The sequence below is a fragment of the Bos taurus genome, chromosome 2, assembly GCF_002263795.3.
Source record: "Bos taurus isolate L1 Dominette 01449 registration number 42190680 breed Hereford chromosome 2, ARS-UCD2.0, whole genome shotgun sequence".
NCBI classification, from domain to species: Eukaryota; Metazoa; Chordata; class Mammalia; order Artiodactyla; family Bovidae; genus Bos; species Bos taurus.
Genome location: NC_037329.1, coordinates 122,800,746 through 122,943,226, shown reverse-complemented (window position 1 = coordinate 122,943,226; position 142,481 = coordinate 122,800,746). Strand labels below are relative to the sequence as shown.

Sequence of the window (142,481 nt, the reverse complement as noted above, 5' to 3'; positions counted from 1 at the left end):
ATCACTAAGTCATAGGCTGTAGGCTCATTTGTCCTTGGGATTTCCCAGGCAAGAATACGGAAGTAGGTTGCCATTTCCTTCTCCAGGGGACTTTCCCAACCCATGAATCGAACCCAAGTCTTCTGCATTGCAGGCTACCCACTCCAGTATTCTTGGGCTTCCCTGGTGGCTCAGCTGGTAAAGAATCTATCTGCAATGCAGATAAGAAGATGCCATTGTTCCATGGGACCACCCTCTGGGCTTTGTTCCTGGTGAAACTTGGTTGGAGAAAGTTGTGCCTGAGACCACAGTGAGGCTTCTCATTCTCCCCTCCAGGTCTCAGCCGGTGATAGGGTTTCAAGGCTAATACCTGAGCAGTCAGCTACCAGGAGGATCGCTGCCCACATCCCTCCAGCCCCGAGAGCAGAAGCCCTGGAAAAGGGACCCACACCTGCCTGGAGAAGGTAGACCCTGATCCACAGGCCAAGGAGGAAGGGAGTGGGGGGCACACCACCTCAGCGTCAATCTTTATGTCTGTCTCTTCCAGACCTACCCATGATGACCCATTTCAACCTGATCCCAAACCCAGTGCTGTCCACACAGTAGGAGCTAAGCGAGGTCTGAAGCAGTTCAGCAAGGCAGTGAAGTTCAACTTGGCTGGTTTAGGAGCTCCAAATCAACGGTAAAATCAAGCATATCCTTTACAAGAGTGCATTCAGACATCACTGTTTCTTACTTACACCCTGGTCATTGCAGAGAGGTGCAGTCAGAGGTGGAAAATGACAGGAAAAGTGGATTCTCAGATGTTGCTGACTACAGCCCCAAGAGGACTGCAGAGGTGGGACTCATCCTGTTTTCTGCTGAAATTACAGGCCTTTTCCATTGATCTCTATATTTCTATGCATCAGACATCTCTTCTCTGTGTACTGTCAGCACCTCCTAACCCAGCATGTCCAAAACTGAGGTCATCTCTCCACTGCAACCTGCCTCCCACTTGTGTTCTCAGTCTCCAAGATTGGAACACCTCTCCCATCAACCAGGCTTGGGATCTCATGGTGTCTGTGTCGCACTTTAATAAAGAAAAGAGCCCAGGACATTTTCTACAGGATGCCCAGAAAATGGTAGAGAGATGAGCAAGGCTGGATCACATCAGACCAGACACCGGACAGACCTAGTTTCTGAGCAAAGGGTATGTGTTTATGGATTTTTAAAAAAATAAATGAATGAATAAAGTCATAGTGAATGAACAAAGTCATGTACAAAAGAGAACATTCATGAGCAAATGAATGAATGAACCAATTAAAGGATAAATAAATAAATGAGTAACTGAATACACAAATGATCAACTGAGAAAAAATTGTACAGACAAAGTACAGGCAAATGGAAGAAGAAATGAGAGAACTAATGGTTGGAGGAAGAAATAAACTTACACGTGAATGTGAGAAATGGTTTTTTCAATGGTTCTTAGGACTGGCTGAAGAGGTGAGGAAGAATGAATGAATGGATGGACATAAAACTACAAAGATTAAGCAGTAAATGAGTGAGCAATTTTATAAATGGGAAAATGGTGAAAGAGTTCCAGCTGGATCCACAGGGTTGGTGAGGTTTCCATTCGGAAACCCTGGGGCTGAGGTCCTGACAGACTGACCACCTGCCTCTTAGTGAAGTCTTTTATTAATGTGACTTCTGTTGGATTTGATAATGACATTATTATATAATTTTATTAAATAGTATTAGCTGAAGTTGAAAGCTCCCCAGGATTAACTCTGAATTGAATAGAAAGGGCTAAATATTAGAACCAACTGCATTATTTTCCCAATTGTGCTGCAAATAATTACCCATTATGCAGCAAACTCCCAGCAAGATTTTAATACTCACTATTAAATAACTGCTTCCACTACATCCCCACAAATTAATCTCCAGGAGGTGTAATTAATGTCGACATGATAAGTTTGCTGTGTGGCCTGGTAATAAGGAACGGGGTTGAATCTGTCCCTGTGACCCTCCCATGAGACTCGGCAAGGAGGCTGTGTGGTGCAGGAAGGAGGCAGGGGACCCTGTCGGGGGACTCGGAGCCTAGGTCCCAGGCCCCATCCACTGCCATGGGGCCTTAAACTACTCACTCTCCCATCTGGGCCTCAGTCCCCTTCCCTACGCAGTGAGGTTGGTTCTCCTAACTCCCAACCTCTCTGGGGGAACCTCATTCTAGTAGAGTTCCTCAGTGTCACCGTGCGTCTCCATAGCTCAGGCACATCCTCATCACGGGCTAATGGGGGTCTCCCCCACCAAACTGGGGCCAGGACTGATCTCAACCTCAGCACACACTCAGCTCCCAGCCCAGAGCCTGCACAGGGTAGGTGCTCAGTGAACAATGCAGGGAGGAATACGTAGATCTTGCTGGGCGGTGCAGGTTTGAGAAGCCGCTTCAGTCCCGTTCAGAACCATGAGGTTTGATGAGCAGGAGGCCACTCACTGTGTCCTCATGGAGCTTGTCACATGGCCCCATTGCTGACACTTGTTCCCTGGACTCCACCTGCGTCTGCCCGGCTCAGCCTCTCCCCACTCCCTGTGCACTGCCTCTAGGACCTGTTGGGCCCGAATGTATGGGAACAAGCCGATGCGATTGTGTACAGAGTATCGACAGGCTCTGATGCAGGGCTGATCAAAGTTCGCTGTGTTCAGTTGCTAAGTCATGTCCATCCCCGTGTGACCCCACGGACTGCAGTACACCAGGCTTCCCTGTACTTCACTATCTGTTGGAGTTTGCTCAAACTCACGTCCATTGAGTCCATGATGCCATCCAACCATCACATCCTCGGTCGCACCTTCTCCTCCTGCTCTCAATCTTTCCCAGCATCAGGGTCTTTTTCAATGAGCTGGCTCTTCACATCAAGTGGCCACAGTATTGGAGCTTCAGCATCAGTCCTTCCAATGAATATTCAGGGTTGATTTCCTTTAGGATTGACTGGTTTGATGTCCTTGTTGTCCAAGGGACTCTCAAGAGTCTTCTCCAACACCACAGTTCAAAAGCATCAATTTCTTTGGTGATCAGCCTTCTTTATAGTCCAACTCTCACATCCACACATGACTACTTAAAAAACCACAGCTTTGACTCTACAGACCTTCGTTGGCAAAGTGATGTCTCTGTTTTTTAATATGCTATCTACGTTTGTCATAGCTTTCCATCCAAGGAGCAAGCATCTTTTAATTTCATGGCTGTAGTCGCTGTCTGCAGTGATTTTGGAGCCCAAGAATATAAAGTCTGTCACTGTTTCCATTTTTTCCCCATCTATTTCCCATGAAGTAATAGGACCAGATGCCATGATCTTAGCTCTCTGAATGTTGAGTGAAAGCCAGCTCTTTTATTCTTCTCTTCCACCCTCATCAAGAGGCTCTTTAGTTCCTCTTCAGTTTCTGCCATTAGAATGATATCATCTACATATCTGAGGTTGTTGATATTTCTCCCAGAAATCTCGATTGCAGTTTGTGATTCATCCAGCTCAGCATTTTGCATGATGTAATCTTCATGTAAATAAACAGGGTGACAATATACAGCCTTGTTGTATATTTAATCAATCCTGTATATATCCCAATTTTGAACCAGTCAGTTGTTCCAGTAAGGTTCTAACTGTTGCTTCTTGACCCAAATACACATTTCTCAAGAGACAGGTACGGTGGTCTGGTATTCCCATCTCTTTAAGAATTTTCCACAATTTGTTGTGATCCATACAGTCAAAGGCTTTAGTGTAGTTAATGAAGCAGAAGTAGATGTTTTTCTGGAATTCTCTTGCTTTCTCTGTGATTCCGCGAATGTTGGCAATTTGATCTCCGGTTCCTCTGCCTTTTCTAAACCCAGCTTGTACATCTGGATGTTCTTAGTTACATTCTGCTGAAGCCTAACTTGAAGGATTTTAAGAATTATCTTACTAGTATGTGAAATGAGTGCAATTGTCTGGTAGTTTGAACAATTTTTGGCACTGCCCTTCTTTGGGATTGGAATGAAAACTGACATTTTCCAGTCCTGTGGCCACTGCTGAGTTTTCCAAATTTGCTGACATATTGAGTGCAGCATTTTGACTGCACCATCTTTTAGGATTTTAAATAGCTCAGCTGGAATTCCATCACATCCACTAGCTTTGTTTGTAGTAATGCTTCCTAAGGCCTGCTTGGCTTCATACTCCAGAATGTCTGACTCCAGGTGAGTGACCACACTATCATGGTTATCCAGGTCATTAAGACTTTTTTTTTGTATAGTTGGGGTCCCCATATTGACCCTGACCCAGTGCTGGTATTGACGAGAGGTCAGCCTGTGGATCTGACCCCCCACAGGGACAGAGACTGGAGACCTGTCGAGTCCCCCATGAGCACCTAGAGGAGAGGGTGTCAGGAAGAACAGGTCCCTTGACAGTGGACTTGAATGTCCCCAATATTCCATCAATGACACTGGATGCTGGCTATCCACTCTATCATCAATCATTCTGGAATTTCTTCCCGCTTCCAGAAGCCCACTTCCTAATTATTTTGCTCATTCTAAACTGTCTTCTCTGTTTCTAAAATTGACATAGATCGGCACCCACCTGCAGGTTTAATGAGCCTTTTCTCTGGATTTGACCCCACCTAACTCACCTCGTTTCTCTGCTCATTAACCCCTCTAGGTGACAGGCAGCCTCTTCTAATTGGACCTGATGAAACTGGCCTGGTGTGTGTTGTTGGGTGGGGGGGGGAGGGTCCTTTGGGGGTGGGTAAGATCAGAGCTAGAAAAGACCAGTCTAACTTGGAGAAGACTCAGAATAGTATTACAGGGCTACTCAGTGATTCTGATTGTACGATCACTAGCTAAGTCTGGTCTGCAATGGGCAGATCTGTATAATCTGTTGATTCATTCAGTGAACACTCATTGAGCACTCTTTCTGGGCCAGGTCCTGGACTGAGACTGATGTGAATGCCTCTACCCCTCACTAATAGAGGAAGGCCAGTGCCACTGAGTCACCACATTCACTCGATCTCTCAGCAAATTGATGTTCAGTGTCTACTCTGTGCCCTCAAGCAGCCCACTGTCTAGGGGGGAAAAAGCAATCCTAAAACACACCTCACCCAAGAGTGGGTGCTCTGATGGGCTAAACACATGATGCTCTAGAGACACAGAGAAAGACACTTGAGTTCAGAGGCATGGCAGAAACAAAAGCCCAGTCATGGAGGAAGAGAATGGGGTACTTGCCTGGCAAACAGGTGGGAAAGGGGGGCATTCTGGGAAGATGGCAAGAATGTGTGTGTGAGAGGTAGGGATCATAAGCAGCTGATGGATGTAGCGTGTGTGTGTGTGTGTGTGTGTGTGTGTGTGTGTGTGTCTGTGTGTGTGTGTGTGTGTGTGTGTGTGTGTTAAGACAGAGGAAGATAAAGCAGAAGAGGGAGTCCCCATGAGTCATATAGGGCCTTGATGCCCACACTGAGGATACGGTCTTTATTCTGAGGAGGAGGGGGTAGATCTCTGAGGCAGAGTGCAAGATCAGCTCTGTATAACCAGGCAATCCCTCCACTGAGCAGGGCCCATCTCCATGCTCAGGAAGAACAAGGATCTGGAGGCAGTCTTTTGGTAGGCCAGGGAGAATGGTCACAAGTTGCCTTGGGCAATCTTGTCTGTAGGATCCTCCGTAAGTTCCATGACCTACTTATCTCCCATCTCTGTGTCAGTGATGTTGGGCACTGACCAAGTGACCTTCACAGCTGGTCACCTCCACGGGCTCTGCCCAGAGGAACTGTTCCAGTTGGACTCTTCCGCACCCTCTGCTCTCTCGCAGCAAGTCCAGGCTCACAGGGGGAGCCCTAGCAGTTGCCCCTGAAGCAGGATCAAGACAGTCCTGCTCACATTAGGTTTGAGATATCCAAGAACACCTCCAAAGACACAGGCAACCAGACAGGTAGCTGGGGCTCCTCTTCTTAAGTCTGCTACAGTCTCCAAATTGTCCTTGATTATTACAAATTGCTCTTAGAGGAAGAAGTTCTAAAAAGAGAAGAAAAATAGACAGAGGAGGCTCCTATGAGAAAGATCAATAATTAAACATGAACATTTTTAAATGTCTGCTCCATATGATGCTCTAACTCCTGATTAGGGTCAATTCTTTAATAGTTGACTGGGGGTTTCTGGATAGTTAAGAAGCAAGAGAATTGGGGGCTTCAGAGTCAGACAGACCTGGATGACCTTAGCTCAGCCATGTCCTTGGACAGATTTTACTTCACCTTCCAGCCTCCATCTCCTCATTTCTGAAGTGGATGGTCATGCCTCTTTCACAAGTTTAAAGGCAAATTTAAATGAAAGAACATGGGTAAAACAGCAACACCTGGGACACGGCAAACGTTCAAACCATGGTTGCTGCTATTACCAACTAAGTGAAGAATGAAGATAAAGCCAAGGTTGTCTTGGGAGAGAGGCTTCCTGCCTCTTTATCTCTTTGGAACTCTTCTTGATAGACTGCACAGCTAGTTTGATAATCTCTTATTCTTCTGATAAAATAAAGCTTGACTGCAGAAAGCTTTATCATCAAAAGAAAAGTGAAGATGCCCACACTGTGTTGCCCATAAGATCCATTTCTTACACAGAGTCCTTGGTTGCAAAGAGGTGGAGAACAGCCCCTTGCCCCTGCACTGAGGGCAGGCCCCGCAGAGTCTCATCGTGTCTCCATGACAGCTGCAAAGGGGCATCACTCTCCCCTCACCATTAACTCGTTTGCACAAAGTCACAATCAGATGTGAATGGCAGAGTCTGATTTCTGCCTTCTTTGTCCTTTCAACTTACAAGGATTTCCTCTGCCTTTTTTTTTTTTTTCATTTTGGCTCATTTTCTGCCATCATATCAATCAAGCTTTTATACCGTCTATTTTTCCTCTACTGATTTGGAAATTGTTCATTCCATTTATCTTCTTTATTGGTTAATCTTTACATTTTAATAAGCACACTTGACTTAACACTGTCTAAAGTAAATCAATATCTCTCCCTGTGCTCTGAACAATGCACAGAGCTTTGCATACATCAATTTTCATCACTTCTCCATTCTTGCTGTTACGTTTCCACCCTCCTTTACACCACAAATTAGTTACACAACTTTCACTTGTTAATGCTTTTGTGTGACAAGATCAATGCGAGCTCACGGTTTCTCTGCTCAGCACTGTACCTGTGATCTGCTCCTTCCTTTTCATAACACTGTCTTCCCTGAAGTGTGTCATTTATCTGTCCTCTCAGAAAAACCTTGTAATATCTCTCAGACTTTGTCTGAAAATATCTTTCTCCTTTTTTTATTTTAAATATTCTTTTATTTCTTCAAATTTGCCATTTATCAAAAGTGATTGAAATTTTTAAAATACAGTTGAATACCATCACCACATCAATATGGAAATAGTTTTAAGAGAAAACTGATGAGTGTTGTTTCCCACTTCAACCACTATCTTCCTCAATTTTAAACACTAGTGTAAATGCTTTTTGGGTATTTAGATAGTTTAGATAATTTTTGATAGTTCTTTCTCTTGGTATTGAAAATATCATCCCACTGTTTCCTGGTCTCTATGGTTGCTGCTGAAAAGTCTGTTGTCAGTCTAATTGTCTTTCTTTGATGGGTAATCAGGTCTTTTCTCTGGTTGCTTTTTTAGTGCAAATGTTGTATTGGTGCATAATATACAGACAGAAGAATGTTCAAATCATAAGTGTGTGCTCAGTCGTGTCTGACCCTTTTACAGATGCCCCCCAGGCTCCTCTGTCCATGGGATTTTCCATGCAAGAATACTGGAGTGGGTTGCCATTTCCTTCTCCACATAAGTCTTCAGCTAATGAATTTTCACAAAGTATACATAAAACATTACTACAAACTGACAAGCCCCCTAATAATCCCTTCCAGTTACTATACCTCCACCAGCCATAACCACTGTCCTAACTTCTAATAGCCTGTTTTTTAACTGTATATAATAATATACTATGCGCCCTTTTTTCTCTCAACATATAATTGTAATATTCATTCATGGTGCATATTGTTTGAGTTTGTTTAATATTATATTTTATTTTTCCATTCTGCCTTTAATAGGCAGTTTCCAGTTTGGAGTTTTTATGAATAGGGCTGCTCTGAACAATCTTTTCCATTTCTTTTGGCAAACGTATAGTAAATAGATGAGAACAGAATTTACTGGGTTGTAGTTCTTTTAATTCAGGTCTGTGTCATGTCTGGCTGAGGTTCTGATGTTTGCTTTGTCTTTTCATTTCTTTCGTCTTACCTTTTGGCATTCCTTGTAATTTTTTTTGTTGTTGTTGGAAGCTGGACATTTTGCACCGAGTAATAGAAACTGAAGTAAGTAGACCTCTAGTGTGAGGGTTTATGTTAGTCTGGCAAGGAGTTGAGTTGTATTTAGTGTTTGCTATAACTGTAGGTGTCGAGGGCTTAAAATTCCTCTGGTATCCTTGTCTTAACCTCCCCCTCTTGACTTCAGGCTTCCCTGAACCCCAGAGAGAGTCTGCTTGGCAGCTCTTTCAAATCTAATCCATTATTATTTGTATTGAAAACCCTGTTTGGTGATAAGGGAGGTGAGGTGTTTATAATCTTCCAATTAAACCTCAGTCTTTGAGTGGAGCTGTGTCTGCGGCCTGTGACGTTCTTATATGCTTCCCCCAGTGCCAGTTAGGTGAAAGGAAGGCTAACGGAGGCTGCAGTGAGAAGAAGGCCCTCCCTTCATGCTGCTGGAGAAAGGCTCTAGTTAAGTCTTTCCTCTTGAACAGTAGGCCTTTGTTATGGAGAGGATCTGGGTATTTCACAAAGATTACTCTTCCTTTCTTTCTGCCAGAACCAAGAAGGTATCTTCTTGGAGTTGCATCATGACAGTCTGGTGGAGTTCCTGGAGAGAAACACCATGAAACCTTGCGTGCCCCCAGGACTGTGGCGTCCAAGGAGTTTCTCACCTTCACATTCAGTCTCCAGCTATTTGACAGAATTATCATTTAAGTGTTCCTACCTGTTTATGACTCTAGCAGCTTCTGCTACAGGCAGGCAGGTCTTATCTGTGACTTTCTGGATTCACATGTCTCCAGATTTCAGGGTAGCAGTTTGCTCTGCAACCTGTTTCTGATGGAGCCAAGAAAAGTTGATTTTCCACTTGTCCAGCTGCTTATTGTAAACATGGAAATGACCATTTCCAGGCTTTTTACATGGAAGCTCTATGTATTTATTTGCACTTGCTCAATTTCTTCTTGAAACTATGAATTCAAGTCTTTCAGACATTCTGTAGAAGTCATGGTCCTTACTGATTTGAGTATTAATTTTCCAAATTCTATTTTGATGTTCTGTAACTTCTAATAAAAATTTTTGAAACTTCTCAATCTCTCCTTCCCATCTCTAAACCTCTTCTCCAATCTCTATTTCTTTCTGTGTGCATTCAGGGTAATTTCCTCTTGTCTACACTCCACATAACTGACTTCTTCCACAGTTCTACCTAATCCACTATCCAGTCCATGGTTTGAGAATTTTTTTAATTGCAAAAATTATCATTTTTGTTTTTAGATTTTTTTTTTTTACTTTTCTACTCACATTTGGGGGTTTGCAAACAATACCTGCAATATAAAGTAAAGCTATAAGCCCAAGCAAAGCACAGGCCTATAGTCACCCAAGCAATTTCTCATTTCTCTCAAAGTCCAGGCAGAAACTGACAATCTCCCATATTGTTTCCCAGTTGTCAGGAATGGATTCTTTTTCTCTTATATGCTCTCTCTGCGATTCAGCCCCCTGAAGGTCACAGCTTTATGCAGCTTCTGCATTGTACCCAAAACATCATTTCCTATTCCTGGAAGGATTAAACCCAATCCCTTAGCTGGTGGCTGTTCATCCCCAACCCTGAAACATGGCAGTAGATTACCAGTTCACACACTTGCCACCTGGTTGTCAGTTTCTTTCTACCTCCTGGGGATACCCCTTGCCCTCTTGCTATATTTGGTCAATTGTCCCTCGAGTTTGTAGAGAAAAGGTTTTCATGGGCAGAATTTGGAGCCCAATCTCTGTGTTAGGTCCATCCCCTGCCTTGCTCACTCAAAGCCCATCTGGATTCACTGTATCTGAGGATCTCATGGGTCATCCTGGTCCAAGTGTTCAGGAGACAGATATACAGGTCAGGATTCAGCACGCGGAGCTGGGGTGTGGACAGATACATGGGTCAGGACTCAGCACATGGGCTGGGGTGTGGACAGATACATGGGTCAGGACTGAGCACATGGGCTGGGGTGTGGACAGATACATGGGTCAGGACTGAGCACATGGGCTGAGGTGTGGACAGATTTGGAATACAGTGGATGTGCTTACTAATATCCTTGGCAAAGTGCAAATGTCCACTTAGATCTGTTTGGCATTTTGTTCCTCAACCTGTGTGTGTCTGGGCTTATGTGCGTAGAAGTACGTACTTTTGTGTCTGAGGCCTGGATCAGTGACAAATATGAGTGTGAGTTCAGGAAGCACCACATCCTGCTATTTTTAGGAAAGGATTCAAGTGGATTCATATGAGCTAAAGTGGAAAGGACACAGCTTAGGTCTGTGTCAATAGCCCAGGCTCTGGTATTTATTAGATATATAACTTTGAGCAGTTATATATAATTTCTCATCTCTGAGCCTCAGTTTCTTCATCCGTAAAATGGGAATAATATAAATCATCTTACAGTGTTGCTATGAAGATTAACTGGAGAGACAGGCATCCAGATGTGCCAAGCCAAGCACATACTGGGAGCCTGATAAGTGCATAAAGAGCCCCTACTCTGTGTTCAGAGTCAGGTCAAATAGATCCAGGCTCCAGGTGTCATCAAGAAGAAGATATTTGTGTTGGGCCTTCAAAGATTAAATTCCACTAGGTGGAAAGTAGAGGGAAAAGCTTCTCAGGCAGAGAACACAGCAGGTGCAAAAGTTGGAGATGTTCAAGGGTATAGAATGTTCCAGGAGCAGTGAGTTGTGACAACACCTACCAGGGAACTGAGAGATCTGTGCTCAGAGGAGTCAGATCTCGAGGCCAGGAAGCAAAGCCTGGCTCTGCACCTGGTGTTACTCATGATTATGAAAGTGTTGGGACCTGTGAGTCTATCATCTGAATTAATGAGTATGTATCTTAGCTACTAGTACCTATTGAGAGATTCTGCGTACCAGGCACAGTTTCCTGTATTAACTTATTTAAACCTCACAATAAGCTCACGATGTAAGTATCATTATTATTCCCATGTTACAGATGAGGAAACTGAGATCCAGTGGAGTTGAGTTGACTAGAGAAAAGGGCCAGCTCTCAACCCCTGCAAGGCAGCTCTAGGCACATTTGGGATCAGAGATGACCAAAGGATCACTAGATGCCCCAAGGGTACAGGATCTTTAGTGACAGGGGCTTACTGAGCTGCCTTCTGGAAGTTGTCCTGGAGATCAGTGCCGGTTTGGGGATCCATGCCCACCTGGCCAGGAACAGTGGGTTCTCAATGCCAGTCCCCAAACCTTTCATCAGAAGAGCTGAGCTCCCCCTGTTGGAGGCTGGACTCCCAGACACAGGCATCTCTTTGATTACTTTCTAATGAAAAACACATTTGCATCCAAACTGAAATTATATTGTCAGCAGTTAATTATCACTTGTCAAACAAGTGTGTGCTCAGATTGTGGGTTTGATTTCCATTTAGGTTTGCAAAAGCCTTGTTCCTCTTATCTGATGAGGGCTTTCTGAGCAAGAGATACTCATTGTTGGAATTGTTGCTTTTTTTAAGCAGTTTTTTGTGTGTGTGTGTGTTTAATAAGCAGGTTTCTTTGCTGTCTGAGTCCGGGCTTTTGGCAAACAACATAAAAGCACTCAGTGTAATTTAAGCAAAGAAAAATGTCAGGCAGAGGAGTGTTTTAGACTCTGGGGATGTCCCTGGAAACTTAGGGGCACCTGGACCTAAAGGCCGCAGTCGGATCCCAGGGAGTTGCCCTACCCATCTGCTCTCAGGGGCTTACAATCTCCCATCCCAGTCAGCGTCCTTATTCCCCTGCCTCCTGGCTTCTGTTCTCACTGTGTATGAATGGCTGCGCCTCCACTGTTTGAATCAATGGCACACTCACTAGGTCAAGGACCAGACAAACATGGGTTCAAGTCCTGACTCACGGGGTACACTTGGGCTTCTTGCTCATTCCCACGAACCCATTGCTTTGTGTGTGAATTGGGGTCACTACCTGCCTTGCCAATTTCCTGTACAAATGAAATGACATCATACAAGCAAAATACTTTGCACATTGACAGTCACGTGGTGGACTCTGCAAGGAAATGTAACTGTGCCATTTCTGCTGCTGCCATGGTTATTGTTGTTATCATGAAAACAGTGTCCTGAGCAGAGCAAGAACCTCTTCTGATGGAGGTGGAGAAAAGATGTCACTGTCCGCCAGGCCCTCGCTGGGTGGCCAAGAGACCCGGAGCAGGTGCCTTGTGACCTCCGCCCTAAGTTGAGAGCCCTGACCTCCTTGCTCAAAACGTGGAAAAAGTAATGATCACCTCGTGTGCACAGTTATGGGGACAGAACGAGATGAGACCGTCTTGGCAGGCAAAAGGTGCTCAATTAATCCCCTCTTTGCTTTCTGGCATGTGACCTTGACCTGGGAAGGAACAGTGAGTGCCTAACCGACGCAGAAAGGAAGGAGCCTAGATGGATGATATTTTTAATGGGATTGCGGGTCATATGACAGTTCAATTTAGAATCTTCTCTGAAGGCCTGGACCAGAAGCTGGAATCTTTTGTAATTTTTTTCCTTTGTTCTTTGGCTGACGTCTGTTTTCCCCAGGGAAAACGGAAGCTCCAGGGGGGCGAGAATGAGTTTGTGTTAGCAGTTCTCTCCAAAGCCTGTGGCGGAGCATATAGCACATAGATCACATCACAGATATGTCATGTGGATGAGTGTGATGATGCTCATAAAGCACTCAGCTCAGCACCTGGAATATTCTATGTGATGTCCATGAATTATAATCACTGATTTTTTAGAATTCAGGGTGACGGAAGCCTGAGGTGGACTTCCCTGGTGGCTCAGGTGGTAAAGAATCCACCTGCAATGCAGGAGACCTGGGTTCAATCCCTGGATTGGGAAGATCCCTTGGAGAAGGGAAAGGCTACCCTCTCCAGTATTCTGGCCTGGACAATTCCATGGACAGAAGAGCCTGAGGTGGGGAGAAGGAGAACGGGCTGAAGACACCACCGTGCCTGAGGGTGAGGAAAACCAGAAGGACTAGCAAGATGTGGGGGTGAGCCTCCAGTTTTAACTCATGGGGTGAACAGAAGGGACCCACTCTGTGAAGCAGAAAACCAGGCCTGAGAACAAGGATGCAGAGCCTAGCTCCATAAAGAGAGAGCAGAGCTGCTCAGGGGCAGATTTTCTCTGAACATGGTCTCTGCAGCACCCCCAGCCCCAGCCCTGACACCCCCGAGTCCCCATTCACCCCAGCAGCCCATGTGCATTTCAGGCCAGAGCCCATAGCTACGGGGACCTAGAGTGGCAGTTCTTGTCCAATGGGGAGCCAGAGAGGGTAGTGTCCTCATCACAGGGGCTGTCAATGGGAAAGCAAGGGCTCAGCGTAGGGGCCCCTCCAGCCTGAAAGCAGAATTCATTCTCAGCTCCTGAGAAGATGAAGTGGATGACACCAGCCTGGATTTTCATGTCTCACAGGCGCCTGTCCAGACAACTCCCCCGTTGCCATCTCCCTCCAAAGAAGGAGCGATGGTTGAGGCAGGGGCATCTGAGGGGGGCCGATCCACACAGTGCCCCTCTCCCTTCTGCCTCACACAGTCTCACAAGCTCACTGTCCCCTCAGACCTGGGTTCTAGAGTTGCCTCTTCCTCTTACCCTGGCCAGGTGGCTTCTGTTCCCTGGGAAGAAGGGACATCAAGACTGTCCCTCTGGCATCCCCTCCAGGCCTCTTCATTTGGGTAACAGCCTTGACTTTACCTCCCCCTCCAGAGCTGGTCCCAGATTCCCTAAGCCATAGCCCAGACCAGGGGCAATCAGCACAGGACTAGTTCAGTCCTGTGTTTACCTCAAAGGTAAACATATCACTTACCATGAGCCAATCAGAGAAGTCCAGGGCTTTTGCTTTCTGGCTGGAAGAGGTATGTCTTCCAGTAAATGGCATCATGAAACTACGTGGCCCCCATTAATGCTGCAGCCACCTGAGAACCTAGATCAAAGATGAAGACAGTGCATTGGAGGCAGAGAAGAGGCTTGGAAAACACTGGGTCCTTGGTCACACAACTGAGATGCTGGATCAATCCTTACCTGATACCTAATCCACCACTAGTTTGATCATTTAAGCAAGTGTGTGCTGGGTTTTCTTGCCACCTGCACTGGATCTCAGCTCATCCTTCTGTAATAGGAAGCAGTTATTCCCTGAAGGCTCAAATGTTCACTGGTTCCAGTGGAATCCCAGGAATTAGCAAAGGCTCCCAGTCCCCTGACAGGAAACCTTCAAAAGTGAATCTCCTTGAGTAGCTCCTATTTCCGTGCTAAATCCATTCATTTATTCATTCAACCAGAATAGGTTAAGCACCTACTCTGTTCCCAGCCTTGTGCAAAGTGTGCAGTTAACCTCCAAGGGAAATAAGGTGAAGGAAGGAAGGAAATGAAGAAGGAAATCAGTAAATAAGACAATTTCAGAGGGGGTTACGTGCTTGGAGAAAATAAAACAAGGCAACACGATAGGACCCTGACACAGGTGTCGGGGGACAGACCCTGCTTCGTCTCAGGTGGCCGGGAAGGGTTCCCTGGGACAGGTGGCATGTGGGCCAGGACCTTAATGATGAGAAGGAGCAACGATGCTAAGATGTAGGACAGGACGTTCCTGAAAGAAAGAATGGCAAGTGCCAAGGGCCTGAGGCAAATCAGGCTTCTTATGTGTCAGGAAAAAAGATAAAAAGACAGTGATGTTGGCTCAAGTTAGACTCAGTAAAATTTGAATACAGTTTGTTACGGGCCAGTTACTATTCTAAGCACTCCATTTGCGTTAACTAACAATCTCTGAACAAGCCCACAGGATATGTGTCATTATCCCCGTTTTACAGATGTCGATTCATGAGTCCCAGAGAAGCTTATTAATAAATTTAAGATCTAATAGCTAGTGAATGTCAGAGGCTGGATTTGAACTCGGGTTTTCAGATGCTGGAGCCCACATCCGTTCGGCCTTCCTGTGCCTCATTTGGGGAACGATGGTAACGGTCTTTCCCGTGGTTTCCTGTGAGCTCGCTATGGCCTTCCCTCACTTCTCAGTCAGGCAGGGCCTCCTCACCTGCCTTCAGCCTCATGGTCAGCCTCGTGTACAGCCCCTGGTGGAGAAGTCTGCCGTTTGGGGGAATATATTCAAGTCAGTGCAATGTTAGTGTTACTGCTCACCTGTGCTATGTTCTCCAATCAACTTTACCAGTATTTAAGGATTTGATTTGTTTTTCTTCCATTTGATCAGCCTGACCACTGTGTCTTGATCTTAGTTTCTCCCAGACTTGAGTGGGAAACAGAAATGCCACTTACTGGCCCTGCAAACCCCAAGAGTGATCACCAATGTTGGCAGGGTTTGGAGCAGGTAGAGGCTCAGAGGTTGAATTTTATTCTGAATGCAACTGGATAGACTTCCAGTTTCAGCCTGCCAGTTGCTTCTCCTGTCCTTATAACAAGAAAAACCTGGAAAACTGCAAACCAATGACTGTTCTTGGACTCATCAGAGAACTGACATTACAAGGCAAACTGCCCCTGCAAAATCAGGAGAGATGGGGTATACAGATGGTCACAGCAAGACCCACTGGACCCATTGTTAAAGGAAAAATAATGACTCATGACACTTGCTAAAAAAAAAAAAAATAGTAAAGTAGATTTTATTCAGGAAGTGGGGGTGCTTCAAGAATGGGATTCTGTAGTAGGGGAGGGAGAGATTGGGCTCACCCCCAAATCCAACAAGAAAAAGAAGGAATTTATAGCCAAGGAGCAATATAGGGGGTCATTGGATGGAAATTTTCTAAGAGGAAACCTCAGGGGTTAGAGGACATTCTGGCTAAAGTAATCTAACAGGATTCTTGCTGAAGGCAGCCTGGGTGATCAGGCATCACATTGGGGATAGTGAAGATGCAGAACCCAATCAGATAAGAAGGGTAATCAGAGGGCGAGGGTGGGGGATTCTGATTAAACTGACTTGGCAGGACCCTCACTGCAACTGTATGATGCGCGGGTAAAAATGAAATCCCCCATCCAGGGCCCAGTTGAGAAGAGAGTTCAGAGGAGCCTGTTTGGTCAAGGAGAGAATCTTTGCCACCATAAATCTGGCGGGAACACTTACATGCAGCTTAACTTGCTAGAGGCTGAGTGTGGACAATGTAGGGGTAGAAACTCCTGGGGCCCCTGCAGTCTCAGGGGAGCCCCAAACTTTCATGGGCTTTACTCCTCGAACCCCAGCAAATACACCTGGGAGGCACTGGAGTTTTGAGCAGAGGAGTCACCCACACTGGGATTATCTCTGCAACCAGCAAGCTCCAAAGAAGGTAAAGCAGACCCCTGGTGATCTAAAGCGAAGTCACTCAGTCATGTCCAACTCTTTGCAACCCCATGGACTGTAGCCTACAAGGCTCCCCCATCCATGGGATTTTCCAGGCGAGAATACTGGAGTGGGTTGCCATTTTCTTCTCCACCTGGTGATCGAACAGAACTGGAAAGAACTTCCTCACCAATACTGAAAAACGTCTGACTTCCTGTCTTGCCTGAAATTCTGCCATTAATTTCCTCTCTGGGTCCAAAAGATTTATCTGAGACCCATCGCCAAACGTAAGGACCACCACTGAGCAACGCCTTGACTGCTGAGCTTACAGATTGGGGTGGGGATGTCAGAGGGAGCTGAGCACAGGGGTCTGGGAAGGATTTCTGGGGTGAAGACTCGGGGACAGAGAGTAGGAGAGCAGGAGCCAAGGAAAAGGGAGGGACACACTTGGCAACCACCTTCTTTCTGATTTATTCCCTGAAGATAAACAAGATCCAGCCCTGCCCTCTAGGAGCGCACAGTCTGAGGGAGGAGGCAACACTGAGAACAGAGGCTCGCATGCGGTAAGAGCTGGGCAATGGAAGAGCACAGAGAAGAGGAAGCGGCCAGCCTGGGACAAGGGGTAGTCAGAGATGCTCTCCTGAGGCGGGGACACTGGAGCAGACTAGGCGAGTTGATACGGAACTGGAACAGTGTTCCAAGCAGCCAGAACAGCACGTGCCAAGACCCAGAGGAATGAGAATGCACAGAGCGACCAGAGCCCAGATGGCTGGGGGGAAGTGGTGAGAGACGGTCCTGAGTGCCAGCTGTGGGCCCTGGGAGGACCAGGGGCTTGAGGGCAGCAAGCAGGAGTGGAACGTGACCTCCAGGAAACCTATCTCCCAAGGGTCCTGACAGCTCCTAGTACGCAGGAGGGGCTCCACCAACGTGAAATGAAGGAATGAATCAATGATTGTGACAGGGTAATAGGAAGACAAGGAGGACATTGCAGTGGTCCAGGCGACAGCTAATGAGGTCACACAAGGTCATAGCGGTGGGCACAAACAAAGCAGGTGACTTGAGAGCAATCTAAGAGGAAGGCACTGGGTGGGTGGGGTGTATACCCGTGGTGGCTCAGACGATAAAGAATCTGCCTGCAATGCAAGAGACCCAGGTTCAGTCCCTAGGTCAGGAAGGTTCCCTGGAGAAGAGAGTGGCAACCCATTCCAGTATTTTTGCCTGGAGAATTCCATGGACAGAGAAGCCTGGCGGGCTACGGTGCATGGGGTCGCAAAGAGTCAGACACACTGAGCGACTAACACTTGCACTTTCATACCTGTGTATATGTACACAAGGGGGCTGTTTGTGTGTGTGTGTCAATGCATGTCTCTGTGTGTGTCTGGGTGTGTGCTGTGCATATCTGCACACTTGTCTGCACGTGCAGAGGTTCTGAGTGGAGCCCACAGGACTCACTAAGGCCAGAGGTCAGCTGGGACCCCCATCCGTGCCTCTTCCTCTGCCCATGCTGCCCTCATTACCAAAGAGGGGTGTTTGTCCCAGTCCTGACCACCCCCAGGCCATGTTTCTCTGCATCTCCTGCTGTGATTGATACAAATGCTGCTCTAATTTCTCATCATTCCCTGAAATTTACAAAATGGTTTATTCAGTTACACTTTCAGCTCTGCTCCTTCCTTTCCTGTTCTGTTGTGTTGTGACCAGGCAAAGAGAAGAATAAGAAAAGTGGTAAAGCATCAGGAGGAGGAGGAATGATGGAGAAAAGAAAAGCAGCTGTGGGGCCAAAAAGCGATCACAGGAAAATGATGGGAGTGAGTCATTTATTTTCTTTTAAATAAGGATGAGTTCTGTTCACTTCCTAATACACCAGCCTCGTGGTTGCCTGTGATACGGGCCCCAGGAGGAGGGGATGTGACCTGATTACTCATGACTGTCCACCTACCGGCACCCACGGGGCTTGTTGCCCACTGAAGCGTCCTTCTCTCCCTCTCCTCACAGGGGTCTACTGCCTCTCTGCGCCCTGCCCTGGACAGGACCCCAGACAGGCTGGGTCCCCTATGTGTGTGAGCATCTGCTCTGTACCAAGTGCTGGGGTTGAGGTGACCAGAGTAGACACAGTCTGTGCCTTCCAGAGTTTCTAGTTGAAATTGAAATTAAAGCAATAACTACACAAAGAATCAGCTATAACATGATGATGGCCACAGGGGATCTATCTTGTCTGAGGGAGGTCGGGTGGGCTTCCTGGAGGAAGCAGTAGTCCTATGCTGAGACCTGACGGATGCATAAGAGTCAGCCAGGTGAGATGCCCTGGAAGATGCTCCAGGCAGAGGGAACAACATCCGCAAAGGCTCAGAGGTTTGAGTGTCAGAAGAAAGGCTTGTGTGGCTGGACCATCACACAGGCCTTTCTGTATGGCAGGTGCTGAGGCTGAGGAGGTGGATGAAGCCCGACTGCCCTGGGCTGCCAGGCCAGAGCAGGTGACGCTGAGGCAAAACCTAAAGGAAAGGAGAGAGGGAGGGAGCCAGGCAGACAAGGGAAGAGGGTCTAACCGGAGGCAAGGGTAAGGGCCAGGCCTTGAGGCAGGAATAGGATGAGGGCTCGCGATCCAGGAGGGATGGAGGGCTGGAAGGGAGTTACTAGTGGGGGATAGTCTGGAGGGATGGGGGGACATGCAGGGCCCAGGACCACTGTCAGTGTGGGCTTTGCCCAAGTGAGGCATGAGCTCTGGGGCGTGAGTCTTACAGGGTCACCTGGCTCTGCAGGGAGAGTGACGGGGCAGGGCCAGGCCTGAGGCAGGGGGACCAGGCAGGAGCCCGCTGCACTGGCCCAGGCATAATAGTGGAGAGGGACTGGGTGGGAGCCTAGAGAGTGAGAGAAGATACTAGATCCGGGGTTAAGTGGAGGTCGAGATAGCAGGACTTAAGGATTATGCATTCCATAAAAATCCAGCACAATTCATTTTTAAAAATTCATTCTATTTCATGCAACATCTTCTAGGAATCTCTTCTAACAAAACAGAAATTTGGAGAAAGAATAAAGATATCAATTGTAGTCTCCCCTGGTGGCTCAGACGGTAAAGAACCCACCTGCCAATGCAGGAGACAGAAGAGATGCAGGTTTGATCCCTGGGTCAGGAAGATCCCCTGGAGAAGGGAATGGCAACCCACTCCAGTATTCTTGCCTGGGAAATGCCACGGACAGAGGAGCCTGGTGGGCTTCCATCCATGGGGTCACAAAGAGTCGGACACGACTGAGTGAATAACACTTTCACTTTCACAGTTTATAATAGTCAAAAAATTGAAACCATTCACATTTCAAAAGTGAGAGTTTAGTAGGACTATTAATCAAATGGACTTTTTCTAAGGGTATATAGACAGAAAACTGGTCCAATTGGAGGGTCTGGTAAGAAAGACCCAAATCTGGGTGTGCCCCACATGGATGGCACAGCTGGGGCTTCACGATGTCTACTCCCTCTGCAACAGGGGGCCAGAACATCCCCGTCACTCTTCATGACAGGGGCATTAGTGAGACTTGCTTTGACCAAAGAAACATGAATGGAGGTGAGGATGGACACTTCCAGGAGGGACAGCTCAGGGTCTGAGCTCAATTCTCTGGTCCAATCTTCCCTGTCACAGTAACACTTGGGGATGCTGACCTCCTAAGGGGCCTGAGACCGTGGCCCTGCCATCAGTCTGAGTCCCTGGGGCCAGCGGCAAGCAAAGCCCTCCCCTCTGAACACAGTGGGCATGTGACATGTATGAGAATAGCCTCAACTGTTTTGGAAAGTTGCTTGCTATTGCATCATATCCTAGCTTACCCCGACTGTCACACCATTGTGAAATCAACTATGAAAATATATAATTGCACAGGAATAGAAAAAGGAAAGAAAAAAGGTTATTAGTAGTAGAAACTACTGTCTTTGGGAGGGGAGCAATTAGTGATTGATAACCTCTTTTATATTAATGTTTGCACTTTCCAGACACTTCAGTGTTAAGTAGGTATCGCTCACATTAAGGGGAAAGGTCAGTGTTATTAACGAGAGTGCGGGCCCTGGAGAGGCCGTCCTGTCCCAGGCTGTATCTCCAGCTTCAGGCACAATGAGCATCTGTCCCGCCCAATTAGCCCTTTATTACTGATCGTTTTGTTCTCTAATTGTCCGTCCTGCATAATTTAGCATGGTCATATACTGTCTTTTCTCAAATGTTTAATTTAGTGTTTCTTGGCCTCAGTTTCTCATCGCCAAGTGCAGTGGTGGCAGAGAAATCTTTAGAGGCCTCTCAGCGCCAGCCCTCCCTCAAGCCTGAAATAATGAAAGCTTCCTACAAAGCAGATAATGTTTTGCTGCTGAGGATCTGAGGCACAGGGAGGTGGAGGAATTTGCCCAAAGTCATACCCTCACGTGATTTGAGCCCAGGAATCTGCCTCCAAGAGACATTCCCTCCTCACAGAATCCTCATAATAATCCTATATGGTCAGAGTGATTGTGCCCATTTTACAAAGGGGGAAACTGATGAGGCTCATGGAGGTTAAGCCCCTTGTCCAAGTCACGCAGCAAAGGAGGCTGCGGAGGCTGAAGCTGAAGGCAGATCTGTGCTGCTCTTCTCACTGCTCCAGTGATGAGAAGCCCAAGCAGGGCCAAGGCCTTCCAGGTGCAGGAAGAAGTGGCCACACTCAGTGCACCTGTGGCCAAAGAAACCACCAGCCCTGACACAGTAATGGCAAAGCAGTAGTAATATCAGCCCTCACCCACGGAGTGCTTACAGCGATTGCCGAGCCTGACTGTACTGTCATAATACGTATGACATATAATATCCCTTAAGGCTGCCGTCTTCCCTGGTGTCTCAAGTGGTAAAGAATCCACCTACAATGCAGGAGACGCGGGGTTCCATCCCTGGGTTGGGAAGATCCTCTAGAGAAGGAAATGGCAGCCTACTCCAGTATTCTTGCCTGGGAACACCCATGGACAGACGAGCGTGGTGGGCTCCAGTCCATGGGTCATGAAGAGTCAGACACGAGGCGTCTCTCACACATGATGGCACGGAGCTCAGAGAGATTAAGCAAGTTTCTCAAGGTCTCCCAACCAAGAAGTAATAGAACCCAGACTTGAAACCAGGTTTGGCCGAAGCCTGTGGTCAGGACCATCCACAAGGACTGAGCCTCCTCCATCAGGGTTTGAAATCAGATGCAGGAACACTCCCCGGAAGAAGCTCCAGAGACCAAATGTGAGATGCTGTTCCGAGAGCAGAAAGGGAGAGAGAGCTAGAGGCACAGAGTAGGGAAGAGACGAGCCTGGAACCCAAAACGCCAATGTACCCAGGGCCTGGGTGGGCTCCCTACCAGGACTGCGGTGGCTCGGGCCCCATCGCTCAAGAGGGGCAAGGGCCCTGTGGCTGTGGCCGAGCCGTCCACCGGGTGGAGCCTGTCCAACACAGCCCGGGTGGCCGGCTGCCGCCTCGGCTCTGGGGGCGTGACTGCGGATCCTGAATCTGTCGGGAGTTTCTAGCCCAACACAGTTGTTCTAATTGTCATGGTCATGCCTGATAACATTTTGTGATAGTCATAAACTCAGAAAGTCTGAGTGACCCCTGAGAAGGGAGAGGCCTGGGATGGTTTGGATGGGATTTAAAAGGAGAAAAGGGGTGACTTGAAGCCTCCGGGAGACTCAGGTCAGGGGGCTGGCTGCCTGTCCTGCCTGTGGGCCATTTCATAGTCCCAGAGGCTGCCATTGAATGTTACATCAGACTATATTAAAGTGAAATGATCAGTTAAAGTCGTTGGACATAAATAAACGCGCAACATTGGAATGCCAAGGGGATGGGCCTGGATTTAAGCCTTGGCTCTGCCACTGATTTCGGGGGCCAGCACCCAGTTTTCAACCTCTTACCAGAGTCTGGGAGTTGAGGCTTCATTCATTCCCTGAGCCCCCTTGCAGAGGGAAGCTGCTCCTTGCCCCTCTTTAATGCAGCTAGCCTTACTGGACGGCCCTCACACTGCCCCAGCCAGAGTGAGTCACAGGTCCTCCAAGTCAGCGGGCCTCTTCCCCCTGGGCCCTCACAGTACTGCTTCCTCTGCCCAGGAGTCCCCCACGGACCGGGCCATCTCTCTGGGACCCAGGAGGACTAGGAAGGCTGCAAACAATTGGGATGGGCACAGGTCTGAGCAGGGCACCAGCAGGGGTGACAGCCAGGCCTCCACACACACACAGAGCTGGGTGGCAGTTTTATTTCACACTTGGTGTCCAAGCTGGCATCACGGTGCTGGCCAGGAGCCTGGTGTGCAGTTATTAACTGTGATATGCTGTAGGTGTGTAATTGTCAGAGTGGTTTTGCACATTTTGATCCATCTATAAATATGGATGGTAATTATCCATCATTAGCATATGCTTAACGTTCTGCATAAGTGTACATTGTTTTCCCGAGAATTCAAGTTGCCAATTCCCAACCAAGACACAGGGACTCCAGCCTCATAGTCTTGTGTCCTGTAGACATGGAACATGGGAGGGGTTACCTGAGCACCTGCCTGTGGTCCCACCCAGGGCCCTGAAGGGGGTCAGAGCTGGAGCTCCGTCTACTGTCACTTACCTGGGTCACCCCTGAGCCTCAGTTTCCTTGGCTGTAAAATCAGGATGAAAGCAACTCCCTCCTCATGGACTGGCCGTGAGGATGAAGGGAGCACACGCAAGTGAAGGGCGCCCGGCACACACAGGAAGTGCTCACTTGTGTGAACTGATGCTCCTGCTGCTGTCACCCCAGGACTGAGACAGAGGAGGCGCATGGCCTATTTCCCAGATGGGACTACTTGCCGCGATGACTCCCAGCTGCTGACACGGAGTCAGGCGCGTGGGTCAGGCGTCTACACACATGACCCCCACTTACCCCTCACTAGAGCCCTACTGCAGGTGCTATCCCAGCCCCCTCTCCACGGGCGGGAGTGGGGGAAGGCTATGCCTCAGGCAGATCAAGCACCTCCTAATCAAACAGCCCGAAGTGGGCAGAGGCTCAGAGCAGGGCTTTCTGCCCCAGGGCCTGGGCTGGGCCACCACCTCACACAGCCCAGGACACTCAGTAATGAGCACTGATGAGAAGGTGGTGGACACTCGTGGCCGCCCGCCCAGCACCCCACCACTCCTCCCTTCACTCTCAGAGCCCTGTGTTTGTCCTGCGGCAGCAGGCTCAGATTTGGTGGGCCTCCCCAGGGGTAAAGCCACTCCTGGCACCCCAACCCCTTCTCCAGACATTGTTTTAGGGGTGGGAGTGTGACCTAGATCTGGCTACTGAGGTGTGAGGGAAAATATACTGGTAGAGGGACTTCTAGGAAATGCATTTTCTGCCTCACTCCATTCCTTTCTTCTCAATTTGAACGCTGTAGTGTGAGACATGCTGTTTGGAGCTGTGGCAGCCATCCTATTACCATGAAGCCAAAAGCTAAGAATGCAAAGCCAGTACAGCCAAGGATGATAAAGAGGAAGAGGGTCTCTGTTGACATCTCTAAGCATCTGACCAAGCTGAGACCACTTCCTTTGAAAAAAATCAGCAAATACTTTCTGTAAAGGGAAAGATAGTAAATAATTTAGGCTTAGACAAAATCAAGAGGAAAAATCAATGAAGTTATGCAAGTATTTGTTTAACAAGAGAGAAAATAAATTTCCACATATATTTGATTGATGAAATTTAAAATACAATAAAGTGCAATTTGTATAGCAGATTTATCAATGAGAATAATGGTTTTGGTTTTTTTCTACCATGGGAAACACATTTTACTTACTTGCAGATCAAAGTTAGTTTCCTATGTTATCAAATTGATTGCAAATGTTCATCTGTTAAAAACCACCCTTAGTCCAAGGGTCACGCAAAAAGAGACAGCTGGGCCAAAGTGGCCCACGGACCATAGAGGCCAAGCCTTGCTCCTAAAGATCTGGTATTCTTGTCGTAATTGTTTGAGCCACTGTTGTTGGATTCCCGTTACACATTTCCCCAAACATTCCAACTGACGGAAGCACCGCCTATGTGCTTAGCACACATTTCTTATCAAAGTCATGAGCATTTGACTGTACCCTCCTCCCCCATCAGACCGGGGAATCCTGGAGGCAGAGGCTGTGTCTCCCAGGTCTCTGTAACCCCAGACCTTCACTCAGATCATGCAACTCCAGTTACCACAGTGTCAATAATACGAACGAATGCGTGAACAAACGAATAAATGAAGCACTTGGTAAATTGAAAAGTGCTGGGCCCAAATGCAGGGTTAAGTTCTGGGAGGGGCACAGAGGGGAGATGGGAGAGGTGCAGCGTGCAGAGCAGGGATTAGAGAAAAAGCAGCAGCCCCTTTGCCCAGCAGGAATGAGGCCTCTGCGCTCCCAGGCATCCCCAGCCGCTCCATCCTGAAGTCTTCTCTGCAACCCTGCCCACCCCGTGCACAGTCACTCCCCTGGGCTCCTGGAGCCTTCGACAGCCAGCGCCTCCTTCCCCAAGCCAGAGAGATGGGCTTTGTGCTCTGCCATTTTCTCCCTAGAAATGGTTGCGAGCAACCAAATGATTATCATTACTTCAGCGGCAATTCTTTGCACCATTATTTTGTAAGAGACAAAGGACGGGACAGGAGGCGAGGAGGCAGGAGAAGTGAGGAAAACCATTTAGGGTGAACAGGCTCTAAAATTTCAGCTCCAGGTTTTGCCAGGAGACTGGGTTAGAGAGTGATTTCAAATGAATTTTGCCATCAGAGTAAGAGATCTGTCTCCCCCGAAATGCTCTATTTTGACATTTGGCTTCAAGAGATTTGACAGAATTCATTTTTCCAGCAGACAAGAGATCAAGGTATTAAACAAAATACATTTCACCATGAGAGCACTGTTAGCCATTTGACACATTATGTTTCATCCCGAGACTGTTTCAGCCTCTTTCTTCCCTTTTCTTCTTACTTCCATGCACTGGTGAGAGGGGAGGCCAGTAAAGACACAGGATCCTGTCCCCAAGGCACCCACTCCCCAGCATAGCTCTGTGAGGGACGGGAACTGAAAGTGGAGAACCTGGAGGCAGATGGTCCCTGGAGAGCTGCTAGGTATCCACGGGGACAAGAGCAGGCAAGAGAGAGGCCGGGGGGAGAGGGAGTGGGGAAAAGGTGGAGTAAATGTAGGTCTGAGAACCTGAGGGCCCAGGGGACTCCCAGGAGCAGCGCTGAGGGCCCAGCACGCAGGGGGAGGGGTCAGGAGGGGCGTGGGGAGGGCTGGGCCACACTGGTCACCAGAGCTGGCCTCTGACCAATGGGCTGGGAGTCCTGGTCCCCTTCTGCTGAGGCCCCATGGGGTCCTAGGGGAAAAGCGAGGAGGAAACCCAAGCTGCAGTTGACAAACTCTGCTCCTTATCAGTTGCCAATGAGGACTAATTAGCTTTGCATAAACTATCACTCCTGCTAATGACCATCTGGATAAACAGTCAGGGATGCTTGAGGGGACCCTGGTCCCCAGACCCGAGGGTTGTTACAGGGACCTCAGAGTCAAGCAAACCCAGGTTCTCTGTCCTGGTTGTAGCCAGTTACCAGCTCTGGGACTTTGCCCTTAACTTGCCTGAGCCTGTTTCCTCCTCTGGAAAATAGGCCACCACTGGCCTCTCCCTCTGAGTGGCAGTGAGGAGTGAATGGGAGCCTGTCCTCACCTGTGAGCAGTGTCCAGTCCCCCCTCTAGCCCTTCCTCACTCCCTCTTCCCACTCCATCTGCCCTGACTCCAGCACACAGGTCAATGTAACAATAAACCAACGCTCTGAGGCCCCCTTGCCAGGCCCTGAGCTGAGCTCTCCCTGTGCTTTTTCTCATTTATTCTATTGGTTCTTTTATAGATTCTACTACTAGGCCCATTTTACAGATGAGCACACTGAGGCTCAGAAAGTAAAGCAATGTGAAAAGTCACACAGCTGCAAGAGGCCCGATCAGGACACAAACCTAGTCTGACTGATGGCAAAAATTCATGATTTTCCCTCATGCCACTCCCAGGCATTTCGCCTTTCTCACCATTTCCTTTAGGGACAGACAAACCGACCATTCTGAAGGTCAGCCACCTTCTCACCATGGTGCTTGGAGAGCAAGGACACAACAGTTGGCAAGTATCTACAATGTCTACCCAAGACCACACAGTGAGTGGCCAAGGCGGGATTCGACCACCCTGGTCTGTGTGACTCTAAATTCTAAAATCTTTCCACCACATTGCATTGAGGGTTCCTGTGTGACTTTCATATGTCCAGAACCAGGCTGGGTGCCAGCTGCAAAGATGAGCATCATGAAACCAGGACCACACCTTCCTCATTCAGGGAAGGTCTGAGCTCCTGCCAAGCCAACCCAAGCCTCTCCCTGGATCAATCATGAGTTCCAGGATTCCCTGGACAACCGGCCATTTCCTGCCAGAAAGCACACCTCCCACAGCCCGCTCACCTGCAATCAGCCTTTCGCTCCGTATCAACTGTTCAGCTCCTACCAGCCTGCTTACCTCCCATGAGCCAATTCACCCCTGACCATCCGTGGAGTGACTGAGCATTCGGAAATTATTATGAAACATACCAAGATGAATAAATGTCCACGGAGGCAACAGGATCTCTCCCTCCAATTCCACTTCTTCTTACCCCATCATATCCCATCTGAACCTTTCTGTAGCCTCCTCCCAACCTCCCACCCCATCATCCTTTCCTGACCACCATCCAAGAAAGCAGTTCACCCCGGAAGTCTTCTTGGGCTCCCCTTGCTTAGAACACTCAAGGGCTTCCCCAGAGCTCTCAGGATAGAAACACACCTGCTCCCCACAGCTGACAGGAAGCTGCAGGACCTGGTCTTTCATGTTCTCCACCTTAGGGTTCTGCTCCAAGACTGTGGGACCAGCTCAATGCGTCCCACTCTTCTCCTAAGCAGAGCCCACAATTCACAGTCAGGTCCAGGGTGTCCCTGTCGGTCCTGCACTCACTGAGCGCAGAATCACCCATAACAGCTGCACTGAGACTGGGTCTGCCCAGGAGGGTCTCTGGTCCTCTGGAAATCCTTCCAGTCCCAATCATGGATCCCCGACCCTTCCTGTCATCGGTGGAGACCCCTCCCAGACCACACAGACACTGAGAGTGTCCCTCTCCTCAGGAACTCTGTCAGCCGTCACAGGGACACAGACTACGGTGTTGGACTCTTTCACAGATCTCTGATGAGCAGGTGCCATAAAACTACTAGAATCCCAGAGATGTTGAGAAGGGAAGGGAAATCTCAGACCACAAGTGATGGGAGTAAAGAGAAAACAGAGATGTGTGAGGCAGATTAATCTGCTGCTCAGACATGAAAGAATTACACTCAATTATTTTCTATTGCCTTTCATTGGAATGTTCACATCGTACTCAGCTGCCTGCAAGCCTTGGATTACCCAGAGAGAAAGCACAGTGAAAGATAAGGGAGAATAAAAATACTGACAAAAATGTTCCTGAAATTGGAATTCTTTTTGAAAGAAATGAAATGCCAGGCCAGAGACAATAGAGACCACTTGGCACTGATGCTGATCCCCCGGCCGGATAAGCCGGAGTCAGGGGATCCAGCTGTCATCTTAGACCTGCCGCCTCTATGCTGTGTGACTTGGGGCAGCTCACTGCCCCTCTCTGAGCCTCATTCTCCATGAGTCCTGTGGGCTTCTCCAGAGCAGCACTACTGATATTTGGGGCTGGTTCCTCTTTGTTGTGGGGCCTGTTGCGTACATTCAGCAGCATCCCTGACCTCTACCCACCAGATGGGTACCAACACCCAGCATTCCAGCATCACAATCAAAAATGTCTCCAGACCTTGACAAATGTCCCCTGGGGAGCAAAATTACCCCTGAAGATACTTTCTGAATTCATGTGGTAGAGGGCAGAGCAGGAAAGGTCACAGTGGACCCCAGCCCAGGGCCAAGGAGACCCTGTTGTGGGGAGCTGGGGACAGAGATGAGGTGAGGAGGGAGGGCTGCCTCATGGAGGGCTCTGCTGCTGAGCTGGAGTGTGTGGACCCCCCATCATCAACGCCCTGGGCCGGAGGACAAGGGCCCAAGGTTTGCACCCACCACGCTGGATTGGTGGGTATCTTGCACATGTCTGACCCATTCTCCTGGACTGTGTCCTTGCCATCTCTGGGTCCCATCTCTGGTGCAGGGGAGGCACAAAGCACTTGCTGAGCTGAGCTGAAGGGCATTTGCTTCCAGCTGCTCCAAGCTCCAAGCTCCAGGGGCTCTCGGCCCATCAGGGGATAAGCGTAGAGTCCTTGGCCCTGTTCCCCGTTATCTCCAGCTCCCTCACCCCTGATTTGAGGTTGACTTTCCCACCCCTTTGAAGGCAGACGTGGACTGTGACTTGCTCTGGCCAATGAGACATGAGAGGCGGAGGCATCTGCCACTTGCAGGAGGGAGCATTAAGAGCCAGCGCACAATTTGTGCAGTGAGCTCAGAAAGCCCACATGGAGGTGAAGCTGCGTCAGCCCAGAGCGACTGTGGGGAGCAGAGCGGGTCACCTGCCCTGGGCATGGTAGCGCAGCTGGGGGCCTCCTCTTGAGTTGGGCATGCTGCGGCCATCGGTTACCGCAGTGTAGCCCAGGCCCCTCAAGTGACGCCACCGCTGGAACCAGGTCACCCGAGAAGATCCCCCCTGCTCCCAGGCCCTCATGGATGCTGGTCCCTGTGGGATAAGTCACTCCATGCCACCCATCACAGGTCTGGAGTGCCCTTCCTGGAGTCCAGGAGGCCGGCTCCTTGGGCTCTGACTGCCCAGACCTGGACCAGACAGGTCCAGGACACATCCCATAAAAATATGCAGAACACCCGAGAACCTCTGGGCTCCAGGTACCTCTCTGTTTATCATCCCTTCAACAAAGAAGCCCCTGGACAGAGTCTGTGCTGGGCCTGTGCCGGGCACTGGGAGTATCCAGGGAGCAGCCCCTGCCCTCCCGGAGCTCACAGACTAGTGCAGGAGACAGCTGGTACCAGTGAGCACCCGGAAAAGAATTGAGTGGAGCAGGGGGAACACTGGGGGTGGGGAGAGGAGGCCGGGGGAGGGGAACCAAGCCTGCAGGTGGGGTGGACTGGTCATAGTCGGATGGTCATCTGAGACTCAGAGGTGAGAGAGACCAGCCGAGTGAAGGGAGGGCAGGAAAAGGCATTCGAGGTGGAAGAGCTGCATGTGCAAAGTTCCTGTGGCAGGAAGGGCCTTGGGGAGAAACAGCAGAGCAGAGGGAGGGGAGGGAGATAGAGAAGGGGGGATGGAGCCGGACCACACAGGCCTGCTGGCCACAGGGAGGAGCCTGCACTTGATCCTAGGGTCAAAGAGAAACCACTGAAGGGGCCTGGAAGGGAGTACTGAGTGGTGTCAGTCACTTAGTCATGTCCAACTCTTTGTGACCCCATGAACTGCAGCCCACCAGGCTCGTCTGTCCATGGGATTTTCCAGGAAAGAATACTGGAGTCAGTTACCATTCCCTTCTTCAGGGATCTTTCCGACCCAGGGATCAAACCCGGTTCTCCCATGTTGCAAACAGATTCTTTACCATCTGAGACACCAGGGAAGCCCTCAGGAAGGGAGGGTCAAGACCAATTCACATTCAGAACATTCTCTGGGTCCAGAGCGTAGCCCAGGGCCCGGCACACAGTGGTGCTCAGTGAATGTTTGCTGACAGTGGTAACACATGAAGGAAGTAAGGAGACGCTCTCTAGGGCACTGCTGACTCACCCTGGTCAGCCTGCATGCTCCCTACACCCAGCAAGGGGTCCACTCGAGGACAGGGAGGTGCTGGTGTTTGCGGAGAAACCACTGTGGCTGGTCTTCTCACGTGTCGGCTTATGTGTCAGCTCACATGTCTTCAGTTAGGACCCCGCAAGGGTGTGCACAGATGTCCCCAGTGAGGCACTGATGTTGTTTTTACAGTAAAACAGGTCAAAATGTTCCAACTTGATGCTAAGATGCATGAAACAGGAATCTCACTTTTTAAAAGCATTCAGAAATATTTCTATCTGGATATCAATGAAAGTTCATGAAAAAATATCACTTGTTAATAATGAGGCAGAACAAGTCCCTAGAACTGAGTAATGGCAGAGAAGAAAAGTCTCAACTCTTCCCCTAATTACAGAGTCTAAAACATCAAGCTGACAAAACAATAAGAATGAAATATGAGGAAACAGGCAACTTCCTAACAAAAGAGACAGAAACTAGTTAACGTGATAACAAATGATACCCAGAATCATCCGAGCCTGCAGCTGGGTTTCAGCATTGTCTGGCCACATGCGTTATCCCCAAAGACCCAGGCTGTGTCCCCCGGAGTGAAACCTGCCCCTGGACTCATCGTCTGGCCCCTCGCAGCCTCTACTCAGGGGCACAGAGCTCCACATTCCCAACACTGTCTTGGCAGCTCTGAGCACAGCCTCTGTGCTCCTGATCCAGCCAGGCTTTTTAGCCCTGAGCACAGTGCACCACCTCTAAGGAGTCTCTTGGATCACACAGGTCACCCCAGCTCTGAGCTCAGCCCCTCCATCTCACTGGACCAGCCATTCAGGGCCACCCACCCCAATCTCTGTATTATTTAGTGACAATATAGGGGCAGCATGTTGCCACAGGGTATGGCTGGACCTGGGTTCACATGCCCACTTGAGTGTGATCTGGTTCAAGTGGCTTTACCACTCTGAGTCTCAGTTTCCTCACCTATGAAATGGGAAGATAACAAAAGTACTGACCTCATAGAATGACTGTGATGGTTAAATGATTTGATATATACCAAGCACTTATATATATATATATATATTCCTTACAGCCAAATATGGAGAATCTCTATACAGTTAGCAAAAACAAGACCGGGAGCTGACTGTAGCTCAGATCATGAACTCCTTATTGCAAAATTCAGACTTAAATTGAAGAAAGTAGGGAAAACCGCTAGACCATTCAGGTATGACCTAAATGAAATCCCTTACAATTATACAGTGGAAGGGACAAATAGATTCAAGGGATTACATCTGATAGACAGAGTGCCTGAAGAACTGTGGACGGAGATTCATGACATTTTACAGGAGGCAGTGATCAAGACCATCCCCAAGAAAAAGAAAGGCAAAATGGTTGTCTGACGAGGCCTTACAAATAGCTGAGAAAAGAAGTGAAAGGCAAAACAGAAATGGAATGATATACCCATCTGAATGGAGAGTTCCAGAGAATAGCAAGGAGAGATAAGAAAGCCTTGCTCAGTGATCAGTGCAAAGAAATAGAGAAAAACAATAGAATGGGAAAAATTAGAGATCTCTTCAAGAAAATTAGAGATACCAAGGGAACATTTCATGCAAACATGGGCACAATAAAGGACAGAAATGCTATGGACCTAACAGAAGCAGAAGATATTAAGAAGAGGTGGCAAGAACACACGGAAGATCTATACAAAAAAGGTCTTAGTGACCCCAGATAACCATGATGGTGTGATCACTCACCTAGAACCAGACATCCTGGAACGCAAGTCAAGTGGGCCTTAGGAAGCATCACTACGAGGTGATGGAATTCCAGCTGAGCTTTTTCAAATCCTGAAAGATGATGCTGTGAAAGTGCTGCACTCAATATGCCAGCAAATTTGGAAAACTCAGCAGTGGCCACAGGACTGGTAAAGGTCAGTTTTCATTCCAATCCCAAAGAAAGGCAATGCCAAAAAATGCTCAAATTACCACACAATTGCACTCATCTCACATGCTAGCAAAGTCATGCTCAAAATTTGCCAAGCTAGGCTTCAACAGTACATGAACCATGAACTTCCAAATGTTCAAGCTGAATTTAGAAAGGCAGAGGAACCAGAGATCAAAATTGCCAACATCTGTTGGATCATAGAAAAAGCAAGAGAGTTGCAGAAAAACATCTACTTCTCCTTTATTGACTATACCAAAGCCTTTGACTCTGTGGATTACAACAAACTGTGGGAAATTCTTTTTTTATTTTTTTTTATTTTTTTTTTAAACTTTACAATATTGTATTGGTTCTGCCATACATTGAAATGAATCCACCACAGGCATACATGTGTTCCCCATCCTGAACCCTCCTCCCTCCTCCCTCCCCATACCATCCCTCTGGGTCGTCTCAGTGCACCAGCCCCAAGCATCCAGTATCGTGCATTGAACCTGGACTGGTGACTCGTTTCACAAAATTCTTAAAGAGATGGGAATACCAGACTACCTTACCTGGCTCCTGAGAAATCTGTGTGCAGGTCAAGAAGCAACAGTTAGAACCATACATGAAACAAGTCTGGTTCCAGATTGGGAAAGGAGTATGCTAAGGCTGTATATTGTCACCCTGCTTATTTAACTTATATGCAAAGCATATAAGCGACTTCACTTCCACTTTTCCCTTTCAGGCACGGGAGAAGGCAATGGCACCCCACTCCAGTACTCTTGCCTGGAAAATCCCATGGACAGAGGAGCCTGGTAGGCTGCAGTCCATGGGGTCGCTAAGAGTTGGACACGACTGAGCGATTTCACTTCCACTTTTCCCTTTCAGGCACGGGAGAAGGAAATGGCAACCCACTCCAGTGTTCTTGCCTGGAGAATCCCAGGGACAGGGAAGCCTCGTGGGCTGCCGTCTCTGGGGTTGCACAGAGTCGGATACGACTGAAGCGACTTAGCAGCAGCAGCAGCAGCAAAGCACATCATGCAAAATGCTGAGCTGGATGAAGCACAAGCTGAAATCAAGATTGCCAGGAGAAATATCAATAATCTCAGATATGCAGATGACACCACCCTTATGTCAGAAAGCGAAGAGGAACTAATGAGCCTCTTGATGTAAGTGAAAGAGGAGAGTGAAAAGGTTGGCTTAAAACTCAACATTCAAAAAACGAAGATCATGGCATCCAGTCCCATCACTTAATGGCAAATAGATGAGTAAACAATGGAAACAGTGACAGACTTTATTTTCTTGGGCTCTAAAATCACTGCAGATGGTGACTGCAGCCATGAAATTAAAAGATGCTTGCTCCTTGGAAGAAAAACTATGACCAACCTAGACAGCATATTAAAAAGCAGAGACATTACTTTGCCAACAAAGGTCTGTCTAGTCAAAGCTAAGGTTTTTCTAGTGGTCATGTATGGATGTGAGAGTTGGACTATAAAGAAGGCTGAGTGCTGAAGAATTGATGCTTTTGAACTGTGGTGTTGGAGAAGACTCTTGAGAGTCCCTTGGACTGCAAGGAGATCCAACCAGTCAATCCCAAAAGAAATCAGTCCTGAGTAGTCATTGGAAGGACTGATGCTGAAACTGAAACTCCAATACTTTGGCCACCTGATGTGAAGAACTGACTCATTGGAAAAGATCCTGATGCTGGGAAAGATTGACGGCCAGAGGAAAAGGGGACAATAGAGAATGAGATGGTTGGATGGCATCACCGACATGATGGACATGAGTTTGAGTAGGCTCCGGGAGTTGGTGATGGACAAGAAAGCCTGGCGTGCTGCAGTCCATGGGATCACAAAGAATCAGACACGACTGAGCGACTGAACTGAACTGAAAGCACTTACAATATGCCCACCATATAATAGCTATTCAGTAACATCTGCCACCTTTACCATCCTCCCCTTTTTACAGATAAGGAAACTGAGGCACAAAGAAGGCACATGGCCTCCTGTGTCCCCACAGCCGGTGACCAGGCCCAGGCCAGGGTTTAGTCTGTGTTGCGACTCCATCTCCAGGCACCAGTGTTGGGGTTGTACTTCCTCCTGCTTCATCAGCATGGACGTGAGAGGAGGAGTCCACGCTGTTGTCCATGCTGGTACAGGGCCAGGTCCACAGCTTCTGCCCAGGAAATACTGGCCACCCAGGAGTTGTGGAGGGTCAATAAAAGTGTCCATTACAACTGACCACTTGCCCAACAAGGGGCTAAGCATTGACCTGTGTTGTCCCTTTTAATCATGACCTCAACTCTACTCCCACTTCACGGAGGGGCAAACTGAAGCTCCAACAGGCTGAGGCACATGTCAGGACCACACAGTCAGCGCTTCAGCTCGCAGCTGTCATGTCCAGGCCTGCATCCTGTCCTCCACAGGCCAAGACCTGTGCAGCTCCCTTTACACCGTGTCTCTCCCACAGCCATCCTCAGAGGGAAGTCTCCTCATCTCCCATTTCACAGGTGAGGGAACTGAGGCCTGGGGCCATATGGAGGTCACTCAAGTTCCCACAGCCGGTAAACGAAGAATCTCCCAGAATTCAGACCCAGGGCTCCCTCTTCCCACAGTGATGGCAGTTTCCTCCTCCCTTCCTTGTTCTGAGATTGCATGAGTGACCAATGGGCCCCAGCTGTGGGGAGGGGGCTGCAGGAACAGGGGACCATTAAGACCTGTAGGGAGGGCTGGCTGGGCAGCCAGCCCCCAGGGTTCCAGAGATCTCCGAATTCCATACTCCATCTCCTGGACACTCCTCAGACTTCCAATCCTTTGCAGAGCCAGAGCCTCCTCTGAGAGCAGGAAGGCGAGGGGAGAAGGACCCGCTTTCTCTCCATCCTCTCCACTCAGCATCTGCAGAGCTGTGCATGCACATCAGAAGGAGGAGGTACATCTTCGAGGGCCCGTGATGAACCCCACAGAGATAGATTTTCCTGAACCTCGTTATCTTTCCCTCCCAGGGTCCCAGGTCACGTCAATAACTTCCTCCCACTGCCTGGCGCAGATCTGCCACAAGGCCGCAAGCCTGTTTTAGGAGCTGTAAATCCACCCTCCCTCCCCCCGGAAATCAGTTGGAAACCTGATTGCTAAATCGAGCAGTTTATGAATCAAAGGCTTCTTCTGGGCTTGGGATAGGCTGGCTGAGGCTCCAACTCCCCAGATCAGGTTCTATCCAAGTCTGGGGAGTCATGGGACCCACCAAGACCAGACTAAGAGAAAATCCCCTAAACCAGGTGGCAGTTGCTGCCCCAGCCTTGGCCCTCACCAGTCATCCTGGGGTGCTGCTCTCACCCACTGGGCCAAGGAAAATTCCCAGCAAGTCTGCAGGGACAGAAGCTACCTGGTCCCAGAGCTTCACCCTCAGGCTCATTTCTCCCTCCACAAGCACTTGTCCAGCACCTACTCTAGAGAATGAAACTGAGCAAGATCCTGTGGGGCCTTCCTGAGGATAGACCCCCCATGTTCCCCACCTCTTGTTTGTAGAAAACCTTCAACCTTCTAGGCTTGCCCCCAGTTCCAAAGAGCAAGGGTGAAAAAAAAAAATGCAGAAACAAAGAAAAGCAGTCAAGCAAAGCAAAAAGTTTATAACAAAGTCAAGGATCCTTAGTTCCTTCTCAAGGGCTACAGATAATATCCTGAGCCATATGCTTGAGCTGTTTTGCAGATACTAAAACCCCTACCAAGTGGAGGAAGTTGACTGAGTGTTGGCAACCAGCACACAGACCTCAGATCCGTTGGAACCAGAAGGTTGATAATTGAGTTAACCCAAAACATCGCTCTGTTACCTCCCCATCAAGCCAACAGAGAATTGTACCTAAGCTGATCATACACTCTGCAGGCCTCGCCCTCACACTGTCTTTAAAAGTCCTTTCCCAAACACCATCAAGGAGTCTGGGTCTTTTAAACATGAGCTGCCATTCTCCATGTTTGGCACCCTGTTATAAATGCTGTACTTTCTTGCACCTTGACCTGGCATCAATTTTGCTGTGCAAGGAGACCCAAGTTTGATTTGGTAGCAAGAACACTCTGGTCCTGAAGTGGCCCAGGAGATTACCTCAAAGTCCCATCACTTTACCAAGTCAGGGGGCTTTAGGCGGCACCTCCTGGAAGAAGGAGGCCAGAAGTGGAGCTCATTTGCAGCCCCTCTTCCCTCTGGATGGAAGAGCTGTGTGGTGCAGGAAATGGGTAGTGGGCAGTGGGGGCTGAAGAGGAGGAGTTCTCCTGTGTGTGGCACACATGCACATCCCATCTCCTGGCACCTTGGACCTCTTTAAAAGCAGCAGAACTCTCTCCTGATACACCCACTCATCCACCCAGCCTGATTCCCCTTCTATTCCCAGCCTCAGCCACAGCCACTTCCTCCTACTGACCACCCCTAGCAGAGTTCCCTTCAACCTCACAAGCTACATGCTCCCTGGAGCACAGGCCTTTGTTCACTCTGCAGGAATTCCCTTCCTGCCCATCCCTGAGCCCAGGAGAGCAGAAACCTGCAACCAGGTTTGCCCAAAGCTGGCATGATGACCGCCTAGTCAGTGCTCATCACTAACCTGTGAACAAATGGATGAGGAAGGGATCAAGTAATCAGTCCAGAGGTTATCTGCCCTGAGGCATGTGAGTATGCTACGTCGCTTCAGTCAAGTCCAACTCTTTGTGACCCCACAGACCATACCCTGCCAGGCTCCTCTGTCCACAGGATTCTCCAGGCCAGAGTACTGTAGTGGGTTGCCATGCCCTTCTCCAAGGAATCTTCCCAACCCAGGGATCAAATTTGCGTCTGTTATATCTTCTGCATTGGCAGGTGGTTCTTTACCATTTGCACCATCTGAGAAGCCCCTAATACCAGAGTGGGTAGCCATTCCCTTCTCCAGGGGATCTTCCCAATCCAGGGGTCGAACTCAGGTCTCTCACATTGCTGGGATTCTTTACCAGCTGAGTTACCAGGGAAGCACCCTGGGGCACATCCTGTGAGGAAACTTGGGCCCCAACCAATGGCCCTCATAATGCTAACCACAGCCCCTGCTGTGCACCCAGGCTGGAGTGAAGGCCTTTTCCCTCTTTTCCTCATTTGATCTGCACAACACAAAATGCAGGTGCTGCTGCCATCCCTCATCCTCATCGGGGGAGGGGATCACAGAGGCTGAGAAAGACTCAGTGAGTGCAGCATGTCAGGAACAGACCTCCAAACGACGTCTGCTCACCCAAATCCTTGCTCTTTCCATGGCTCTGGCCTCCCCAGGCCCCTAGTTCAGTTCAGTTCAGTTCAGTCGCTCAGTCGTGTCCGACTCTTTGCGACCCCATGGACCACAGCACGCCAGGTCTCCCTGTCCATCACCAACTCCCGGAGTTCACCCAAACTCACATCTATCGAGTCGGTGATGCCATCCAGCCATCTCATCCTCTGTTGTCCCCTTCTCCTCCTGCCCCCAATCCCTCCCAGCATCAGAATCTTTTCCAGTGAGTCAACGCTTCGCATGAGGTGGCCAAAGTATTGGAGTTTCAGCTTTAGCATCAGTCCTTCCAAAGAACACCCAGGACTGATCTCCTTTAGAATGGACTGGCTGGATCTCCTTGCAGTAAAAGGGACTCTCAAGAGTCTTCTCCAACACCACAGTTCAAAAGCATCAATTCTTGGGCACTCAGCTTTTTTCACAGTCACACTCTCACATCCATACATGACCACAGGAAAAACCATAGCCTTGACTAGACAGACCTTTAAGTCAGGGAGTATTGTTGTGTCAAGACAACCTTGGTGTTAGAACCTCTGACTCCTCCTCTGCTGGGTTCTATTAATAAAGATTTAGCATCCAGACTGAAGGAGGTGAAGGTCCAGGGCTCTGCCTCTTGCCTGTCTGCATTGGCTCCTTCCACAGGCCGAAAACTCAGGGCCCAATAGTTGTTGGGAGTCATGTGTTCACCCACCAGAGAAGGACCAGCTTTCTCAACTGCAGTTTTAGCAACAGGCAGATGTCCATCACTGTGGCTGAAGGCATGGGGGGATTCAGATTGGTCCACCGCTGGTCAGTGCCCATCCATGTCCACTAATGAGTGTCCATGAGTGATGACAAGGTCAAGTAAGACCAGGTGGACTCCTGATATTGTCACCTGGAAACAGGGTCAGATGCCAGGAGGAAGGGATGACAACTGGGCAGACAGCAATCCCCATTTTATAGATAAGGAAACTGAGCCTCCTAGAACAGAAGGAATTTTCCTGAAGTCACACACTGAGTAAGTGGTAGAGCTGGGACCTGAACCCAGGTCCACCAGGCTCTCGAGTCTGTGCTCTAACCACTTTGAAGCACTGCCCATTCTGCAGTCTGCAACTGCAGAGAGGTCAGAGGCAGGGCTGAGACTGAGAACCCTTGGTCCCAGGATAACAGGAAGGGCAGGCGCTCTGCCCTTGGCTCCTTCAGCCTCTCTCAGAGGTTGGGCTGTGTGTGGAGGCTGAGGTGGGGCCATCATAGACCCTCCATGCCTCACAGCCCAAACTGGTGCTGGAAAATTCCTCCCAGTAATGGGGATGTTTGCAGAAACACTCGGAGTGCAATAAACAGACACCAGAGTAATTAGACACAAACAGTGGACGTGCCAGGCTTCTCAATGCCAGCAAGCCCTCTCCATGTACCCTCCCCTCCACAGTACGAGAAGAAGCCGCTGGGTCGAGTTGAGCAGTTGAGAGCTGAAGAACCAAAGAAGAGACTGGAAGGGAAAGGGTTCCCTTGGAAATCTCAGCATCCAGACAGTGAGGGTGAAGCCCAGAGATGGGAGAAGAAACTACCCAAAGACACAGAGCAGCCTCAAGGGACAGACAGGCCTGGACCCACAGGCTGCTGGGAGGCAGGTCAGGCCAGTTCCCGGCACATCTGGTTAAGTGCAGGTCAAGGTCGTCTAGGGGAAAGGATCGCAACGGACAGGCAACAGGGGCACAAAATTATGGGAAAGTGTTGCATTTGTTCATCCATGGGCTCTATATTGAATGCCTACTACACTCCAGGCCCTGTCCTGGGATAGGACAGCGAGTAAGACAGGCAGTGAGTGAGTTCAGTCCAGGGACATTGAACCCAGAGTCAAAGACCAGCTCTGCTTCATGCTTATAACCTGCACTGGGAACCCAAATGGCAGCAGAGGAGCCCTGGGGGCTGAGGGCAGGCCGATCCTGCCCAAAGTCACTGCTAGGAAAAGCAAGGGGCAGACTCTCCAGAGGAAAGTCAGGGCATGGCCACACGCTCCCCCTCCCACCCCCACCCTCACCTTCCCACCCACCCCCCACCCCCTGCTTCCCACCTCCCCTGTGGAGCAGGGCCTGTGTCTCTTGGCAATGGAGGGTCATGTAGCGGAAGCAGTGCAGGAGCAGAGCTGTGCTGTAAAATGTTCTCTCTGGGCCAATATGGGGTGTGGAATACTGGGAGGTGGAGGGCTCGGATGGGGAGGGATGGGGAATCAGGAGGCTGTTGTCGTGTTCCCAGTGAGCTCTGGTAGGGACCTAGGATGTGGAGGCACAGGAACAGGGTGGGGTGGAGTTTAAGGAAAAATGCACACACCCTCTTGCATCCCCATGACCTGGGAAAGGGATCAGGACTCCAGAGGAGGTGGCTGGCTTCATGTGGTTCAGAACTTGCCTCTTGGGCCTTCCAGACCGAGTAGGTGGATAACCAGCAGCTGTGGGAAATGGGAACTCACAGCCAGGGCCTCCCAGCACCCCCATATCTGCAGTCCCAGCCATGAGGACAAGGCCATGGGGAGCCTGACTCCCTGGAGGAGCCAGATGAATCACTGCAAGCTGTCCTGAGGTTGGGCCCCCTTGGGAAAGAGGAGGATTTGCAGACAGACAGCAGGGCAGGGGAGCCCCTCAGCATCTCGTGGATCTGGGTTTAAATCCCAGCCCTGCCACTCACATGTTCTGCGGCCCTGGGCGAGTTATTGATCTCTCTGAGCCTCAGGTCTCCCCATCTGCGGAAAGGTTAGAGCTGATGGTCTGTAAGCTTTGACCTTCACGATTCTTCAAGCAGCAGACAGTGAGCAGCAGGATTAAAGCAAGAGCCCTAGCAGTACCACATGCTTCCCATGAACCAGGCCAGACAACAGGAGGGCCACTTTCCATACATCACATCATTGCACTGGCAAAATGGCCCTCTGAAGATGAACGGTCCTCAGGGCATGCAGTACCTCAGCACCCTTTTCCCTCTGTGCCAGCAAACCCCATCCATTCCTCAAGGTTCTGCTTAGCAATCCATCATACGTCAGGAGGCCCAGGTTCTAGGCTAGGTTCTGATTCTTCTTCATCATGTGACCCAAGGCCAACTGCCTCAGTTTCCCCACCAATGCAATGGGTACTCACCTTGGAGATCTATAAATACTGTCTCAGCATTCACACTTTGGGAATGGGCTTGAATCAGCTGCCATTTGCTGTGTGACTTTGGGGGGAGTTACTTGAAGTCTCTGGACTGAGCTGATCTGCTCACCCAGCAGCCCTGTCCCTCTGAGCCAGGGTGCCCTCTCTTGCCCACTTAGAATTGGCCTTCAGTGCCCCAGCTTGGGCAGACTCCAGCTGTACTCCAGCACTTCTCAAGGTAACATGAAGACACATGGAGACTTATCCAGCTACCCCAGCCTGTCCCCCTGGATGGGAGACAAGGACACATCTGTACTCCAGAATTGATACGCCAGAAAAAGTAGCCAGAGCCCTGGAGGGGACCAGAACCCCAGAATCACATTAGCACTGTGAAAGAGGAGGAGAAATGCATCTCCCCAAACTTTCCAAACTTCAAACCCTGGAACAAGGAAGTTGAGCCAGGATAGAAGGTGGGTCAAAAAGTCAGGCCCTGAGCACCCATTGCACAGATAGGGAAACAGGCAGCTCAGCTCAAGTCACACAACGATGAGGTATCAGAGGCTGGTCTGGAACCTGGGCCTCCTGATTTATGGCCAGTTGTTGAAGCAGAACCTTGAGGAATGGGTGGAGGGTTTTGTGTTGTTGGTGTTTTTTTTGTTTGTTTGTTTTTTTCTGATTTAAAATCTACTTGAATCGCTTGCCACTCACTTGTATCACAATGAAAAAATTAAGCGTATTCCTCTGATATTCATGGAATAAATCTGTGAAATGCCAAAAATTATTTTAGAGAAATAAAAAGTAGAATTTTTCAGACTGTGTATACGTGATAACCAAAAAGAAAATCATCAGTCTATTATATTGGCTCTTTTTTTTTTTTTGGCTCATATTTAAAATCTGAGCTAAAATGTATATCATCTCCCTATACACAGATGTCTTAAGGTAAATTGTCGAGCACGCTGCTCAGCATCAGACCTGAGATTGGTGGCCTTGGGCATCTGTGAAGCTCAAGTTTTCAGAGCCCCAGAGATGGAAGCAAGGAAGCTCAGGGACCATCATTTAATTTTTTTAAAATAATACTAAAGTTTATTTTGGGCTTTCCTGGTGGTTCAGATGGTAGAGAATCCACCTGCAATGCTGTAGATCTGGGTACAATCCCTGTGTTGGGAAGAGCCCCTGGAAGAGGGCAAGGCAACCCACTCCAGTATTCTTGCCTGGTGGATCCCCATGGACAGAGGAGCCTGGAAGGCTATAATCTATGGGGTTACAAAGAGTCAGACATGACTGAGTAACTAAGCACAGCACAGCACAGAGTTTATTACTCTTATTATAAAGACAATACCTATGACCCCTCAGACAGAGCTGGTGGGAGTATACGTGGGCACAGTATTTTGGAAGACAATTGAGCAATGAGGTTCAAAATTTAAATGCTTATTAACCTCTAGCTCAGGAAGCCCATACCAAAGCATTTATCCTACAGAAGTATACACAAAAATACTGAAAAATGTACATTCAAGGGTGTTCCTAACGGCACTGTACAGAAAGAAACTGGAAACCTTAAATGTCCATCATGTGGGGAGTGTATGCGTGCTAAGTCGCTTCAGTCATATCTGACTCTGTGATCCTATGGACTGTAGCCCACCAAGCTCCTCTGTCCATGGGATAATCCCAGCAGGAATACTGGAGTGGGTTGCCATGCACTTCTCCGGGAGCTCTTCCCAACTCAGGGATCAAAACTGCGTCTCCTGTGGCTCCTACATTGCAGGCAGATTCTTTACCGCTGAGCCACCGGGGGAACCCTCACCAGTGGGAAAACTAGGTAATAAATCGTGGGTCATCCACACAATGGAATGAGATCCAGTGTGGGGTTTTTTTAATGAAGTAGATATACAGTGATGTCAGAGAGACATTTCCAAGACAAATTAGAAGGGGAAAAGGAAAGTTGAGAAACAGTATATAAAGAATGATCTCATTCTTATAAAATGTCTCCAGAGGTCTGAAAAACAAACTGCCAACTCCTGGAGTTGGAGGAGAGAAGAGGTGAAGGTTTTCACTGTCTTTAAAGAACAGAAGAAAATGCAAAAAGTTTATATTAGCTGTTTAGTAAGAAAAACAATAACAATATTCATTTTAAATTAAATCAAATCAGTGTACACTGGTAATAAAACAAAGTGTGTTTTGTCTTTTCTTTTTAATGTGTATTATCAACACCCAAAGGTGTACTTTTAACATTTGATTGCATTTCTTTCAGTATTTTTTAATCAGTTTTTTGGGCATAGTTATTATTGATCTGTAGGTGTAATTTAACACTCTAGGATCCTTTAAACATTTAATAGTATAGCACTAAGTATTTCCCATCTTTTATGAGTGTAAACAATATTTTCATCACCTAAGAAGTATTCCAGAGGGTCCATAATTTAGTTAACTAAACTCCTCTTGTTGAGTTTAGATGGTTCCTTTTTTTTTTTTTTTTTTTTTGCTATTATAAGTAGCCCTGCAGTAAATGTATTTATGCCTGAAGCCCTGGGGAGAGAGGCATAGAAGAGTCCCTGTGCATCATTAAAAAATGCAAAATATATATGTAAAAGACTACTGCCTAGGCTGAACCTGATGGAGGCACAAACAAAACCAATGCAATTCTCCCCCAACTCTCCCTCAATTCTGCTCTACCTAAGGCCCACCTCAGCACTCAAGGACTTCACAAGTGGACTCCTTAGCTCTGCAGACCCTGCAGACAGACCAGCACCCTGTGGAATTCATTCTGTCCCCTAGCCAGCATGGAGAGGTCCAACCAGCCCTGGCCTTACTGGAATTCAGAATTTGAGGACCCCTGCCAGGTGGCAACCCACTCCAGTACTCTCGCCTGGAAAATCCCATGCACGGAGGAGCCTGGTGGGCTGCAGTCCATGGGGTCACACAGAGTCGGACATGACTGAGCAACTTCACTTTCACTTTTCCTTTCATGCATTGGAGAAGGAAATGGCAATCCACTCCAGTGTTCTTGCCTGGAGAATCCCAGGGATGGGGGAGCCTGGTGGGCTGCCATCTATGGGGTCGCACAGAGTCGGACACGACTGAAGCGACTTAGCAGCAGCAGCTGCTGGGAAGAAGGTGGAAAGGCAGGCCTCAGGGTCTGCTGCTTCCCTCATGTTCCCTCCTGTCCTCCTGAGACTTCCAGCCCCTTCAGGGTCGTGCAGCCCAGAATGTGAACGTAAGCTGTAGGCTTCCAGAGTCTGTGTGTTCAGCCGCTGTGCTGAATTGCATGGAAGGGCAGAAGGATGGGAGGAGCTGAAAATGAAGGGACCCTTCTTCTCCAGTCTCTGCTGAAGAGATGCAGTCCTCGTGCATGCCTGTCAAGTTTCCTGCCTTTACAGGACAGGCTCTGCCCACTTCTGCGGGCTTGTATACTTAATCCTCTGCCCACTGCGGTCTTTATCATGAACCTTCCATTTCTGCAGGAGCAAGACCCTTGCAATAGTAACCAATGTTTTGTGTATTACTTTCAGTCGGCCCTTGACCCTTTTCAGCCTTTAGTTAGTCACTCTGGCCTCTTTGCTGACTGTGAAAAAGGACTTTTAGCAGGAAACTGAGTGTCAATTGGACCTGCCTTTTGAGGAGCAAAGTCCGAGGTCCCCAGGGTGTCAACAGTGGATGTGAAAAGACACACAGGGATGGTGAGCTGGGCTTTCCATGGAAGCAAGAGAAGGATGAACCTGTTCAGGGGGGCAAGCGTATGGGAGGGCACCTGATAAGTGCTCAGATGGGGTCCCGCTGCTGCCGCCCTGTCCTCTAAGCCTCCATCATCTCTGTCCTAGGCTATTCCACAGCTCCCTTGCTGGCCTCCCTGCTTCCACCCTTGTCCCCTACAATCTCCTGCAGACACAGCAGCCAGACTGACCCTGAAAACCTGAGTCACATCGTGTCAGCCCTCCTCAAACCATCCACTGACTCATTTCTCATTCAGAGTCAAGGCTACGTTCTTCCAGAGGCTTAGGAGACCACCCTCGCTCCGGCCACCTTTGTCTCTCAGCCCCCAGGCCAGCAGAGACTTTCCAGCTGCTCATCACACCTGAGCATCAGAGCCCTTCCCCACACCTCGTATCAGTAGATATGTACATGCCCCAGGACATTTGCGCTGGCTAGTCCCTGTACCTGGAACATTCTTTTCCTAGATTTCTACACAGCTCACTCCTTTATCTACTTCCAGCCTTTGCTTAAATGTCCCCTTCTCATTCCTTTAAAATTACACTTCTATCCCCCCTCAATCAAGCAATTTCAGTCTTCCTTACCCTACATGAATGTCTCATGCCCTCACTGACTTTCAATACACGATGGATTTTTACTTTTTATTATATTTATGATCTGTCTCCTCCTTAACTAGACTGTAAAGTGTGTAAGGGCCAGGACTTTTTTTATTTCTTTGTTTCCCATGAGGTAGTGCTCAATAAATACGTGTTGGATGCAGAATGGATTCCTAAGCAGAAGGCTCCTCCCAGACTGCCCCCTTGGTATTGTGTCCCAGGAAGGAGACCACACACACACACATCCCCACAGTGTGTGGGAGCTGAGACCAGAGGGATCCTGAGCATCTTTCTCTGGAGAAGCTCCAGAAAGGCAGGCAGGAAAGACACCAGAGAAGAAAGGGATGATGGGAGTATCCAGAGGCTGGAGCTGTGGATGGCTTCACAGGATTCTCAAGGTCCCAGCCAGGCAGAGGAAAGGCCAGAAGAGAGCTAGCTTGGAGTAGTCCTGCAGACAGACAAGGTCCAGTTGCATGTCCCTGCACCTGAGGGGAGGGAGGGAAATGCTTACACAGATGCCAAGATGGAGAACAGGCCCTGGAAGCAGACACGATCCTGGGGAATGGTAGAAGTCAGCCTGGAGCTGACGGAGCCCATATTTCCACCACTCTGAAGAATGGGGCTCTAGACATGTCAGGACAAGTCATGGTAAAGGGAGACTAGTTATGTCTCTGTTCTTCCGAATTTGTACCTGCTGCATGCAGTTCTTCTATCCCTCTCAGAGTTCAAACTCAGCACAGGGGAAGCCCTGAGTCCCTTCTCAGGGCCATGAACAATGGTTTTCACACTTTTTCTCCCAAGAACCTTAAAAGAAAAAGAGAGAGTGGCCCACACAACGCTCAGGAGTTGCAGGCCAAAGCTGATGCACTGTGACAGTTAATTTTAGTCTACTTGGCTAAACCACAGTGTCCAGATACTTGATTCAATATTATTCTGTGTGTTTCTGAAACAGTGTTTTTGGATAAGACAAACAACTGAAACCACGGGCTCTGAGTACAGCGGATCGCCCTCCAAAACGCGGGAGGGCCTCGTCCAGTCCGGTTGAAGGCCTGAATAGAATAGACTGACTTCCCTCGAGGGAGAAAGACCCCTACCAGCTGATTGCCTTTGGATTTGAACAGCAGCTCTTCCCTGGATCTCCAGCCCAACATCCTACCCTGCAGACTCTGTATTTGCCAGACCCCCACATCTCATCAGGCAATTTCCTTTAAAAAAAAAAAAAAGGATTCTATCTCCTGGTGGTTCTAATTCCCTGAAGATCCCTGACTAACGCAAGCACTGAATCTTATTTTATTTCTAATACTATGAAATATTTATCTCTATCCATAAGATATTCATATTTGTTTAAATATAGAAATGTCCTCAGTCAGCAGATAATCAACAAATGCTTATTGAGCAAATGGGTCAGGTCCTGACCCATTTGCCTTTTCTAGAAGACACTTCATAGCTTCCGGTTCCCATGCATCACCCCCCCAACCTCCAGAGTTCACTACTCTCTCTCTTATCTCTTACTTGTTAAATTCCCATTCATGTTTCAAAGCCCAGCTCACTTAGTCCACTTGAACTGCTATACCTGGCAGAGAGGTGGACCAGGTACTATAAACAACTGTTCCCCATGGAAATAACCTTGATCTTTTTTACTCTCATTAAAAGCATCAAGGCACTGTCACAAAATTATGAAACCCTAAGAAGTGCAAAACAAAGAAATAGCAGAATTTCTAGGAGGTAAGAAGCACCCTAACTAGCTTTTCCCAAAAAAGTTTTACAAAATCTTGGAGACCTCAATAGGAGACAAAGTCTAGCACCATGCAAGGTGATGGGGCTAATAGAGAATTCCTGCATGAAGAGAGACCCCCAAAGGGCTACACCCTCAGGGAATGGTTGAATAAAGAATAAACACACTGAAAAGAGAAGAGCAGCTAGAATACATGTCTGACTCAAACTCGGTGTCAGGCAAAGGGAGAAACACTTTACAAAGGGTTGTAACTACAGGGTTACAAAGGGTTGTAACTATAAGCCCATTCCCAAGTGAATTTGGAGTCAAATGTGTGATATACATCACTCAAACAACTAACATTTTAGTTGATAGTGACCCCACATTGATGAGCAGCAATAAATGCGAACTGAAAGAATGCAACCTCTAAGGACCATAAATTCACAGTACACACAAGGTAAAAAGCACCGTAAGTGAGAGTCCACAGAAACTTCAGACTAGAGAATCAGACCCATGAAGACTCCAGATGTCAGGGTTATTAGCCACAAACTAGAAGAGCTTTGTCTAATAGGTGTAATGCAATAAAAGAGAAGATTGAAAATATGAGCAACAGCAAGAGACAATAAAAAATTCCAAAAAAAAATTGACCAAGCAGATTTTAGAATGAACCTAAGAAAAGAGCACTTTAGAAAGAGTTGAAGAGACTATTAGTGAGGCAAGTAATACTGTTGAAGAGCGCAGTACAAAAAGACAATAAAATGGAAAATATTAAAGCAAGAGGTTAAGAGGCAATGGGAATGAAGAACTACTTGAAGATAATTATTCAGAATTACTGGAAGACAACAATTTTCATCTCCCAGACATTAAATGAGAAAATTAAAGACAGTCACACCGCACTGTAATACATATAATAAAACAATAGGAGAGAGAGAGAATTAATATTAAAAACAGCCAGAGACAACACCTCTCCTATTCCATCCCCTCACTTCCTCCCCCCAGGGGGAGATGTTTGAGGGCACATACTTGCAAGTAGGAGATAAGTCCCAGAAACCTAATATGCAGTACAATGATCATAGGAATTAAAAGGTATTATGAAAAATAAATCATTTTTAAAATCCAGGGGCGGGGGTTGGGGGAAGATGCCTACAAAACAAGGATGGGTAACTTCTCAGCAGCAATGATAAAAGCTAAAAAAAAGACAGTGAAGTACTATGTTCATTGCACTGAGGAAAAGCAGCTGTCAACATAGAAGGCTGGCAAACCTCTCTCTAAGGAGGGAAAAGGAAAGATATTTTCAGACAAACAAAAACAGAGTCCACCACCAGCTGGAGATAAATTCTAAAGCATGCCTTTTTCAGGCAAGAAGAAAATTACTCCACTCTGAAGGACGTGGTTTGGGCAAAAGGGAAATGAGTCCCAGTATAAGGACTGAGAGAAAAAATGAAAAGGTGACATGCTGATTATCACACGGGAAAGCCAAACTTACATTAGATGTCTGAAACAATAACAATCATCTCTAACATTAAAGACAGCGTGATGACGATAATAACATTTCATTTCAGAGGTTAGAAATAAACAAGAGAGAACAAAAACACCTGATAAGAAACCCCAGGTAAGTTGAGAGAAGGTGATTAGAGCATCCCAGTGTTCCCGTGTTTCTTGGGAGCAGTATAAAAATACCAATTAACTTTCAGTTCAGTTCAGTTCAGTCGCTCAGTCATGTCCGATTCTTTGCGACCCCATGAATCGCAGCATGCCAGGCCACTTTAAGCCTTATTAATTGAGGTAGACCTCTTAAAGCACCTAGAGTAACTGCTAGAAGAATATATCAAATAGACCAAAGCCTGGACCATGTGTCAGGGCCAAATGCAAGCTCCACAAATGTCAAAGGATGGATACAAGGACCCAGATCACAAAGCAATTAGGTTAGAAACTAATAATGAAAAAAATAACGGGGGAAATCCCCTTCCATTAAGAAATTAACCATATTTCTAAACAATCCAAAACTGAAAGAGAAATAATAATGGAAATGTTTAATATACAGAAAAATAATGACACTATGATACATTAAAACTGATGGGTACAGAGAAAGTGATAGAGGTTCAGTTCAGTCGCTCAGTCGTGTCTGACTATTTGCGACCCCATGAATTGCAGCATGCCAGGTCTCCCTGTCCATCACCAACTCCCGGAGTTCACTCAGACTCACGTCCATCGAGTCCGTAATGCCATCCAGCCATCTCATCCTCTGTCGTCCCCTTCTCCTCTCGCCCCCAATCCCTCCCAGCATCAGGGTCTTTTCCAATGAGTCAACTCTGCATGAGATGGCCAAAGTACCAGAGTTTCAGCTTTAGCATCATTCCTTCCAAAGAACACCCAGGACTGATCTCCTTCAGAATGGACTGGTTGGATCTCCTTGCAGTCCATGGGACTCTCAAGAGTCTTCTCCAACACCACAGTTCAAAAGCATCAATTCTTTGGCACTCAGCCTTCTTCACAGTCCAACTCTCACATCCATACATGACTACTGGAAAAACCATAGCCTTGACTAGATGGACCTTTGTTGGCAAAGTAATGCCTCTGCTTTTGAATATGCTATCTAGGTTGGTCATAACTTTCCTTCCAAGGAGTAAGCATTTAATTTCATGGCTGCAATCACCATCTGCAGTGATTTTGGAGCCCAGAAAAATAAAGTCTGCAACTGTTTCCACTATTTCGCCATCTATTTCCCATGAAGTGATGGGACCAGATGCTATGATCTTAGTTTTCTGAATGTTGAGCTTTAAGCCAACTTTTTCACTCTCCTCTTTCACTTTCATCAAGAGGCTTTTTAGTTCCTCTTCACTTCCTGCCATAAGGGTGGTGTCATCTGCATATCTGAGGCTATTGATATTTCTCCCAGCAATCTTGATTCCAGCTTGTGCTTCTTTCAGCCCAGCGTTTCTCATGATGTACTCTGCATATAAGTTAAATAAGCAGAGTGACAATATACAGCCTTGACATACTCCTTTTCCTATTTGGATTTAGAGGTTCAGAGCCTTAAATAATGAGAAAAGGGCTTAAAATGAATGAGATATGTATTCAAAGTAAGATGTTAGGAAAAAAAAAATAAATAAACCTAAAGAAATGCAAGGAAGGAAATAAGAGACAGCAAAAATTAATAATAAAAATAGAAATGAGAGCAAGTATTTACTGAGCAAAATTCAGACTTAAATTGAAGAAAGTAGGGAAAACCACTAGACCATCCAGGTACAACCTAAATGAATCTCTTACAATTATACAGTGGAAGTGATAAATAAATTCAAAGAATTAGATCTGATAGACAGAGTGCCTGAAGAACTATGGACAGAGGTTCATGACATTGTACAGGAGGCAGTGATCAAGACCATCCCCAAGTAAAAGAAATGCAAAAAGGCAAAATGGTTGTCTGTCGAGGCCTTACAAATAGCTGAGAAAAGAAGAGAAGCGAAAGGCAAAGGAGAAAAGGAAATATATACCCATCTGAATGCAGAGTTCCAAAGAAAAGCAAGGAGAGAAAAGAAAGCCTTCACAGTGATCAGTGCAAAGAAATAGAGGAAAACAATAGAATGGGAGAAACTAGAGATCTCTTCATGAAAATTAGAGATACCAAGGGAACATTTCATGCAAACATGGGCACAATAAAGGACAGAAATGCTATGGACCTAACAGAAGCAGAAGATATTAAGAAAAGGTGGCAAGAATACACTGAAGATCTATACAAAAAAGATTTTAATGACCCTGATAACCACAGTGGTATGATCACTCACCTAGAGCCAGACATCCTGGAATGCGAAAACAAGTGGGCCTTAGGAAGCATCACTACGAACAAAGCTAGTGGAGGTGATGGAATTCCAGCTGAGCTTTTTCAAATCCTAAAAGATGATGCTGTGAAAGTGCTGCACTCAATATGCCAGCAAATTTGGAAAACTCAGCAGTGGCCACAGGACTGGAAAAGGTCAGTTTTCATTCCAATCCCAAAGAAAGGCAATGCTAAAGAATGCTCAAACTACTGCACAATTGCACTCATCTCACACACTAGCAAAGTCATGCTCAAAATTTGCCAAGCTAGGCTTCAACAGTACATGAACTATGAACTTCCAGATGTTCAAGCTGAATTTAGAAAAGGCAGAGGAACCAGAGATCAAAATTGCCAAGATCTGTTGGATCATAGAAAAAGCAAGAGAGTTGCAGAAAAACATCTACTTCTCCTTTATTGACTATGCCAAAGCCTTTGACTGTGTGGATTACAACAAACTGTGGAAAATTCTTAAAGAGATGGGAATACCAGACCACCTTACCTGGCTCCTGAGAAATCTGTGTGCAGGTCAAGAAGCAACAGTTAAAACCATACATGAAACAAGACTGGTTCCAGATTGGGAAAGGATTACGTCAAGGCTGTATATTGTCACCTTGTTCATGTAACTTCTATGCACAGTACATCATGTGAAATGCCTGACTGGATGAAGCACAAGCTGGAATCAAGATTGCCAGGAGAAATATCAGTAACCTCAGATACGCAGATGACACCACCCTTATGGCAGAAAGCGAAGAGGAACTAAAAAGCCTCTTGATGAAAGTGAAAGATGAGAATGAAAAAGCTGGCTTAAAACTCAACATTCAAAAAACAAAGATCATGGCATCCAATCCCATCACTTAATGGCAACTAGATGGGGAAGCAATGGAAACAGTGACAGATTTTATTTTCTTGGGCTCCAAAATCCCTGGAGATGGTGACTGCAGCCATGAAATTAAAAGACGCTTGCTCCTTGGAAGAAAAGTTATCAGCAACCTAGACAGCATATTAAAAAAGCAGAGACGTTACTTTGCCAACAAAGGTCCATCATGTATGGATATGAGAGTTGGACTATAAAGAAGGCCAGTGGCAAAGATTTGATGCTTTGAACTGTGCTATTGGAGAAGACTCTTGAGAGTCCCTTGGATTGCAAGGAGATCAAACCAGTCAATCCTAAAGGAGATCAAACCTGAATATTCATTGGAAGGACTGATGGAGAAGCTGAAGCACAATACTTTGGCCACCTGATGCAAAAGACTGACTGATTGGAAAAGACCCTGATGCTGAGGAAGATTGAAGGCAGGAGGAGAAGGGGCCGACAGAGGATGAGATGGTTGGATGACATCACCGACTTGATGGACATGAGTTTGAGCAAGCTCCAGGAGTTGGTGATGGACAGGGAAGCCTGATGTGCTGCAGTCCACGGGGTTGCAAAGAGTCAGACATGACTGAGCAGCTGAACTGAACTGAAGTGATCTACTGTGCACCTACTATGTGTAGAATGCAATTCTAATATGTATTCGCTCAATTAATCTTCACAAGCGTATAAGACACACACTATTGCTGTTGCTCTTTTTGTAGATGGGGGAACAGAGGCACAGAATGGGTGAGGCAAACACAAAGTAAAGAGGATTGGCAATGCCAAAGACTGATGCTTTGAAATGACTAAAAAACCCAGTCTCTGGCATGAGTGAAATAAGAAAAAAAGGTAAACAGAGAGAAGACACAAATAAACAGCTTTAACGACAGGAAAGAGAAGCTTCAGGGATTAAATAGATAAATAGGAGAACATCAGAAATAACTTTATGACAATAAATTTGAAAACAGATGACACAGAGACCTTCCTGTAAAAAATACAAATTATGAAATCTGACTCAACAAGACATTTTTATATCTTGTTGCATAATTGTATAACATTATGAAAGAATTAAAGAGTCTGTATTAGAAGTAGAAACCTTTTGACAAAGACACTGGCCCAGATGGTTTATAGCATGATTTCTCAGACATTATAAATAAAGAACAATCTAATCTTTCAAAAACAGGTCCCATTTATGAAGCTAATAAAACCTTGACACTAAACCCAGAAAAGGACAATATGAGAACGGAAAGTCACAGGCCAAATTCAGTCAAGAACACAAATGTAAAATTCTTAAACATAATATTAGCATATGAAATCTAGCAATATATAAATAATAAACAAATCATGATCAACTGGGGTTATTCCAGGAATGCAAGGTTGATTTAAAGTTAGAAAATTAATTAATGTAAACATCCCATTAAAAAGTTAGAAGAAGATAAAACATGTAAATATCAATAGATGCAAATAAAATTCAGTATTCTTCAAGACCAAACTCCCAGCAAACTAAGAATAAATTAAACTTTTTTAGCAGGATAAAGAGCATTTCTGAAAAATCTAGTGCAAATATCAAACATTATGGTAGTGAAAACAGCTTTCCCTTTGAAATAAGGAATGAGACAACAGTCTCCTCCATCACCACTCTGGAAAGGTCAGAAAGAAAAGCAATGAAAGGTGAAAGGAAGAAACGAACCTGTCCTTGTTTGCAGATGATGTGACTGTCTATGGGGAAAGTCTAAAAGAGTCTACAGATAAATAAATAGAATTAATAAAGCAGTTTATGTGTATATCAAATCATGTTATACACTTTAAATATCTTATCATTTTATGTCAATTATCCCTCAAAAAAGATAATTAAAAATAAGGAAACTTAACAAGTTTACTGGTCACAAAATCAATATACAATGCTAAATTACATTTCCATGCCTCAGTAAAATAAAAAGGAATATCATTTACAGCAGGAAAAAAAGTATAAAATACCTAGCAACAAATCTAATGAAAGTCACTGAAGCTCTTTCTGGAGAAAATTAATAAGCTCAATTTGTTTAATAATTATATATATATAATAATAATAGTAGTGTGTGTGTCTCTCTTCCCCCTCCCCTGGCTCTCAGCTGATAGTTTCATCCTTGAGTAGGGGGAGGACCAGCATATTTATCAGAACAATTTCTGTTGACTGATTACCATTGATCTGTAGCTTTAAAAATTTGAGTTCTTCATACTAGCTCCTTCACTATCTTTCTCACAGGTGGGCAATAATATTGCTATCAGCATTTCAGGAAACAAGTCTCAGCAACGTGAAGTAATCTGCCAAAGGATGGTAAAGTGTGCAGGCAGCAGCAGAAACCAGGTCTGTTTTGTTTCAAAGTCAAGCTCTTTCCACCCCATCTTGTGCTCCTTAAACAAGAGTTCATTGTTGATTAATTCCCCACATAGTAAATAACAGTGTGCTGGAAGCTGGTATTAATGAAATGCAGCAATGAACAAGATGGACATGAACTTGCTTTCATAGAACCCAGAGTCCTCTGAAGAAAACAGATTGTTAAATAATTACCACAGAGCTGAATAATGCCATTCTATGGGGGCTCAGAGCAGGGGAACAGGAAGGCTTCCTGGAGGAAGAGGTATTTACTTACAAACCAGAAGAGGAGTATGAGTTGTCCTGGTAAAGAATAGTGGAGAGGTTAAGGTAGAAGGGTGATGGAAAGGTATTCCAGGCCCAGGGAACAGCATGTGCAAAGGCTTGGAGGAGAGAGACTGGCCTGAACACGGAACAGAAAGCTGGCTAGAACCTAAGCTGTGGCCAGTGATGGGTGACAGGCAAGGGCTGATCCACACAGGCCCACCACAGCAGGTAAGGAGCTTGGGCTTGGTCCTAAGGAAAATGGGAAGCTATGCAAGCGTTTTTTTTTTTTTTTTTTGGTTGTTGTTTTGTTTTGTTTGGGGCTGTGCTGGGTCTTCGCTGTTGCACAGGGTTATCTCTAGCTGTGACTAGCAGGGGCTGCTTGCAGTCTTCTTGTTGTTGCAGAGCACAGGCTCGGTAGTTGTGGTACACGGACTTAGCTGCTCTGCAGCCTGTGGGATCTTCCTGGACTAGGGATCGACCCTGTATCTCCTGCATTGGCAGGCAGATTCTTTACCACTGAGCCACCAGAAAAGCCCCCACCGAAGTGTTTTAAGAAAGAGAACATCATGTGTGATTTGGGTTTTAGAAGACAGAGTGGACAGAATTAAAGAAGAGGTACTGAAGTCAGGAAGCTGGGTCAGAGGAGATTCTCATCCCCAGCCTACCTGCTTTCTGTCCATCCAGAGCCCTTACAACCTCATGAGGCCACCCCCAATACTGGTCAGGACTCTAGGCCACAGCAACAGAGGCCAGTCCAGCAGCTGAGCCCTTTAGAAGGGGGATGATTAGTCCCCAGGCTGACAAAGGGGCTCAGAAGTTTGGGGGCAGTAAAAAGAAAAGCCAGAATCAGGATCTTGGTGCCCCCAGGACACTCTGTCTATCATCGCTCATCTCTGTCTCTGCTTCTTTCTGCCAAGTGACCTCAGTTTCTCCCACTGCACCTGGGCAAGACCCACAAGGCCAGGGAAGGTGACCCCAAGAGTCTACTTTGAACTCTTACTCCAAAGGCAAGATGGAGTTTCTCCCATAGACAGCAGCAGAAAGTCCCAGGGGAGGCCTTGATGCGTGGGTCCTGAACCAGTAAGGAGGCAGTACTCTGATTGGCCAGCTTGGGTCACATGTCCATCCCTGAGCTCTAAGCTGGGAGGTGCGGAGGCCAAAGAATTGTAATTGATGGGAGAACAGAAATGGAAAGGCTGTGCCACGACCTAGTAATAGGGGAGGCTAGTGAGCAGGTTAAAAACAAACCAAGTACATAATCAACAAACAACACATACAGACCTCCATGCAGGTAATGGTGGGTGGTTGAACCATTTATTACACCTTTCCCCCCTAACTCTCCTAGAGCTAACTAGTAGAAACTAAAAACCACCAAAATAACTAGTCAGTCTGGATCAGTCAGTCCAACCTCCAGTCAGTACAGGGAGGAAAGAAAGTCAGGCGGTGTTTACGGCTGGACTCACAGGTGACCCACGGTGCCCTTCTGAAAATTCTGTCCAAATAACTGCCAGTCAGAGATCCTCCTGGAGTTAGCAGTGTCACCAGGAGCTGTCCAAAAAACAGGCCAGAGTGAGTGGACTATTGGGCAAAGGCCAGATCCCCTGCCCTCTTATTTCAAGCTGCCTATAAGAAAGAGCCACCTGAAACCCGCAACCCACACCTTCCCCAGCCTCCTGTGACCTCAGACAAGACCTGGCTTGACAAACCCTTGAGCTCAGCAATTCCACTTCTCAGTATCGATTCTAGAGAAACGTTCTCACATGCACACAATGAGACAGTCACAGAGATTTTTATTGCAGCACTTTTTATGGAGAGAAAAAAGGTGAAAGAAACTTACATATCTATCAATAGGGAAATGGTTTTTTAAAAGATGATGAGGACTTCCCTAGTGGTCTAATGGTTAAGGATCTGTCTGCCAATGCAGGAGACATGGATTTTATCCCTGTTCCAGAAAGATCCCACATGCTGAGGGGCAACAAGCAGTTGTGTGCCACAACTACTGAGCCCTGGGCACCCTAGAACCTGTGCTCTGAAACAAGAGAATCCCACACAGTGAGAAGCCTGTGCACTGCAACTAGAGCGTAGGCCCCGATCGCTGCAACTAGAGAAAAGCCAGCACACAGCAACAAAGACCCAGTGCAACCCTAAATAAATAAGTAAAAATGTTTTTAAAAAGATGGCACATCCAAGCCATGGAACATGACACATGACCTCATTAGAATAAGAGAGCACTCTATGAGCTAATGTAGAAAAATGTCTGGGATGCTACTAATATTAAAAAAAAAAAAGCCAGATGCAACAACATGCATATTGTATGATAGCTTTCATGTTTTTTGAAAGACCCATAGCAAAAACACATGCATATGTATGTATATAAATGCATGGAAATGAAGCTATAAGGATTATACGCTACTCTGATAACAGTGGTTACTATGGAGAAGAGATTGAAATGTAGGGGTGAGTGGTGGAGGAAGGTAGCCCAAGGAAGTTTTTCTTTATCTAAGTTGTTCAACTATCTGACAAGGAAAATATATGCAGCTAGCACTTGCACAGTCAAAGTTAATATTTAGGGAGAAAGTCAGGGGGCTATGTGCATTGTAGCACTGCCAGTAATAACAGGAAACCCAAAAACAACCTAAACACTTACCTGAAAAGGGCCAACCAAACCAGTACAGGCCCCTCTGACAAAGGACCCTGGGCGGCTGCTGAGAAAAAAGGGGGCCGAGCCACATAGGAAAATATTCTCTGAAAATGAAAAAGCAAGCTGCAAGGATGATGCTTGGAGTATAATCTCGTGTTTACAAAGCAAAGATGAGTTATCGTACACTAAGAGGGAACAGACACGAGCCAAACCACTAACAGGGAGTGTCGTCGAGTGGAAGGACACTCTTGAAGTCACACAGATGTAGCTTCACTCCCTGCCCTGGAACCAGCTGGTCTTGGTGCTGGGGCGGGGGCGGAGGGGGAGCACCAGCTCTAAGCCCCTTTGCCTGTCCTTAAAAAGAGAGGGCAGCAGAACCTACCTTGAGGGGCTGATAACAGGATTGAGGAACCATGAACTTTAAAAGCCTGACTCTGCAGCCATTTTTCAGCAAGCTCATTGTCCTCAATGCCTGCGCTGTTTCATCTGGAAGTGGGTTTTGGAGCTGGGGGAACCAGACACTCAAAATATACTCTACTACAATGCTCAGATTTCTACAGCGAGCTTGCATCACTTCCATGTTTTAAAAAACTAAAAGGAGAAAACAACCCAGCCCAACAGCTGCCTGTGATGTGCCCTCTGACAGCAGCTGGATGCTCCACCCCAGGGCTGTCTGGATGTGAAACTCCTGAGCCCGTCACGCCGGCCATCGCTGACCACGGGCTGTGAGTGTGCACACCCGGCCACCACCAGCTCTCACCTCGAAGAAACTTCTTCCAGTTCCAAGACTGTGATTATGGAGACACGCAGGTAAAATGAGCCAGGCCCTCAGAGCACGAAGATCCCTCCCAGCTGCAGGCTCGGGACCGGGGGGACGGGCAAGAGGTGGGTGACAGGTGTTCTCCTGTCGCCTGCCTGCCTGCGTCCTGGGATTTAATACAATTTGGACACCTCAGCTGAGTGGCGGCCGGGGCTCCAGCCACGTGAATTCAGGCAGATAAATACTGGAGCAAAGGGCGCCGAGACCTTGGCTCCCTGTCATCTTGTCACCAGCTCTGCCAGAGCCCCTCTGACATGTTAAGTTGCCGAATCAATCAGGGCTGAAGGGAGGAGGCTGAGAATTCCACAAGATCGCACCTTGAGAATCACATGGTCCCACTGCTCTCCCTTTCAGCATCCGAGAGGTCCATCCAGCAACACAGAGGAGACCCCGGGCACAGGCAGTGGATTCTGAGCACCTACCCTGAGCCAGGCCTAAGAATTTGCCAGCAATGCAGGACCCCTGGGTTGGGAAGACCCCCTGGAAAAGGGAAAGGCTACCCACTCCAGTATTCTGGCCTGGAGAATTCCAGGGACTGTATATCTATGGGGTTGCAAAGAGTCGGACGCGACTGAGCGACTTTCACTTTCACTTCACTTCACCACGCGCCAGGTCATCATGGGTCCCAGGAATGCAGCAGAGACAGGACAGCGACACACTCTGTAGAAAGAGCTTCTAGGCTGGGACCCCCTCTGTCCCCAGAGTCCAAGCCCCAGCCACCGAGAGGGCGGCGTCTCTCACTCTCTGGAACTGCTCTGGGACCCCGGGACCTGAGTACCAGTCCCCATCGGGCACTGTGTGGGTGAGCCGTGAACCCTGGTATGATTGGCCAAATCAGCCCTACCCTGGGAACACTGGAGTGAGTGCAGAGGAGAGCAAAGGGTCTGATGTTTGCTCCTTCATCTCCCACATGCTTGGCACCATGCAGAGCATGAGGCTGAGCTGGGAACAATGTGGACATGCCCTGGAGGAAGCAGGGACCTTGAGGAATGAGGCCATTATCCCCAGGTCGCCAAACAAGCCCATGGTGCCTTTGCTGCCACCCAGCCCCTCTCATCTAAGGGAAATCAGTCCTGAATATTCATTGGAAGGACTGATGCTGAAGCTGAAACTCCAATACTTTGGCCACCTGATGCGAAGAGCTGAGTCATTTGCAAAGACCCTGATGCTGGGAATGATTGAAGGCAGAAGGAGAAGGGATGACAGAAGATGAGATGGTTGGATGGCATCACCAACTCAATGGACATGAGTTGGAGTAAGCTCAAGGAGTTGGTGATGGACAGGGAAGCCTAGCATGCTGCAGTCCATGGGATTGCAAAGAGTCGGACACAACTGAGCGACTGAACTGAACTGAACTGAGCCCCTCTCAGCTCGGGGAGGGAATCAAGCACAGAGACCTTTGTCAGCCCTTCCAGGAGGGCGGGAAGATTCCCTAGGGAGTCCATGGACCAAGCTGCCTCCATCCCCCCGCAGTGACCTTATGCCCAGCATAATCCCTCCACCCTCCCTCTGTCCCTACAAAGTGACAACCTCGCAACACCTCACTTAGAAAGTTCTAGGTCTCCAAAACAGACCAAATACCATGTTGATCGATATTTTGCCAATTCAGGGTAATTGCTGCTATGGTTTTCTGTCCCTTTTTTCTTTTCCACCACCTGCCCCACATCATGTCAAGATGACCTCAACTCATGCCATCTCTCCCTTCCATCCACCCCCACGTAGCTGTCCCGTTAATTCCTTTGGATCCCCCACAGATGACCGAGCAGCTGCCCAAGCCTGTGCTGCCCTGGACAGCAGCCTGGGATACAAACCCCTAGACCCAAGCATCCTCTGTGAACAAATACCACCCAACTCACCCAGAGCATCTGACCTTCCACCTTCACCTCATTCCTTCCCCCTGGAGGCTGTGTTGCAGCAAGCAACCCCCTGCCCCACTCTGGGCCTCGGTTTCCCATCTGCAGAGTGAGATCCAGGCAAGAGGATCATTGAAGACAACATTCTCCATCCTCATTATACAACTGCCTCTCCCTGACTCACGGTGGGACCCTCACGAAATAGGACCATGTGTCCCTCATCTCCAGGTCCCAGCTCAGGGCCTGCATACAGGAAGGCAGATGGAGTGTGGTTCTGAGAGGGACTTGGAGTCCCACAGAGAGACTGGGGGCTGGGCAGGAAGGAGGGGTGAAGCCTCAAGTCCCTGCTTTCTCTTCACCAGGCACAACCCCTGAGCACTTTGCACCCAAGGGTCTCCTGCCCTCCGCCGTAAGACATGAGAGCACCCTCATCTCCATCAAGGCTGTAGCTGGAGGTCAAATGAGAAAAACGGGTATAAAGCTCTCAGCACAGAGCCCAGCGCATAACAAATGTATGATGAAGATTTGTTGTTACAGATGACGATACTTAGAACAACCGTTTGAATAAAACATAAAACCAGAGATTGTTACTTCCTATTCTTTAGCGACTTCGGCTCCCTGTTAGCATTCATTCACTCATTTCACTCACATGAATTGAGTACCTTCCACGGCCCACCAGGGCTTCCCTGGGACTATAGAGGTGAAGGGGACAGGCAGGGCCACCCTCCTGGGACTGATAGTCTCCTGGGGAAGAGCGACGTTCACCAAGTAAGGGAATAAACTGAACAACCATGGACAGGAGAAGATCCTTCTGAAAATGTTCTTCGTCTAAGAACAGAAACAAAACAAAACACTGCATCAGCTTCGGGGAGCCTCTCTTGCCTCCACCATGTCATGGGCACTCCCTCCAAATGGCACACCCTCCCTTCTTCCCTTTCTCTGCCAAACAAGCTCCCACTTATTTCCCAATCCCCAGCTGGTGCCAACTCTGGGCCCTTTGCGACCCTTCCTAGACACCCACCCCTCTCACAACAACCCCTCTCCTCCTCCAGAAACCATCCTCTGTCCTCACCAGACATGCTCACCTCCTCTGGGCTCCAGAGAGTCTGCAGCATGTGACCGCACCTCTGACCCAAGCGGGCTAGACCAAAAGAGGATGCTTGACCCAGGAGCAGACTGGGATCTAGGCCTGGGAGCCTCGGTCTACTGGGAGGTCTGGGAAAAAGGAATCCTGGGCTGCAGGGGGAGGTGGGGACAGAGCTGGGAAGACAGAGGACAGGAAGGCTGGACAAGGGGCTTGTGTCCCCTCTCCCATCCATGTCACCCATCCACATGGTGGGGCCCAGTTGTTCACTTACACACACTCCAGGGTACTTTTGGGCCTACCCACCTGAGAACCCAGGAGATGCCTCAGAGTCCTGCTCACCCCCTCTCCTTACTGTCTGGGTGATAAGCAAGCTGCACGGCCACTGCAGGAGAATCCTGGGCTGGCCATTAACGTGGACCTAACCACCCAGGGTGGGAGGGGACATCCCAGCCTGCACCCCCAAACCCAGCCCCCCACTGCTGACAGGAGGTGGGAGAGGAGGGGAGCTTTGACATCTGCGCCAGGGGCTGCTCATCCCATGGATGGTTGATGGCAGGGAAAGCAAGGGCCCCAGAGGAGGGGCTCAGTGCCGGCTGAGGGGACAGGGGAGCCCAGCTCTCTGCCTGCACTGGTTACAGCTCAAGGGGGTGGGGAAGAAATGAGAGAGAGGAGGTGCGACTCCCCTCAGAGGACGGGAAGCAGACTGGGAAGAGAGGATCTCCGTCCTCCAAAAGCACACAGAGACAAGCCGTTAATTTAATGGGTTGGTTTTTTTCAAGATTCCTAGTAGCTCGTCAACTTGAGGGGTTTTTTAAATAACATTTTTCAAAATCCTTTGTGTCTAAATCTGGCCTTGTCCAGTAAGTACATTCAACCCACGCTGTGGACCTCCCCACTGACCCCTCATTGAACAGGCTCGGAGGTCCTGCCTGATCGGCTCCTGGGTAGGTCTGAGACTGGGTCTGGGGGCTTCCCAAGAAGGGTCGCCTTTACTTCTTCCTCCTCAGCACCTTGTCCTCTACCTGTGGAGATGCCCCTGGCCGGGTGTTCACACCTCTTCTCTTCTCTGTTTGCTCTCCTTTGCTAGATGAACCAGGCCAGCGTCAAGGCTTAAATAACCTCCCCTACCCCCACCATCACTGACAACTCCCAAGCATTTCCCTCCAGCCTGGAATTCCAGGTTGTTAGATCCAGCTGCCTTCTTGACACTTCCTTCCAGCCATTTAATGAGCACTTCAAACTTAATACCCGAAACTGAATTCCAGACTGTCACCTGTCCCCAGCGGTGCCATCCCATCCACTGCCTGCCCCTCCCACTGCCATCCCATCTCTGGGAATAGAAACTCCCTCCTTCTCACCACTCAGGATAAAACCCAGAGTCCACCTTGACCCCTCACTGTCTCTCATTCCCCACACCCAACAAGCCCCCAGCACATCCCAGTGGCGCTAGCACCAGAGTTCCCACACTGACCGTTTCCTCCCACTGCCACTGCCTTGGTCCAGCCACATGCCTCTCTCACGGCTGCGCAGAGGGGCTCCCTGCTCCACGCTCCGCCAGGGCTCCACTCAACCTCAATCCAGCAGCCAGGCACGTCCAAACACAAGTCAGAGCACGTGACTCCTCTGCTCAAAGGCCCTCCCCCCGTAAGGACCCTCCCCCATTCTCCTAGCACTCAGGGTGACCCTGAGGTCCTCACAAGGCCCTGCAGTGGCAACCACCCTCCCCCCCACACCTCCCTTGGCCCCATCTGGGGTGCTTGCAGAAAGGAGAGAAGACCAAAGAATGGGGGCAAGAGTCCGACCTACCTGCCTGAGCAGACAGGGGACCACGGAGCACACCCGTGCCTGGATGTGTGTGCCCTGGTGTGTGTGTGTGCAGTAGTGTGGCCACCGGGTGACTGCTGAGGGGGTGAGGAGGAGAGAGCCAAAGGAAGAGGCAGACAGCAGCATCTCACCCAACCAGCCCGACCTGCATGTCTGAATGAGGAATGTGTGTATGTGTGTGTGTCAATGTGTCTCTGTGTGGGTATCCATGTGAGGCGGGGCAGGGGGTTATCACACATAAAGAACTCACTCTCAGCCAGCCCCACAGCCCACCTGATGGCTTCATGGCTGACCCCGGTCCTCAGGGACATAAGTGAAGACGGTTCTCTTTGCAAGCTCAAAGGGAAAAGGAGTGTCCCGGCAACCAGGTGGGAAGTGGCCGGTTATAAACACCATGGAAGATGAGGGGGTGAGGTGGCGGGTGGCAGGCACTGGGCTTGGTGCTAAGCTTAGCTTCGTGGGACGTGAAAAGGATTATAGGAGGCAAGTGTGTACAGGGCTGTTGGTACCTACTAAGTGCTTGGTGAAAGGCAGCTCTCGGTGTTATTATCTTGTCATCTTTTCCTCTTCTTGACAACCTCTTGGGAGCAGGATTAAAACCCCCATGTCACAGGGGAAGCTTAAGGAAGTGAGTCAGTGATGGAACTGGGACTTGAACCCAGGTCTTTGTGGCTCCAGAGCCCAGGCTCTTGACATGGCCCACCTGCTCTACCTCAGTCCTCCAGAGCCCAGAGTCTCCACTGGTGCCGTTGGATCAGGACTGACTTGCAGGCAACAGAGCTTGCGGCAGAGGGAGATCTGGAAAAGTGTCCAGGGTGATGGGGTCAGATCTAGCCAGGCGGATAGCCATCACTAGTGTCAACATGAAGTGGACAGGTAGGGGCAGAAACAGACCCAAGCGGGAGGATAAGCAGAGATCCTCCCCCTACGCCTGGCATTCGAGACCTTTCTTGATCTGGCCCACCCTCTCAGGTGGACATGCTACCCTGAACCATATTGGGTTCCTATTTCCAGTGCATTCTATTTTTTTCTCTTCCTCCTCATTCACCTGGCAAACTCCTATTGATCCAGGAAAAGCCAGATTAGAGGCATTCTCTTCTGGAAAGCCCCCAGATGATAAGTTATGTCATCTCCAGTGAGGAATCTGGGTCTCAGTGAGGTTGAGGCTGTGTCCACGGTTGTCCCCACTAAGCAGCAGAGCCCACGTCCAAACCAAAACGGTTTAAGGGACTTTCTGAGACAGGAGCCACCAGCCTCAGTGACCATCCGGGGGTGAGATGAGCGTCCTCGTCCCATCAATCCCAGCCGCAGGGCCTCCCTGTCCTAACACCGCCCTCACTGCCCTGTGACTCGGCCCAGTCCTAGCAGCTGAGCCCAGCTGCAGCCTCTTGGAAAGAGCACACTGCGAGTCCAGTGGCCCAGGGCCAGACCCTGCCTCAACACTTGCAGAGTTGTCTTCAAGTTCCGTCACTTCTCTGAGCTCCCATTCCATCCTCAGTCATACAGGGCTGACAGTGTATTCTTGCTTACGTGGCCTTGAGAATGAGCCTAATCCATGTATGAAGGAAGCCAGCCCAGAGCCAGGTGATGCTCCAGGCCCAGGTGTTAAGTTGGACCACTCAAGGCCCTTAGATAATGCTGGCTTTCACTAAACTGGGGGCACTCCACGTTGTGGCACCCAGTCCGACTTTGATGCATGCTTCTAGCATGCATTAGTTCCTTAATGAGTTTGAATTCTGGCTCTGACGGTTTCAGCTCTGACTCCCACCAGGGTCTGCCCTCTCCATGCCTCACTCCCCTTGTCTGAGACTCTTTATAAAGCCTTGTCATTCGCTCCCTGAGTTTCAAATATTCGTGGCAGTAAAACCCACTCAGATTCAGGGAGACAAAAAGCTGGGAGGATAGAAAGAGAGAAACGCTGACAGGGAGAAGCCAGGGGCGTCACAGCACCTCACACCCCTCCAGGACTGGAAAGGCTGAGTTCAGAATGCCTGTGTGAACACGGGCTGCTAATTAAGCGCAGAACTCCAGGAATGTGAGTCCTGGAGGAAGTTTGTGATTGGCTTTGCTCTGAAGGTAGGAGAAGGTGGGCAATGCAGAGCTGTGCAGGGTAGAAGAGCCCTGGGCCCCTCAGAGCCCAGATGAGAATGGGAAGAGGAAGAGGGAGGGAGGGGGAGGTGGTGTCTGGGGAACACAAGTATTTGCACACAGCTCATTTCATCCCACAGCCATCCTAGGGGGTGTGAGTTCACCCCTTTTACAGATGAGAACACTGAGGCTCCAAGGGGTCAGGAGACCTGTTCAAATGATGGAGGCGGCCCTGTGCTCACCATGGGGATGGAGATGCCCCTAGTCCCCTGGGAGACAGACAGTGAGGATGCAGGGGGCTCTGATGCGGAAGCACAGGCGATGTGGGAGCCAGAGGAGGACCCTAGCCAGCTGGGGTGTCAGGGGCTCCCTGAGGAGGGGCTGTCTGCTCCAGGGCCTGAGGGTGAGCAGGAGTTCATCCTGGCAGGAGGAGATGGAGAAGCAGAAGAAAGAAGAAGAGATGCTCACCTAGAAAGAACAAGCAGTACCAAGGCCCAGGGCAAGCGTGGGTAAAGCTGTTCCAGAAACTGCGGGACAGGCCGCCCCAGCTCGGGGAGGGCAACTCCGAGGGAGGGGGCAGGAGAGGAGGTCGTGGTCCCTGAGAAGGTGAGCACAGCTGCATGCTAAGAGCTCAGACTCTGGAGCCAAACCCAGGCCCTGGTGCTCCCCAGCTGGGAGATCCTGGGCAGGTTTCTAACCCTTTCTGGACTGTTCCATCATTAACGGGGACATGATAGCAGCCACCTCCTCTCAGGGCAGACTGGGGATTCAAGGAGCCGAAAACAGTGCCAGGGCCACTGTAGGGCTGTCTGAACGTGAGCCTTCCCTGCCAGCCTGGCAACCCGGGCACTCTGGCCCATGCTGGGCTCACCCTGCAGAGAGCGAGCGCCCGCAGCCTGGAGACTGTGGCCTGGGGTTTCAGAGGATGACTGCACCCCCTCCCTGTCCCCTCCTCACCCATCCTGGGCTGAGGTAGCAGAACAGAGAATTCCCTTCCACCTTCTTCGGCTGAGCCACTATCATTCCCTCCCCAGAATTCATTGTCATGTTGACATAGACGCCTCTGCTTCTGGAGTGCCTGCTTCCTTGGGCCCCGAGCCCACACAGCTCGGAGTGTTTTCCCAGCTGTGTAGTGGGGGGCCCTCACGGCCCCAAGAGGAAGAGACTTGCCCAGGATGGCACAGGGCAGTGAGAGGTGCAGCTGGGATCAGAACCCAGGTCTGCTGGCTCTCAGGTCCCTGGTCCTCTCCAGACTCTGCTCCCTGGACTGCCATGGGAAAGATGAGCAGAGAAGTCAGCCTGGTCCAGGCGGATGCCCACCAGGCTTTGGGTTCAACCCACTCCTCTGGTTACTTGCATATTTGTATGCGGGGCTCTGAGGCTCAAATATGGGCAATAAAATTAATTAGTGTGACCAACCAGTGGGCACGTAGCTACAGGAGACCCTCAACCAAGGTAAAAAGTGAAATAGATTTTGAAAATGATCCATCTCAATGCCTCCTGGGTCAGCAGAGCTGACCCTGAACCAGGCTCAGCCTCCAACCATCAGCCCCTCCAGGTCAGAAGTGGGACACTTGAGGGCAAAGGAACTCTTTAATTCTCTGGAATAAGGAGTTGTGTTCTTACACCGAAATGCACCTCAACAAAACAAGGGCCACGAGCAGCAGGATGGATGACGGGCCTGTTCTCTGCAAACACATTACAAGCTGAACTGTCCAGCCAGCCCAGAGCTTGTGGTGCTCAGACAACTCTCACCAGTAGTGAGGGGACTTCCTGGGGTACAGAGACAGCAGGCGGTCTGGTCCACATCACACAGAAACCTTCCAGGTATCCAGGTATCCAACCCTCCAGGATCTTCCCATTAATGGGCCACTCTGTCCCCAAGTGACCAATTGGAGGAGATAGGGTAGGGAGCTATGAGACCCAGATGAAGTCATGCCGTAGATCCTTAAAATTTCTAGTGCCTTTAAGTGACATGGACGTGATCGCAGGTTTTCTACCAGCCCCAAGGTTAGAGTTCCTTCTTGGGTCAGAACTGTCCACCCATAAGCGGGAGAAAAGCTGGATGGTGGATTCAGCCTGCCAGGATGCATGAATGAACCAATGCACTGAAAAGTGGAGGAACAAGTGAACTGATGCCTGAGTGAATGGATGGATGGATGGACTGAATGGTTGAGAGCAAGAACAAATGCACACATTGAACACACAAGTATGGATCACTGGATGGCAGGAAGCAAGTCTGCCCGAGTGACCAAGGCTAGGATCATATTGGATAGAAACCTGATGCACAGAGAGGTTAGAAGCTTGCCTCGGGTCACACAGCTAGTGTGAGGCAGAGCTGGGATCCAGCTTGGACGTCTGGCCACGCTGCCAGCACTGCCGTGGGGCAGTATCATGGTTGAGGCTCATCGGAAGGGCTGGGTCTTCCCATCACACCCACCTTACCCACTGTTGACATTCAAAACAGCCTGGTGAAATCTGGCTCCCACCCTCAGAATGGTGCCTGGTTTTCCCATCACATCACTCTTCTTGCTGTTGCCTGGGATTTGGCTGGAAGCAGATCTTGCCTTTTCCATGATTCTTTTCAGGACCCTGATGCTGGGAAAGATTGGGGGCAGGAGGAGAATGTGGCAGCAGAGGATGAGATGATTGGATGGCATCACCAACTCGATGGACATGAGTTTGAGCAAATCCAGGAGATAGTGAAAGACAGGGAAGCCTGGAATGCTGTAGTCCATGGGGTCGCAGAGTTGAACATGACTTAGTGACTGAACAACAATTTCTGCCTCTGCAGAGCTGAAGGTCTAGGATAAGGGCCAGCAGGCAGAGGATGGCTTATTCTCACTCCAGCAGGGCACCCAAGGAAGCGGTGAGTGTCACTGTCAGGAGTTGTCATGGCCTATGCCTTCCATAGCCCCATTGCCCTCAACAGTCGTTATGTTTTTAGCCAGGAGATAGTTCAGTTTCTGTCTTGATATCTATTTACTTGTTTAGCCCATTCAGCATTTTGGGGTGAATAGAGAGAGGCAGGGAGTAGTGCCATGGAGAGAGGGGTGGGTGACTTACACAGGGATAGATTTAGGCTCAGCATCAGCTGCCAAATCTCAACAGTGAGACAATTTGCCCTGTCAGATGATGAGCTCCCCATCCCTAGAAGTGTCCAAGTTATTACAAGAAAGAGGAAGCTTCCTATATTACAGGAGGGAGTTGGGCTAAAGTTATTTCCTGTGCTAATATCCTGATTCCAACATTTCTATTTCAATTCTGTTCCTCTGAATGCCTTTATGTTGTCCCACGTCTTTTGTAAAGATTCCTAAATCCTCAGAATCTGTGGGCCTGTGAGTCTGTGAATGCATCTGTGCTCCTATAATTCTAGGACTCTGCACAAAGACGAGATGCTCAGATCTTGCAGTTTAAAGATTCTATAAAATGCATCTCTGAGCCTGTGAAAGATGCTCTAATCCCAAGATTCTGTGCATCTCAGACGCTCTGAATGGTACTAGCATATATTCCAGAATGCTCCAGCTACACAAGAGAAGTAAAGGTTCAAAGATCTTGGGCTTCTCAGACTTTTTGTTTTCCTTAGGAGATTATTCGGTGGTTTTTCTCCAGGGACCTCTCAGCACTAAAAAGTGGAGTCCCTGGGTGTTCCCATTCCATTCGCCTCCCTCTCTCATCCCTTTCTGGCTCACCCTGCTCTATCTCTTCCAGGACCCAAAGCCCTCAGAGTGGAATGAAACATTCCAGAAGTCTCCACCCCCATGTTCACCCCCACCTCCAACTGAGCCTCCACGTGGTTAACCTGCCAGCAGAGCCACATCCCTCCCTTGACGCTAGTGCACAAACTGCTTTTCTGGATTCTCACACATGCACTCCCCCGGGGACCACCCCCCAGCTTGGAGCACCAGGGCTGAGACACCCCTCCCTGCACCCCAGGTCCTCTCCTCCTGCCCTCCCCAGCTCCCAGACGTGGGTGACAAGTGTGGGCCACACCCCTGCTGCCCTGTGGTTGGGACCTTCTCGGTGGGGGAGTTGTCACTTGTGAAAACCCAAGTGTAAGGTCACCACAGGGACGCCTGCACACGCCCCCCACATCTTGGGTAGGTTTAGCTGGTCTTAAAGCCCAGATAACAAAAACCATTAGAAAATCTTTGGGCAGATGTCATCCCAGAAGAACACTTCAGGGATTTTTTTTTTCCTCTAGTGTTAATTATGAGTAGGGACACAGTCTTTGGAAACCAAGTGGAATTTTTCTGGTTTAAGTAAGTGTTAGTCACTCAGTCGTGCCCAACTCTTTGCGACCCCATGGACTGAAGCCCACATCTCCTGTATCCATGAGATTTTCCAGGTAAGGATACTGGAGCGGGTTGCCATTTCCTTCTCCAGGGGATCTTCCCGACCCAGGGATCGAACCCAGGTCTCCTGCACTGCAGGCAGATTCTTTGCCAGCTGAGCTACAAGGGAAGCCCTTTTCTGGTGAGTTTCACTCAAAAGAAACACCTTGGGGAGCAAGAAGCCAGGAGTGCACTTTCCTTTCAGTTCTGTGTTCCCTGATCCTCTCGCCCTCTCTGCAGAGCTTGTCTCCTCTCAGTTCAGTTCAATTCAGATCAGTTGCTCAGTTGTGTCCAACTCTTTGTGACCCCATGAATCGCAGCACGCCAGGCCTCCCTGTCCATCACCAACTCCCGGAGTTCACTCAGACTCATGTCCATCGAGTCGGAGATGCCATCCAACCATCTCATCCTCTGTTGTCCCCTTCTCCTCCTGCCCGCAATCGCTCCCAGCATCAGGGTCTTTTCCAATGAGTCAACTCTTCACATGAGGTGGCCAAAGTACTGGAGTTTCAGCTTCAGCATCAGTCCTTCCAATTAACAGCCATCACTGACCTCGTTTAGGATGGACTGGTTGGGTCTCTTCTAGTCCTTATTTAATCTGGGCTCTCAGTGGGCTCTAAGCACTGGACATCCTGCCGGGTTCACTTTGGTTTTTCCGGAAAGAACTGGATCCCAGGGAGGGACACATGGGAGAAGGCAGGGAGAGGCTGGAACTGTGGAGGCTGCATCTGCAGTTGATCCTCCAGGGCAGCCCCCACCCACCCTGACCTCAGCGGGCAGGTGGGGGTCCTGGAGCCTAGAGCCCGGCAGACTCAGCCATGGAGGAGAGAACCAGGGGTGGCTGGGGCTAAATCTCCCAAGGCCTGGGTACAGAGACCTACTTGTGAGGGAGGGGGGGTTACTGGGGTTCAGGAGGCAAGAGTGCCCGCCAACCTGCTCTGTGTGGACTGGAGGCAAGAGAGTCTCTGGCAGCTGCCTCCCCAGCCCCTCTGATCAGAGGTGAACAAGAGGAGCCTGCACCTTTCCCAGGCCAAGGCAGGACAGCCATCAGCTCAAGGACCAGAGACCAGGCTGCCTCCCTGGAGGGAGATGGCTGTGAGGCCAGAGCATCAGGGGCAAATGAGAACCAAGCAGCCTCATCACTGCCCTGGCCTGTTTCCCTCCTCCTCTCGCAGGGCTGAGGTGTCAGCTAGAGTGACGGCACAGACAGCCAGGGACAGGGCCAAGGGGAGAGAACCCAGGCAGGGCCTGGGAGCCTGAGGGAGGGGCTGACCTGGGAGAGAAGGGGGAGGAAGGGGAGATGGAGGGGGTTGTGTTAATAGCCCCCAGCCCTCACCTGTGATGGGCACTTCACACACTGTGTCTTCTTTAATCCTCACAATGGCCCTGGGAGCCTCTGTTAATGTCCCCATTTTTCAGATGAGAACACTGTGTCCATGATGATATGACAAGCCCAAGTCCTCAGCTGTTCAGTGACAGGGCCAGGTTCCCACCCAGGCCTGTCTGGCTCCAAAGCAGGTGATTTTCTTGTGCCCCAATCACCACAGACATGAAATAACCAGCACTGAAGCTTTTGAACTGCAGTGTTCGAGAAGACTCTTGAGAGTCCCTTGGACAGCAAGGAGATCCAACCAGTCCATCCTAAAGGAAATCAGTCCTGAATATTTATTGGAAGGACTGATGCTGAAGCTGAAACTCCAATACTTTGGCCACCTGATGCGAAGAGCTGAGTCATTTGAAAAGACACCAATGCTGGGAAAGATTGAAGACAGGAGGAGAAGGGGACAACAGAGGATGAGAAGGCTGGATGGGATCACCGACTCAATGGACATGAGTTTGAGTAAACTCCGAGAGTTGGTGATGGACAGGGAGGCCTGATGTACTGCAGTCCATCGGGTCGCAAAGAGACGGACATGACTGAGGGACTGAACTGAACTGAACTGAAGACAGGCTCCCTCGGGGCAGACAACAGGGCCGCAGCTGTAGGCTCCAGGAAGGGCCCTGGACTGAGAGTGTGAAACTGAGGCTCAAACAGTGGCCCATCCACTTCCTAGATGCCTTAGGCCTCTCTCAGCCTCAGTTCCTACATTTGTTAAGTGGGAGTGATGACCCTATGGCAATGCAGGAGGGTTAGAGGGAGACCTGTGTGCCTGGCACACAGCAAAACCTGAGCTGAAGCAGGATCCAAGGCTGTGCTCTGAGCTCTCTGCTGGCTCCTTTCCTGGTGACCTCTTGGTTCCTAACTCTTTCTGAATCCTTCTATCCACTCATCCACCTATCCACTTGTCTGTCCATCCACCCATCCATCCACCCATCCAACCATCCAATCACTCTCTTGCTGATTTACAGCAGGAACCTAGAACTGCATTGAGCAGGTCCTGGAGGGAGACAGTAGGAGGGATAAGACCATCCTGATGTCTGAAGGCCCTCCCAGTCCAGTGAGAGTGGTCATAGGTGGAGGGACTGCTGGAGTCCCCAGGGAGCACTCTCCCTGGGAGCATCGGGGAGGACTGCAGGAAGGGGGCTAAGTTACCACCAGCCTCAGCAGAGGAGGAAGGGCATTCTGGGCAGAGGCACATGTGCAGAGGAAAGGAGGCACAGGAGAGCCTGACTTATTCGAGAAAAAGCTTAGTGTGGCTGGATCCCAGTTTCAGCACTCAGGTGGGTGTGTCAGGAGGGAGCAGGAAGAAGCCGCAGCTTGAAAGGAGGCAGGGCCAGACTTGGAGAAGCCTTAAGTTCCAGGCCAAGAAGGTTGAGCTTGAGCCCGCAGGCAGTTAGGAGCCACCGAAGGTTCTTGAGCTGGGGCGTGGCAGGGAAATACTCCTGTTAGAAGCACCCTCCAGCTGCAGGGCAGAAGCGAGGGGCAAACCAGAAGGCTGTGCATCTCCTGGGCCCAGTACTGCAGGGCCCTCCTCTCACAGAGGGCCTCCTGGCACACAGGGACCACAGGCTGGATAGCAGCAGTGTTAGTTGCTCAGTCATTTCCGACCCTTTGGGACCCCATGGACTGTAGCCCACCAGGCTCCACTGTCCATGGAAATCTCCAGGCAAGAATACTGGAGTGGGTTGCCATTCCCTTTTCCAAGGGATCTTCTCAAGCCAGGGATCAAACCGGTGTCTCCTGCATCACAGGCAGATTCTTTACTGTCTGAGCCACCAGGGAAGCCCAGGCTGGATAACTAGTGCTAATAGCTGGGTGGGGGAGGGGGGGTAGCAGTGCAAGGGATGGGCTGAGAAGTGGCCTGGGGTCAGTTCAACCCAGAGCCCCGCCAATGACCCAACACACAAACGCACAGCTCATACCCCCACAAAGTCCAAAGGGATCCTGGAGTCAACCCCTCCCCCAGGTCCCAGCCACCCCGAGGGTCTCATCACCAAGGGGACTGTTTCAGCCCTTCTCTCATGCGCCCCTCCCCTCCCCTTCTCAGCAGGTGAGCTCACTTCTCCGTCCAAAGAAAACCCAAGCCTCAAAATAGAAACTCCCTAGATTTCCCCAAACATTCCACCACCCCCGACACGCCCACCACCACCCTGTCAGCACTCACAGGCCCCTCCTCTTCCTCCTTCTGAAGATGGAGCTTGTCCCCTCCCTCTGCCTGGGCCCAGACCCGCTCCATGAGGCCCCTCCTGCCCCCCCTCAGTCTGTCCAGGGGGAGAGGGAAGCACTGCTTTAATCACTTTATCTATCATCTATCTGTCTGTATTTATTTCTGTCTAGCTCTGTCCCTTCACACTTGGTTCATATTCGCTTGTATTCAAGTCTCTCACCTTGTAACAAACAAACCCGAACTCCACGTCCCTGTCAGTTGCACCCCTCTCTTTCCTCTAACAGCCCAACTTGTTAAACCACTGGTCCACAATGGTTGTGTCCCACCCCACCCTCCGCAGCATGCACACACACACACACTCCTGTGCCCACCACAGTCCCCATGCAGCCCCTATGACACTGCACTTGTTGAGGCCACTCTGACCTCCCTGCTGGTTCCTCCAGGAGCCACCTCTAGCCTGCAGCCACCACTTCCTGTCTGGCCTCTTCCCACCCTCAGCCCTGTCCACAGCCACACAGCGGCCAGAGGGACCCAAATCTGCCCAGGTTCCTCCCCTCCTCACACCCTGCGAGCAATTGTTCAGGGTAACATCCCAACTCCCTGGGCTGGCTCCACTGCCCCCACCACCGTTTATTGGATGGATGGGTGGATGGATGGGATGGATGGTTGGAGATGGATGGATGGATGGATGGATGCTGGATGATAGATGAATGGATAAGTGAGACATGGATGAAGGATGGATAGAGGCTGGATGGATGATGGATGGGTGGATAGATGAGCATGTCAAGGACAATACATCCTAACACTCAGAGCTGGTTCAGAACCCCCCAGATTGTGCCAAACTTTCCCTGCCCAACCAGCAGATCTTCACCCCAAGAGAAGACAAATCTCAGGATGAAGTACAGGATAAGCCCTACTGTTATGGAGACCTGGCCAGCCCTTTTGCCTGCTCTTTACAGCCATGACCCTATGAGGTGGGTCTCTTGGTCTAAAGCTACAGTCAAGGATATGGTGGCTCCAAGCAGCCCAGTGTGTGGCCAAACTGGACGGACACCCAGCCTGCCTGGCCCAGAGCTGTGAACATGAGCAGGGTGCCCCTGGCAGGGGCTGCTCACATGGAGCTGTGCTGAGGGTTCTTCCCAGCTGACAGCCATGGGTCGAGGCACCCAGAATAAGCTCCTGAGGCTTGCACAGTGATGCTAATACTACCTATAATACCACCACACGCTGTCGCCACAGCTCCGAGCAATGACTCAGCCCTGAGGTCCAGGCCAGCCCCCCACCCACCTCACCGGGTTTCACCCTGCCACAGCTCCTCAGGCTGCTACGGCTCCTCCCTACATGACAGAGGAGGAAGCTGAGGCTCGCAAGGTGCTGTGAGCTGCCCAAGGTGCCCCCATCCCGCCACCAGCAGAGACAGGCTGGACCCTGGGATCTCGTGGGCCTCCTCCATATCTCCCAAGCTCCAGCAGCTTCTCTGACCCTCCCGGGGGTTGCCGCCCCCACCTCTCCCTGCACAATATTGATTTTGATTCAGCCCAACCCTTTGACTTGAAATGGCCTCCCTTTTTCAATTTCCCTCACCACAAGCAATAACATCCATGAAATCAAGGTTTAATGCATTAATTACTTGTGAGGTTTTTTTCTGATATTCATTAAAATAAATACATGACTGGTGAAATATAGAATATTAATGTTGGCCCATGCACCACTTGTGATCACCTCTCAGAACCCCCTCCCTGGGAGACTCCACAGCTGCTGCTGGAGAAGAGCGGAGAGAGAGGAGGTGGCATCTGAGCAGTGAAGCCGGTCTGGCCTCTCCCAGCCCAGCCCAGCCCAGGACAGCGGCAGTTCTTTCTCCTGGGGAGGCCCCACCCTCACCTGCTGCCTCAGGCTGGGCCTTGGCAAAGGGAAACACCAGGACAGCTGGTGGCGTGCCTGCTGACCACCAGCCACATGAGGGAGGACCCTAGGGGAAGGGACCAGAAGGTTGTGATGGCCCCAGTGGGATGCCTATGGGAGTGCTCACCATGTCCACTCCCTGCCAGTCCTGGCTCCTGGAGGAAGCCCCAGGCTTGGGACAGATTTCCTGGCTCTGCACCAAACACAGGAGAGAGGCGGGGAGGGATTGCTGTCCACAGGCCAAGGACTCCTGCCAGGAATGAAAGCAGGAAACTGCAAGGGAAAATTTGATACCAAGAGGAGGGGAAAAGCCTTCCCCACTGTGCTCACACACCCAAGCAGCAGCTGCGCCAACCATGGGGGCAGCGGGGAGGGAGGTGGCAGGCAGAGAGGCCCCAGGTGGGAGTGAAGTCTGCAGGACTGGGAAGGGAGTCTGTTCCAGCCAACACGGTAGAGGGGATATGACCAAGCTGGACGGGGGTCCAGAGGTGGAATCAGGGGAGCCAGGATCCCAGTCTAGGAAGGGGTTTCCTCCTGGAGGAAGGAAGACTCTGGGATCAAGTAGGGTAGACAGGCCGAGTTCAAGTCCCAGAGCCTCTACTTGTCTCTGTAGGCCCCTTCTGGCCTCTGAGCTTCACTTTACCCAACCTGTACAATGAGGATAATCATACTTCCCTAAGTGGTTGTAAGAAATAAACAAGGTTAGCACTCTTAGGACAAGGCTTAGCCCATAGTAGGGCTTCCCTGCTGGTTCAGATGGTAAAGAATCTGCCTGCAATGCAGGAGACCTGGGTTTGATCCCTGGGTTGGAAAGATCCCCTGCAGGAGGGCATGGAAACCCACTCCAGTATTCTTGCCTAGAGAATCCTCATGGATAGAGGAGCCTAGTGGGCTATAGTCCTTGGGGTTGCAAAGAGTCTGACATGACTGAGCGACAAAGCACAGCACAGCATAGCATAGCCCATAGTAAGCACAGATATGTGCTAGCTAGTCACAGAGTTATACATGTAATTACTATTTATAGTTATACTGTAAGTGTATTATTGTACATTTATTTATATATTTATATACTGACATAATATATTTTTGTTGTTGTTGTTCAGTCACTCAGCCATGTCCAACTCTATGCAGCCTCATAGACTGCAGCCTGCCAAGTTTCCTTGTCCTTCACTAACTCCCGGAGTTTGCTCAAACTCATATAAATTGAGTCATATTATTTATATATTTATTTATTTATTATTTGCATAATTATATGACTTATTTATTTTATGTCTTAATGTGTTATATATAAGTATATAGTTATACTATGTACATTGTGAAGTGAAGTGAAAGTCGCTCAGTCATCTTCCCGCCAGTCCTGGCTCCTGGAGGAAGCCCCAGGCTTGAGACAGATTTCCTGGCTCTGCACCAAACACAGGAGAGAAGTGAGGAAGGATTGTAGTCCATGGAATTCTCCACGCCAGAATACTGGAGTTGGTAGCCTTTCCCTTCTCCAGGGGGTCTTCCCAACCCAGGGATCGAACCCAGGTCTCCCACTGAAGAGACCTCCCATTGAAGACGGATTCTTTACCAGCTGAGCCACAAGTTAACACACCATAAATTGCAGTTTATAAATTACGTTTTATTATTATCACTAAAAGGCTAGGGGAACCAAGGGAGCAGATATGCTCTGTGTGGCCTGGATGCCTTCATTCTTTCCCACTTTCATTCAACACACAGGATTCTCAAGAGCAACTTGGAGCAACTCTGCCCCAAGAGGCAGAGTTGTGCTCATTCTAGGCCATGACTGCACAGTCACAAGCCCTCAGGTGGGTACCTTAGAAAGGACAGAGGGGCTGTAGCTGTGAGGGTGCCGGGGTTCCAAGGTCAGTTCCCAGGGACGACGTGCCTCGTGTCCGCTTGGGGCAGCCCGAGATAGCATCGGTGCAATGAAGCTCAGGGTGATGGAGGACTGGCCATGGTCACATGGGGTCTGAGCACAGGCAGGGTGGCCACCCTGTAGACCGTCCCCCTGCAGAGCCCCCTTGCCCCATCACTGGGCCAGGCAGCCACTCACACTTTACAAGGAGGCAGGAGACACAGAAAGGATCTGCTTCAGGCCCTGGGACTTGGGGAGGATGTGGAGGGTTATGCCCTGACCTGTTAGCAGATTTTCATGAGGGAGGAAAGGACCATTCTTTTTTTTTTTTTTTTTCCTTTTTTTTTTTTTTTGCCATGTGGGATCTCAGTTCCCCAACCAGGGACTGAACCCATGTCCCCTGCACTGGGAATGCAGATCTTAACCACTGGACCACCAGGGAAGTCCCAGGAAAGGACTGTTCTAGATGTGAAGAGATGTGCTTCCTCCTTGAGGCCCTCAGGGGTGATCTGTGATTGAGACGGGGCTCCTGGAAGACCTGTGACTGAGACGGGGTCCTGGACCCAAACCCCGGCGAAAATGCAGCTTCTGTCTTGAGCCCCTTGGGCCCCTCGCCCTGCACTGGGCACTCACACACTGGCTCCTTTCAGTCTTCACACCCCAGCCAGGAGGAAGTCATTCTCCCCACTTCCTAGGTGAGCAAACTGAGACTCAAACTGAGGAGCCCAAAGACACGCAGCGCAGGAGGGACAGCACTGGGACCTGGATTGTGAGGTGTCTTGGGGCCCCCAGTCACCTCTGCCCCAGGGTCTCTAATAAACCCTTCCCCGGGCTGCAGTTATTTTTGGCTTGAGAACACATACCCTGATTTAGGGACAGAAGACTTGACCACTGCCCACCAAAACAAGAGAGGGTAGGGGAACAGGAAAATGTCTCCTGGAGGGCCTCCTGCTTAGCCCCCACCCTGCCCCAACATTCAAGACTGAGCTGCCACCCCTAGTTCAGCAAAGCCCCTAGACAGGCCCTATGAGACAGGAGGTGACTCCAGCCCAGGCCCTTCTCAGGGTTCAGAGCGAGCGATAAGAATGGGAAGATAACACCCACCTCTGAGACTGACACCCACGGTCTGCCCTCCTGGGAGCCCATGTGTGCAGGAGGGGGGTGCAGTTTAAAGGGATTAGAGTAGGTGCCACTGAGTGTGACGAGTGATGGAACTGCCCCAGCTCACAGGAAGGAGCGCTGAACCCCATTCCTGGGCTGATGGTGCCATCCTGTGGCCAGCTTCCACCATAGCAGCCCCAGGTCTGCAATTCCAGCCCCAATACAATCCCTTAACTCCAAGGTCCAAAGTGATCCTTGAGATCTTCTTGCCCAGTGTCAGGGGTCCATTTCACAACTGGGCAAACTAGGTCACCCAGGTAGCAGCAAAAGCTGAGTGGATGCAGCAGGAAATAGTCCAACGGGTCTGAACAACAGCCAGACGGTACACCACCTAGAATGCTCAAGCATTTTATCTAAGCATTATATCTCCAAGATAACAGGGAGCCTGAGAAGGTTCTTGAGCAAGGGTGTATGTGTGACTGATCAAATGTTCATTGTAGGACAATCACTCTGCTATCAGTGTGCGGAATGGACTGAAGAACAAGGCGGGAAAGCCAGTTAAGCTGCTATGGTCCCAACCTGTGGAGGAAGAACTAGAACTTCCTTTCATCCTAGGGAATCTGAACCCCAAATAGATCCCCATTCGTGGAAAAAAAAATATTTAAAAAGATCACTAAGAAGTTTCCATTAGAAATTGCATGTATATTTCAAAGCACCTAACGGATGATCCAAAAAAGGTAATTCAGTGAGTGATCTAAATCTGATTCTAATCCTAAATGTGCGAAGGCTGCACATGTCCCCACCAGAGCCGTCCCCTCCCCAGGCCAACAGAGCTTGCCGGCGGCGGAGCCCCCTCCCTTTCTCCCCTCCTTCCCTCCCCCACCACGCAGCCGCTGGGAGCGGGGAGGCAGCACACTCACTTGGCAGGAGGCTCTGAGCATCTCCTGCCTCCTCCCATATTAACTGCATTTGTATCTGGAACAGATGGGGTGTTGGGGCTTCCCCACCCTCTACCATTTTTCACAGCGCATTGGTTCAGGAGAAAATCGTGTAATTAAAAGAGGAGAAATGCAAAACAATCCCCTTAGCGGGCTTTGCCATCTTCCCTCCCTTGTAAATCCATTAATGAACTGTAATTACAAAGACAAACCCTTTATTGAAACCTGGTAACCAATTCACTGGGGGGCCAAGAGTCTCCTATTGTCAGCCACGACCTGAGGAAAGAAAGAAAGAAAAAAAAAACCTAATTAGTTTAGTTCTGTTTATCTATACAAAAATTAAAAAAATATATATCAAAAATATCAGTTACAGAGTAACTTGCCGTCTGCCAAAACACTGCAGCTGCCCTGGGGAGATGCTGGTTTTCCTTCTTTCTGGGACTTGTTTATAACCTTCTGTTAATCAAACTGAAAGCAGAGAGATGGGGGGAAATTACAGAGAGGGGGCAGAATGGCAAGGGGACCTAGAGTAGCTGTGGGCAGAATTGAGATGAGCAAGCCGCAAGAGTTTGGATTTGAAAGATCTCAGGATGCCAGTCCCTGCCTTCCTTGGAGTCTGAGACGTGGTCCTTTATGAGCTCACCCCCCACCCCACCCCCATTCCCCCCATGCAGGGAAGAATGATGTGATCCACGGAGCTGTTCCAGCAGGGGTTCCATGCGTCCCTTCCCACACGAGTTGGGACTATTCATTAGTTCTGCCTGCCCTGCTCCAGGCCCCTGCCTCTCACAACCCCTCCTCCTGAAGAACCACTGCTAAGTCGCTTCAGTCTGATTCTTTACAACCCTACCGACTGTAGGCTCCTCCAGGCTCCTCTGTCCATGGAATTCTCCAGGCAAGAATTCTAAGAGTGGGTTGCCCTTTCCTCTTTCAGGGGGAATCTTCCCCACCCAGGAATTAAACCTGCATCTCTTACATCTCCTACATTGGCAGGCGGGTTCTTTACCACAAGCGCCACCTGGGAAACTCAGGTTTCTGGACCTAGAGAATCCCTTGCAGCCAACTCACCCATCATAGGGGAAAAGCAGAGCCCCAAGCCTGGCCAGTCACAGCCTTGTCTCCCCCTGGCCACAATGATGGCTCAGGGGTGAGTGGAGGACCCAGTCAGATCCAAGGGGACTGAACTGTAGGAATGGCCACACACTTGGAGTGGGCAGAGGGTCAGTGCAGAGCTCATGGGCTGTCTCCAGGAGAGGACGTGCCTGGGCCTGAGGCCATGGAGATGGAGACCAGAGTCAAGAGTGGAGAGAGACCGAGGCTTGACAACATTGTGATCCCTGCACCCGCCCCCCGACCCCACCCCACCCCACCCCACCGAATCCCACTCCCTGCAGCACCTTCAGTCACTGGATCCCACCAACTCCCTTCTCGGGCTTAAGCTGCTTGGTGTGGACTTTCTGTCACTTACCGCCAGGAGCTCTAACACCCTCTTCTGCCCCAGGGTGCCTGTGGACCAGCCTTCCGGTGTTTGAGCTAAGTGCTTCTCCCTGTGTCTTACTCTCCCTCCAGGCATGGAATTCCTCAGGCAGAAATGTTGGAAACAGGAAGCAGTCCCCCTTCCCCACCCCAGCATAATGGCCATATCCTGGGCACGCACCCTTCTCCAATTGTTGCTTTCATAGAAAACCCTGAGGCTCCAGGTCCCCAAGCCACCTCAGCTCAGCCTGGACTGGGGCCAAAGCCAGGCCTGACCAAAATAGCATCAGGCCCCCTGGTTCTAGCCTCTGAGCTGTGGCCTCCCCCAGCCTTCGTTCTGGGAACCCTCCCTGGCACTGGGTTCTGAGCCTTCTCCATGGCTGGCCCCTTCTCCAACCCCAGTCTGTTGAGGAGGCCCTTACTCCCTGCCTGGCCCCCACCAGTCTTCAGCTCTGGGGTCCAACCCTGCCCCCTCTGCCCTCCAGCCTCAGGCTCCTCCACGACCAGGTTTACCCTCAGCCAGACCGTGAGCCTGCTGACTGCCAGGGCTAGGGGCGGGAGGGAGGTCACTGGGGTCTGCCAAGCACCTACTTGGGCTTGACATCTGTTATCACAAGCAGCAGAGCTCAGTACGGGCTGTTCTTGAGAAAAGCCTTACCATCAGATAAACCAAGGAATCAGCTCTTCCGTTGACTCGGACAAGTCCCATCACACGGAACAGTCATACTGCCTCCGAGGGTCACTGCACAGATGCATCGGGGCCTCCAGCACCATCTTCAGAAGCAGTTTCTCAACTCTCCCCAAAATGTTTAAACCAGCCCGGGTCTCACTGCCTCACCCCGACAGGCAGGTCAGCTGCCTGCACCCGACCCAGCTTAGGGATGTGACATGGATGTCTGGTCCGTGCCCATCCCAGCTGAGGTCTCTTCTCAGCCCAACTCACACTCCATCTGAGGATTTGTAAGAGAAACAGGAGTGCTAACTGGTAATTTATAAATCTGGTCCCTTTACCTCCTCACTTAAAACACTTCCATGGCTTCACATTCCACCACAGATGGAGCCCTTGCCCAGTCTGGTCTTGGGCCCTGTCCCTGTTCCTGACTGTCCCCCGTCCCCCAGGTAGACCTGCATCCAGACCCTTGGAGGACCACATGCCTTTCTGCCTCAGGGACCTTGCACGTGCTGTTCCCTCTTCTTGACATGTTCTTCTCCACCACCCCTTTCACCTTCCTCTTAAACCACCTGCAGATCCATGCTCAAGTCCACTTCTTCCAGGACACCTCCCCACCCCTGCATGACTTGACTGGACCCTCCCATATGAGCCCTGGTGGCATACCCTTGATCAAAGAAACATTGGCTTATCAAACAAACATTATACATTTGCTTTAATTATTAAAGAAAAGGGTCCGTTGACTAGAAGTAAAGAAAGTACGTGTTAGTTGCTCAGTCGTGTCAGACTCTTTGCAACCCCGTGGACTGTAGCCTGCCAGGTTCCTCTGTCCATGGGAGTCTCTAGGCAAGAATACTGGAGTGGGTTGCCACTTCCTCCTCCAGGGGATCTTCCTGACCCAGGGATCAAACCCTGGGAAGACACAAGTCTCCTGTGTCTCCTTGCATTGGCACGTGAATTCTTTTCCACTGAGCCACCTAGGAAGCCCTTTGGCCTTTGAGGATGCTTAGTATATGTGGAAGGAAGGAGGGAGCAATCAGACAAGAACTGTCCCTGCAACCCCACAGCCTGACTCAAGGCTCCCTTCCTCCCCCGAGCCCTCCACGCCTCCCCCGCAACTTGTGGCTTTTCAGCTCCTCTCTCCCTCCCTACACAACTCACTTTCCAGATTTCCCCTGCAGGGCTTTCCCCTGCAGGCCCAGCCCTCCCACTCCCCTCAAATCCCCCTCTGCTGCCTCCTCCAGGGATTCCTGCAGGGCTGGCCACACCCATACCAAGCCCTCTGTCTGCCTACGTGATGACCACTGGGAGAAGCATGCTGTTGCCCTGCTTACTGTTGAGGAAGCTGACATCAGAGAAAGTAGGAATTTGTTCAAGGCAAAGGGGTTGCAGGGGACTCACGCCAGGGATGTGTGACTCCAAAGACAACCACCTGCCATCACCTCCCCATGGGACATTTCCTTGAACCTTGGGGCCCAATACTTGGTCTCTGCCAGGCCAGAGAGGTTCCCCCTGGGTACTTTGCTATCTTCGTTTCTTTGATTTCATCAAGGAAGTGTTCACAGCTTTTGGTCTTTGAGTGCACACCACCTGCTTCCTTGGAGATTTCTCCTCATTTATTCCATGTTTCTGGATCATCTCTCCATCTAACAGATGAAGAACTAAGGTCCACAGGGAGACAGGGTGACTTGTGCAGGTTCATATAGGCAGAAATAAGTGTGGCTGGAATGTCACCCATGAACACGGGGACCTCGGTCTGTTTTGTTCTCTCTCTCTCTAGCACCCAGAGAAGGGCCTGGCATTGGTGCAGTACAAGTTTGCCAAATGACTGTGTGATAGAGTGGCCACTGTTCCCAGAGGCCCCCAGGCTGGTACCCCTCCCTGCCTGGCCTCCTGAGCCTTGGCCCTCAGGCTGTTGCTCACACCAGAGGGAAGGCTGTGCTCGCCTCAGCTTCCTGCTGGGGCCAGAGGATGGGTACCTGCTAACGTAACACAGAGGGGCCAAGCTCCCTGCTGAGGAGCAGAATGCTTGTAGGGAGCCACGGTGCACCCTCTGGGGTGGCCTCCCAGCAAGTGGCACAGCCACTGGAGGCCAAGTGGCCACAGCATCTCAAGGGACACCAGTGCCAGATGGGAGCAAGGGAGGTGTTGAGGAGCTGACAGGTGTGGGTGTGTTCCTGAGGCCAGGAAGCCACCCCCAGATGGCATCAGTGATGCCAGCTCCACTCCGGATGCAAAGTGTGGGTGGGCACCACACTGAATGCCTCCTATTTTTTCCTTATTCACATCCTGCAACCTCATAACGAGGCAAGGCTAGTAGTTTTCTTCCACATTTGTAGCCTGCGGGACTCAGGTGAAAGGCTCTGCCAAGTTAGCAGGCCACAGAGGAGCCAGAAGCCAGGATGCTCCAGTCACTTCCCAGAATTGAAAGCGGAGAACCAGAAGACCAAGGCCTCACATGGGTTGGGGGGAGATGCAGGTGAGGAGACAGCCAAGTCAGGGCTTTTGCGTTGCATGAAACAGAAAGTGATTTGACCATGTTTAACTTTGCTGAGGTTCACTGGGTGTCTCATGCATGGCCAGGCAGGGACTGCAGCCAGGCCCAAGTAGGGGGCCAGTGAATGACCCCAGGTGGTAAATTAAATATGGCCACAAATTCCTTGTCCCTCTCCCCCCATGGAGAAGAGGTGAAGTTTATCTCTCCACCCTTGAACTTGAGCTAGCCTGTAACTACTTTGACCAACAAAATGCAGTGGAAGTCATACAGGGCCAATTTGGGCCTCAGAAATTTCTGGAAGCCCTGAGCTGCCATGTAAGAAGTCCAGTTCCCCTGCTGAAGAGCCCATATGGAGAAAGTAAGGCCCTGAGACTACATAGAGAGAGAGACAGACAAAGACAGGGACCCAGTCTGACAACTGTCCCCACCGAGGCAGCAGTCATGGGCGTGGGCCACGCTATATGCTCCAGCCTGGTGGGGACTCATCACTGCAGCCGCAGCCAACACCAGGTGGAGCAGAAGAACCACCCAACTGAGCCCAATCAGTCAGAGAGTCACACAATAACAGGTGGTTGCTTCAAGCCACTAAGGTGGCTTGTTGACTTTGGGGTGGTTTGTTTTATAGCAACAGGTCACTGAAACAGCCTTAGACCAGAAGGCCATCAGCAACTCAGCAAATGCTACTTTTCTGCCTCCTGAGGAGGGCAACCACCAATCTCAGCCTTTCAGCACACCTGGAAGAAGAGAGACCACCCAGCTCCAGCAGCAGCTGCCCCGTAACTAGGGTCCACACTTCCAAATTCCCAGAAGAGAGGCAGCAATTGGCCCAACTTGAGTCACGTGACCCCCTTTGACCAATTAGCTGAGTCCAGGAGCCAAGGTTATCCTGTATTCACATGACCCTGCCGCCCTGCCCCCATGGACATGCTGGGGGTGGGTTGTGGGGATAATCTCAGGAGGCAAGAAGTGTGGACTGAGCAATTGCCACAGGGGCTGTGATAAGGAGCCTCTTCAGATGAGAAAAAATCCTCATCCAGAGATTGGCACAAAAAAAGGGCTTTGCCAATTTGGCTGTGCCAAGGGTAAAAGCTGTGCAAGGCTGTATGACTTTTACATTGCTCTTAGAAGGTTGTGCTGTTTTACCAACACACAGGTTAGTTCCTGGGTGTTGCTGGTGGTGTTGGTTCTACCTCCTTGATCTTCCTTCTAAGGAAGATCTTTCAGGATGGTCTGAGCTTCTTATAAAAGACTTTTACAAGCTCTCAAGTATGAATCTAGTACTTTTGCTAAAGATGCTCCATTAAACAAGAATGGGTTCCAAGCTCCCCTGGGGGAGGTACAGAAATGAGACTCCATGGTGGTCAAAGACGTTCCTGGTACTGTCCCTGAGGTGGAGGCTGCAACTGTCTGTGTTGGGCATGGGGCTGAGGCTGCTGACCAGGAAGCAAGAGAGAGAACTCCAAGGGAGGGTGTGGTGCCGGGCAGAGGGCAGAGGGCCAGCCCAGGCTCAGGCTGCAACCCTGCTCATCACCAACCTCACACACACGCACTCACTCACTCATCCCAGGGGCTCCTGGCAACCTAAACCTCTCAACTGAGGTAACAGGGCACCCTGCCCAATGGAAGAGATGGGACTGTGTCTTTCCCACAGGCCACCACCTCCCCACCACCTGACACGGGCATAGGCTCTTTGTGTGTTGCCTGAATGAATGATGGACGGATGAATGAATGGATGGATGGATGGAGAGTCTTCTCTGGTGCCACTGCCCTTCTTATCTGATGCCTTTTTCTCTTGATGTCTCAAAGTCTCAGATTCAAGAGCCCTGTCTCTCCAACGAGCCAGTCATCTCGTCACTCAGACACTCAGGTTTCCCATCTGTAAAATGGGAATGACTCAAGTTTGTTCTGGGTAAGGTTGCTGGGAGGATGAACAGAGATCTCATCAATGAATCTGTAACTGAAAAGTCAAGACAGACACGCGCGGGTTGGGGAGCAGTGGCCATCTTCCCTGCTGACACCATTGCTGAGTTCCTCCGAGCAAACTTATCGCCTGCCACCCCCACAAGTTCTTCCTCCTGCCGACCAAATGACCACAAGGCCACCAGCCTCATTCAGTGCTTACGTTAAATCACATTTAATGGTTTTTCAAAAGGGAATACAGAAACCAGAAAAGAAATTCACAGCACTCACAGTCAAGAAAGAGTGAACTGAAAAAAAAAAAACAGGAATATATTAAGCTTTTGATTAAAAAAAAAAGCAAACGCAGTTCCTCCCACACTCACCCCTGTGTTCTCACTCATGTTCCTAGTCACATGCCTACCCTTGGGTGTACACACACACACACACACACACACGTGCGCTCCCGAACAGGCACACTCTCCCAGCACACACACTCAAACACACACTCCGCGCAGGCTCGAAGGGTGAGAGAGGAAAAAGCCCGTCCTGTCCTGGGACCCCACCTCCCAAAGCCCTCTCACTGAACTGGTAAAGCTAGACTAAACTTGGGCTCCAGGGGACACACGCAGGGCTCCGTGAGCTGCACTGCGGACAGGCGGGCTTAGACGATTCTGTTCTCCAGGACGGCCAGCCGCTTACTCACGGCTTCCAGTGGACTGGGAGTTAAGGAGAGGCGAGGGCTGACTGGAGCAGGGCGGTGACGGGGTGGCACCTGCACTCCGGACCCCGCTTCCAGGACTTTCTCTCATCCCTCCCCATAGCGTGTGCTTTCGCCAGGGTCAAAACTTACCCATCCACGGCCCTCAGGAGGGTGCTTTCCAAAAACAAGCCAGCAGTTACGGCGGGTCTGGAAAGCCCAGCCCTGCCCAGGTGCAGGTTTAGGCCTGCTGGGTACCCGCCTAGTCCTGCCTGAGCCCGGGGAGCTGTGAGGGGTGCAGCCCCATCTGAGAGGAGTCTGGTGAGTAGGCAGGTCACCGAGCGCCTGAGAAAGCGGAGTCCAGAGGCACCACGTTTTCCCGAGCATATCCAGGACTCCGTGTGTGCCCAGCTTCTAGCTCTTGGTTTCTGCCTCTCCCTTCTCAGTGCCAAAGCCAAGGCCAGCCTCCCGGGCCAGGATCCAGCCCGTCTTCAGCAGGAGCCTGCCCGACCCCACCACACAAGGGGCAAGGCTCTCTCCTCCCCGCCACCACAGGGCCCTCCTGACCGCTCCCTCTCCTCGCAGAGGCTTCTGGGAAAGGATATGCTTCCGGGTCAGGGCCTGCAGCAGCCCCTCCACTTTGGTCTGGAATTTCACAATGGACTCGCAAGCACACGGGTCTTCCTCTGGGGTGGGCAGAAAGTGGGGAAAGGGAAAGGAGATGGTGAGTGGCTGCCTGCCAGGGAGGCGGGTAGTCACTGCTCAGGGCCAGAACTGGAGCGCCTTGGGGGAGTGTGGGGCCTGGGAGATGCGAGAAGGCAGAGAGACATGTAGAGTTCCTGAGACAGAGCTCCCAGGAGTGACGGAGGGGGCCATCCCTGAATGTCTTCCTGACCCCTCAAAACCCTGATAAAGAACTCCAAAACAGCCTCCCCAATGCTGACCACCTACGACGTGCAGGACGCTGTAGTCGGGGGCCCCGAGGTCATCTTGGTGACTCCTCACTCCAACTCTTTGGGTTTGTTATCAATCCCGTTTTACAAATGAAGAACTCAAGAAGGTAAACAACTTGCCCAGAGCCAGCAGCTAGTTAGTGTCAAAGCAAACATGCAAACCCAGGCCTGTCTGACTGGGGAATCTACACTCTTTACCACTGGGAACCAGGAGAGGAAGCAGGGTTCAAATCCTGGCTCCTCCAGTTACTCAGTTGTTCCACCCCTCTGGCCTTGGTTTTCCTGTCTCTAAAATGGGGATAACAATATTCCTACCAAATAGGATTAAATGATTTCACATTTGGAAAGCACTGAGAACAGTGCCGCTTGTAAAAGAGCATTCAGTACATGTTTGCTGGCTGTAAAAAATCAGACCGAGGACAAGAGGAGAGTGAAAAAGCTGGCTTAAAACTCGACATTCAAAAAACGAAGATCATGGCATCCATTCCCATCACTTCATGGCAAATGGAGAAACAATGGAAACAGTGACAGACTTTATTTTCTTGGGCTCCAAAATCCCTGCAGATGGTGGCTGCAGCCATGAAATTAAAAGATACTTGCTCCTTGGAAGAAAAGCTATGACCAACCTAGACAGCATAGTAAAAAGCAGAGACGTTATTTTGCTGACAAAGGTCCGTCTAGTCAAAACTATGGTTTTTCCAGTCATGTGTACATTCCAGTCATGTATGGATGTGAAAGCTGGACTATAAAGAAAGCTGAGCAGCGAAGAATTGATGCTTTTGAACTGTGGTGTTAGAGAAAACTCTTGAGAGTCCCTTAAACTGCAAGAAGATCAAACCAGTCAACCCTCAAGGAAATCAGTCCTGAATATTCATTGGAAGGACTGATGCTGAAGCTGAAACTGCAATATTTTGGCCACTTGATGTGAAGAATTGGCTCATTGGAAAAGATCCTGATGCTGGGAAAGATTGAAGGCAGGAGGAGAAGGGGATGACAGAGGATGAGATGGTTGGATGGCATCACCGACTCGATGGACATGAGTTTGTACAAACTCCAGGAGATAGTGAAAGACAGGGAAGCCTGGCGTGCTGCAGTCCATGGGGTCGCAGAGTCGGACACGACTGAGTGACTGAACTGAAAAGTCAGATTGGTCAGCCCTCCTCCCAGTTCTGCCAACTCATGATGCTATCCCAGCTCCTGTTTTCCCCATCCATATCTAGTCCAGGATGGTTACACAAACAGACACCCACACGTATCATCAGAGCCCCACCTCCTCCTCCCACTGGTGCCCTTTCTGGTCTCACTCACCCACACAGATCCTCTTCTGCAACTTCTTGCCAATCTGGTTGATGGTTTTGAAGTCAGCTGTGTAAAAATAGTGCTCTGCCACGGGCTCTGAGGCGATTTCCCTCAGCTCATCCTCCACGGCATTGCCCACACCCACAGCAAACATTTTAAAGCCTGCCAAGAGGAACAAGGTGAATAATGGTGGCCATGGGGACAGGCAGCTTCCCTGACAGCTCAGTTGGTAAGGAATCCGCCTGCAATGCAGGAAACCCCGGTTCAATTCCTAGGTCAGGGAGATCCTCTGGAGAAGGGATAGGCTACCCACTCCAGTATTCTTGGGCTTCCTTTGTGGCTCAGCTGGTAAAGAATCTGCCTGCAAAGCAGAAGACCTGGGTTTGATCCCTGGATTGGGAAGATCCCCTGGAGAAGGGAAAGGCTACTCTCTCCAGTATTCTGGCCTGTATAGTTTATGGGGTTGCAAAGAGTCAAACACGTCTGAGTGACTTTCACTTCACTTCACTTTCACCGTGGGGACAGGCAACCATGGCTAAATCTGGGGAATGCCCAGGCAATCAAACCCGTCACCTCCTGGTGGCAGATGCTGGAATTGCAGGCACAATGCCTGGGACAAAGACATTGAGGAAATCAACATTTACTGAGATGCTACAATATATCAGACTTGTACTGATTCCTTGTACTGAGAACTTTGTAATCTCATGTAACCCTTATAATATCCATCTACTGGTTGCTATTATTTTCATTTAATAGGTGACAAAGCTGAGACTCAGGCTTGTCCCAAAGTGGGGTTGCCTGCCAACAGATGGTGTGCTCTTGGGAATATTCAACTGGAAAAGTTCCAAGCCTCACTTACCAAAAGGCCATCAGAACAATCCACTTACTCTTCTGGGGCTTCAGTTTTTTCATCAGTATAAGAAAGAGTTGGACAAACCTCATTTATATCGAACCTGGGTTTAAGGCACTCATCAGAACAGACCTAAGCTAAACTGAAACTGAGCTGTTCCATGAGCACCCCTGGCCACTGGTGGCGTTCAGGGTCCCAGCAGCACCTACCAAGGTCCTTGGCTTTCTTGGCAGCATCGTTAATGTAGTCCTGGCTCCGGCCATCAGTGAAGACAATGCCCACCTTCTGAGCACCAGGCCTAGCCCCGCTGGACACAGTGAAGGAATTGTCAATGAGGTACTTGAGGGCAGCCCCAGTCATGGTGCCCTTCTCCATGTAGGACATGTTCCGCACGGCTGCCTTGATGTCCTTCTTGGTGTGGAAGCGGCCCAGTGGGAACTCCTGGCGCACAGAGCTTGAGTACTGTACCAGCCCCACCTGGGCCAACTTGTCCGATACATCCAGCGTGTCCACAATCTGGTTGATGAACTTCTTCACCAGCTCAAAGTTCTCCGGCCGCACACTCTTGGACCCATCAATGAGGAAGACCAGGTCAGTAGCCGAACTGCCCCCGCCACCGTTGCAGACTGGAAAGGGTAGGAAGGCAGTGAGGTGAAGCTTAAGGACACAGTCATTCATCCCAGCCAGTGGCTGGGTACCCACCACACCCAACAGCTGTTCAGAACATCATCCCATTTGGGCCTCAGAACTCCCTCTGGGCAGCCTAACCTCCAGCATTGAAACTTGAAGCTCTAAACAGGGTTAAATCACACAACTCAGAAGTAGTGGCACCAAGATGTGAGTTCAAGACTATGTAACTCCTTCTACCACACTAAACCCACCATCCACAGTGGCAAAAAGAGGGACAGTGAGAAGAGAACTGCAAACATCAAACTCTAGAAGACATCTCTTTCTTTTAAATTGGAGGATAATTGCTTTACAATGTCGTGTTAGTTTCTGCTGTACAACAGCATGAATCAGCCATATGTATACACAAGCCTCTTGAGCCTCCCTCCCACCCCTCTAGGCATCATAGGGCACTGAGCTGAGCTCCCTGTGCTCTACAGTAGCTTCCCCTGCCTGCCTGCTCAGTCACTAAGTCGTGTCCAACTTTTTATGACCCCAGAGACTGTGCAGTCCACCAGGCTCCTCTGTCCATGTGATTATCCTGGATAGAATACAAAAGGGGGTTGCCATTTCCCCCTCCAAGGGGTCTTCCCGACCCAGGGATCAAAGCTGTATCTCCTGCAGTGCCTGTATGGGCAGGCAGATTCTTTACCACTGAGCCACCCGGAAAGCCACAGCAGCTGCCCACTAGCTATCTGCTCTACACATGGGAGTGCATACATGTCAATACTACTCTCTCAATTCATCCCACCCTCTCCTTCCCCCTCTGTGTCCACAAGTCCACAGAAGATATCCATTGCAGATTAGTCCAGAGGCAAGGAGCAGGGAGGCTCGGGTGGGCTTCCTGGGGACTGGTCAAGGCCCCATCCCCTCCCCACCACCCTCCCCAGGCTGCCTGTGTCCGGCCCACTGACCATTGCAGGTCTTGCCATCACTGTTCAGGGTGAAGCCCTCGCGGCAGGCACAGGTGTAGGAGCCTGGGGAGCTGACACACACCTGCTCACAGTCATGGTCACCCGTGGCACACAGGTCTGACACCACTGCAGGGACGAGAGGAGACAGAAGCACACAGTCACCGGCCCTTGGATATCTCAGCCAGAATCGCCCCTCATAAGCTCAGGGTCACTCAGGCCCTCACCCGAGTGGGGTTCCAGACCCTCAACCCAGGCCAGAATCACTGCAGCCAGGCTGACATCCCTGGAGATGGTGGCATTGCTGATAATAAACTAAAGCTTCCTGCTGAAATGATATAGGCCACAGGGGCAGGGCCTAAATCCCCTTTGTTCACTGTTGTATTCCAAATGACTAGAACAAAACACGCAGCAGTGAACACAGCACACAGAAGACGCTCAACAAATATTTGTGAAATGCCAGATTTGTGGTACTGTGCATTATGGCCTAGAATTCTCAGTTAGATTCAGGCTCTTCCTAGATCTGTTTTACACGTGGAGAAGAATCCTTGCACTGCCTCCTCCACCCCGCTAAAGGTTCTGAAATTTCTCCACCCCAATGCTCAAGCCCCCTCAGACCTTCCCACATGGCAGAAGACTGGCATCCCAACCCTCCACCCCCCAACCACCACACACACACACATACACACGCCGCAGCCAAATAGCACAGGCTTTTTTAGGCCCTCCCCATGTTCCCTGCCAGGACTCTATCTCCAAAAAAAAAAAAAAAAAGGTCTTTTGAGTGTCACCTCCTCCCCAAGTCCTTCAACCTCGGACTGGATGGGAATCAGCCCAGATAAGGCCCTGGCCCCGCCCCCAATGTGGTCTCAATCTCAGTCCCCGCCTCTTATAGGCCACCTCCTTCCCGGGCTCCGCCCCCAATTGTCCGCTCTCAGCCCTGCCCCTGCCCTGGCCCTGGCCAGACACCCGACCGCCTTTCCCCAATCTCCCTTCCCCCAGCACCACCCCCAGCCTGGCCCATCGCCTGCCCCCCGCCGCCCACGCACAGCAGAAGGCCTCCTGGAACTTCTTGGACAGCTTCTCGATGACGCTGTAGCTCTCCACGTAGTCGACGTGCTCGTCCTGCGGCTCGCTGGCGATCTGCTGCAGCGTGGCCTTGTCCACGCGGCCCACGCCGATGGCGAACAGCTCGATGCCGCCGGCCCGGGCCCGCGCAGACACGTCCCGCACGCTGTCCTGGGGCCTCCCGTCCGTCACCACGATGACCACCTGCGACGCAGAGGAGGAACATGCGAGAGCCTGGCCTCCCTCCCCACACTGGGTGGGCCACTTGGTCCTCCAGCAGCACCACCCGCCCCCCCAACACCCCAGGACGGTTGACATAAGAGGAGATTGACCCGGAGGGGTGGAGTGGCAAGCCGCGGTCACACAACTATTCGGTGGCAGGTGGATATGACTGCTGCCACCACCAATATCAGGCCCGAGAAAAAGAACTTGGATAGTGGAAGAGGAGAAAGGTTTCTTCTGAGTGAGAGGCGTGGCTAGGTGTTCTTCCGTCTGACTAGGGCTTCTGGGTGTCTTCTCCTCCGTCAGACAGCTCTGTGACCTCTGAGGGCAGAGCCACCTCCACTCCGTCAGCCTGGGGGTGCTTGCGAGGGCAGGGCCAAACCTCTGTACTCAACTCCATGCAGTTCTACCTTTTGGCCACCAGAGGGAGGCAGACGCTAAAGAGTGGAAGTTTTTCCTCTCTTCTGCCCATCTTCCCTTGTATACCCTGGGAGAGAGGTGGTACCCATATAGATGCCCACGGAATGAAGGAAGATGCTGCCTTTTCTCCCTCCGTTCCTCAAGATACTAACTTCCCTAGGAAGAAAACACTTCCCCTCCCACAAGTCCCCTGTGTGCTGTATCTGGGAAAGGGCCACAAGAATGGACCCTGGTGCCGAGGCTGGCCCTCACCCACCCCCTGTCCAGCCTGCCCTAAGTCGGGTCCTCCAAACTGCTCTGTAGGAGTCTGGGACTCAGCGTCCAGCCCCTTTGGCTGCTTTTCTGCTTCTGACCTGAGTCTGCTTCTGATTCCTGAGTCTCCTCCTCCTGGCCTGGATGCCCGACCCCCTGTCTTGGTGACCTGACAGGCCTGGGTTGGAAATACAGCTCACCTTCCTGAGCCCATGTTTCTTTATCTGGAGAAAGGGGGTGTGGTGAGGCCCCCTGAGATGATTCTTGATAAGAAGCCAGAGGGAGCAGCATTATTTTTAGTATCCCTACCCTGGGTTCCCTGGGGAGCGGCCTTGTACAATCTCCTCCCCTCCAGAGGCCGAGGCTCCTGGCCCTGAAAACCTAGCTGTATCTCTTCATTGCTGCAGGCTGCCACGTTCCTGTGAGCCCCTACCTTGCTAATGTCGGGGGACCTGGGGCGACCACCCTCTGCATCGCTTAAGGCCTTGGTGATGGCGAACTGGATGGCCAGACCCGTCATGGTGCCCGTGGACAGCGGCTGGATGCGGCGCACAGCCTGCAGCAGCTCAGCCTTGGAGCTGTGGGCCCGCAGCGGGAACTCCTGCTTCACGGAGCTGGCGTAGTTGACCAGGCCCACGCGGGTGGCATTGGGCCCCACATCCAGTGACTCGATGACCTGGGACAGGAACACCTTCACCTTCTCAAACTCCACGGGCCGCACGCTGCGTGAGCTGTCGACGACGAACACCAGGTCGGTGGGCCGGGTCCGGCAGAGGTGCCCTGGGAGGGGGCAGAGGTCGGGAGGATGGAGCGGAGATACTTAAGACGAAGGAACAGGGCATCAGGGGCTACTTAGGTCCAGACCTGAGGCCTCAGGCAGACTAGACCAGACATGAATCAGCCTGGCTGGGTCCTGCTGTCAGCATGGGGACTCAGGCAAGCAACTTGCCAGAGGCTCCCAGCTCAGCCCATAGGAAAGACAAAGGTTCAAATGGCACCTTCACCTCTCTGAGCCTCAGTTTCCTGTCTGTACAATGGACAGGCGATCCCTTCCTTACAGAATCCTTTGAGGGCAAGCAAAAATATGTGTAAGGTGCCAACTCAAGGCTGGGCATGTAGGGTTCTCAGAGGCAGCAAAGGAGAAGATAGCCTTCACGTCTCAGGTTTCAGCCCAGAGTGTAAACAAGAGATTCTCTTTGCCCTGCCTGGGCAGGAGGGAACTGAGGGTCGGCCCTCCGGCGGGCACAGCCTTGAAAACCAGTGCAACACCCGTCAACGTGGGCTCTTTCATCTGAGCGTCAAAGAGAATCAGCAAAGCGCACCCAGTTGGCCCCAGTCCCGCAGAGCCTGCTGGCTGGTCTAAGAACAGGAAAAACAGCAGGAGTTCCTCGTGGCCACCTTGGCAGTCTGATCAAGTGGGCCCCCAAGACACACCCCCAGGGAGCGATGTCTTTCCAGACAGCCTGGGAGGCAGCACCATGTGCTGGGAGGGACACAGAGCCCAAGTGGGGTAGACGGAGTCCGAGTCCTAGCTCTGTGGCCTTGGGCAGATGATTGCAGCTTTGAAGCTTCGCTTTTCTCATCTGCCTGGAGGGGAGGATAGGCTTAATGCTTGATGTTATCACTGGCCTGGCCCTGCAGCCAGTACAGAAGTCTGCACTCTGTCCACCACTAAATCTGGGCTGCTCCCAAGCAGGGATGCAGGAAGCGTCAAGAAAGACAAGGTGTGTGGACAGTCCTATCTCCCAGCCATGGTGCCCCAGGCCGGGACATCAGAAGTCCTCAAGGGACCTCAGAAATCACCTTGCAACTTGGTTTCCTGGTTGCCACTAGCTGAGGCTACAAATGGGTAAACTGAGGCCCAGAGATGGAGAGGGCATTGGCCACACCATGGGACAGTGGACCAGGAGCCATGAGGCTCTGAGGCTTGCTCACTCACTGTGTGGTTTTAGATAGATCCTCCTCTCTCTGGCCTCAATTTCCCCATCTGCACAGGAGGAGCTGGGCATCCTAGGACTCTGTCCTCACAACTGAAACTCAGTGGTACAGCTCATGGACAGCCCAGTCCAGAATATGCTGGAAGCGCTGGTGGAAGGGGGAATGTCATCTTGCCACCCCTCCTCCCTCAGATCTGCAGTCATCAGAGAGTCGTGAGCTCAGCCCTGGGCCTGGTTGCAGCCCCAGGTGACAGAAGGCTGTGTGGTCAGTGACCCAGAAGACCAAGACCATCCCTGCAGGGTGCCTGGTCCCTGAGGACAGCCTGGGAGCTGCAAAGCCGAGAGACAGGCTCAGAGAAGCCTTCTCATGCCCGCTCCACACAGAACAGACAGGGTCAGCCCACCCTGGTCCTTGTGTTTGTCACCATCTCTATCTGTTCCTGCGTCAGCCCTGTGGGGCACCCCTGCCTGCCCGCCCCCGCCCATGCTGGATCCAATTTAGCCTCTGTCTGTCTCAGTGCCCGGTATCCCCCACCTCACATGGGGCCCCCTCACCTCTGGACAGTGGGGCGAGGCCAAGGGCGCATGGGGCCTGGAACAGCAGCAGCAGCAGGCCACAGAGCATGAGGCGGGGGCCACTGAGTGCCCTCATGGTTCTGGCACGCGGGCAGTAGCAGCACAGTCGTGGGGGCCAGTGGGGGCCAGGTCTTATCAACCTTGATGCCTGCTGGCCCAGCCTCCCAGTCAGGCGGGCCCCCAACTAACGTGGGGTCAGCCCCCTTGGAGGGCGGGGCCAGGCTGAATGGAGGTGTGTGTGCCAGGGAGGGAGGGAAGGAGTCTCCCCGCCTGGGCTCCGGAGGCCCCTCTGACCACAAGGGCTCCTTTGCCTGCAGAAGCTGCAGCTGGAATCCAGGAAATATCAGGTGGGTGGAGGGTGGCTCCTCCGGGCCCAGAGCCTGCACTGGCCTGAAGCTGCCAGACTGAGCCCAGGTAAACCTGAGTCCAACAGCCTCACACCCCAGCCCTGCCCGGCGCCCTCATCCCGCGCCAACACTCTTCTCCCACCTACAACTCCAGCCCCAGTTTCCCACCTCCAACCTTGGCTGTCCTGTCTGCTGGCTCTCCACCCACACCCTGTTCTCCAGCCTCACCTGGATCTGAGTGCTCCTCAAGCCTTTGTCCACGCAGGACCATCTGCCCATGTTGCCCCCTCCTCCTGATCACTCTCTGCCTAACAATCTTTCAGAGTCATATCGGAGCGAACAGGTACATGAGCCCCTTGTAAGAGCTGGGCGGGCTTCTGTGGTGGTTCAAATGGTAAAGGATCTGCTTACAATGCAGAAACCTGGGCTCAATCCCTGGGTTGGGAAGATGCCCTAGAGAGGGTGGGGCAACCCATGCCAGTATTCTTGCCTGGAGAATCCCCATGGACAGAGGAGCCTGGTGGCCTATACAGTCCATGGGGTTGCAAAGAGTCAGAGACGACTGATCGACCAAGCACAGCACGCTAGGAGAAGGGCAGTAGGGAAGATGGTCGAGAGCACAGACTTAGGAGCCAGATGACTTGGGCGTGCTCTCTACTTGCTGTGTGACTGTGGACAGGTTGCTTCACCTCTCTGTGCCTCATCTGAAAGGTGGGGATGCTAATGGTGCCCACCTCCCAGGGCAAGCAGTCTTACATGAACCATCTCATCGAATTCTCTGGATAACCCTTTGAGGCAACCAATATTATTACCCCCATTTCCAAGATGAGGAACTGAAACCCATAGTTTTGAAGTAACTTGTCTTAAGTGCAGCTGAGTGTCAATGCCAGAAGAGGGCCCCGGGCCAGAGCTCTCAGGCACCCTGCTTGCATGGGGGAAGCCTGGTGGAGGTGCCTTCTCCATGCCCGTCTCTCTCCCCGCTGCCCTGGGTTAGGACCCCTTCCCTGTGCTTCTGTACCTTGTCCGTCTCACCCGTGAGTGGCTAAGTGTCTGGTTGATTCATCTCTGCATCTGGGCCCAGTCCGGGGTCTTCACAGACGAGGCAAAACTAAAGACTTATAAATAAAGGAGTATAACCAGGAAGGGTCCCCATCATTGCATATAGGTCCAGTTCAGTTCAGTTGCTCAGTCATGTCTGACTCTTTGGGACCCCAGAGACTGCAGCACACCAGGCCTCCCTATCCATCACCAACTCCCAGAGCTTGCTCAAACTCATGTCCATTGAGTCTGTGATCCCATCCAATCATCTCATCCTCTGTCATCCCCTTCTCCTCCTGCCTTCAATCTTTCTCAGCATCAGGGTCTTTTCCAGTGAGTCAGTTCTTCCCATCAGGTGGCCAAATTATCAGAGCTTCAACTTCAGCATCAGTCCTCCAATGAATAGTCAGGACCAACTTCCTTAGAATTGACTGGTTGGATCTCCTTGCAGTCCAAGAGACCCTCAAGAGTTTTCTCCAACACCACTGTTCAAAAGCATCAATTCTTCAGCCCTCAGCCTTCTTCACAGTCCAACTCTCACATCCATACATGACCACAAGAAAAACCATAGCCTTGACTAGACAGACCTTTGTTGGCAAAGTAATGTCTCTGCTTTTGAATATGCTATCTAGGTTGGTCATAACTTTCCTTCCAAGGAGTAAGCGTCTTTTAATTTCATGGCTGCAGTCACCATCTGCAGTGATTTTGGAGCCCAGAAAAATAAAGTCTGACACTGTTTCCACTGTTTCCCCATCTATTTCCCATGAAGTGATGGGACCAGATGCCATGATCTTCGTTTTCTGAATGTTGAGCTTTAAGCCAACTTTTTCACTCTCCACTTTCACTGTCATCAAGAGGCTTTTTAGTTCCTCTTCACTTTCTGCCATAAAGGTGGTGTCATCTGCATATCTGTGGTTATTGATAATTCTCCCCACAATCTTGATTCCAGCTTGTGCTTCTTCCAGCCCATCGTTTCTCATGATGTACTCCGCATAGAAGTTAAATAAGCAGGGTGACAATATACAGCCTTGACGTACTCCTTTTCCTATATAAATTACACCTCCATAAAAGGAAATGTACGGACCTTTTTTTTAAAGTGATTGCCAGGCACAGCCGATCCAACCAACACTGTCACAACCTTCAGGAATAATGAAGGTGACAGTCCCTTGTACGTGTGACGTGGCACACTCACTCACTACGTCACTCTGTGTCTTTTGCTCCCCCAGCAAACCTGTGGGGTCATCAGGCCCAACTCTGGTAGCCCATTTGTCAGATGAGAAAACAGGCGCAGAGAGGTTCTTGACTTGCCTGAAGCCACCCAGCCTCTTTGGAGACAGAGCCAAGCTTAGAAATCAGGTCTCATTCCCTTTCGCCCCTGTTTTAGAGAACGAGGAAGTTAAATCCTCTGACTTTTCATTTTAGTTTCATTTTTTCACAATTCACCACCTCCTGCAATCAGTTCAAGCTGACTTCTTGTCTCTCTGCAACTTGTAAGTCTGCTTCTGTCCTCCCGAGATGCCGCAGGGCATGGTCATTGTGGCCCATATCACTTCCCAAAATTGTGTTATAAATGTAGGACCTGCTCCCCTACTTCCACCCCGACCCTGCTCCAGAGGATATCAGCTCCCTGCCTGCGGGGGTCTTATCTGTCACCAGTGAACTCCCCAGGCCTGGCCTGGTGCCTATCACAGATCTCTGGTGAGCAAATCAAGAAATGAATGAAAAGAAGCAACTGAAGAACTGGGTCTATTTCCATGTTAACCAGCAAAGGTCAGACAGGGCAGGGCGATGGTGACCGATAGCGAGTGTCCCCCACCACTGCCATCCTGAAGGTGGACGAGCAGAACGTGAGCTGGAGTCTCCTCGCCCCCCACCGCCCCTCTCCGGATGGACAGGGTACAAAGCCCTCTTGGCCGGGGCCGCGGCTGGGCCCATGAAACAGCTCTTTCAGCTCCGTCGCTGAATGGCAGGTCTATGGGCTGCTTGGAGGAACACAAGCGCCTTCTCTGTGTCACTTTGCTCATTAGTGAAGCCACAGAAATATGCTACAGGTAGGTTTTCAGGGACGGAGATGGGTTTCCCCCAAAGGGGCACCTTTAACATTCCATAGCAGGAGCTTGGGGAGGGGGAGGAGACCTGGATGTTAAATATATACATTGAGGACAGAAACTAAATATTTGTGTTTTTAAAATGTGAAACATTTTACCCCAGGAATCAGAATGGGGAGCAGTGTGTCTGGTCTTGGCCTAGGAGAAACAGTGCGTTGAGGCGCCTTCCCCGAGGCTGCTCCTGAAGTCAGACAGGCAGCCCGTGGAGGGCTCCCCCGTTCCCTCTCCTTGTTTTCACACACCTCGGGTTTCCAGAGACTTAAAGCCTTCAGTGTTTTATCTGAGAGAGAGAGGTCCACCGAGAGGCCTCTGGGCAGAGTGTGGGCCAGGGGAAGGCTGGCAGGACTCCCCATCCTGTGCCCCAGGCTCAGTTCTTTTCCTGAAGAGCAAACCTGGGTGTCTCTAGATGCAGTGCAGTCTGTGGGTGCCTGTCCCCTTCCTCCTTCCAAACCATTATCACCATTTACTGGATCTGCATTTGTTGCTGTTGTTCAGTCACCCAGTCGTGTCTGTCTCTTTGCGACCCCACGGACTGCAGCATGCCAGGCTTCCTTGTCCATCACCACCTCCCGGAGCTTGCTCAAACTCATGTCCGTTGAATTGGTGATGCCATCCAACCATTTCATCCTCTGTGGTCCCCTTCTCTTCCTGTCTTCAATCTTTCCCAGCATCAGGATATTTCCCAATGAGAGAGATGGCTCTTCGCATCAGGTGGCCAAAGTATTGGGAGTTTCAGCTTCAGCATCAGTCCTTCCAATGAATACTCAGGCTTGATTTCGTTTAGGATTGACTGGTTTGATCTCCTTGATATCCAAGAGACTCTCAAGAGTCTTCTCCAACACCATAGCTCGAAAGCATCAATTCTTCGGCACGTATACCTTTACTATTATTTTTTTTTTTAATGAATCGTTCTAACTTTAAAGCAACTCACTTTTGGGCAAAAATTTCTCCTCCTAATTTGAAATGGTAGCCATGAAATCATTGGTTTGATGTACAGATTACATGTTTATTCCAATATGCCTTCAAATAAATTCAAAACGAATTAAACTTAACTTTTTCATCTACATGTCACGGAAAATTATCTTGATTTCTGTCACTGGTGCTCATGCCAGATATTAAGGAATCCTATGAAGGGAAAAGACTCTTGGCATCAGACAGAGCTGGGCTTGAGGCTCTGTTCTGTTACCTGCCAGTTGTCTTGACATTAGATGAGTCCCCCCACTGTTCTGCCCTTCGTCTATGAAGCTGGGCTCTCAACGCCAGTGTCAGAGGACGGTGGAGAAGGAAAGGTATTGAAGGCCACATCCGTGCTTATGGTTCTCAGAGTGCCTTCTTGTATTAGTCAGCAGAGAACAGGCTAAGTGACAGTAACAAGCAAGCACTCAGGTCACAATCAGTTCAGTTCAGTTCACTTAGTTGTGTCTGACTCTTTTCGACCCCATGGACTACAGCACACCAGGCCTCCCTGTCCATCACCAACTCCCGGAGCTTGCTCAAACTCACGTCCGTTGAGTCAATGATGCCATCCATCCAACTCATCCTCTGTCAACCCCTTCTCCTCCTACCTTCAATCTTTCCCAGCATCAGGGTTTTTTCCAATGAGTCAGTTCTTCGCATCAGGTGGCCAAAGTATTGGAGTTTCAGCTTCAGCATCAGTCCTTCCAATAAATATTCAGGACTGATCTCCTTTAGGAGGGACTGGTTGGATCTCCTTGCTGTCCAAGATGGGCCCTCTGCAAAGCTGCCACCAGCTTGCTAACCCATCAAGTCCAAGCCTTTTGTCTCCAGCCACACGGACAAGAGAGAGAAAAGGAGCGGACATCACCGGATTCTGCCTGGGGATGGAGTGACTCCAGTGGTGGAAAGTGAGTATCTAGTGAGCAGGACACTCTCTGCCACTCTTCTCAAGGCAAAATACCTTGTGATGGTCTTGTATCGCCTCTAGATGAATATTCAGACCTAGCTGGGCATTTAAGGTCCTTCAAAATCCAGACAGTTGCCAGTCTCTCTCCCTGAACCCTGCCTTCCCCATCTTTTCTCTGCCACAGAACGAGTCACTCCCTCCCCTATCTTCTCTCAACACACTTGTTTTTTTTTAACATTTACTTTTATTTATTTGACTGCCCCAGGTCTCAGTTGTGGGATTTTTTACTTGCAACACGGAAACTTTTAGTTGGCAATGTTTGGGATCTAGTTGCCCCACCAGGGATCGAACCCAGGCCCACTGCATGGGGAGCTCCAAGCCCCAGCCCCTGGAACACCAGGGAAGTTCCCTCCCTGCACATTTTTATTAGCTTCTATCCCAGTTTCTGCCTCCCTCCTGCTCTCACTGTACTCCCTGGGACCACCTCCCAAAAAAACGACCTACACCCAAGTCTATGTCTCAGGATCTGTGGTGTGGGGTGGGCGGGGGGAGGCGGAGTGCGGGGGGGGGGTACTTAAGCAAAGTAAAGGCAAAGCTTTGGGGCCCACCTAGGGGTGGGGAAGAACAGAACCTCCAAGCGGTGGGACAAGTGAAGGCCAGAAAGGGACATGTCCCTACAGGACCCCAAGGGCAACTGGGATCTGTGGAGTGCTGAGCACAATTCTCATTCATATGCTCTTGCAAGTCACTCTCTGTTCTGTATTTCCTTCAGTTGCTCCCAAGCTATCCAGACAGTTTGTATAAGATAGTTCAGAAGAGGATACAGATTCCCAGGCTCCATCCCAGACCCAGGGAACCTGTATTTCTAAGCTCTCCAGGTAGTTCTGCTATAATTAAAGCACCAATCTCACCCAGCCTCCAATAAGAAACATAAATTCTCTCTCTGTCCCTGGGAAGCTGATATCCAGCCTATGGTGTTCAGCCTCTTGGACAGGGAGCTTAGAGATTCCCCCAAAGTATTGTCCATCCAGCTAAGAGAGCAAGTGAGCCTGTCTCCCCCATGTACCATGTTCTGCAACCTGAAGATCATGGTCACACCCCTACTGAGTCAATTCTTCTCTAAAGAAAACTTCATTTCCTACAACCATCCTTTACAACACATGGATCTCAGCACATGGTGCCAGCTCCCAGTGGTCTCTTTCCCTCTTAAAAAATCGGAGCTCTGAATGTAATGTAATGCTTTAGCTAGCAGAACAGAATATATTTTCTCCCTCATTTTCCGAAGTATCTAACCTCTCTCTTGGCTGCCTGAAATCCCTGCTGTTTTCCCTCAAAGCAGAGCATCTGGAGACCTGAGAAGAGCATTTGAGGATGTGCAAACAGTGGTTGGCTCACCTGTTCCACCCCTTCAGTCTCAAAACTCTGACTCTACCCTGACCAAGACTTCAGACATGCAAGATCGTTGGTGCAGCTGCCACTTAGACAGTGAAGAGGAAAAATAAAACTTCCTCCAAACTGGGAAGGAGTGCTACATTCTTTTCCCTTTGCTGTGTAACAAATTACCACAAAATTAGCAGCTTGAACATAGCAAACAAAGTTCCTCACAGTTCCTAAAGGTCACAAGTCTGGGTTCCCAGTCCCTCACGAGGCTGAAGTCCAGCTGAAGTCAAGACTAGGCCTTATTCTTCTTTTCTGGATCTCAGGATCCTCTTTCAAACAGTGTGGCTGGCAGGATTCAGTTCCTTGCGGTTGTCAGACTGAACCTCCCCCCTCCGCTCCCCTACCCCGGCCTTGTTCAGGCTGCTACCCAAGAGACACTCAGCTTCCAGGAACCACCTGCCGTTCCTTGTTATGTGGGCTCCCCCAAGGCCTCTTACTGTTCACATCTCTCCCATGCCGAACCCCCTCTTCCAGAAGAGCTCAGTCCCTTTTAAGAGATCAGACTAATCCAGTCTGGCTCACCCAGAATAATCTCCCTTTCTTAAAGTCAGTTTGCCAGATAAGATAACCCTAAGCCAGGAGTGACTGATTAGAATCCCAGAATGCACCCACACTCGAGGGGAGAGAACTAGACAAGGTCGTAGGTCATTGGAGGCTTCTTAGAATTCTACCCACCTTAGGTGGTATATGTGGGCATAGAACAGGGGGAGAGAAAAACTTCCCTGGTGGCCCAGTGTTTAAGAATCCACCTGCCAAGGCAAGGGACACAGGTCCAATCCCTACCTAGTCTGGGATGATCCCACATGTGGCAGGGCAGTTAAGCCCGCAAGCCACAACTACTGAACCCACACACGGCAACTACTGAAACCTGTGTGCCTAGCTCCCATGCTCCACAACAAGAGGAGCCGCTGCAACGAGAGGCCTGTGCACCCTAACTAAAGAGCAGTCCCTGCTTGCCACAGCTAGAGAAAAGTGCGTGCACAGCAATGAAGACCCAGTTCGGTTCAGTTCAGTGGCTCAGTCGTGTCAGACTCTTTGCCATCCCATGAACCTCAGCACACCAGGCCTCCCTGTCCATCACCAACTCCTGGAGTTACTCAAATTTATGTCCATTGAGTCGGTGATGCCATCCAACCATCTCATCCTCTGTTGTCCCCTTCTCCGCCTGCCTTGGAAAAGATCTTTCCCAGCATCAGGATCTTTTCCAATGAGTCAGCTCTTCCCATCAGGTGGCCAAAGTATTGGAGTTTCAGCTTCAGCATCAATCCTTCCAATGAACATTCAGGACTGATTTTCTTTAGGATGGACTGGTTGGATCTCCTTGCAGTCCAAGGGACTCTCAAGAGTCTTCTCCAACACCACAGTTCAAAAGCATCAATTCTTCGGCGCTCAGCTTTCTTCACAGTCCAACTCTCACATCCATACATGACCACTGGAAAAACCATAGCCTTGACTAGACAGACCTTTGTTGGCAAAGTAATGTCTCTGCTTTTGAATATGCTATCTAGGTTGGTCATAACTTTCCTTCCAAGGAGTAAGTGTCTTTTAATTTCATGGCTGCAGTCACCATCTGCAGTGATTTTGGAGCCCAGAAAAATAAAGTCTGACACTGTTTCCACTGTTTCTCCATCTATTTCCCATGAAGTGATGGGATCAGATGCCATGATCTTAGTTTTCTGAATGTTGAGCTTTAAGCCAACTTTTTCACTCTCCTTTCACTTTCATCAAGAGGCTCTTTAGCTCTTCTTCACTTTCTGCCATAAGGGTGGTGTCATCTGCATATCTGAGGTTATTGATATTTCTCCCGGCAATCTTGATTCCAGCTTGTGCTTCATCCAGCCCAGCATTTCTTATGATATACTCTGCATAGAAGTTAAATAAGCAGGGTGACAATATACAGCCTTGACGAACTCCTTTTCGTATTTGGAACCAGTCTGTTGTTCCATGTCCAGTTCTAACTGTTGCTTCCTGACCTGCATACAGATTTCTCAAGAGGCAGGTCAGGTGGTCTGGTATTCCCATCTCTTTCAGAATTTTCCACAGTTTGTTGTGATCCACACAGTCAAAGAGTTTGGCATAGTCAATAAAGCAGAAATAGATGTTTTTCTGGAACTCTCTTGCTTTTTCAATGATGTTGGCAAAATGTTGGCAATTTGATCTCTGGTTCCTCTGCCTTTTCTAAAACCAGCTTGAACATCTGGAAGCTCATGGTTCACATATTGTTGAAGCCTGGCTTGAAGAATTTTGTGCATTACTTTGCTAGCATGTGAGATGTGAGATGAGTGCAATTGTGCGGTAGTTTGAGAGAAGGGAATGGCAAACCACTTCAGTATTCCTGCCTTGAGAACCCCATGGACAGTATGAAGACCCAGCTTAGCTAAAAAAAATAATTTGATTAATTAATTTTCAAAAAAAAAAAAAAACAAAGAAGGGGCAGGGGATTGACAAGTAAATATGAAATTTTTATAATACAAGTGAATCTATAAAACAGAAAGAGACTCAGACATAGAAAATAAACTTATGGTTACCAAAGGGTGGGGAAGGGATTAGGAGTATAGGATTAAAAGATACACACTTGTATATAATGTAGATAAACAACAAAGATTTACTGTATAATAATACTCAATACTTTGTAATAACTCATAAGGGAAAATAATCTGAAAAAATTAAATGTATAGATCACTTTGCTGTACACCTGAAGCTAACACAATATTGTAAATCAACTATACTTCAAAAAAAATCTGATTCAAAAATGAACAGAGCAAGTGAATACACATTTTTTTCAAAGAAGACATCCAAGTGGCCAGGAGATACATAAAAGATGCTCAACACCACTATCAGAGAAATGCAAATCAAACCATAAGTTATCTCTTCACACCTGTTAAAATGGTCATCATTAAAAAGACAAGGTAAACCAAACATCTGTGAGAATGTGGAAGAAGAGGGATCTTTGTTCCCTGTTGGTGGAAGAGTACATCATTTCAGCCACTATGTAAAGCAGGATGACGTTTCCTCAGAAAATTAAAAATTGATTTGGAACCTTATATTCCAGGAATGCCACATTTAGACCTATATCTAATAAAAATATAAAAGTGAAAGCCGCTTAGTCATGTCCGACTCTTTGCAAACCCATGGACTATACAGTCCATGGAATTCTTGAGGCCAGAATACTGGAGTGGGTAGCCTTTCCCTTCTCCAGAGGATCTTCCCAACCCAGGGATCAAACCCAGGTCTCCCGCATTGCAGGCTGATTCTTTACCATCTGAGCCACAAGAGAAGCCCAAAAAATATAAAAAGCAGATCTTGAAAGAAATACAGCACTTTTCAGTTCAGGCAAAGTTGCTTCAGGGTCAGTATGGGGAGGTGAAATTGAAAAGTAGCTCAGTCGTGTCCGACTCTCTGCGACCCCATAGACCATACAGTCCATGGAATTCTCCAGGCTGGAATACTGGAGTGGGCAGCATTTCCCTTCTCCAGGGAATCTTCCCAACCCAGAGATCGAACCCAGTCTCCCTCATTGCAGGTGGATTCTTTACCAGCTGAGTCACAAGGAAAGGACTAGGTGTTAATTACAGCAAATCTGCACTCGGTGCTTACTGAGTCTTCACGCCCTTCCCTCTGCAGTGCCTTCAGTGATGAGGGGTGTTGGGGAAGCAACCCGTGGAATCTGATCACCTGAGAGCAAGGTCTGGCCCTGTTCTTACAGAGTGACCACAGAGGGCCACAGAGGAATGTTACAGTGTCAAGGTTGTTCCACCTCAGCCTCTGTGCACGCATGCATGCTAGTAGCTTCTTTGCAACCCTATGGACTGTAGCACATCAGGCTCCTCTGTCCATGAGATTCTTCAGGCAAGAATACTGGAGTGGGTTGCCATGCCTTCCTCCTCCAGACGATCTTCCTGACCCATCTCCTGCATCTTCTGAATTACAGTTGGATTCTTTACCCATAAGCCACGTGGGAAGCCCACAGCCTCTGTAAGGATGCCCAATGCCAGGAACATCTGAACCTTTCTGTCCCACTCTCCCCTTATGACACTTGACATCACTTCTTGGGACAGAGGAGCTGGGAAGGTGCACAGTGACATTCCTTTCCCTCCACAGTTCCACCTGTAGCCCCTTAGAATACCTTGGCTTTTCCCCATGCCCTCGGACTAGAATTCAGCTCCACCTCCATATAAAGTGTCAGCAGCTTGGCCCTGGCAAGAGGGACAAGGCTGAACAACTTGCGGTGTCTGTCGTAAGTTGTGAGTTCTCAGAGGGGAGACTTCCAGACTGGAACCACCCTCTGACCTGTGATCAGCATCTCCAGGTCTTTGCCTAGGCTGTCCCCCAACCTGGCCTGTCCCCCCAGCATGTGGGCAGAGGAAGCTTCAAGGTCAATGTCCTGCTTGACCACCTGGACCAGGGAGGAGCAGGGAAACTGTTTACCAGATGGACTCTGTTTATTTAAGCCTGCAGCTCCCCTGTGTTGGCCGCTCCCTGCCAAGCCCACTGCCTGTTGAAACGCCCTTGCTGGCTAAGGAGGCCACTTCCTCCTGGAGTCCCAGGGGAGAGGTTGGAATGTGAGTGCTGGCTCCAGAGAGCCCGTCCAGGAGGGCAGGGGCCACAGAGACCCACAGAAGCTGCCTTGCACACGCAGAATACGTACTCGCACACCACCCAGACTCAGCATCCTTAAGCCTGGGAGCTACTCACCTTGTGAGTTAAGACTATTTCATTATAAGCTGGAGATTTCTTTTTTTTCCCCTCTCTCTCTTTTTGTTGTTGTTTTATTTTTGGCCATGCCACATAGCATGCAGGATCTTAGTTCCCTGACCAGGGGTTGAGCACATGCTCCCTGCAGTAGAAGTGCAGAGTCTTAACCACTGGACTGCCAGAGAAGTCCCCAAATTGAGGATTTCATGGCCAGATTGGGCATGAAGTGCTGGTCTCCCCCAGATCTCCCCACAATATGGAGAAGTTGCCCATAAGCAGGGCAGAGCTCCTTCATCGGCCGTGGGGGCGTCACCCGTTCCCACCACCCCAGGCTGTTGCAGTGTCGCTGTGTTGCGCTTCCAGCTTCCAGCCCCTTCAGGTCACAGCCCCTGTGTATGGGAACCACTGTCTCCCACATGTCATCCGACCAAGTGCTGTCTTGGTCTCAGGCCCTACAAGCAGTCAGGAAGGCTGGAAGCCAGAGGCTGGATAGGGCAAGGGGGCAAGTGCTTATCACATGAGAGCATGCCCTGGGAGGCCATGGGCCAACATTACGTCCTGCTGATGGGTTAACACCTCTGTGAACCCTGTTGAAATGGTATATATGAGCTTATTTGCAAAGCAGAGAAAGAGAAACAGATGTAGAGAATAAGTGTATGGATACCAAGGGGGAGAGGGATTGGGCGGGAGGAATTGGGAGGTTGGGATTGACACATATACACTATTGATGCTCTGTAAAAAACAGACATCCCTCCTAAAGGAATCAGTCCTGAATATTCATCAGCAGGACTGATGCTGAAACTGAAACTCCAGCAATGTGGCCACCTGATGCGAAGAACTGACTCATTTGAAAAGACCCTGATGCTGGGAAAGATTGAAGGCAGTAGAAGAAGGGGATGACAGAGGATGAGATGGTTGGATGGCATCACCGACTCAGTGGACATGAGTTTGAGCAAGCTCCGGGAGTTGGTGATGGACAGGGAGGCCTGGAGTGCTGCAGTCTGCGGGGTCACAAAGAGTCGGACACGACTGAGCGACTGAACTGATCTGAACTGATGAAATAGACAGATGATGGGGATATACTGTAAAGCACAGGGAACTCTACTTTGTGGCCCTAAATGAGAGGGAAATCCAGATGGGAGGGAATACATGGGTATGTGTGGCTGATTCATTTGTCTGTACAGTAGAAAGGAACACAACACGGTAAAGCAGCTACAGTGCAATAAAAATTAATTTAAAAAACAGCCCTGATGACACTGCACCCCCATGACATCCCACTCACATGTCCACGGGTGGCACTCTTATCCTAAACCCCTCCTCCTCCACGCTTCTGCCTCCAGACCTGTGGATACAGTTGCCCCCGAGCACCTCCCCTCACGTGGTCCCCCCAGGTAACTCACATGTAGACAAAGCTGATTGCACCTCCTTTTGTCCACTCTCAGGTGTCCTCAGCTCAGAGCTGGGCAGCACCATCCCAAAGGCTCTCCAGACCTGGGCACCAATCTCATTACCCTCCTCTTCCTCACTTCTGCCTCACTTGGGTCCTGCTTCCCAAATGTCTCATGAATCTATCCAGCCCCATAGCGAATCCATGCTTGAGTCTGTGCCCCCAACATACCTCACCTGGGCCACCTCCCTGTCACCTTCTGTCTGGGTTCTGCACCCACAACAGACCCCCAGCCTCTACCATAAGCAGCGCAGGGCTCTGGAGCCAGGCCTGAACTCAGTGCCAGGCATACAAGGGTAATTATGCCTCTGTCCCCATCTTCAAAGGACTTTCCAAGGTCATCCACAGGCCATCATTCTGATCACCGGCAAGGTGGCCGAGGTGGGCCAGGAAGGACCAGATGGAGAAGCTCAGTCTCCATCAGGCATGTCAGAGTCAAAGCCCAGCTCCAGCCCTCAACTACTGGTGACTTTGACGGTGACATTGGACTTGCCCGCCTTGAGCCTCAGGAAGCAGCATCGTGCGGCGCCTGCTCGTGAGGCCAGTGGGAGAGTCGCAGAGACGACACGCTAAGCAGCCCACTCCGTGACTGTTCCTGCCACCGTCACAGCCCTGAGAAACGGGTGTTCCCTCCCTTCAGCCACAGGGCTTGATTTTGTCGGCCCTCCTTCCCTCCAAGAGACAGCCCATCTGGGCGGCCCTCACCTGCCCAGCCCACACGCAGCCCCTCTTTCCTGGGGCCAGCTCTTTTCCGGGCATCTAGCTCAAATAGGCCCTCTCAGTGGGTTACCCATCAAAGGATCCCTGTACAAGCCTCAAACGGGGCATTGATGGGGCTGCGGTGAGGACTGCCCAGTGATGGCAGGCTGGCTTGGCTTGGCCCGGGCCACATGACTTCCCCAAACCCAGCTATTTCCTGTTCCTCGGGCCAGCGCCCCCCACCCCCCACCATAGCCGCCTGGCCACAGGACACAATTCCACTACACATCTCTGCCAGTTCCTTGGCTTCAGGCCAGGGGTGGGAGTGGGAAGGAGGATGAGAGTGTCATCTCAGCGTTTGTCCTCAGGACACACGGCCACTGCCCCTTGACAACTTTTTGATGAAGACACAAGGCTGGAGGCAAAGCCAGTCCCCTCCTCCTGTGACCTCTGCCCCCATTTACCACTTGCTGGGGGTTTCTTGGGGCAGGGGGATGGTTCTCTTCATATGAATCTTCATAAGAAGCAGGAGCTCACACAGACTGCGTCCCCAACCCCTAAACCTGCACTTGCAAGTAGAGTAAAAAGGCACCCAGTCTAACTCCTGACTGCCGTGTGGCCTCAGGAAAGTCACTTGATGTCTCTGGGCCTCATGTGTGAACAAACGGGAGGTTGCTGTCCATCTCCATTAGAGTCTCGCCTTATCAGTTGTTCAGGCATTAGATAAAGAGCAGGTAAAATCCATGAAGAAACCTGCCAATCTCAAGAAAAGCTGACAACTCCAACAGATTGACAGCACAGGTCAATTCCCTTCTCTCTTTCCCTATAGGGGGACATTGCCAGCCTTTTTATGGGTCCCAGAATTTGGTCTCTTCCTTCCTAAAACCCAAGTCTGATCCTGTAACTCCCCTGCCCAAAACCCCTCAAAGAGTCCCGTATCCCAGGATAAGCCCACACTCCTGGCCATGGCATTCAAGGTTCTGTTAGGTCTCCTTTGGTGCTGGTGACAGAGCCCAACTCAGACTGCCTTATGCTGTCTGCCAGCTTCACTCTCAGGCAACTCAGCCTGAAAGGAAGAAGGCTAGAGGTGGGAAAAGAGAGAGTATTGAAGATTTTGATTCCTGGATCCAACCACGCCTGAAGCTGAAATTCCCTTGGATTTTCATTTATGTGAGCCAAGAAACATCACGACCACCATTTATTTCTGATTGCTATTTTCAGTAAATTTGGTTCACTAAATTTTCTGTTACTTGCAACCATCTCCTTCCTGTAAGTGCCCTTCTTGGCTGAAGTTAGCCAGGGTGGGCTTGCAGCCACAGAACCCTGATGTACACAAAGGCTCTGCATGACCCAGGCCCCAAGACACTGCCAACCTCCTCCTTACTAGCAGCCACACTGGGCTGCCTCCCCCAGGTCCTCTCCCCCCTCCACAAGGCCTTCTACACTCTGCCACTTCAGTCCAGAACATCCTTCCCCACTGTGCTCACTGCTGTCCTTTCTTCCTTCAGCTCAGTGAAACCTCTTCCAAGAAGTCTCCTCTGGCTGACAGGGTCCCTCAGACTTTCCCCATGATGGTGTTATAATAATTACAGGCTATTTACAATCACTTATGCTTCTGCCTCCTCTTACCCGACTGAAGGGTAACTGGAGGCTACTCAGATCCGCTGTGGTCACCCCAGTGCCCAGCATGGGACCTGGCTCCAGGTGGGTGCTGTCCAGGTGAGTGCAGTTCCTACCATGTCTGGGAAACCTGAGGGTGTTTACAGGGTCCATGGTTTGTGATCAGAAACAGTGCCAGGTCATGACACTCCCTACCTGGACATTGGCCCTGTGAGTTTCTGGACTGAAAGAACAGTGTGTGTGTGTGTGTGTGTGTGTGTGTGTGTGTGTGTGTGTGTGTTGGAGTGATGAAGGTTGACTTTCCAACCCTGGCCACACACTATATTTTAGGAACCACATGAGCCAAAGAGAAGCGTGTTGCTGCTTTATTAAAACTTCTTCCCCATCACACAAAGCAGTAGCACAAGGGGTGTTGGTGGGGAGCCCCTTGCACAGCCCTCTCCCTCTGCACCCCCTCACAGACCCCAGAGAACCTGCTTCTGTGGCCTTCTCTCCACCTTTGGGTCTGTGCCCTCAGAAATCCTGGCCCCCAGGGAGGCAGACAGAAGAGGTGGTACAGGTACCAAAACCTTCCCTATGGCCCCACCAACATAAGCCCCCAGGGCTGGGTCTGTGCCCACAAAGGGTTGGCCTGTTTTGACTGAACTAACCTGTGGATTTAGTCCAACAAATGCATTTGCCTGATTTCAGGGCTGAATTTCTGCTTGACCCAAGTGTCAGGCAGAGCTGGGTGGCCTCAGCTGACTGGCGGTGGACAGGCTGCAGGATGGGCCGAAAGTGCATTACTAGAGATGACCGCGGTTGAGGACACCTATTTCCCAGGACCCATGGCTATGTGACCACACTGGCCGTGAGTGACTGGTTGTTGAGGATGACTACTCTTTAGCAAACCTATTGTGTGTCTGTAGAGGCTGTTTGATGATTAAAACAATGGCTACTTCCTGTTTTGGCAAATGCTTGACTGCATTTTCATTTGAATGAACAATTATTCAGGACTCACAAGGACTGAATTGACCACAGCAGGCAGTTGGGTTATTGGACGAGATTGAATTGAATGGTTTGGGGGCTAATTTGAGTTTTTTTTATTATTGGATGTCTTCACTAAATTAACTGAGGGTTGGCTAACTTAATCATTGTTTAAGCAACTATTGGAAGGAATTGGACATATGTATTTGGTGGGGAGGACCAACTCATGATTACTTGACTAAATTGCTCTGTGAATTGACAACTATTTACAAATCAATGCAATGGACTTCGTTGTTTGACCACATTATTTTCACCGAACTGACAAGTGTGTTTTTGATTTGTCAGCCCCTTAGTAAAACTGGTCAAGTTGAGAGTTACATAACCAAACTCACTGACTTTAGAAAGACCAGTCATGTAGACCAGTGTCAGAGCCAATAGAAAGAAGCCAAGGGCTGTTGGACTGAATTTTCGAGACCCAAGGAATCATTCAGCCTAAAAGGGTTGACCCATTGTGAGCATCTCCCAGGCCCCACAGGAAAAGCAGGCCAGCGAGGGGGACACAAGCGGATGGTCCTGAAGTCAGCCAGGTGGTTCACCCAGGCCACGGGGGCCAAAGCAAAGAAGCGGATTGCGAGGCAGCTCCGCCCCTCCCAGCACCAGGGCTGGGGCCTGGCGAGCATCACACCTCTGAGTACGGGGGTGGTGCTGGGCCCCCTTCCGGAACCTTGTATGGCAGAGACACGGCTTCCTCATAAGACGGCAGGACCACCTGGGAGAGACAGAGAGACGAGGACTGAGAATTGACCAGTTGGGACCACCATCCCAACCTGGGGTCAAGGGGCTCCAACCCCCAGCTCTGACAAGATGATGAAAATGATGATGAGGGTGACGACTATCATGCTTTGGGTACTAACTATGTGCTGGGCAGTACACGAACAAGACAGGTGCAGACGGACTTGTTTCTGCCTGTGCAGCACCTAGCCCCCTTGTTCTGAGAGCAGTACACCGTGTTCCCTGGGAAAACATTCTCAGCCCGTGTGCTTTCAGAAGAACCGATCATCCTTCTGACCTAAGGGAGTGGATATGAGACCTGCAGTGGTCACTCAAAGTAGGATTTCATCCTCCCCGGCAATCCATCACTGGTTTGGGGATAGGCTTGTGACCCAGGCTGGCCCAATCAGACATGCTCCTGGAATGTCTTTCTTTTTTGGGGGGTTACTTAGAGGGTGGGATGTCAGTCTAGGGCTATTGGCAGCTGTTTTGTCACCATGCAGATAGGGATGTCTAAAAATAAAATTTCTGGACATCAGGCCTCAGCTATACCTGAACCAGACCCAAACACTGGACTTCCAAGTTCTATAAGCTAATAAATTCCATATTTTTTTTTAACATAAGTAAGATTGAGCTGGGTGTCTAACACTAGCAACCCAAAAAAAAGTCTTAACCAATACAATCCCCATTTTACAGATGAGGAAAGTGAGCCTCCAATAATTTAAACCAGCTGCAATTTTGCATCATTTCTCCAATCATCTGCTTCTTAGTGCACTTCACCCTTCTTCCTGGAAGATCCCTTCCCCTTTCTCAGCTAACTTGTACCAACTGACAGTCTAAGATTTGGTCAGGTGCCACTTCCTCCAGGAAGCCTTCCCTGAAACCCCAGATGAGGCTAGGTGCCTCCTCTGTTCTCCCATTGCCCCTGTGCTTCACAGCAAGTTGTAATTGAATCTCCATGTCTAGGTTCACTCTGGACTATGCTCTCCTCCAGGACAGGGTGGCATCTTAATTTTCTCTACATGCAAAGGGTTGGATGTGAGGCCAAGAAAGAGTAAGAGGCAGAAAATGTTTAATGCGTGAATGAATGAATTGAATCCTAGACAATCAGAGCAGAAAGGGATCTTTACACTTCTTCTGGTCCAGCTCTTATCTTACAAGTGGAGAGACTGAAACCGAGCAGGGCAGAGAGACCTGCCCCCAGTGACACAGTGGGGGCAGACCTGGTCCCTGACTGCCCAGCAGGCTCACCTTCTGTAGCATCTTGGAACCACTCCTCTCCTCAGCCGAGTTCGTGCACTTCATCAGTCTGTAGCATCTCCACACACACTTGAACATGTAGACCTGGAAAAAAGGCCCAGGTCAGGCTATGCTTCATGATCCCCTTCTCACCACCCCAGCAGGCCTGGGACAGATGCTACCTGCTTCCTGTGGAACGCCAGTTGACCCCGCAAAGCCACATTCAACTGCTGCTGCTCAGACGCCTCTTCTGGCTGGAGGGGGCCTCACCTGCCAGTCTCAGCTATCCAAGGTGCTTTCCTTTTCACTGCCCCACAGACTCAGCACAGGGAGGTTTCTGGAGGCTTCTGAGCTACCCTCCAGCCACTCTGGCAACACTCCTGCAGATCCTGATTCTTCACCCCGGGGACAGGAAACTCACCACCTCTTAAGGTGGCTCCACCCGTCCTGAGACAGAGCTAACAGCCAGAAAAGTTTTCTACAAAATCGCTTATGATATGTTGATTTTTTAAAGCAAATTACCAAACTGTACACAGTAGTGTTTTATGTTTATCGATGCGTAAAAATTATATGTACAGATGTATATATCTGTCAGATGACATGAGCAATAGTTTTCTCTTAGCAATTGATGTAAGAATTGGGGAGAAGTTTTCCAGGGTGGGGAGTGAAGTCCCCAGGGTACATTCAAGGAGCAAGAGCCAGTAAATCTCTCTCTGCCCCTAAACTGCCTTCTAAGGAAGAAGAGCGGGTCCTGGTATCTGGAATGTCCCCTGCCTCATGGATTCCCATGATGGAGACTTAGAGGGAGAAGAAATAAATAAAATGAGCCATGAGAGAATGAAGTATGAAGGGCCAGGGCAAAGCAAGCAGGTGGAGAGTGGTCACTGAGGCAGAGTTGGGCAGACCTAAGATGTGTGAATAGGTCTCCATGTTAACAGAGAACAGCCCCCCACTCCCACTGGATGAAAATAACAGGAGAGGGCTGGGGGGAATGGAGTTGTGTTTGGGCAGTTTTTCTCTAGCAGCGTGTATGATGTGAACCCCTACTTGGGTCCCTGTCAGCCTTCAGAAGTGTTCTCACTGAGCATGACTGATGCACTTGTGATAGCTCAGTCCTTTGAGGAAGGGTTAAAAGGAGTGAAGCTGTTTCCAGTTTGGCATAAAGTGAGAGCAGAGACTGCTCAGGACCTCAGATGAAAGGAGGCAGTGATGTCTGGTAACACCACCCGTAAAAAAAAGGAGGGGTGGGGCAGAAATGCACCCAGACATTCGAAGTGCTACTCTCTGAGAGGCGGTGGATGATGGGCTGATCATCTTCTTTCTGCTCATCGGTAGTTTCTAAATTTCTACAGCGATCATATGTTACTTTCACAATCAGAAAAGAACGCTTTTAAAAGCCCTTCCTTCTCTTGAGTCGACACCAGCTTCCCTGTGGCTTCCGGCCACAGGTCCCCACTGTGGCCTCCAGAATCCCCATGAGAGTCCTTCGGGTACTTGGAGACAGTGATCATATCCCCCTTGAGTCATTTCTTTCTCAAGCTGAACTGCCCCGGTTTCACTGACTCCCTAAGACGGCAGAGTTTTCTTGCCGTTTCACCTTCCTGTTCTGCTGCTATTAACACATTATTGACCAGAGACATATTAACATATCTTTCGTTACTCAAATGTTACTGACCATTGCAGGCAGGTTCTTTACCATTGAGCCACCAAGGAACCCCTTCATTGACCAGAGATGTATCAATATGTTTTTAGAGACTGATACAATTAACACACTCCTGTCTGTCACCATATCTCTAAGAACTGGGACCTGAAATGGAACTCTGTCCTCCGGGCCTGACTGCTCCTGAGAAAAATAAAACCGATCTCCTTCCTCTTTCTCATCACCAAACCTCTAATAATATGACCTCAGGACCTGTCTACATTTTGGTGCCTGAATCACAAAAAACTGTTGACATGGGCAAAGCAAGACACAGGATGTACCTTTCACAGGTGAGATCCAAGACCCAGAGAGAAGTGACTTGAAAACCAACCGTATAGCTACAGAAGAGAAAGCTAGGATTCAAATCCAGGTCTTTCCGAATCTAATTCCAGACAGAATAGCTCCTCTTTCCCCTAGATCAGGGTTTCTCTGAGTCACACACTAAGTCCCTAACTAACACAGCTGGGTCTTCACATATCCACTTGCTCTAACTTGGGGGTCCCTGAGGATCCCATGTGGGGTCAAAGGAGCTGGTGTGGGGAGCACTGGAGTTTGGAGCCCACAGCAAGGAAGGCAGACATGGAAGACACGCTTCCCTGTCTCCTAACAGCCTGGCATGGGAGGCCCTGGAGCAGCACAACCTCATCACCCCTCCCTGAGCCGTGGGGCAGGGACTACTCACCTTCAGGATGAGGACGGTGATGAAAGCGATGGAAAAGATGATCATTATCTTGATGAACTGGTTGTGAGTCATACCGTCCTGGCTGGGAAGGTAATTCTGAAACAGATGTGGGGGCCGTTTCAGTGCCTCTGCCCTAAGGAACTCTAACAGGAATAAAAGCCAGCTCTCCATACACATAGGAACACATTATCTCAGATGATCCTTGCAAGGGCCCTGGGAGGCCAGTGCTAGCTATCATCAGCCCTGTCTGGCAGGGGAGCAAGCCCAGAGAGGCAAATGCAGCTGATGCCCATCCAGATGACCCCTATCTGGCTGGTGCCCCCATTGTCCCCATCATGTCCTTCTCCAGAGGGTAGTCTTGGCTGACAGATCCACCTAATCCTGAAACACCTGGGGGGCATGTCCCCTCCCCAGGGGCAGATTACAGCAGGACTGGTTGATGGAAGGTCCTGCTCTGAGGGCACAATCTCTGCGGCATACGCAAATATGTGCACATATCCTTTGACACTCCGCCCTCGAGTGTGAGTTAGACTTAGAGACTCACTTCTCACAGACAATAGGATGTGCCAGAGGCAAGTATGACCTCGGAGACCATGTGGCTGTCTCCTCCTTGCTCTCACTTGGCTACTCACTGGGGGAAAGCTGGCAGCCATGACATGAGGATGCTCAAGCAGCCTTCTCAAAGGCTCACATCGTTGGGAACCAAGGCAAAGAGCCCCACAGCCATGCCAACAAGCCAGCCTGGGAGGGCATCCTCCCGATTTAGAAAAGCCCTCGGTGTCCACAGTCACATGCCCTCAAGGCAACCTCAAGAAAGACCCTGAATCTGAACGACCCAGCTAAGCCACTCTCAAATTCCCAATCCTCAGAAACTATTCAGAAATCAATTGCTTATTGTTTTAAGTCACTATGTTTGCGGATCATTTGTTAGAGACCAGTGAAAAACTATCACCATCTCTGCACTGCAGTTCACACTGCAGGGCGCCCTCTGGGATCCTTCAGGGCTACTCCTAAAGCCACATATCTGCCTGACTTCTTCCTTTTGTCTAACCTGCTTCCCTGGCTCCTTTCAGATTTCTTCCTGAGAACTCTCCTTCAGGAAATCACTCACGCAAGAATCTCCCCACCCAGCTCTAATTTCAGAGAACCCAGCCTAAGCACTGAGGCACAGAGAGAGGAAGCAACTTGCTCAAGGCTACACTGTCAGTGATGGCAGCGAACCCTCAGCTCAGACTCACCATGTGGTTCATGGACTTGAAGTTGAGATAGGTGGGCACCTCCATGTAGGAGCTGCAGAGGGTCAGGATGCTCAGGCAGAAGTCCAACAGCTGTAGGGTCATCAGTGGGACCTTGGAGGGGCTCTTTGGGGGAAGAAGACAGACCAGAAAGTTAGCCCCAACCCAAAAGTCTGGGTTCCATGGGGCACACAGTGGACCCTCAGTTTGAGAGACTGCCAGCCAGAAACATCAACAACTCTCTGGTCCATGGTGCCCAGAAAGAAACAGAAGCTCATTCCTCAGACATTGCCACCATGGACTGGTGCAGACCCAGGACAAGAACCAGGATGTCCTGACTCCCAGCCCAGGGTCATCTGCCGCATAGCTTGTCAGTCTCCTCAAAGGCCACAGTCAGGAGAAGTGTGAAAGCAACTCTGTAAAGCTGAGTCAGTGATTGGCACCAGGTGTCATGGGCATTCCCACCAAGGATGCTCACCATCTTCCCTTCCTTTCTTCAATGTGGTTGAGGGACAAAGTAGGAGCTCGGGGCAGAAATGGGGCGTCCCCTTTCCTATGGTGTAAACTCACCTTTGTTCCATGCTTACCACATGCTGGGTGCCCTGTGCACGTATTCCCCAGTTAATACTTAGATGTATGGATGAGACATGATCTCAGACACATTTTACAGGAAGAAATGCGGGCTGATTTGAAGGGGCTCAGAGACTTGCTCAACCTCACCAACTAGAAAGGGGCCTTGTGGGCTCCTGCCCTCACCAGCCTGAGCTCCTCTGTCTCCCCCACTGGAGGTTGGGAGGCACGGGACAGGGACACGGGACATACTCACCACCCGCCTGCTGCTCCGGGAGGCAAACTTGAGGTAGGCGGGCAGTTCGATGTAAGAGCCCATCAGGGTGAGCAGGCACAGGAGGAAGTCCATGATTTGCAGGGACAGGAAGGGCAGCAGGTACTTCTCCCGGTTCTGAAAGGCAAGCCCAGCATGGTTGGGGTCCCTTGCACAAGGGGTCTTGTGCAGCCTGAGGGTCTCCGGCACCCCATGGCCTGAAGCTCCCTTCCCTCCCTGAGAACCTGGTGCTCTCTTAAATCATCTGTGCAGCTCAGCTGAGGTCACCCCATGGGGATCCACGTGCCTTCCTCTGAGCGAGCGTCTGGACATGGGGAGAAGGCAAGACCCAGGCCCTGAGGGTAAGCAGTCTCAGTGTCCTGGGAGACAGCAGGAACACCAGGAACAGTCCTCATCTACACAGATAAGTGCTCGGGGCTGTAGGACCCGGGTCTGCCTCAACTCGCTCTTAAGAACCCAAGAAGGAAAGACTTTGTGTCCATTTGACAGATGAAAAGGAATCTGAGAAGACTTCCTGGAAGTGGAGTCACTGGGACTAGAGCTGGAAAGAAGCAGGGAGGGAAGGGGTGGGCATTGGAGGCAGCAGGGCTGGCAGGAGCTAAGGCCTGAAGGTGGGAAAAAGAAAGCTTGTGCTGTTTTAACAATGGATCTGACCTCTGGGTAGCATGCTTCCCAGGATGTTCAGTCACAGTGAGAGGGCCTGGGAGGTCAAGGCTGACATCCCTCTCCTTCAACTGCAAGCAAGTGACCACTGTGACCAGTATTAATTCGTAGGAACCCACAGCTGGGGACAAAATCAGAGAAAAGGTGGTTTCGTGGTTTCTCATGTGGTTATCCAAAATTGCTCAGGAGGCAGCCGAATCAGCCCAGGCTAAAGCTCAGGGACTTCAGTGACGATCGGATCCATTTTCTTAGCTGGACCATTTGTGTCTCTGCACGACCCCCCAGGAACCACCAGGAACCAAGGCGAAAGCCCTCCCTGGGTTGCAGGGCCCCTGAGAGAGTGATCTTAGCTAGGGAGTGAACAATGGTGTTTGGAGCAAGGTGGAGACAATCCAAACCAGCACCAAATCACCACCCCACCCTGCTGGCCCTGGGATACCCGGCCCACTGTCTGCCCAGAAAGGATTCTCTTTCCGGGGCCCGCTCCCATGACTGTGTGACCTGGGCCCTGGCTTCCTGCCCACTCCCGGGACTGCCAAGGGACAGACAGGTTCCTCTTTGCAGGAGGCTGAGCCGCAGTCCGTCTCTCTCATCTGCTAGCTGGTTGGCACTGAGCTAGACGCAGCTGCACCCGTCCCTCTGCTTGGGCTCCTCGCACTGATTACAGAATCCACTGCTTTCCTCCCTTCTACCTAGGCCTCAAAATGCCCCTTCCTTTTCTCTCTACCAAATTCCCTGCCACCACCTGCAATTCAAAAGGATGTGGTTTGGCAGCTAGTTCAGCCAAAGCGTCAGTGATGAGCGGCGGCCACAGCTGGCTGAGCACACCCTTGCCCACGGAGGACAGATGATTTTCATAGGAAACTGGGGCCTCCAGCCTGAGGGGTCTGGTGTGGAAAAAAGGTGGAAGGTTTCCAAAAGCTAAGTTTGAAGATCTCAGGGTGCAAGTTGGATCTCCACCAAATACCTGCCTCCCACCTCTCAGCATCCAGGGCTGCCCATGTAGCGGGTGTGACTAGGAGAGGGAAGGAGGGCAGCGAGGGTTCCATACCCACCTCCCAGGTCCCAACTCCCCTGCCCTCCCCAGCCAGGCCCTCACCTTGACCACGCCAACCAGCAGGCTCAAGCTGATGATGAAGAGCATGGTGATGAGCAGAAAGCTGGAGACCAGTTCAGCTGAAAGGCAAAGAGAGCGGTGAGGGGCCCAGAAGCGCCCCCTAGGGAGGCATTCCAGGTTCCAAGGGCCACACTCTGGGAACCTCTGGTGTGGGTACTATGCCAGTGAGCAGGAAAGCCCAGGCCCTGCCCTCCTGCGGTTCTCAGTCTTGAGGGGCTACCAAGTTGCAAACAGAACATTTCAGGTAACAAAGATGGCGTAAGAGAGGGAGAGGGGTGGCAGGGGCCTGGGAAGGCCTCTAAGGAGTTGGCCCATGAGCCAGGAGGCCAGGCAGGGACCCCGAGACAGGGCCCAGCTCGGTGTGGTGGGTGCAGCCGGGGGAGGGTAGCGTGGAGGGAGCAGAAAGAGATGAGAGGTGAGACCAGAGAGGTGAGCAGGGGCTGGAGCCCACGGTGAGGAGCTGGGTGACGGGCACCTGTCTGGGCTAAGCAGAGGGCTTCCTGCTGCCGCAGCCACTAGTCCAGACTAGAAGGGCTGGTTAGGTTTGCAAAGTGGGTCAGTGGCTCGGTCATGGCCGATTCTTTGCAACCCCTGGACTGTAGCCCACCAGGCTCCTCTGTCCATGGGATTCTCCAGGCAAGAATACTGGAGTGGGTTGCCATTCCCTTTCTCCAGGGGATCTTCCTGATCCAGGGATCGAACCCTGGTCTCCCACACCGTGGGCAGATTCTTTACTGCCTGACCATCTAGCAGCCTCCTATTTGCTCTCACACCTGGAGACCTCGTGCGGACACTTGGGAATTTCTCCACTTGCAGACGTCAGAAAGGACAAGTGGCAGGGCCTCAATTCCAGCTGCTCCACCCCTGGCCGGTGCCCCTCCCCTCACCCCTCCCCGCCCTTTGGCTTCCCCTGGACCTACCGATCCTGAGGTAGCCCGTCTTTGAGAACTTGCAGGAGGCCTTGCCGTGGGCCACCTCCACCGAGTGCTCAATGAACAGCAACACACTCATGATCTGGGGGCAGAACAGAGCATCAGTGAGCCGGAGTCTGCACAGTCCCACCACCAACCACTTCCACCCCAACAGTATGCAGTCGGGGCCCGTAAGGAGAGGTCCTGGAGGAGGTGGAATGCCAGGCAGTGGGGCATCCCGGATACAGTGTGGCCTAGAGAGAGACAGCTCAAGCTCTTAACCCTCCTTCTTCTTCTTCCTAGCTGTGTGAGCTTGGGCAAATTATTTGACATCTCTGTGCCTCCGTTTCCCCATCTGTAAAATGAGGATAATCCTGACAGCTACCTAAGGAGGCTAATGGGGGGAGTAAAGGAGAACATCGCAGGACAGCACTTAGAACCACACCCAGTTCTTAGCAAAGCTGTAACTGTGACTACTGAAGGTTAGGCTTGAGGAAGTGGGGGAAACAGAGGGCTCTCGCCAGGGACTGGGCCCCTGCTGTGTACCCTCTTTTATAACGACAGGCTCTGGACATCATGGGGTCTTAGTCACAGCATCTGAGCATGACAGAAATTCAAGTTCTTGGGATCATCAACTCAGACCTGGGAGTCTCTGATCTATGAATGCCAGTCCTCCTGGCTTTTCAACCCTCGTGTGCAAATGGAGATAATACTCATATTTGTCTCATAAGGTTGTAGTGGGGCCAGGTGGCATGATTCACTTAAAGTACCTGACAAATAATAAGCACAGTCTGTGCTATTATTATTATTGTTATTATTCTCTCTGGATTATAAAAGATGCTTGCTCCTTGGAAAAAAAAGTTATGACCAATCTAGACAGCATATTTAAAAGCAGAGACATTACTTTGCCAACAAATGTCCATTTTAGTCAAAGCTATGGTTTTTCCAGTGGTCGTGTATGGATGTGAGAGTTGGACTGTGAAGAAAGCTGAGCACCGAAGAATTGATGCTTTTGAACTGTGATGTTGGAGAAGACTCTTGAGAGTCCCCTGGATAGAAAGGAGATCCAACCAGTCCATCCTCAAGGAAATCAGCACTGAGTATTCATTGGAAGGACTGATGCTGAAGCTGAAACTCCAATACTCTGGCCACCTGATGGGAAGAGCTGACTCATTGGAAAAGATCCTGATGCTGGGAAAGATTGAAGGCAGGAGGAGAAGGGGATAACAGAGGATGAGATGGTTGGATGGCATCACTGCCTCAATGGACATGAGGTTGAGTCAGCTCCGGGAGTTGGTGATGGACAGGGAGGCCTGGCGTGCTGCAGTCCATGGGGTCGCAGAGTTGGACACAACTGAGTGACTGAACTGAACTGAGAAAAGGACTGTGTCTCTCTTGTTCACTGCTCTAGCTGCTATAGATGAACAGACGGATGGATAAACAGATAAACCCTATTCCCTCAGGGGACCCTTGCTAAGAATGACAGAAAAGGGGCAAACCTGACGGACATGAGCATTGCTGTGGTCCTGGCAAGAGCTGTGGTTCAGCCACAAAGCTACAGTTTCAAAGGACCTTAGAGGTCACCTTATCCCTGCCCTCTATCTTCTAAGGCAGGAATCCTATACCATGCATCCTCTACTTGAATGCTTCCAACCACAGCGAACTTAATCTTCATTGAGTTCATATCCTTACAGCAAGCCTTCTCCCCATCATACATACACACTTCTCCAGTGCCATCTGACCACACTGTGAAAAAGACTGTCTCCTCCCTTGCAGTGGATGGCCTACCTCTATTAATATGGCCTAAGTTTGCATGGGCTTTCTAGGCGGCCCTGCACTAGTAACTGATGCTCAGCTGACAAACACCATCTGTTTCCCCCTGGCTGACTTTTGATGGGTTTTTTTTAGCTCAGACAGAGGTTTCAATTTGTCTTCCTGCCATATTACATCCTGTTCAGGGGGCAGAAAGGAACAGCAAAGAAGACTGATGAGGAGCTGGGCTCCAGAGTCAGGCAGCTGCTAAGTCACTAAGTCACTTCAGTCGTATCCGACTCTGTGTGATCCCCATTGATGGCAGCCCACCAGGCTCCCCCGTCCCTGGGATTCTCAGGCAAGAACACTGGAGTGGATTGCCATTTCCTTCTCCAATGCATAAAAGTGAAAAGTGAAAGTGAAGTAGCTCAGTCGTGTCCGACCCTCAGAGACCGCATGGACTGCAGCCTTCCAGGCTCCTCCATCCATGGGATTTTCCAGGCAAGAGTACTGGAGTGGGGTGCCATTGCTTTCTCCGAGAGTCAGGCAGAGATGGATACAAATCCAGGTCATTATGTGACCTTGAGCAAGTCACTTTACCTCTCTGAATTCCCTCATTTGGAAACTGGCAAGCACTGGATTTAATGGGAAATAAATTGTCTTGTATTTGCAAAGCACTGAGCTTCAAGCCCTGCAGTGGGTACTCGGCAAGTATAAACTGCTTTTGGCTGCTGTGAGTTGACATGGGCCCCCTCTACCTGATGAAAAAGGCTTTGTTTCACCAGAACTGTGGAAAGCAGCTCACAGCAGAAGGCAGATGTGGTGGGGGCTGTGGCTGATACGCACAGGAAACAGCTCAGAGAGAGAAAGGCTGCTTCCTCACCTCCTAAAGACTAGAGTTCCAGGCCATTTTCCCCCAGTTTCCCCTGTAATGAGGGAAAGAGAAAGGGAGGCACGTGACGGCTCAGTTCAGGACAGAACAGGGCTCCCTGAAAGATGGTAAGCTCTGGGGTCCCTGAGATGTGTGAGCAGAGCACAGACGACTCGCCACAGCTGAGCTTAGAAATGCATGATTATCTATCAGCCGTGATACAGGAAGCCTTTTGAAGTCCCAAGAGTCCAGGATTGTCTGAGTCTAGGACGAAACTCAGAATCAGACAGTCTTGACATCCTGCTGCTAGAAAGAGTCTGTCTGCTTCTTTTATAAACTCCTTCTGCTCATTTTCTGAGCTCAGGTTAGGTGGCTGGACCAAGGACACACAGCAAGTTGGGGACAAAGAGGAGCCTGAAGCCCCAGTTCCCAGGGCTGTCCTGATGCCTTCCCACACACCCCAATCCCCAGGTCTCCTCGGAGCCCTGCTTTTCCTGACTCCAGAGGGCTCAGATACTTTGATCATGTACCTATGTCAATAAAACCGTTTGCACACACTACTCTGTTTCTTGATTTCCAAATTATACGCATGTGCCACCATCCTGGTTTAGAGTGAACATCATAAAACCTACACGCAACATACCCAGAAATGAATAAAGAACATGACTGAAAAATTTAGAAATTGTAATATTGTCATTCTGAGGCCCCAGTGGTCACCTTGGGTATCACCCCACTTTGGAAACCAGTGCCAACCCACAAACCATTCCCGAGATTCTCAATTCTGGCCCTGACACTCTCCCACAGCCCTGCTGCCACCTCAGCAATCCTGCCACTAGCGTCCTAACTACCCCTCTTCAACCATCCCCTCCTGAATATCCTGGGATCCCAGGAACGAGAGCGAAGAGGGGGGACCTTTATACAGCCTGATTCCATGCCTTGTTCACCACCCACACCATCCCTGTGATCCTCCCAAATCCAGCAAAGGGACTGTTCTTAATGCTCCCACCTCCATTTCACAGATGGGAAAAGTGAGGCTCAAAGAGGTCCGGTAACTTGTCCAAGGCCTTTCAGCTGATCATTTGTAGGACCCCAGGCCAATAGGCGCTGGATCTGATTCTCTTCCCCCCTCCAGTGTCCTCCCAGCATCTCCCCACCTCCTGGCTCTGCCTGAGGTCTGCCCTCCCCCACTCCCATGTGAGAGTCCAGCAGAGCCAGCAGGGCCCCACCTCCCCTTCCCTCTGCCGCCTCCTCCACCTCCCACAGCTTGTGCTAGAAGCAGCAGCAGACACTAGAAGCATTTCTACTTTTGTAAAAAACCACCTGTGCTTAAAACCAAGCTCCTCCTTTACCCCGTTTCACCTTCTCATCCGACCATCCTGTAGGAGGAGAGTGATAACCCTGTCCCCACTTGCCAGATAAGAACCTGGAGGCTCAGAGAGGCAGGAACCAACCCCAGAGCAACTTCAGTCTGACTCAGACCCTCTGCTGGCCTCTGACAATCAATGGAAGACACCAGTCCCTGATCCAGGAGGAAGACAGGCATGTCAGTTCTGTAGGAGATGAAGCGGAGAGGAACTGACATTCCCTGAGCAGCTACTCTGTGCTCAGAACTGTATCCACAGGCTTGTACCACCATCTCCCAAAACCCTGCAAGAAAGCCAACATCTTCCCCATGTTAGAGATTAGGAATGGAAACTCAGAGAGGAAAATTCACATGCCCTGTGTCACGTGGCCTGGCTGGGATATGAACCCTGTTGCCTGGGCTCCCAGAGTCCAGGCTCCACTCCAGGCTGAGTAGTTGATCTGGGGCCAAGCCCTGGTCTCACCAACCATCCGCCCACCCTCCTCAGGCCACCGACCGACCCTACACCCACAGCTCAAGGGACCACAGCTAGGGTAGAAGAGGCCTCTCCCACTGTCTCACGGCTAGATAACCCTGGCCAAGTCCTGGCTCCTCCCTGACCTCAGTTTATCCCCTCCAGTCAATGAAGAGAGTCACCCCTATTCTCACTGGAATGACTGAACTCCTGCTACCCATGGCATGTCACACCCAGGCTGCCCAGGGTCTCCCACCCCGGAATGCACCCCACTCATCAGAAAGTCCTCACTGCTCCACCCAAGCCCCCAGACAAGAGCTCTTTGTAGTTCAGAAAGTACCTGACTTACCTATAGCATAAGCTAGGAGAGGCCAGGAAACCCCAAGAGTCCAGACTACCCAGGCCACCTGGCCCTCCCCTTCCCCTCATCTCCCTCCTCCCACTAGAGCAGAGTTGTCCTCTCCCTGAGTCTGAGCGCCCGCCTGGGCCATGATTCATGCCCTCCTGGGATAGGAATGGGGCTTCCCTCCTCCCACAATGCCTGGGCACACGGCATTCACTTGCCCACCTGTTCCTCCATCACGGCATCTTTGGTCAGTTACAGCTAAGAGCCAGGGTGCGGGACTCAAGTGACCCCGCCCCAACCCCGGCTCTGTGCCCTTGAGCAAGCTCCCAACCTCTCTGATCCTCAGTCTCCTCCTCTGGGATATGGGATAATAATTGGACCTGCCTGGCAGGGCTGCTATCGGTCAAATGGCACTCCAGCCCTGAGCCTGGCACACAGCAAGTGCCCATCGGTACACACTGTTGGGCAGGTATACACCTGCTCCCTTGTTTGTTCATCCAGTAAACACTCTCTGAGCACCCACCAGCTCCCAGCCCTGTCTGGAAAAGTCACTGACCCTGGCCTGCAGGTGTCACAGTCCCCAGGGGAACCCAACAGGCGACCAGAGTGTTCAGAGCCATGTCATGGGACATGCGGGAGGCTGAGAGTCCCTGACGAGGGACTGATCATAGCTGTCTGGAAGGCCCCGGGAAGGTTTCACAAACAGGAAAAGCTTGACCATGGCTTTAAGCATTTCCAGAAGAGACCTGGAGCATGCCACGACAGATCCAGGGAAACTCGGGGGCAGGAATGACTCTTCCCTGAGAGAGGGGATGTCACCCATGGGCACGTGGAGCCCAAGGAGAGGCAGTGGCCAGCCCAAGGCCACACAGCAAACAGACTGCAGAGTCAGAGTCAGCTTGAGTCCTCCGGACACCGCACTCAGGCGCGGCTCTGTGGCCGGTGAGTTCCGACCACACTCAGCCCACCCACTGCTGCCTTCACTCTCCATTCCCCTTTCTCACCTCTTCCCTCGCCTTCTCCCTGGTTTCAGTTCCCACTTTCATCCCCACCCCAGCTCTTCTTTCTCAAAAACAGACACACAACTTCCCTAAGCCGTGTGATGGGGGAAGTGGCCAGGAGGCCAGGAGAATTTCTACTTGTTTTCCTGGCGGTTCTGAGGAGCAAACCAACAGCCTGAGCTCAAGTAAAAGGGCAGCTGAAGGAAAGGTACGCAGCTCAAAATAGCCTGGAGTTAAAACTCCCCTCCAGGTCCTCCCCACCATTCTAAGCAAAACAAAGAACTCTCTCGCAGGAAGAAAAAAAAAATGGACATTAAGGTTGATTACCCCCAGCTTCCCGGAGAAGGCAATGGCACCCCACTCCAGTACTCTTGCCATGGAAATCCCATGGACCGAGGAGCCTGGTAGGCTACAGTCCATGGGGTCGCTAAGAGTCAGACACAACTGAGTGACTTCACTTTCACTTTTCACTTTCATGCATTGGAGAAGGAAATGGCACCCCACTCCAGTGTTCTTGCCTGGAGAATCCCAGGGACGGGGGAGCCTGGTGGGCTGCCGTCTATGGGGTCGCACAGAGTCGGACACGACTGAAGTGACTTAGCAGCAGCAGACCCAGCTCCCAGCTGGTCCCAGCCTCTGGCCAATCACCGTTTAAGAGATAACTACTCCGAACAACCTTGGAGAAGAACAGGCCCCCTTAAGACAGTAGCTTTCCACATACACGCCTATATATACTTACTCTTTTCTTGGGTAAGTGCAGCAGCTCACTAATCTGACTGCTGCCCCTTCTCGCCTCATTAAAGGTGATCTGTTCCTGTACAGTGCCCGTCTCCTTCTTTTTTCCGAAACTTGCCTTCCTTAACCTACAGCAGCAGTTGTAGGAGGAGAGGAGGAGGCCAGGAGGGCAGGGGTATGGGAGCACTATTGAACATGGCCGTGGCCATAACGGCGGTGATGCCGCAGCTGAGTGGAGTAGACACAAGGGTCAGGTGGGCTTGACAATGGTGCAGGAGCTGGGAGACAGGGACTGGCTGCCCTGTGGCTGGGCTATGATCCTATGGGCAGTGATGATAGAGGTGACGGTGGAGTGGCAGGCTGGTGGTGATGGAGGTAGCCACAGGCCTGCTGGGGCTGCCGATGTCCACGGCACTCCTGACAGCATGACATGATGATGGTGGTGATGACACCAGATCCCCTGACTCTGGGGATCAAGCACCATTTCCCAGTCGAAGAATGGGGGCCCCGCTGGGGCTTAGGATCTGCATAAGCATGCAGGCAGAAACCTATCCTCTGAGCTTCCAGGGGGTAAAATTGACAAAGCGATCTGACACTCAGTGAGCATCTACTACATGAGAGCCGGTGCGTGGGCCATTTCCTGTCTGTTAACTGAAATGACTCCTCCTCACAAGTCTGTGAGGTCAGAACTGCTGACCCACTTCCAATCCGAGGAGAACGGGGCCTGTGAGTGCCTCAGCCAAGGTTGCACAAGGAGTCAGGACCCGGCTCGTCCTCCGCCCTCGACAACGGAGATGAAGCGATTCGCACAATGGGAAGCTGGTCCCAAGCGCACAGTTCTTCCAGCCTTCCAGGGCTGCTCCAACCTGACCCCGGGTCCTCCGGCTCTGGGGGCCAAGGAACTCATGGACTCCTGCATGTTCAGGCTGTCACAATTGTTATCTTTCTCCTTCCCATCATCATCATCATCATCGCCCCCTCCCGAAAGCTCACTCCCCTCCACATCACCCACCCACCCTGCTTTCCCTGTGTGTGTGGAGGGGGGCCCCCTGGGGCTGTCTGGCCAGAGGATGGGAGAAAAGAACCAGATGCATCAGCGTCGGGAGGAAGCTCTCCTCCCCAACCCCACCCCACACTTCCTGTCGCAGCTTATCAGGGGCAACTGGGTGAGGGCCATTCCCCCCTCCCGCCTCTGCCAGCGCTATCTCCCCAGACACCTCCCCAGCCGGCCTAGATACCATCACGGGGCGCCTTCCCAGAACCACGGCTCAGCGGGTGCCCCAGCCAGGCTGCCCTCACTTCCCTGGGACCCCAGCTGCACCAGCCTCCCTCCCATCCCCGCCCTCCCGCCCCATTAACAGCCCCTCCTTCGCCCCACCTGGCCCCTCGACTCCTCTGCACCGGGTTTCCTCATCTGTAAAAGAGAAAGAAGGCTCCACCCACTAGCAGGGCTGTTGTTCGGAGCAGATGAGGTTGACAGATGTCTGCTACCAAAGACTTGATCTTCAGAAAGATCTAGGGACCGTGCCTAGGGCAGACACCAAGCCACGGGTCCCCGTGGCCACTGTAAGGGCCCCACGCTGGAAACAACCCCAGTGTCTTCCCCCTCCCTACAAGAGGCAAACATACAGTGATATATTCATGCAGTGAAATAGTATACAGCAAGGGGGAAACAAAGTGGATACACACAGTCATGCAGAAAAAGCTCACAAACACAGTGTTGAGAGAAAAGAAGAGCCCGTGATGTGTAAACTCATCCCTGGGTGCTTCTAGAACTACGAGGGTTGAAGGAAGTCAGTGAGGGCCGCATAGTGACGAGCGGGGGCCACCAGGGGCCCTTGGGGGCTGGTCCAGTCATATTTCTCAGTCTGGAGGTTACCTGGATGTTGCTTTCTGAAAAAGGTCATCAAGACATCCACTTATAGAAACTATGCACCAATAAAAGGTTTGCAAAAGTAAAATACAATTGAGATTGGCAGCCACCTACTCCGTGTCAGGCCCTGGGGATGACGAAGATGAATCAGGCAGGGCCGACCCTGGCCTTCAGGCCTCCAGGCCAGACCACAGGACCCCCAAGGCCCCCACAGGTGAAGGTGGGAGCCACCCCGGGATAGGGGGAGATGCTGAGAACTCAGGGTCTAGGAGTCGGGGCTCCACGAAGGCTTCTGAGAGGTGGTGAGAATTAAAGATTTCAACCAAAGGGCAGTGGGAAGGGTATTCCAGGCAGAGGGAACAGCAAAAGCAAAAAAGGATGAGGTGCGTTTAGGAAACTGCAAGAAGCTTCTCTCGGGGAACTGCAACTTGGGCTCAGCACATGCCCGACACACAGGAGGCCCCCAGAAAATGGCAGCTGCCGCTGGGTGGCTGGACTGGTGGAGGGATGCAGGAGATGCTAAGGGGACATGTGGTTTTCCAGGGATGTGACTATGAGGTTGGCAGAAAAGGAAGAAAGAACACTCCAGGGAAAAAAGGAACAGCTCACGCATAGGTAGGGAGCTGGCAGAGAACACGTTTGGGATTGCACGCCCCATGGTTCATTACCCTGCAGTGGAAAGTGCCGGCATGGGAGCAGCTCGCTCTGGGCCCACGTCCGGGAAAACCAGTGTCTCAACCTCCGAGCCCCGTCCCTTGCCTGTGCTTCGAGTGTGACAGCCCAGCAAGGCCTGTCCTCTGCCCTCTGCCCTTTGACCTTTCAGACCTGCCCCTGTGAAAGAAGACAGAAGGGCAAGACTCCCCCTGAAGGAAGAGGCACTGAAGGTGAACTTTCTGACCCGCTGAATCCCAGGGGGACACTGCTCTTCTTGGAGGATGGGGGGTGGTCATCCTTTATGGGCACCCATTTGGGGGCTCAGAATGAGCCTCCAAGCTGAGTCCACGCTCCCATCCTCCTCCACTTTCGGAACACCCCCAAACATCCCCACAAAGCGTCAATTCCTTATTTACCTTCAGGGCAAACGCCCCTGCTGTGATAATAAGCGTTAGTATGACTGGAGCATTTAGGAGAGGTCAATTCCCTCTAATTTTACAGGTGAAATAGAGATTGCATCTTTGCACATGGGCTCCGTGTTTCTAAGAACAATGCTACCCGGATACTACTGTTGAATCCCACTCCATGGCTACCAGGAAGCCGGCCCTTCCCCCGACACAGTCTGGAGTAACAGCGGCAAAGCCTGGGCCTCGAGCAGGACTCTTGGGCTCTTGTTCTGGATCTACCCCGGGCTGCAAAGTCGCTTGGCCTGTGCAAGCCTCAATTTCCTCTTCTGTCAAATAGGGGCTCCGGGGTAGATCCCATTTGTTGGGTACTCGCTGGGTCTCTCACCTGGTTCCCTTTGAGTCTCTGACCATGCCAGTCATGGTTATTGGCCCCCAGATGACAGGAGAGAAAACTGAAGCTCGGAGAAGGAGAGGGACCCACTGGGCCTGCAGCAGGGCTGAGGGCTGGAAGGCAGGGAGCCAGCACCTTCGCTCTGCAAGCTCCCTGCTCAGCTTCCTGCCTCGTTAAAGGCTCTGTGCCCCTGGTGGTGTGGGGTCCCCTGGGAGACCAATGCAGGCCTCAGTAAGCTCAGATAGAAGTCCTGGTTCTGAGCCACTGCCCTGGGCTCAAAATAAAAGCCTCCCTTCCGGTTGGTGAGGGGCGGCAGGGCCCCGGACTAGGGTGCTGACCGAGAACCTTGGCCCACCCAGGCCCTGCCCTCCAGCCATTGGGCGAGGTCTGAGTGAGGCCCCAGCCCCTACACCAGGGAGGACCCACCCCGGGGCTGGTATGGCTCTCTGACAGCAGTGGGTCCCTCCAGCCAAGGTGACCCCCAATGGATGGAACCACCGTTCACCACCTCTCATTCCCAGAAGCCCTTTCTTTCTCTTTCCTTGGGCTTGAGAACCAGGAAGTGGGGATGGGACAAGGCTCACTCTGGGGTCTGGCCTGTCCGGGCCCACCTCTCACAGATGACTGGCCACCATCACTCAGCCCACCAGGCCTAGGGTAGCAAGAAGAGCCCAACTAACTCTGCTCCCCAGAAGGCCCTGCCTGCCACCCTACATTGGGCCCAGTTGGTCCAGGGGTCCCCTTGAAGGCCTCTGACATTTTATAAGCTAGAAGGCAGGGTGCATACCCTGGAGATGGGGAGCACAACTGAGTTCCCACCAGGGCGCCTTGGCCATGGCTCTGGAGAGGGGCCATGGCTCCCACCCTACCCCCGCTGGCCTCCCCCCGCATTCAGGCAGCATACAGAGCAAGTTCTTTCTGCCCCACATGGGGCCACTGGGCGTGAAGGCAGAGGTTTTAACAGATGGACCTAACAGTTAGGACCTATTTTTAGACTCTAAACAGATGAGCTCTAGAAAGGGGAGTGGCCTCTGGTCACATCCCACAGCCCACACTGGGCACTTGCCTGCCAGCCCCGTCTCTCGTAGGGCCACATCAGCTCAATATTTCAAAACCATCACCCTTGAGACAGGGACCACTGGCCCCATTTAACAGATAGGAAGCTGAGGCCCAGACAGCAAAGGCAATTGCCTGCTCAGTCACATTGTCAGTGAGTGATGGAGATAAGTCCACAATCTTTTCAGGCCCCAAAGTGGAGCAGAAAGAGAGAAGCCAAAAGCCACTGCAGTTCTCAGGAGGACAAACAAGAGGGCTTCCCGGAGGAGGAAGCTTCCCATGAGCTGGACCATGAAGAAGAAATGAACGCTGGGTGAGAGAAGGGCCTCTCAGACAGACGGACCACCCCTGGGCCATGGACCAGGTAAGGAGTTCATCTGTGCACCCGTGGGCTCACCCCACACACCTGTGTGCTGGTAGCCGAGGTCCGGAGCAAGCCCCTCCCCACCTCCCTGTGTGACCTGGAACTAGTCAGGGACCCTCTGGAGCCTGTTCACTCCTCTATGAAATGAGAGAACTAGGGCAAGCAGAGATCCATGAAAGAAGCCAGAGCTTCGTTTCAGTCTTGCCCCTGCTGACCTCTGCAACCTCCCCTACCTCATAAGCATCACTCCCTCCATCCCAGCTCCATGAGCTTCTCAGTACTTCCAAATCTTCACCTGCTGCTCCCTCAGCCAGCATGCCCTTTTTTTCCTCTACGTTCTGAAGCAAAGTCCTGCTCATGCTTAGCACTCAGGCCTCCTCCCAAAAGCCTTTCCTGAATCCCAGCCTCCACCTGGTGCATGCTCAGTAGAGTCCAACTCTTACTCCAACTCCATGGACTGTGGCCTGCCAGGCTCCTCTATCCATGGGATTTTCCAGGCAAGAATACTGAAGTGGGTTGCCATTTCCTCCTCTGGGGGATTTTCCTGACTCAGGGATCGAACCCATGTCTCCTGTGCGACTCAGGGATCGAACTCATGTCTCCTGTGTCTCCTGCCTTGCAGGCAGATTTTTTACCGCTGAGCAGCCCGAGAAACCCATAGCTTCTACGCCAGGGCTGACCTAAGGGGGCTTGTCTGTGCCCCCATCTGAGCCAGCACTGTTATCCTTCAGCACCATTATCACAATTTTTCCTTGGTAGGTTGGAACCCCTAGAGGACAGAGGCCATGAAAGAGTCAGGCCAGTGTGCTGGCCTGGGGCTGGGCACGGAAAAGAAAGACATGTTGAGAGTGAATCCACATTGACAAGAGGGTCCTTTAAGTAATAGAGATTGAGTGCTTTCTTATTAGCAGTGCCTCAGACATGGAGCCTGCTGCCAGCAGACCTGTAAGTCAAGCAGAACACTGGTAAAGAAGCAGTCTCTTTACAGTGGAGAAACACAACAGACAGGACCTCAGCCAGGTGATTAAGGTCAGAATCAACAGTGATAAGGCATGTGCAAGCATATACCCTCAATATGCAGTGCGGAGAAGGGCACTTTACCTCTGCGATCTCCTTCCCGAAACATGTTGTCCAAGTCTAACCAGGAGAAAACCACCAGACAAGTCCCATTTGATGAATATCTGACAAAATGCGTGACTAATATTCCTCAAAACTGTCTAGGTCATCAAAAGTGAGGAAAATCTGAAAAACTATCACAGCCAAGGGAAACCTAAGGCGGCGTGATGACTGTATACAACATGGGATCCCGAAAAAGGATCCTAGGGAAAATCTGAAGAAATCTGAATAAAGTATGGGCTGGTGGTTAATAATAGTAAGTCAATACTGACTCATCAATTGTGACAAATGCGTCATGTTAATGTAAGATGCTATCAATCGGGGAGTCCAGAAAGGGGGTATACAGGAACTCTGTTCACAGTTATCCTATGGATCCAAAACTGTTCTAAAATAAAATATTTATTTTTAAAATGTAATACATGCTCATTGTAGCCAATACTGAGAATACAGAAAAGTAGAAAAAAAAAAAATAGAGCTTTCACAACCTGTAACCCAGAGACAAGCCAAGGTCAGCATCAGTCTCATTTCCTCCTGGCCTTGTTTCGGCGTATTCTCTTGCTACAGGATTGAAATCACCGTGGGTGTAAGCTTTTTATCAGACAATGAATTTCTAATGGAACTCCAGGCACCTTGGGAGGGAGATATTTCTGGGCAAAAGGGTCTTCTGGGGTCCTTATCTCCTGCCATTAACTTGGGACAGACATGCTTTGGGCTGCCAGATAAACCAGAACCAAAGAGACCAATTTACAAAAGTTCTCTGACTCCTCTAGGTGTGCCACTTTGGGTCAGAAATCATTTGTGACCCAGGGAATCCTCTGCACAAACCCAGGGAAGTGGGGAAGAAGGTCCTCCAGCCGTTGGGCGTGGACGTCCTGCAGTAATAACACCCCAATGACTCAATAAACGGAGGTACTGTCTCAGGATGCCAAGAGCCCAATTTAACCCTCCCTAGAGGGGCCCAGTCCACGAATAGCTCTCCGTGTGCAGGGCTGTCACCCACGAGTGGCTCCAGATGACACCAGTCTAGGTGATCAATACATCTGGAGGGCAGAGTCTACTTTTCTATCCAGATGTTCAAGGCCCTGACAATACACCTGCTATGTGACTGCCAGGCCACAGAGAAAGCCCTGCCCTTTCTGGGAAGGAGCAAGACCTCTCACGGAGAGGGCAGGAGGACCATCCTCCACTGGAATCTATCAAGCATTCCAGCCCAGAGAAGACTGCCTGGGCCAGCTTCCAGACTTTTCTTCCGTTCTCCTGCCTTCGGCTCTAGGACATCCCATGGCTCCCCATGACCCACATGAAAGATGGTGGTTCTCAGCTGGGTGTGATTTCACCCCCAGGATACATTCACAGTGTCTGGAGATATTTTGGGTCATCACAGCTGGTGGGGAGTTATTAGTATCTTGTAAATAAAGGCCAGGGGATGCTGCTAAACATCTGACAGTGTGCTATTCATGCTCCACAACAAAGAATGCACCAGCCCCAAATGTCAAAAGTGCCCTGTCGTGAAGGTCCAACCTCTAGCTTATCAATCCAATCCCCTCCCACCTCCTACTCCCCAACAGCCTCCAGTTGGTCTGTGTAGGGTCCCAAGCACAAGCCACGGTCCTCAGCCTCCACAGCTTTGCACACCTCTCCATCCCAGATCCACCCTCCTCATAACCAAACTACACCTCTGCCAGTGGCACTCCCCCAAGAAGGCTTCCTGATCACCCGCGCACACATTCTTCAGCTCTGTGGGCAGAGGCTGATGTCATATCGCTGTGTACAGGTGAGGATCTCGGATGGCATGAGCAAAAGGAAACCTCAAGAGTCACAAAGTCAGGGGTTTGCAAGGCAGACTCTGGGCCCTGCAGCCTGCAAGTAGATTTGACTCGGTCTGCCCAGGGATTTCTTTTTTTCCTCAAATCAGTCACTAACATGGAGACAGCAGAAGTTGTGGCATAAAAGCCCATGTTTCCTGTTTCTCCAAATGTCATAAGAGCGGCTGCTGGGGCCCACATAGCAACAATCGGCGGAAACAGAGAGCAGCTGCCAGAACAGACGCAGAACAGGCTTCCCAGGTCACAGCAAGGTCCACAGGCCCCAGGGTGCTCACTTACAGGAGCTGCCTGGCCCCGGACGCATCAGCGTTTGAGACCTCTGAGCCAGTCCACGCCCCTTATCCATCATCATGTAAAGGAAAAACTGAGGCCCAAGGAAGCAGCCTGTCCAAGGTTGCATGGCTAGTTAGCAGCAGAGCAAGGGTAGGGGCCCAGGGGCCTGCTTCCCACGGGGACACCCCTGCTTAGGACACTGTGTTTCCAAGAACATGATACAATCTCAGAGCTTGAAGAGGCCCTAAGGACTTGGTCTGGGGACAGTCAAGTGCCTTTCACTTCTCTCAGAATCACTCTCATATTGGCAGGAGCCTGGCGGAGCAACCTCTGAGCTCCACCCAAAACCAGTGTTCTGGGGATCTGACTACTTGACTTATGGGTGTGCCAGCCTCAGGCTCTGTGTCTGAGGCCCTGCTAATAATAACTTCAACTACCTGTCAGGTAGTAGTTCCCACTACATGCCTCGTAGATATTTATACCCTTGATCCTTGCAACAACCCCATCAGAGAGGTATTACTATTCTCAGGCTCATTTTTTTTTTTTTTTTTAGACAAAACAGACACTCATAAAGGTTAAGTAAGTGGCCCAAGGCTGCACAGCTAGGAAGTGACGAGGTCAGGACTGATACACAAGAGTCCGGATCCAGAGACTGTGCGCTGAACCCTGAGTGGCACCAGCGCTCTGAAGGTTGGGCTCTGGCCACAGCCCTGCCAGCTCTGCCTGCGACAGGAAGCAGATGCAACCAGGTCTGAACAGTTTATAGCAGCCTGCCACAGCATTGCCGGATTTAGGCTAATTTTAAGGAAGCCGTTCCAGGCTCATAAAAGAACTGTTAACCACAGGCCCTGAGTCACCCTGGGAGGGAGGCGCTGGGTCTGGTGAGCTGTGTGTGTCTCAGAACTGTAGGCTGGGGGGATGGGTCTGGACAGGGCCCGAAAACAGAACCCCAACCTTCAGCCACCTAGACAGAGGGAGAGCCTCTGGCCCCCGGGGGGCTACGACTTGCCCAGAATCACTCTGAGTTTATAAGAGACAAGACTCAACACCCAGCTGTGCGCACCAGCCTCCAAAGGGGTACCAGTGGGCCCGTTCCTCCTCAACTGACCCAAGTCTCCAGGGCCAGGCCAGTCACCCTGCTCATATGCAAGCCAAACCGAGAGGACTCAGGCCCCTCTGTTCCCTCTGGAAGCACAAAAGGGAGATTCCCGTTTCCCATCCCTTCCAGTGGCCCAGGCTCCAGGGAGAGTCGGCACAGCCGTGCCTGTGACCTGACCCCATTTCCTGACAACACTCCTGGCTCACATTCTTCCTGAGATTCCGGGTTTCCAAAGCACTTTCACATCTGGGGCTGTTTGCACCTGAATAAGCTTGTGGAGCTGAAGGTCCCATTTCACAGAAGCAGAAACTGAGCCTCAGAGAGAATGGCAGCTATATTGGTTTAGAACAAGGACCCCCTCCTTCCACTGCTGCCACTGCCGCAGAGCTCCCCCCGCCCCCAAACCCCACCCCCGGCACACACTTTGGACAGAGAGGGACCCTAAGGCCCAGAGCAGGGAAGGGACCGCCGGGGTTCTACGAAGAGGTGGTGAACAACGGTCCTCCCATTCAAGGGGGTTCAGTAGATGGGGGTGGGGCTCGCTCGCTCTCTGTCTTACACACACACACACACACTGCCCGGGGCACCTGCACACTCACCACATGGTAGATGGCCAGGGCGGTGGTAGCGATGCGCACATTGAAGCAGCAGCAGGTCTGGCGGATGGCGGCCGCGCGGGGGGCCATGATGCTGCCTCCCCTCCTCCGAGGCACTGACGGGGAAGGAACGAGGAGCCTGGAGCAGGGGCAGAAAAGGGGAAGCTGCCGGCTGCCCTCCTCACTTCCTTCCTGCCCCTCAGACAGGCAGGGGTGTGGGCGTCACAGCTGGGGCGGGGCGGCAGGGGAAGGGCCCCGGCCTGCCTCGAGTAGGACAGCGGGGGGCCGCCGCCACTCCCGGAGGGGCTTCCCTTACGACTCCACTGCCTGCTGTTTGCCAGGGCTCAGGGCTGGGGTTTCAGCAGTTTCACTCACAAAACCCCGCTGACAGGATGCTCACCACCACCCTGGATGCAGGGACTGTTAGCAGTCCCATTTCCGGACAGAAGTTAGACCCTCAGAGAGGTCAAGGCATCCACCCAAAGTCACACAGCAGTTAGTGCTGGTGGCAGGATTCAAACCCAGGTCTGCCCAGCTACAAAAACGGCTACTGCTTCGTGTCTCCCACCTTGTTAAGTGTTTCCTAAGCATGGTTACAAAGTCGGACGCGACTAAGCGACTTCACTTTCACTTTCAAGCATGGTCCTGGATCCACGCTTTTAATCCTCTAAAGTGAAGTTGTTCAGTCGTGTCCGACTCTTTGCGACCCAGTGGAGCTTAGCCGACCAGGCTTCTGTGTCCGTGGGATTTCCCAGGCAAGAATACCGGGGTGGGTTGCCATTTCCTTCTCCAGGGGATCTTCCCAACCCAGGGATCGAACCTGGGTCTCCTGCATTGCAGGCAGATGCTTTACCCTCTGAGCCATCGGGGAGGCTGACCACTCCTCTCATCTTCTCAGCCCTTTCAGGGAGCTACTATTATCCCTATTTTACAGATGAAGAAACTGAGGCACAGAGAGGGGAAGTGATTTGCCCGAGGGTACACAATTTACCCGTGGAGGAATGGAGATTTGAACTAAGGCTTGACTGGTTCTAGAAATCAGTGTCTTCACTCTACCCTGAGCCTCAGAGAGAAGCCCAAACCAGGACAAGAATAATTACTAAACAAACCCACCAACTGGGTGTCAGGTCCTGGGCTCGGCTCTTCCCACAGCTGGGTCATCAAGGCGTCCGTCATAGCAATCTGGGGAACTCACCATCAGGTCCCTCTTTGTGAGCCTCAAGGCCCCCGATGCTCCCATGTCATCAGGGGTTTTTCTGCCTCGCTCTTAGGAAAAGCTGGAACGAATCTACTGAGACTATTAAACAAGTTACACTGGGATCTATACTCCCTTCTCAGATGAGAAATTATCCGTGTTGCAATAAAGGAAGGGAATAGGAGGCACTTGCAGAATTCCTGCAAGAAGTCTGCTCGGTCCAGACACTGAGAGTTCACTTGCTATGTGAAGCTTCCTCCAGTGGAGAAACTCAGCAGGACCTGCCATGCAGTCCCAGCCTCTTATGAGATCACAGAGTTAGAATTGGTTACTACAGCTGCCCATCATTTATACACCAAGAGAGGTTATTAAAGGTCTCTAGCTCCTCCCTCTCAGCAGGAGCTGCTCTATTAGACCTACAAAACTTGGCTGGGGGTCTTGATCAAACCTTTCTCTTTGCCAATGAGACCAAAAAGGGTTCTACAAGTTTGAGGCTCCTGGGCAGCCCAGCCAAGCCCTTCCCTACTTAATTTTCAAGCCTGTCTTTGCTCTTGTTGTTACAGGCCTTGCTGAGACCAGGTATCATAGAAAGGTGGTACAGAGTGGAGGTTAACAGCTTGGCTCAGAGGCTCATGCCTTGGGTTCAAATCCCAGCCCCTCCCAGCTGGGTAGCCAATCAGTTCAGTCAGTTCAGTCACTCAGTCATGTCCGACTCTTTGCGACCCCATGGACTGCAGCATTCCAGGCCTCCTTATCCATTCCCAACACCCAGAGCTTGCTCAAACTCATGTCCATCGAGTCAGTGATGCCATCCAACCATCTCATCCTCTGTCGTCCCTTTCTCCGCCTGCTTTCAATCTTTCCCAGCATCAGGGTCTTTTCCAATGAGTCAGCTCTTTGCATCAGGTGGCCAAAGTATTGGAGTTTCAGCTTCAGCCTCAGTCCTTCCAATGAATATTCAGGACTGATTTCCTATAGGATCAGGATCTCCTTGCAAACCAGCAAAATTGGGTAGCCAGTACAGCAAGAAATACCCTTCTTTCCCCAAGAATAGCAAGTCCAGACTGCCGGAGATGAGGACAGCAGAGGCCTGAGGCCAGGCTGACGAGTCTGGATTTAATGGTGCTGGGAAGACATTTGAAAATTTAATACTGTAATACATGATAGCCATGAATAATACTATGGTTTGGTGAAACCAGAGCCAGTATGGAGTCAATTCCCAAAGAGAGGTCCAAATGTACTAATGGAGCCAAGAACTCATTGTACATGGCATAGGGATGAATACTTTTCATTTTTATGGTGATAAATTCATTTTCATGTGCATTATAAAAATATACATAACGACCTCATGGATTCTGTTATTTTCCATTTACGGGAGTAATATAAAGTCTCAATGTAAAACAGAAGCATTTAAATTTTTTAAAAAAGCAATAGTTTGATTTAAAGAAAATTATCAAGGAGCCATAGCCAATGAGGCAGGCATACGCGGCCAACAGCCTCGGAGAGGGTAAAGGCGTCGCCGGTTTGGGAATCCTGGCGCATGAGAAATCCCTCAGTGGTTATGTGATCTCAGACAAGGCGCCTAATCTCTCTGTCTGAGCTGTTGTTTCCACATCTGCAAAACGGAGGCAGAAGCTCCACCTCAGTGGAGATGAAATGAGGTCACGTGCTTGCACACGTCTTGTTTGTTTCTCCCTTTCCGGCCCACCCTACTCCCCCATCTCAACCACACCCAAGCTTCTGGGAGAAGGCAGAGCTGGAATTTGAACTCTGATCTGTCTGATGCTGAGTCCTGGGACACGCCTCCAGGAGGGTCCAGTGACTGTAAGTGACACGTGCTTTGTGGGCAGGTGGCATTTCCCAAGCACTGTCTCCCTTCCAGAAACGTCAGAATTCTGATGGATCTTCTATCCTTCACTGGATGGCACAGCCTCCAGCACATGCTGGTCCCTGGATGGAGCTTCAGTAACTTCCTGGGGGCTGGAAATCTGATCCTCTTTTTTTTTTACTCCCTCCAACTTCCTAGGGAAGGGATAGCTATTATCCCAAAACTAGGTCCCTTGGCCAAGACCACTGTGGTAGGCAGAATAAAGGCCCTCCAAGGGTACCCACATCCTAATACCCAGAACTGGCAGATACATGTTACTTTACATGGCAAAGGGAATTTGCACATGTGATTAAGTTAGGAATCTTGAGGTTGTCTTGAATTATCCAAGTGAACCCAATGTAATCAAAAGAGTCCCCAAAAGTGAAAAAGGGAGGTGGGAATATCAGAGTCAGACAGAGACTAGAAGATGCTACACTTCTGGCTCATAAGGAAGGGGCCACAAGCCAAGGAATGCAGGCAGCTTCAAGGGGCTGCAAAAGGCAATGGAACAGATTTTCTCTGTCTAAAAGAAATGCAATCCTGCTGACACTTTGCTTTTAGGCCAGTGACCACTGTTCCAGACTTCTGACCTCCAGAACTATAAGATAATAAATGTGTATTGTTTTAAGCCACTGCCTTTATGGTAATTTGTTACAGCAGCAACAGGTAACTCACACAGCTACTCAGCAGAGTCCACAATGGAACCTGGAAGTCTCTGCCTTTGGAATCACAGTACATCCCATCGCCATTGGAGGCCCCAGTCCCCATCTTCACAAGTGCAGCCCTTGACCTCCTCACTGTGTGATCTTGGCCAAGTCATGGACTTCTCTGAGTCTCAATTTCCCCTGCACAGGGTGGAGGTAAGGATAACACCCATCTCATCATCTGTGACGATTAAATAAGAAAATACATGCAGGGGCTTCCCTGGTGGTCCAGTGGTTGGGACTCTGTGCTTCCAGTGCAGGGGGTATGTTTTTGATCCCCAGTGGGGGCAACTAGGATCCCACATGCCATGTGGCAAAAAAAAAAAAAAAGAGAGAGAGAGAAGAAGATAACGCACACGCAGCTGACGATGCTGCAGATGCTCCAACTCCAATTCTGTCCTCTTCCATTACCAAGTTTTGAGCTCCTCCAGGCTACTCTTTAAACTCCCTTTGTTAACAGGTAGAACCCTTGAAAATTTCATGCCTTCCAAACTCCTCAAAATAAGGAGGAAGAAATGTTCCACATCTCTGCAGAGATGAATCCGCTTATGAAACCGTCTTCCCAAGTTCTACTTCTTTCAAAAGAGTCTTCTGAAGACTCCCTGACTTCAAGGATAATTCGCATATCCTAGAAAGTCACCTTTCATCCAGAAAAAGTCTATAATTCTGGTTGGCTGCCTTGCTTAATTATTTACTGCCGTGGTATATTAATATTGCAATGGACACATCTGTTTCCTCAAAGGCAGAGTTACTTGCGGGTTTTCTTTGTGAAGCCAGAAGAACATCTTTGGAACTTCCCTCTTCACACACATGCCTGGAGGTAAAAATAAAAGCCATGACTCTATCAGGTTTCATATTTAAACAAAGAACTGGGGAGTCTTGTGTCCTTTCAATGAACCAGGTAAAGCACTTTGGAGGGTCTGGCTCATAGTAAAGCCCTAATGCTGGGAGCTATTTTGATTGTGATTGTTTTGATGTTCATTTCTATTATTAGCTAAGCTCTTTCCCAGCTCATTGCTCAGCTGAGCATCCCCCAGACCCCGCCTGGAGAGGAAGGCAGAGTGAAGTTGCTGGTATGGACCTGGCAGGCCTGAGGGGAGAGTGGCCTGCCACAAGACACGCAGCCAGGCAGCAGCAGAACCATAAGTGGGGTCCCACTTTGGGATAGCGGCTTGGGAAGCATGTGAATGGTGCAACCATGGGTAACTCACCAGAACTCTCCTCCCCAGGGGGCTCCTGGGTACCCTCTGCGGCTCGCCCCGGCCAAGGGTCAAGCTTCCTGCCAGACCACTGATCTGTAATTCCCTCCTGGCAGCCCACATCACCTCACTCCTGCCTTTGAGATTTGGAGCTGGGACCTTCAGGGCCAAGGCCAGTGGTCTGAAAAATATGAGAAACCACATATCCTATCTCTTCCCCTTCTCCTCCCAAATGAGCAGACTCACCAGCACCCATAGCCTGAATATGCAACCTGGTGTCCCTCCCCTGCTCCCTTGACCTCAGAGGATCAGCCTGGCTACCACAGCCCAAAGGCCTGGACTTGGGGAGAGCAGGCCCTCCAATGACCAGCAAGTCAGTCCCCAAGGTAGGCAGGGGCCCTGAAGCTGTCTAACACTCCATCAAAGAGGATATCTCTTGGCCAGCTATCCCACGGTCACTGGCTGTACCCAGGGGCACAATCACACCATATACAGATCTGTCAGTGCTGCCATGGTCTTCGTGGGCAGAAGACTCCTGAGCAGGAGGCTCTAGGGTGATGGCACTGCATTCAGAAAGGCTGCTGGCTAGAAATAGGAGGAAGAGCCATGCCATTGCCCTGTGGCAGAAAGTCAGCTCTGGGCATTCCCTGAAGTCTAGCATCCCAGACCAGGGGTACCACTGATGCTGTCTATGGGGACAAGATCACTGATCCCAGAGCTAGGAACCCAACTCCTCTCCTCGCTCAGGTCTCCAATCTGCCTCTTTCTCACTCTGAGTCTATAGAGTGGGAATTGTCATACTGTGCCCAGGGCTGCTGTAAGGACTGGAGGGTAATCTCTGTGAACCATCAGTCTCCGGCAGCGTCTCCCTTCTCCTAGCTGTCAACCCCACCCTTGGAAAGAACCTCAAAGATCCAGGTCCCTGAAAAGTTGCACATCTGCCATTAACCCCACAATAAGAATGACCTCATTAGGGCATTTCCCCAAGTTAGGGGATTTTTCCTTAATCAAATAAAAACAACAACAACCAAACAATGAAAGTGATAGGGCCTGCTAAGAGCCAAGTCACTACAAGAGATTAAAAAAAAAAAAGGACGACTCAAAACTAGTATTTATGGTTCTGGCCAATGCACTATTAATGAATGGACTTCGAGGAAAACTATGATCGTGATGATCAAAAAGGGACAGACTTGATAAGTATGCGCTCTCTACTCTTGTCCTAACCCCCCTGTTCCTGCCAGGAATGCAAGCTTAGTGGTTGGAGGATCAGCAGCTATTTTGGAAGCATAAGGACAAAAGTCATACCCTAAGAATACTTGAGGAGAATGATGGAAAGAGCCTGGGGCCCTGATGGCATCATGAAACCTCTGTATCAGCCCTGAACTCCCTTTCTCTGGCCATCTTGAACTGTAAGAAAAAGAAACCTACCCGGGAATTCTGACTTAATTCATGTGTTCAGCTAGAGGCTTGGAGCACAAGCCTTAGGTGCTTGGAACACAACAGTAGACAGGACACACAAGGTCCCTGCTCTCATGGGATGAACATTCTAATAGGGGAGACAGGAAGTAAACAAGGACCCACAAAACAAGGACATTTCAGTAAGAAATAATTCTCAATCACTGTGCTCTGCTGCCTCTGCTAGCCTGGCTTCTGGTCTCCACTAGAGAATAGATTTTCTGTGGGACTTTGGGACAATCTCTTACCCACTCTAACCTCTGTATCACTGTCTGTAACATCAGGGAGGGGTCCAAAGTCATCTTCCCTAAGGCCTGGCCCTCCTCAGCCAGGCCCCAATGCCAGGCAGGT

General features: G+C 50.4%; 2 protein-coding genes, 1 long non-coding RNA gene and 1 other non-coding gene across 6 annotated transcripts; all 4 read right to left on the bottom strand.

Moving 5' to 3' along the window:
* Positions 1 to 12,636: 12,636 nt before the first annotated feature.
* LOC112442418 (uncharacterized) lies at positions 12,637 to 14,385 on the bottom strand. The gene is made up of 3 exons (XR_003030515.2): positions 14,257 to 14,385; positions 14,042 to 14,158; positions 12,637 to 12,833 (listed from the first exon to the last, which is right to left on the bottom strand). It is a non-coding gene; the product is annotated as an uncharacterized lncRNA (long non-coding RNA).
* A 64,027-nt stretch (positions 14,386 to 78,412) lies between these two features.
* Positions 78,413 to 111,015, bottom strand: MATN1 (matrilin 1). Of its 3 annotated transcripts, none has more exons than XR_009497075.1 (8): positions 94,128 to 111,015; positions 92,069 to 92,415; positions 90,723 to 90,945; positions 89,680 to 89,805; positions 88,309 to 88,725; positions 87,259 to 87,411; positions 84,887 to 85,683; positions 78,413 to 84,608 (listed from the first exon to the last, which is right to left on the bottom strand). XR_009497075.1 is itself a non-coding variant. In NM_001143866.1 (8 exons), the coding sequence occupies exons 1-8, from the start codon at positions 94,222 to 94,224 to the stop codon at positions 84,962 to 84,964; spliced, it is 1,494 nt and encodes a 497-aa protein (NP_001137338.1). In that variant the 5' UTR covers positions 94,225 to 94,272. The 3 variants fall into 3 exon arrangements, 2 of the variants coding, with proteins under 2 accessions (XP_059749074.1, NP_001137338.1); NM_001143866.1 differs by lacking the exon at positions 78,413 to 84,608 and having other exon boundaries at positions 84,962 to 85,011; positions 85,603 to 85,683; positions 94,128 to 94,272; XM_059893091.1 differs by having other exon boundaries at positions 78,415 to 85,683.
* Positions 109,747 to 135,868, bottom strand: LAPTM5 (lysosomal protein transmembrane 5). Its single transcript, NM_001046118.2, has 8 exons — positions 135,714 to 135,868; positions 119,543 to 119,636; positions 118,605 to 118,681; positions 116,825 to 116,959; positions 116,002 to 116,124; positions 114,764 to 114,859; positions 112,395 to 112,487; positions 109,747 to 111,141 (listed from the first exon to the last, which is right to left on the bottom strand). Exons 1-8 carry the CDS (start codon positions 135,798 to 135,800, stop codon positions 111,052 to 111,054), a joined length of 795 nt encoding a protein of 264 aa, NP_001039583.1. The 5' UTR covers positions 135,801 to 135,868; the 3' UTR covers positions 109,747 to 111,051.
* Positions 135,869 to 136,508: 640 nt separating this feature from the next.
* On the bottom strand, positions 136,509 to 136,581 carry TRNAC-GCA (transfer RNA cysteine (anticodon GCA)). The gene has a single exon. It is a non-coding gene; the product is annotated as a tRNA-Cys (tRNA).
* Positions 136,582 to 142,481: the final 5,900 nt, after the last annotated feature.

What these genes read in the sequence shown, in the direction of transcription:
- MATN1 (XM_059893091.1), bottom strand. Translation starts at nt 94,224, where the DNA reads ATGAGGGCACTCAGTGGCCCCCGCCTCATGCTCTGTGGCCTGCTGCTG. An exon ending in CCTCGCCCCACTGTCCAGAG is followed by an intron (nt 92,416 to 94,127) that starts GTGAGGGGGCCC and finishes GCCCCCTCCCAG; the next exon opens with GGCACCTCTGCCGGACCCGG. An exon ending in GTTCCAGGAGGCCTTCTGCT is followed by an intron (nt 89,806 to 90,722) that starts GTGCGTGGGCGG and finishes TCGTCCCTGCAG; the next exon opens with TGGTGTCAGACCTGTGTGCC.
- LAPTM5 (NM_001046118.2), bottom strand. Translation starts at nt 135,800, where the DNA reads ATGGCCCCCCGCGCGGCCGCCATCCGCCAGACCTGCTGCTGCTTCAAT. An exon ending in CCCTGGCCATCTACCATGTG is followed by an intron (nt 119,637 to 135,713) that starts GTGAGTGTGCAG and finishes TTCTGCCCCCAG; the next exon opens with ATCATGAGTGTGTTGCTGTT. An exon ending in TCACCGTCCTCATCCTGAAG is followed by an intron (nt 112,488 to 114,763) that starts GTGAGTAGTCCC and finishes CCTTTTTTCCAG; the next exon opens with GTCTACATGTTCAAGTGTGT.